We start from the raw sequence: 144,179 nt of genomic DNA, 5'->3' as shown, positions 1-144,179 counted from the left end.
CGCTGTTGCGCGTACGTTTCTTGGTGCTGTGAGCTACATACGCCTTTTGCTGCTGCATGTGGGAACTCATGGGCTGATCTTCCCAGTCGGTGTGAAGAGGATGGGGTTCGCAACGCCTTCTCGGTATTATCGTAGTGTTCTATGCTTCCCAAAAGCTCGAGATTTTCCAGTTACGTCAGTAATTACCTCCTTAACAATAGGTGGAAAATAGTAATTCTAGAAGTGTTATTAGACCGTAGCACTTACCAGAGCAATGCTGTTAGCTGCAAAAGACAGCAGCGAGTCCAAGCGCTATCGTTTGAATGGGAATGAATAACGGTACACCTCACTAAAAGGGCTCAATGTTAAAACAATTTCCAGAATTGCTTGGAGCTCACGATGTTTCGGAGTCGGTAACAAGCCATGCTGGGCCAGAAGTAATGTTCGAAAGTGTTGTATGTTTCGAAAGTTGTAAGTTAGTTATCGACAATACTCGACAGTGTAATTCTTTTAGTAGACGAAGCTTATAGGAATTACACCCGTGTTCAGGTCTGGAGTTCTGGACAGTATTTTTCCAAGATTTGTAGTCGCATGCTGTGAGTTAGTGAGTGCGCACGAGATGGATCGGAAGAGGCCGTGTGTTTGTGGCTACTGGACGGCTGCAGGTGGAGGTAATAGGAGGCACAGAGCTGGCGAGGCTCAAATAAATTGCATTTGTTTCTGTGAGGACTGTCTCTTTATCTTGTCGTGACTCCTTTACTTCATCCCATCAACTGTCAACTGCTCTCCTTGTACAGGCTCTCCATGAAGTCCCGCTATCACTTCAAAACATTATAACTTGGAGACTATAAGAGATTGAGCATCGTCGATTGTTAACAGTTCTCAAAGCTTTCTTTTTTTCTGTCATGCCATAATTTCCGCTACGGTCCCGGGTTCGAATCCTGCCTCGGGCATGGATGTATGTGATGTCCTTAGGTTAGTTAGGTTTAAGTAGTTCTAAGTTCTAGGGGACTGATGACCTCAGATGTTAAGTCCCATAGTACTCAAAGCCATTTGAACCCGTTGCAGGTCGAACTTAAATGAGCATCTGCACTGACAATTGTGGATTAATTGCCCACGAATGCGTGCTGTCTGTTCTTTCGGACATGTCCGACAGATGACTGCTGAGTACGCACAGTACGGGCAAAGGACGTGATGCGTACGGAAGAGGCTTTGCGCCCTCCAGGCGAGGCAGCGTCGTGGCGCCTGGCACGTACGGGGAGAAAGTGGTGCTGAATGCCTCTGGAGGGAGCCACCCTCCCCTCCACTCCCCTCCCAACCCATCTGGGATCGCCTCAGCCTCAAGGACGCGGCGCGCGCCTCCCAAGGGCGCCGACCGCCACGGCCAGCCGCAGCCACAGCCGCAGTCCGGACACGCGCCGCTTCTGCCGCTAACAGCGCGCGTGGTCGCGAGTGTCCGGAATGAGCCGCCAGCGCCGCGGCCTGTCAACACACGCCGAGACTACCAACTTTTGTTGGGATACCGCTGCAGTCTCCAGTAAGCCAGCTTTCACTGGCAGAACATTCATCACGTATACTCGTGCTTCGGATTCTGATTGTAGGCGCTGTTCGTTGTGCGATCTCTGATGTCACCCCTGACAATGCTGATAACAATGAGCGAATCACAAGGTTTACCTCCCTGCAGGTGTGCGGCAGAACTAGTGCGTACCCTGTCGCTCTATAGTGACTACATTTCTTCAGTCTCCATTGGGTTCAGCTGTAACTAGAGTTGGGCTGTACCAAAACTAGAGTTAGGTAGTTTTTGTACAGTGCGAAGAAGACGCGCTAAATGGTAGCATTTGTAGCTTTGGTAAGGAAAGAAACAAAGAAATGGATATAGAAGAAGTGCGGTGATTGTTTTACACGGAATTAGGACCGCACATCATTCAGTGTTAGTCCACTGTGTATTTTACATCCTTGCAGAATTTAAACAGCATTTTGCTAGTAATAAAAATCAGTCTATCACGTAACTTCTGCGTTTTTATGCACCTCGCAAAGCAATTACTTTTGATGCAAGTACATTTTACATACAAAAAAAATCCGTATTGATTATTATTATTTTGTATCCAATAGAACGTTCTTCATTCAAAGGCAACTCTTTCCTGTTATTATCTATAAAAGCGAAAGTTTTTTGTGTATAACAGAAACATGTTTTATATAAGCTCGACAAAGTATTGAAAAAGTTTGGTATATTCTTCTTTTGTCGTTTTTTTAAATTTTTTCTTTTGTTTAGAAAATTGCGGTTTCTAGCACTGTATGATAACTGTGTGGTTTTTTATTTTTTACTACAAAATCCTTCTGTTTCACGTAATAAATCAACAATTTTCGAATGAAACCTGAAGTAAACATTGAAAATTTCAGTTTTACTATAAATACTATCTTGAAGTAACAGACAGGAGCAGAGCTATGTAGTCTTTAACGAGCTGTGACATAAGCCCGGACAACAGGGGACTTTCGTACTAGGATATGCATTGATGCTACGAAATAGTGCACTGATAATGGCTAGGCACTAGCCGAAATCTACGTTTGCCTAACACAACCTGAAAGGAAAGGACGACTCATAGCAGTGCTCTATCATTTGGATGTCATATCACAGTCGTTGAGTGCACCCACTTTCCTAGTGGAAGGTAACTTCATTCAAAGCTTAGAGATAGTAAGCGACTAGAAAATAAACCTAAAGGTAGCCTAAAACATATAAATGCACATAACAGCAAATGTAGATAGAGACCGGTGGTTTCACCGCAAGCTGTCACGTGCAACCTATTCTAAGGTAACACATTTGTTATAATTCCAGCAGCACCTCCTAACATGCACGACACATAACATAGCCAAAACAAGAATAACATAAAATTTAACATCCGAATTATAATAATGAAGAGTATTAAAATCGTTCTGGCGTCAGTGGCTTGATGAATCATACTGAGGCTTTCACTGAAGTACGTCTAGGGTGGTGGGACAAACCTCTCCTCTTTCCGCTCTTTTTAATTTTCTTCTTAAAATTCAAATACTGTAATTTCTTCTTCCACATTTATGTATATTTTATGTTCAATAAATATACGTACAAGGATATGAACAAAAAATTAGAAAAAAAAACAAATTGAGAAAATCATATGTGTCCGTCTCCACATGCTAGGGACAAGGGACGGTGCGTGTGGTGGTTTTCTGTCTCTACCCTATGCACACTACCAGACGCAGCGGCTGAGACCCCCTGAGGCCGACAGTAAGAAATTAGGCAGCCAACCGCAAAAAAATACAGCAGCATAAAAAACACTATTTTGAATATGTCTTAAGAGTAATTAGTCCGACAGTTGGTAAGACCAACACTAATATGAAAGATCGTATACCAATTTACAAGCAGACTGGTTGTCACCCTTCGCTTCTTAGTTACTGGCGATTCATTTAGATGTCTGATGTACCTCTTCAGAATATACTTCTCATCGATATCCCTCTTGCTAACAGACGCTTGCATCACTTTGATAGAAGGACTCAAGATACTGATCAAGTTTGAAGTACCAATCAAATATTCATGTTAGTATTTTATTGTGGTTCACCAGCACAGTTTCCCATCCAGTCCAAAGATGAACGTTGAAGAGGGTTGTTGTGTCTTGTTCATAACACTGCAACCGTGCAGAGGTGTGGAATTGATGGTGGTGAACTGGCTAGCTCCAGCAACTGCAGTATGGGCAAAGAAAGAATGGCGTGTGTCATAACCTGCGTATAAACCGAAATACTGGCATGTGACATTTATTTCGTAAAATGCCCAGATTTTATCCAGGTCACTCATGAAAAGATCGAGGTCTGCCCTGCCTTTATCTGCATCTTGAACAAAATTTCGCAACTGGCTCAACTAAGGCGACTTCGCTCGAGAGAATTTTCAGCCGTAACGAAGTAAGTTAAAAGCGCGGATAGATTTCAGCAATCTGGCATTCGACAAGGCGGATGAAGCGTGTCGCATAACGCTCACGCTTAGACGAAGCGCTGTCCGTTCTCTTTTCTTTCCGCTGGCAGTTCTTTTTATTTCTTTTATTTTTATTTTTATTTTTTTGGCTTTAGGAAACATTGTCCACACAGCCAGCAGTAGTTACAACAGAAGAGAGTTAACACAAAAACGCTGACTTAGAGTAAAATGGTAGAGCAAGCTTAGCTTTGTGGGTAGTACAATACACTAAGGAGATTACTTTACGCACATGTCTGTTCTCACAGTGTTTTATCCAAGGAAGCTTGTTTTGAGTCTGGGTATACACAAACAGGTTCTCCATCTTAAAATTATATAGAGAAACAATAATTTGAGTCTTCATATACAATTATAATGCTCTCGTGGGGTTTGCACTGCATTACATTTGATTATTATATATATATACTGTTTCACAGAACTCTGGCTGCCAGAAATAATTGAGATCCAGAAGGTTCAATCCTAGGACGACTATTGAGTCTCATATCTGCACATAATCTTTGCCTCAATACACAACAAGCTGAATTAATTCTTTTTTAAATGATAGGAAAATAGTAAACTCAGTCGAAACGAACACATTAAACAGAAGAAAATAAAAGCATCCTTGAAGGAATTCTGTTTTTTTTGCAAATGACTTTTCTCATAATTTGAGGAGAAATATGCATATCATTCACCTCTGCTCAGAAAAGAGTGCAACACGTGTGGTAAACGCGGTGCTAAGTTTAAGCCTAATTGGATAGATGTCATGATGCAAATCCAAAGATCCAGGCTTCAGTGAATAGTCGGTCCTAGGATTCATGGCCTGATTCATATACAGCGAATACGCAGTATATGAGTTGACTTCGAAATATCAGTTACGACAGGCCAAGTAACTTTTATTGATTGCTGTACTACACTCAGAGCGACTCTATTCTCCAATGTAGCCAGCCACCAGCGTGGTCGGTGGTGGGAACGTTCTGTATCGGCCTTCAGTTCTCCGAGCCATTCTAGAACGTTCTCGTCGTCGGAAAATCTCTCTCCCTCACAATTCAGGTAGAATAGGGAGAGAAGAGATAGAGTTGACATGAGAGCTAAATATCGGAGCGGGTTAAATGTCGTAGGTTATATACTGCAAATACCCAGTGTGGGCCAGTAGTAGTTGTCAAATTGCACTTGCTCACTTACTACTAAGCAAATAAAAATACAAATTTAGTATCAACACATAAACATATGGAGAGTTCAATGAAACTACAAAAGTAGTTTGTATACATTTCTTAAAAAACATTGCCTCTTTTCAATACTGATTAGGCAGTCGGTCCTAAATTTTCCTGGACTGTTCTAGGCTTTTCAAATTCTTGTTGGATTCGTTCCTTCAATTGCTCAACATCACGAATATTAACGGAATAAACTTCATTTTTTGGTTTATTCCAGACTGAAAAATCCATCGGTGTGATGTATGGGGATCGCGAAGGCCACTCAGCAATACCCAGCATGCCAACACATTCATGAAAATTTTCATATAGAAAACTGCGCACAATAACTCCGTAACGCGGAATAGTTCATCCTGTTGCCATCTCAGTTTTTCCATAATCGGCTTCATACGTTCAAAAGGTGGATTATTTTCCAGTTCTAATAGTTTTTTAAGCATTGCTGTAGTTCAATTCTTTTATTTGGCGGTTCGTGCATGCCCGCCCGGACGCGGGAGATTCCTGCGTTGCCAGTTGCACGCGCCAAGCAAACTTATGTTTAGGGGGAGCGCGCAGTTTATGAAGTAAAGCCACCACGGCCGCATTAACCCTTTCGCTGCTACAGAGACGTGCTCCCCGCATTCCGCGCTGTGTGCGATTTTGTCATCACTGCACTGCTCGCCTGTGCAGACACTTGGTGTTCCGACTGCTTTGACACACTTATCATTCGATTTCACAAAAACTATTTGGCCCAGAAATTTGATTTCTACACATCTTCTTGACTGATACCTTCCCCCCCATAAATGACTTAATTTTGTTTCGATGTTCAACGCAGTTATTGTGCAGCATTAAATGTAGTAAACCACTGCACGAAATTTTTAAGAGTTTACAGAGGTAAAAGTCCATACCGTATACTTTCCGTATGGTTGATTTCAGTTGCCACTAGACATTTCAAAAAATTACATTCAAACGAATAAAATTCATGAAGTAAGACACTTCGATGTTGTTTTTAAATAAAGAAATTGTTAAGCACAGAACAAGGTTTGAACTCGGAACCTTCCGTTTAGCAGCCAAACACTTTAACCATTATGCCAACGCAGTTCATCGTTCAATACTCGTATGATTCCTGGAGGCTTTAAACTTGGACGCAAAATACCGACAAACACTGTTGGTATGACTATGAATTACTCACGTTTCGTCGAAGTGCAATAGGAAATAAACAATTACCGCTGTTCTTTATTGCGAAAAAGCGGTTAGTGAGAATGATACAAACACCTTTATGATTTCCCTAAATCACTACAGGCAAATGCCAGGATGGTTCCTTTGAAAGGGCGCGGCCGACTTCCTTCCCCGTCCTTCCCTAATCCGATGAGACCGATGACCCCGCTGTCTGGTCTCTTCCCCCAAACAATCCAATCCAATCCAACAAAACCGGCCGCGGTGGTCTCGCGGTTCTAGGCGCGCAGTCCGGAACCGCGCGACTGCTACGGTCGCAGGTTCGAATCCTGCCTCGGGCATGGATGTGTGTGATGTCCTTAGGTTAGTTAGGTTTAAGTAGTTCTAAGTTCTAGGGGACTGATGACCACAGCTGTTAAGTCCCATAGTGCTCAGAGCCAGAGCCAATCCAACAAACACCTTTCCTTGCTATCGCCTGAATTAGGAGGCTTGTTGCTTGTGTGTTTTAATTAATTAATTAATAGAATATGAAGCAATTGGTATATAGAATGCTTTTTCCAAACTTTCTATAAAAGAAATTCTGCTATCAAGACATTGCTTTCGTTCAGTTACTTTATTTATGACTGAACGTTTCTAAAACTGAAGACACTCGTCCGTACTCTGTACTGCAGTCGATCTCTGGCAGCGTCGTTCTCTGTTCATTGGCTGACTGTGTTTTGTGACGTCAGATGCGCAGAACGAACCTAAACTCGGTCGCCGTTTAAATGACGCGCACTTTAGGTAATTTACAGTAGGGTTAAAAGAACAAGTAGGGTTAAAAGAACAAGGCTCCTCTAGCCCTACCCGTACACTCATGCCAGGAAAGTTTAACTCTGCCTCCACCGGCACACGGAGGTGTCTGTTCACTGCGCCGCTCACACTACAAGCCGTTTCGTCGCTACAAAGAATGCTGTTGTAAAACTCGAGATAGGCTCTTTCAAGGATTGTGTAGAAGTGGATAATCCCACACGCCAGCCCAGATCGTCTTTATTTGGTCCTTGAAGTAAAGTAGGACTATATAGTTTCAATTTCAACTTTTTCTGAATCTTCTGTAGACTTGTTCTTACTATTTCATAGTCCTTAGACTCTTTTCTTTCAGATTTACCTGGTAATTGCACAAAACCTTGCGCGACAACATTAAGATTCTCTTCTGTAGTAACAGACTTTGGCCTACAACACAGTCTCATCAAATCTTAAATTTTATTTGCTTATACCTTGTCGAGATGGAGGCTGGATCATTGGAAAACGTTGCACAAACATAACTGTACCTATGGCCATGTTTCCGGCATGTTTGAAAACAGTTACATACTGTAGTTAACTTTGTGTTCATTGTTTCTTAGATAACAATAAACAGCATAAACTGAAACAGCCAGTGTCAGCTGACTTACGGGTACTACGCACCAGTCAGATTCACAGCTGACTACCACTGCGCTGGGAAAACAAAGTCTAAGGTCGATAGTGATAAATAATTTATGACTCACCCGGCACATGCCTTCAGGAAAAGCTGATAATGGTGAAGATCTGGACGACATTGAGGACAAGTAATATTTGCGCACAGTTACAAGCCTACATACCCCCCCCCCCCCCCCTCCCACGCTTTGGATGCACGAAGCATCTTCATTTGAGTTGCATACGACAGTGGCATTCGGGTCGGAGACACTCCGAACGCGGTGTGGGTGCGAGGCCTTCCGACGGTGCAGGCTAGAGTGAAAGGGGGGGGGGGGGGGGGGGAATGTGCCGCTGGTGAGAGTTGGTGCGGCGCTCCACAGGTGGCAGCACCAGCCGGCGTCCCGCCCACTCGACTTACTGTTGGCTGCGCGCCTCGTTCCGCGCGGAGTTAACGCCTCTCCGCTGTCCAGTTGGCGCAGAGTTGACATTCGGGACGCGATGGAAGTAGTGTATTACAAGGTGACCCAAAAGGATGCGCTCAGACTCTAGGAGCTGGTAGACGAGTCCAAATACAATGTTTTTTTGGAAGGGAATTTTCGGTCTTGGACTTATTCCTGAGCCACTGAAAGCTTTGGAATGTCAAGAACAAGGACAATCAATGCACACTCGCCGTAAAGTTTAGCAAAGATGGTGTACTGGTTATCAAACAATGTCGTACATTGCAGAAGGTGCTCAAAACGGTGATCACTACATTTAATACAGACAGAACATGTTCGTAGAAAATTCTAGCACATCCTTCCATGCGCGCCAGGCATCGCACGAACCTCATCAGACGCTAGAAGTGTTGTGGCCCAAAGTGTTTCTTTGTCGGTGGTTGCTGTCATGTAGAACAGGCTTTTGATATATACCCATGTCAGATCAGGGGAGCAACGTCCTCTCCTTCCGATACAAAGTCAGATTTCTGGCGAAGTGCACGTCACATAAAATGGTTCAAATGCCTCTGAGCACTATGGGACTTAACTGCTGAGTTGATCAGTCCCCTAGAACTTAGAACTACTTAAACCTAACTAAGCTAAGGACATCACACACATCCATACCCGAGGCAGGATTCGAACCTGCGACCGTAGCGGTCGCGCGGTTCCAGACTGTAGCGCCTCCGGCCGGCTGTATGTCACATACTACAACAGAAAAGTGTGAAGATGCTCCATCTAGCTGAATCCAGATATGATGACACATGTTAAGTGGTACATCCCCTTTGTACTTCGCTCCATTCAAAAGGGTGGTTGGCGACTGCCGATGATTCCGGCCAACACATTTCCTGTAAACCTGTGTTTTCCGTGGTAAGAAAAGTCGTGTGGCTAGGGCCTCCCGTCGGGTAGACCGTTCTGCTCGAATACGACGCGAGTAACGTGCTGCGACCAGATATGGCCACTTCGAATAGTAAATAACTCATCTGTGAACAACAGGTTGCTAAGAAAATTGTGCTCATTCTCACAATGCTCAAAATCACATTCAGAAAACCGGAATCCTTGTCAGGAATCATATACATTCAAAGCCTGTACTCACTGGTGGTGATAGGGGACCAGCTGGTTGTCATGTAGGACATGCCACACACTACTTTGAGACATATACGTAATATGAGGGATGATCGCGTGTATGTTGATGACTGTTCTTGCACATGTGCAGGTACCTCCTCTTCCATATTGACTGTTCTCGAGCATTCGTAGGCAGTCGGCATGACGCACTGAACGTAACACAACTTTGTTTCCGAGATGGCGATGGACAGTGTGAAGTGTTCGAGGCTGTGCTTCACATATGTTTGCATATTCAGCTCTTCCTTTGCGTTGCCAGTGGTTCTGCCGTTGATTACATTCACGTCTCGCTGCTCTGCAGAAGTGAACCGTCGCAGAAAATGTTCTCGGGCTTCCAGGCACGTCAAGTGGTTGAAATGCCACGAGCTTCTGACCGAGCGCTCCTCGTCCATTGTCCGGTGATAAGACTGCCAGTGCGCTGCTGGTGCGCCCTTTATATGCAATAGATGCGGGCTATGACGTCACCGGTGCCCACGGCATCGCCATATATGATCATACGTCGACTCGACGCTCGATGCGCCCACTTAGGATATCAATGAGAGTTCACTGCCATGGTATTATCGTGCTCCTGAAACCACTGTAGCACAATTCAGGCCTTGAGACGCGGACGTTTATTGTGCTGTAAGGCTGCGTTCACATTGCCGGCCGGGCCGAGCCGAGCCTGGCCGGGCCGCCGCCCGCTTCGATATCAAACACATGGTTTTGAATTGCGGTGTTTACACTGGCGGCCGGGCCGCGCCGACACGGCGTGAGCCTCCCGGAGCCGAGCCGGCGACATCCAGAGTGTTTAATATTGCCGGCGCGAGCCCACCGCAGGCGCGAGCCTGTGGAGCAGCACTACAGCTTCTGCAGTACACGCATCACACGTCTCCCTTCTGCTTTCTTCACAAGTGTGATTGCACACGTCTTTTATTTTAAGATGTTACCTCACATTTCACAATCAGTGAGGAAAAATTACGTTTATTATAATGATACATGCGAAATTACTTTTATTTCATTTATTTAATCTACCGTATTTACATGCATTTACAACAATAGCTTGCCAGTGATCGCCGCATTGCCGCCACTGAATAGTTCGCATTTACTTGTAAACGGAGACAGATATGAGTGTCACTGAGGGACGGAAATGTGTCCCTACGAGATGATAATGCATTGTAAAGTCATGCTGTGGCAGTTCCTTATCAGTGGAAATAGAACCACTAAGTCAAAGGGCATTACCTCAAAACTCTTCGCCTATCAATCTATCTTACAAGGAAATGAAAAGAATACTGTGAGGTCATCAGTGGCTCCACATGATGAACCATTACCACTGCCAAGCGCTGTATCATGAAGAAAAAAGAAGAAAAAAGTTGGAAAATTCTGAAGGAGTATTTCTGCGATCTATAGGAACAGCAAGGCATTACCCAAAATGACGAAGCTAATTACTTCCTAATGATTCTCAGGAGTCCCATAAACTCTCTTCCCCTCAGAGGTAAACGTTTGTGAAATTTAAAATACAAAAGCATGACTACAATTAATTGGAGGTAGTGAATGCTGTACAAAGTTCTACTGCAAACCAAAAAGTGTGTACTGACGAATCTTTCCTTATCGTTATACACAATTTTTCTTCTGCTGTTTTACTTCTGCGAAAATTTGTGTTCTGTTTAGAAATTTTGTCTTGAATGTTCTGCAGCACATACTGAAATGTATTATGATTCATTCTGTAATTTGAATAAAATTTATCAGGATAGTTTTTAAGTTCTTCATATAAAGAAAAAAACTCTCCTAAATGTCTGTCGCTATTTATGGGATGAATCCACAACCTCCTAGTTCTTCTGTACTTCAAAACTCGACGAGTTACTGCGGAGTCAAAACAATACCAATAAAAGAGTGAAGACATTGTTCTACACGACAGCACAGACCAGCTAAAGGCGAGCAACTGTTGACTGCAGCTGCGTTTTCTACTGACTTGCTTGTCAGCTGTCGAAGGGTGAGGATCTTTTTAAATTTATTTATTTGGCCTCCCGCCAGCCATTTAGCCAAAGAGTGGGGATTACCTTGACAGTGCAGCGCAGCCCGCCAAGGAAGAAAAAAAATGAAGAACAATGAAACGCACATCTGTGCCGATCTATAGTAGTTTCATTAACTCTCCATTATTTTTTCTGCCAAAGTAGACAACGAGACTACAGAATTGCGCTTCAGTTATCTTTTAGTTCGAAATACGAAATGTACGTCATACTAATTGTAGGATGTTGTTGACAAATTATTGATTGTCTTTTGTGATGCAACGTGTGGCCAATTATGAAAGCATAGCAGATGATTGTCCAGTAGCCGAGGGAAAAATTCTTATACGTTTGGATTTATCTAGAGAATGAGACCATTAAAATAATGAGAAGGGCCGGCACTAGGTCTGCGCTGATCACTAGTAATTAGTTTTTTTTCTGTGCTGCATTATATGACTACACTAAACCAAGCTGTAACCGCGCGAACTCCGTGGCTTGCGGACGCGGCACTGACGCCACTGAATAGCTCGCATTACTTGAGACCAGAGACAGATATTAGTATCATTATCATTTCAAAAACTTTTTGGTACTTTTAGCTACATTTCATTCCCAACAATGTATGGTCTAAAACGGATCTAACAGTAAGCTACCAGCTACATAACTTTTTCACTACAAGATTTGTAAATCAAGTGCACAACGTTGACAAATAGCATCATTTCACAATGACTGTTAACAAATATGGAAAGATAAATGATTCAATACGAAGCTAAGATGTTGCACTACCACGTGTACAAAAATCAGATTCTTTAGCCGCACTTTCTTCAAAATCGGTTGGGAAGCGTTACGAAACTAAGAAATCACGCGAAACGAAAAGTAGACTTTCTTTTTTCATGACGTAAGTAACGCTTTTAAGGAAAAAATAAGTTCATAAAACGATGTGGCGTAGTCTTATATACCGCTAAGAATTTTTAAAACATGAAAATCGGAGAAATGGATTTTCCCCCATTTCGCCGTCCTGGCTCGGCGCGGCGCGCAATGTGAATGCACTACTCGTCGGCCTGAGCTGGCTAGGCACGAGCCGAGCCAGCACGCGTCAGCCCGGCCCGGCCCGGCCGGCAGTGTAAATGCAGCCTAAGATGCCATCAGTGGCGTATGTTGCCCTATGAGAGGCGAGAGATAAGTTGGGCAAAAGTGTTCACAACGTCCTGAACTAGGGCTGCTTAGTTCTCGATCAGCAGACGTCGGTTGACCTCGGGCTGCTGCCAACATTGGCGACCTGACAGTGTAGTATCCGTGTGCACCATAACCGTTGCGAACTGATCGTCGTGTCGTGCCACACGACAAGCACACGTGTAGTGCCAGCCGGCACTGCGTCGGCTCGGAAGCTGCGCTTTTTCTGCCAAATCGTCTGTCTTCCTCCGCACCCTCTCCTTTCAGTAATTCGTGTGGTTGTAGTCGGGTGGCGCAGCTTAAATCCTCCGCTTCCAGCACGCCACGAGAATTCTTTCAGGACCTAGTGAACGAACTATAAACATTCGTTAAATGTACTAGTTCGCGTAACGAGGAAACCTCCATCTTTGACAGTCAGTAATCAACTGTAAATACTGGTAAACTCGACCGTGGGCGCATCACAGACGATTGTGTATTGTTTTTAAAGGTTGCATCACCAACGTCGATATGGAAACATGAACAGTCAGTAAACATGTGCTTCACAGGCATCGTTCCTCCAAGGCTTCGTACTGCCTAAAATTTTCATTCCTTGTCGTTCGTGGCTGACATCAGTTCAGGATCCCCCAGCGTCTGTAATTTTGATCTCAAAGGTTTCGGACGCTCTGTAGACGGCTCGTCCATTGAGTTCCCAGACTGATTTTGTTCCTGGGACGTATGTGACGTCAGGCCTCCGGTGGCAGTTTTGACTAACAACTGTAAACGACAGATCCGTGTATTCGACTAGCCATTTGTGAGTAGGCATTGTTAAGCTGTGGACGTGCTGCAGTAATGTATCAACTTTGTTGTGTCACAAATCGCAGTAGAGAAACATCTTTAAATCAATTGTTCGAAACATTCCCGATAGTGCTGTGAAGAAGAGGAAAGCGTTCGCCAGCGACGACGAGTAGACGGCTGCCGTGAATCCACTGAAATGCAAAGCGCGAACAAATCATTCCCAGGAGAACGACGAAACATGGTGTCGTCAACACGAACCTACCACAAAACGACAAAGCGCAAACATGCACGCTTCGTCGTCGGACGGTTTCCAAATGGTTGTATGAACGTTCTGTGCGCTGTAGTCAATTGGGTGGGGGGGGGGGGGGGGAACTGTGTAGAATACATGAGCTGCTAAAACTACTATTTTAACCCCTCACTTTTTTAAATTTTTTTTTAAAAATACAGTCTCGAATCTGTTAAGACTGGCGGCGTTTATTTTTATTTTTCGTTGTTTGTTTCCTCTCTTTTAGTGCTAATTTCGTATTTATGCAGTATATTATACTTTAACCAGGATATTTAAACTATCTATATAACTGAATGTTGGACGACAAGTAAAACAATTAATTAAATGTCTGTACAGGTTGACGGTCTAGTTGGCATGTATGTTAATAGTCTATCAGGTACGAATCAGATTGAATTAATCAATTTAGTTTGTTAACTGTGTCTTCATCGCCCACCTGATATTGAATGTCTGATTCGAAGATCCGACGATTGTGAATGTGGTTAGCTCTTATAATCCAGCAAACGCCAACACTGTATACTATATCTGTGAAAGAAAGCTGACAAACTTTGCTGAAATAATTTATGGACGAATGACTATCTCTGCCGTGAAATGCTGGGCCTGATTTGAGACTCCATGAGTTCGTCTAACGTACAACGACGAATCTGAGCGCGGAGGTTGTCCCTCCCGGTATTCTGGCTACGTTGTACAGTAGCGTGTGATTCCGTTTTTGAAAAGGTTACGTGACTCACGAGGACCGCGTTGATGGGTTCGACCAACCCATCAGCCTTCACGCTTCCCTGTATCTTACGTAGAGAAAGTTGCTGGTACGTGAAATAGGACTCAGTAATTATCGAGGAAATCACTGAACCCATTTTGATTGACGTAGATAACTGTATATTTTCAGAATTTCCACACATCACGATTTTAGTATCCTTTGATACAGTTAGTAGTATCTTGCCCAGAATCTGACATAATTTGATGAATTACAGCTCTTCCCCTAACTAGAAGTAATGCGAAGAAAATCTGTGTTCATACCGCTATCACATAGAGTAAGCGTATCTCGTTCCAGAGATTACATAGCTACCTCATTGCAGTCACTTCTGTATCATCGTTGGCCACGCTCGGCGTCGCATAGCAAAACTTCACAGAATATACGCTTTACACACATACCGAGAAGTTCGTAGAGGGACGGGGATAAGACACCAGCTAATGTCTACGTCAGTGTTTTACGATAGGTTACTAAGGTCCTTAGTGAGTACGACTTGCAGCCAGAGGCAGTCTGCCTCTCGTACGATTGAAACTTACCGGAACTGGCGGGTCCACTTTCGCGGAAGCGTTGCAGCCACAGATAAGGCGGGAAGAAGCGCGTGTCGGCGATCGCTGGGCCGTGCACGCCCTGGCCATCAGCAGAGAATGGTGGAAATACTCATTCCCGCCTTCTTCCTAGAAAGTGGCTACCATACGTCCAGCCCGTTACTTCCTTGTTGTTCGATCGTGATAGCTCATGCAATGACCACACCCGGTCATGTTGAATGTTATCATCGTCACGAAGCATACGTGATGGTCACCTCCAGCAAAATATCTGTAGCAAGATATAAATCTATCGGCTGAGGTAGTCACACACAGTGTGTATTAGTAGTTTCTAGTCAGACCATTGAATTACATTTCGTGAAAACAGAGCGACTATGGACTGACTCCGTCAGTTTATGTTCCGGATTTCAAGTAAAATGGACGATATGATTTGTGACAGATATATACTATAAGCCTTTCAGGACTGCCATAACTCGCATTCTGATATGGTGTTTGGTTTTTTGATTTTGGAGAGGGGAGCACATAGCGAGGTCATCGGTCCCATCAGATTGGGGAAGGATGGGGAAGGAAGTCGCCCGTGACCTGCCAAAAGAACCATCCTGGCATTTGCCTGAAGCGATTTAGGAAAATCACGGAAAACCTTTATCAGGATTGCCGGACTCGTGTGGACCGTCGTCCTCCCGAGTTAGAGTCCAGTGTCCTAACAACTGCGACACCTCGCTCGGTATGATACGGTGAAACAAATTCTGACGCATAGTAAGAGATTAAATAATTGCCAGTAACGTATCAAAGCCGCTGAACGACATATTGATGTAGTTAGAAAATTTGAACAAGTGTGATCCCGATTCTACATGAAACCTAGCGAATTAATTATATGCCCGTGGGAGTTAGTATATAAATTTGGGTACTGTATGTTTTGCTATTTAGGGAGCAAAATAACTGATGATGGTCGAAATAGAGAGGATATAAAATGTAGATTGGCAATGGCAAGGAAAGCGTTTCTGAAGAAGAGAAATTTGTTATCATCGAGTATAAACTTAAGTGTCAGGAAGTCTTTTCTGAAAGTATTTGTATGGAGTGTAGCCATGTATGGAAGTGAAACGTGGCCAATAAATAGTTCAGACAAGAAGAGAATAGAGGCTTTCGAAATGTGCTTTAGAAGAATGCTGAAGATTAGATGGATAGATCTCGTAACTAATGAGGATGTACTGAATAGAATTGCAGAGAAGAGGAGTTTGTGGCACAACTTGACTAGAAGAAGGGATCAGCTGATAGGACATGTTCTGAGGCATCAAGGGATCACCAATTTAGTAGTGGATGGGAGCGTGGAGGGTAAAAATCGTAGAGGAAGATCAATAGATGAACACACTAAGCAGATTTAGAAGAATGTATGTTGCAGTAGGTACTTGGAGATGAAGCAGCTTGCACAGGATAGGGTAGCTTGGAGAGCTGCATCAAACCAGTCTGAAGAGCACAACGGCAACATGATTGACAATGGCGATGTCCTTTACATTCAGGGATCATTTGTGGCTGAGTTGTTTGTATCACAGATTATGCAGGATTTAACGGGTATAAGTGCAGATATTCGTATATTGGTGCAGTATCTTAATAAGTACTCACATCAGCGTGCTGATTGTTATTTCTCTGCGTCGAACCGTCTTCAGACAAACATGTCACGAACTTTACGCACCGATGTTTTCTGCATGGCCGTAACTGCACCACTAAGTGAACTATGCCTGCAGTGACAGAATAACCGTTTTGCAAACATACATCCACACTTCAACACGTAACCCGCTGCCCAGGGGAGAATAAGCGTTAATGGCTCGTTCTTGCCACGCGTACTTGAAGGTACTATCCAATGTGAAAACATACCACTGCTAATAGCCATAATTATTAGTCTGCAAATGGCATAAATACTGATATAAAGTTGTTCAGTGCACCGTCCTCAGTCGTCAATAAAAACATCTGCAGTAACGCCTGTTATACCCTATATAATTTCGCTTCTGATTTGTGTTATCTGTGAAAGAAATATGTAACATAACGGAATGAACCACATTATTAAAGGTAAGTCACAATATTGGGGAAATTTTTGATGAATGTTTTGTTTTTAGGTCAGCAAACTAATGTCAGGCTGTTTCGTCGAATACGTGACAGTTTCTATTTCTTCTGCCATACTCAGCGGGGTAGGGTGTCTTTTGCGGCGATGTGCGGAATTGACAGGCCTTGTGTTATGTCACTGATTGTGTGTTTTTGTTCTTTTAGGTGTGAACTAAGGTTCGTACCGGTGAAGTGATCGAACGAGTGTTATCATCAAACGTCTTAGGCATGTGCTAAAAACCAACAATATTGCAAGATAAATCACGGTATATCAAGAAATTAACTCGTGCAGTACACTTCACTTTACAGAGAAACCTATTGTGAAAGATATTTTGTCTTCTGGAATGCAGATGCCCCTGATGATGGGAGTATATGCAGTATATCTTCGTTCCTTAATCGATCACCCCAACTGATTTTCAACGCCGGCCGGGGTGGCCGAGCGGTTGTAGGCGCTACAGTCTGGAACTGCGCGACCGCTACGGTCGCAGGTTCGAATCCTGCCTTGGGCATGGATGTTTGTGATGTCCTTAGTTTAGTTAGGTTTAAGTAGTTCTACGTTCTAGGGGACTGATGACCTCATAAGTTGAGTCCCAAAGTGCTCAGAGCCATTTGAACCATTTTTTTTAATTTTCAACAATCTTCTGCAACACCGCGTGTCAGAGACTTCTAATCGTTTCGTTTCTACCTTCCCATTTGCCCATGATTTGCAATCGATTGATCAATAAATTGGATATGCATGCAAACAGCTGTCGTACGATTTACAAAAGTTCAGTGTTCACCGATGTCCATTGTCGGCCGTGTAATTTTGGCCGTTGCGCCTAGCCTGAAGTCACGTTTCTGACGCGCGTTTCTAGTAGCGGTAAGACTGCAGTCTAATTACCTGTATCAAATTATTCTGAATATGCTGTGATCGATATAGTTGAAGCAGAGGCGTGAAATCCAAGATTTTCGTATACTTAAAGCTAAATGCACATTCACGGCAGACGCGTTGTCACTCTAACGTGACAATACACAGTCAATGTTCTCCATTTCACCTCACAATATGGTTGTTATCATCCTCACGATCTTACCTTGCTACGAGCGATCCTACACAACCCAGTGGTGGCCTCCTAAGTTGAAGTGTTGTTTGCTACTTAACCTATGTGGGAGATAATTGACAGTTGATCAAATATAACGCTTCAGCTATTGTCGATTTAAGAAGGTGTTAACCGAGGGCTCTCCGAAACCTGTTCCAGAGATTCTTAAAATAATCCAAAGATATGTCTCGAATCATTATCCTATAATGTGACAGAGAAGTTGCACCAAGTTTCTGACAATGTTTACCATTTCGCTGATGTTAACAGATGACAAGCAGAGATATTATTTAGACCGCTGACCATAGATGATACATGCAGCGCGTAACGTTATTATATACTGAAACCATCATCTCGATCAACAGATGATGGAATACCGGTTGCAGACTGCTTTGGAGGAAATTTTATCTTTTCTTTATTGTAGTGTTTTCAGTTTAGTTCGTCAGTTATAATGCTGAAGTCTTGTGCACCGTTTAGTAATACATGAAAATGTGTAAAAGGAAGGAGACATCGTTTTACAGGTACGACTGTTGCTAACAGATTTTTATGATCACAGAATCAGATTATAGAAAAACGACATTAACCCGTCCCAGAGTGTGTATTTTTATTTCTTTAAACCACTAGTGTCCGATATATATTTTTGAAAGAGAAGAAGTACATGCGAAGCCATATGCCATCCAACCCACAGCCTATGGCATATTACTAATTATAGGCTGAACTGATACGAATAGTCTTCCGTTTAAGATTGTGTAGTCGTATAGAAATGTACGGAATTGTTTACGTAATGGTATCGGGAAACTATGTGCGAAAATTTATTAAATATTAATTACACTTCTTTTTACGTGATAATTAACAGTGGTTACAGTTTCTTACAGATGAGGTACAGGCCATTGTAATGAAAAAGTGTGTTACGCTTTCAGGGCAACCGATCCTGCAAATCTGCGCTGTAAACATTTTTCGTATGAATGTTTTGACGCTGAGGCCTTTGATGTCAGAACAAAATTAAAACATTGTTTTTATTTTCCTCGTCGTTAGCACCTAATAGAAAAAATAAAAGGCAATCTGTGCACACGTAATGATACGATTGTAAGGAAAGTCGGATTGCACAAGATTCAATCGCGTTAACATACGGATTCCTTCCGTGAGAAATCACATTTAGCTGTATAAAAACCACGAGGAGCACCACGACCAGTGCTGTGACGTATATACTTATAGATGTTAGCGGGAAAATTTTGTTACTTTGTTTTGAGAAACAGTGCAGACAGCTGGAGTTTTTGATCCTCAGATCCGAAACTCGATAAGTAACTAAGATTTGCCGGTGATGCATAATCTGACTCGCTACAACGTTTTTCTTAATAATCAACGTTTTCCGAAGTATTTTGCTTCGTGATAATGTTGTTTATGTACCTGTACTGCGTTTAGTAACAACAATGAAATTTAAATCACTATTTTGCGAAAAACTAGGACGTGATAGCTAAAAGTGTTTGATTTCTGATAACTTCATACGAAAATGTATCACATGCATATTTTTAGGAAGCATCTGAAAGTTGCCTCCAAGACACGTTGAACGGTGAGTCAGATGATCCATAGTGAAGCAAAGAAGGTAAATTCGCGGAAGAGAAAGAAATTCTCGCGCTTGTAAAATGTATACAAGGAAATAGCTCTAAGTACAATATTTCAACCATTGTGTTAAATATAATATTTCAACCATTGTGTTTTACCTCTTACCTTTCCAGCAGTTTCACAATAAGTATCGTGTCAATATTAAGAACATATTAGAAATTAAGTTTATTGTAGTACTAATTTATAATTGTTATATACTAGGTTGTTACGTTGTTAGAAGTCTTTGCATGATTTTATCAGTAACTGAAAACGGTGGTCGCCGATCTGTCTTCACACACGTATGCATATGCATAATGACAGCACGTGTCCTTGTTGTTGGTTTCAAAGCCCAGCAACGCACAGGTAGTGACGTGCGCGGTTTAAATTTATCTGTGGCCTTAGATTTAGGTGTGTCGACGCAGCTCCACCTATATAAAGGGTGAGTCATAAAGGACTTCACAACTTTGGAATAATATAGAAATTTATTGAGATAACTTACAGAATCGGTAAATGTATCATTTTGCAGAAACATCTTTCAAGTTTCACATAAAAGTGTCAAGCGTCATTTTGGTTTTATGAGACTACCATTTATGATGCGGCAAACATCCTTCCTGTAATTAATTTCTTCCCACACTCGTTGCAGCAAATTGGACGTCAGTTGTGCAACGGTAGCGTAAATGTAATTTCTGAGGTCCGCTAAACTGTTTGGCAGAGGAGGAACACACACACGGTCTTTAATAAAACCCCAGAGAAATAAATCCACTGGTGTCAAGTATGCGGAGCGAGGTGGTCATGCGACTGGCTCTTCATGGACAATCTATCAATTTGGGAAGCACTTATCGAGTAAACAATCCCATCTCGGTCATCTTTGTCGATCAGTGGAATTAAAAAGTTTTCAAGCATATACAGACACACAATACTAGTAACAGTTTCCTCCCTGAAGAAGAAAGAGCGGTACACATTCAATTTGAACTGTGCACCATGCTGCGCTCCTGGTGGCGGAATGTGGTACTGACGCACTTGAGGTGTTTGCTACTAAATGACACATTTGATGATTCTGTAAGTTATATCAGTACATTTCTATATTATTCCAAAGTTGTAAAATCGTTTTTATTCATCTTGTATTGCTCTGCCTAGGGATGGCAGTAGCCACTGGTGACGTTACAAGTCTCGTGACTGCGACAATATAGATCAAGTAACGCCATTGAAGCTAGAAAATATCCATAACAACCATTTAAATCAGAGAGTTAGGGAGATGCTTAAACACTCTGCCCCGCTACTTGAATAATAGTACTGCTATTGCAGTTTTTATTAAAAAACTTCATTTCAATAAGAAAGGTTTTGTATTCGCAAAATAAAATAGATATAATAACGGTGATTTTGTAGCCTGCACCTACCACTAATTTGAGCACTGCCCTTCTCGCAAATATTTTTAAAGTAGTTGTGTTTAGTGCTTTGTGTTTATAATAAATAAGTAATAACTTTAATCTGACGGTACACAGGAAAAGCACTAGCTAGTAGAGAGCTAAGTGTACGTTATACAATGCATCCTCGATCTGTAGAGTCAGTATTAGGTGGTAGGTGGCAGAGTAGAGGGGAACCTACTTCGAGAAAAGGAAATTAATGGTTAATTTGTTATTGACGTAAACAAATTACCCACTTTCAAAGTGACGACGCCAAATCGCAGTTTATTTTCATTACAACACAGCATAAAATTATGCTGATATCTCTCTAATATCACTGAGACAAGCATTTAGGACCGAATTAATAAGTTCGTATTCAGTTTGTACTGGTGTTCCACTCTCCAGCGACATCGTTTAAACGCTGGGAAAAAAGACAATAGAATGATGGTATCGAATGATAAAATGATGAGGGTATCGGCATTTTATGATGAAGGTATCTGTTGCTCATAAGCGCACAGATATTAATGCCGAAGTAATATGGCCCATTAACAGGCTATTTCTGTAAAATGTGCGCACGACAAATTACCACTACTGATAATCTAATCACATTTCACCATTGCGGGAATTACTTCTAGATTACTCCTCGTTAGATATATTATCACAATGACAGCTGATCTGAAAAAAAGTACTGCTCTTCTTGTTACACCAGTCAACTGCTGTTTCATCTGCTGCTTCACACTTACTCTCTTGACTTGCTCCTACAACTTACCGCGCGGTGCGCTAGCTTGCGTGACAGGAATGTGACAGTTGAAGATCGAGAACTACGGTTTGTCTGGAACACTGGTGAGCCTTACTGGTTTGGAGGCGGTTTTGCACGCATGTTCGGGCGAATGCTGAACTGGTCTCCAATCTCCGCTTAAGCAAATACGACACATAGGCAGTTAAAATACGATCAACACAGAATACACAAAAGAAATGGAAATGGTGCATAAGGCTTCCTTCCTTTTTAGATTAATTGGCGATTGTAGGGACAGAAAAGGCATCTGGCTACAAATTTTAAAGTAAATTTGCCATATCTTGAGTACAACGGTACCCAAACGATGGAGGAAACGCTTGGAAACTTCGTGCTAAGCTTTTCTGCAACTTTAGTGACTTTAGAGAACGCTAGCAACTTTAGACACAGTCTGAGTCCTTCACTTCGCTAGGAGATTATGCGTATGGACACTGCCAAAACGTTGAAATTCAATGCTGCGAATTGGCTAAACGAGATAGATAGATAAATAGATAGATGGATAGGCAGAGAGTTTTTTTGTGTGCGTGTGTGTGTGTGTGTGTGTGTGAGAGAGAGAGAGAGAGAGAGAGAGAGAGAGAGAGAGCTGCATTTATTTCATATAAAACAAAATGCCCTACACCTTTTTGGTTCATTTCGTGTTACAGGTAAGAAGCTATCTGACGCGACTGAATGATAAAGGCTTCCTGCACGGGGGCTTCCTGGATGGCAGCAGAAAAACTCATGAGGACTAGCAGTCTACGGGAATGTATGTACTAAACATATAGCATCCATTCCATAGCAAGTCATTTAGTTAGTTAGTTAGTTACATGTTCCACGGACCATGTGAAAGATTATTTTATCCAAATGAAGTGGAACAAGTAAGAATGTCTATACGTGGTTATTGTTGACATTAACGAAGATATTATTTTGTTAGTCCTACCCATGCAACTACACTTAAAAACAATGTTTTTTACCCGTACTGGCTACCACGTGTTAAGTAGAAATTCGTCATTAGAACAGAAGGCGTTGTCCAGGAAAAGCGGTTTTAAGTTAGATTTAAAACTTACTTTGTTATCTGTTAGAAATTTTGTATTATTGGGCAAATGGTCAAACGTTTTTGTTGCTGCATAATCAACTCCTTTTTCAGCCATAGACAGCTTTAATAATAGGCAGTAAAGGTCATTCTCCCACTACTGTTGTTAAGTAGGGACATCAGTCAGTGTTGCATTCACTGTCTTTGGCCACATTGTTTTCAGCAGGAGCTTTCAAGACCTGAAATTGAGGATATACAGAATGTCAGTATAAAATATGGAAACTGTTTTTTTCGTTGATCCACATTTCTAATTTTGTACTGCAGTTACGGTGCCCATGTGTATCCTAACATTACGTCGCACAGATATATTGCAGTGATATTCGCTGTATCACCTATGAACTCCTTTTGTTAGTTTTCAATATGGTTGAACTTCAATCACACTGGAAATTTTGAAAAAAGTGAAGTGAACCGAGAAAGATGAGTAGCGTTTTTAGCTGACAGCGAGCTGTGCACGTTGTCAACTTGAATAGTGTTGCGGTTCCGCTGGTCACGCGGCTGGTGAGTGCGGAAGAGAGAGTTGTCTGCGGCACAGCTGCTGCTAAGTGGTTCGCTTATCGCTCCGCGTAAGGGCGGAAGTCTTCCGTATGTCGTATCGCTCACTGGCTCTTGTTCCTTGTGTAGTACCTCCCACCAGATATTACGAAGCATTAAACATGCTCTCGTTGCTGTTGGACACAGTTAATTACCGTAAAGTCTTGCCTGTACTGTTCACTCATAAGGCGCTACGTTAATGAATACTTTGATGCCAAAGTTCTAGTAATAACAGTGCCAATTACAATTGCTACTGAGTGTTGCGTAATGTGGTGTGAGTTACAGTTGCATCTGTCTTGTTCACAAATTGTTCCTGTCTCAAACACGCGGAATAAACAATTCGAGAAGTCGTCCATCTTGTGTTAGGGACAGAGACTCCACATGGCCAGCCCGTTCCCCCACTGATCATCACACGTCGAAGGTCATCAGTTAGTACAAACGTACTATGCTGAATCCCAGCGATGCAACGACATCTTTCGCAGCTTGAGTAAAGGACAAATCTGAGCTGGAAAGTATTGCTTACCGCCAGGTACTTACTTATACTTACTCACCACGCCGTCTCCAACTCTTTGGAAATGTGTGGTAAGGTCTTATGGGACCAAACTGCTGAGGTCATCGGTCCCTAAGCTTACGCACTTCTTAATCTAACTTAAGCTAACTTACGCTATGGACAGCACACACAAGCCCGCCTTTTGGCTGTCCCGCGCGGCCAGCTCTTTGGGTGGCGTGCTGCGTCAGCAGTCAGTCGCCACTGCATTTTGCCTTTTGCCGTTTCCAACCCAATTCGCAAATTAAAAGCTTCCGCATATTTCTTTACGTCGTCTTCCCGGCTGTTGCTTGGCCTGTCCTGAAGACTTCTTATGGTAATGTGAGCAATGAAGCCTTGCTTCAAAACTCGGGTCTCTGAAATGCGGATTACGCGACCTGCCCATTGTAGTCGTCTGCTCTTTTGTTACTCTGTTGTAAAGCGTTAGGCTGATTAATCATCTTATGAGTTTTATTACTCTTTCTTGCTCGCCAAGTATCTCCGTCCCTCACCCGGCCTCAGATTCTTCTCATCGCCTTTCTTTCAAATGTGATTTCGTCTCCATTTTAGTTAGTGTCCAGCTCTCTGAACCGTAGAGCAGAGAATAATAGCATTGAAAAATTTCACTTTGGCTGCGTGTGATATAGCTTTTGCCTTCAACGTATCTCTGATGAACAGATTTCTATAGATAGCAGAAATTATTTCATTTACTCGTACATATTTGGATGTAACAATTGTACTAGCTTCGCAGGTACATGAACTGATGAACAAATATGAATTTATCTTAGTCCACTGTGATCAGTCGAGAAGGGGTATTCAACCCGCGGCCCACGAACCGAATGCAGCGCAAAGGGAGTATCAGTGCATCCCAAGAAGTGAACATGTATCATGGAGTCGTTTAGAAAAAAAAAAAACATAAAATACTATTTTTGTAAAGTTATGTTAGATCATAGTCCTAAAGACGCAGCCATGCTTCCCGGTTTGACGGAAGAATTTATAAATCAGTTCCAGGATTTTAGAAAAAACAATCAGTTGTTTTGTATTTTATGCGACTCTTTTTACAAACAATGTGGATACGTTGCCAGAAGATTTTCAGAGGGAATGCATAGAGCTGCAGTGTGACATACAACTAAAAGAAAAATTTGATCATGTATATTTGATGGACTTTCTCAAATCATACATGCTCAGAGATTGCTGCACAGTCATGCGTCATATATGTCAACTTTGTTTGGAAGGACTTACGTTTGTGAACAGTTATTTTCAACAGTACAGCACACAAACAGTAAAAATAGAACCAAAATCTTAGATGAACATCGCGAGAATTGCTTTCACTTTTATCGAACGTGATATTGACACAGTAGCTCCCAAAATCAAAATAAAATGTCACATTAATTCTATGGTTTTCGATTACTTATATAAAAAAATTAGTAATGAAATTTCATATATAAAATTCCAGAATTTTTATTTTTTATTTTTTTTGGGGGGGCACAAAATAATCGTATTCTTCCACTGTGACCCAGGTAAGCTAAAAGGCTGGACACACCTCTCCCAGAGAATATTTAGTTCCACGTAGTGCTTTGTGCATTGATGAGCAGTTGCGCTTTACTTGCTGCTGTGTGCTGTGTGCTGCTGTGTGCCTTTTGTACGTCTCCTCAAAATTCTTGCTCGCTCTCGCTCGCTAACGCTGTGTCGTCTGCGTTAGCTAATACCTGAAACCTGCCACCTTCCATTAGTAGACCATTACACTGTTCAGCTTTGCTCTAGAGATGGTGGTTATCGCTGAAATCATCGGTTTTCGGTTATATCGCTTTTTTTTGTTTTCAGGGATGTTTAACGTCACTGTTAAAACCGCTCATAATAACCGGTTTCTGAAATAACCGATTTTCGGTTATTTTGTTTCTGTTGTTTTCTGTAGTAAACGTAGAAATCGAACAAGATTGATAAATTTTGGCTCTCTCAGTGTCAAGACACATAGAATCGTAATATTAAATTAAATAAGCAAATAAAAGGAAACTTGGTCCATTCACGGTTCGCTGCTATTCTCGAAAAGCGATAAGTGGTTGAGTGCTACAAAAAATCACCAGTCTCCTGCTGTTGAGTCTAATTTATTGAAACTCTCACAAAAACCATGTTGTAATCGGGGACCCACCATTATTTGAATATTACGAACAGCCATTGCTAAAGGGTGAAAACTGAGGTTGAAGAAATCTGTTTTTCGAGTTAACACTTTGAAGGGTGGGCGTTATTGTAACCTATCATATTATATAGACGCTTTGAAAGCGTGGTGGTTAGTGTGGCTAACCATATATTTTTCTCACATTACCGCTCAGGGGAGGTAGTTCTCTCAACTAACCAACTAATTGTTTACTAATGTGCCACTAAGTGACGTGGGAATCACAGTGCAGTACTTTTGCCGTACATTTGTGACACGAGCTGCTATTTCAAGCATTGTGTTGTTCTTGAAAGTATCGTGCATTTCTCTCTGTAGCTCTTCTTTATACGGCTATATTTAGTAGTAAGTGTTTATATTTATATGTTGACCTTCGATCAGTGTACATGTAATATTACTTTTTATTCGAATGGAATTTGCTGTACTGCACAGACGGATTTGTGTGTGGTTAGTGGCTCTAACGACCGCCTTTCTTCTCCATCCAGTAAATCTCGCCAGAAAAAGAGTAACAGAGTAAGAATGTTACCGAATATTATTTGATGAAATGCCTTCTAGTGACAACAGTGTTGACAGTGATGACAATGACCGGACATTCAATTTAGTCCAGATGTGTAAAACACTTTGTTGGCTCAAAAAACAGTTTCTGTAGCTGCTGCTTCATCCTCTGTGTACAAAAATAATTTATTACTTCAGGTCAAGGCACATAGGCCATACGTAGACGAATGTAATCGCCACGAAAGCAGTAAAGATCAGCCTGTTCACTCTTCATCTAGAAGGTGTGGAGTTCTAGAGAAACCCTGGTCCGAACCCTGAGTATGTCTTCAGTGTTCAAAGTACCTTTCTGCCTGAAAGCAGGCTAGAACTGTTTCAACAGATACTAGAAAAACCGAGAAAGTTATTGCCTACCAAAGTTGAACCGCCAACTATCGAACTTGTATATTGTAATGGGGCGATGGTTAGTTGCGGTGACCACATTTAATGCTAATATTTTGTTGTTGTTAAGGTTAATTTATACAAATCTATTGTAGAGAACATATCACAGTAATAAAAGTAAAGCGTACCACGTGGATCAAATTTCAAATGACCCTCTAGAGTAAATTTTTATGGCGTTTACCTGCTGCCCCTCAGAGAGTTAATTTGTCCGTTTTCAGGAGCTACATGCAGATGAAGGCGTATTAGGAAGACTCAGGCACCAGATCAGCTAGCTTCTGTTTTTATTGCGTACTGTGAATGAACTGTTGTTAAATTTTTAATTTATTCCCGTTACCATAATTTCCTTTCTCTTTTATTATTTAATAGAAAAGGCAGACAAATCTCTAATCGCCGGCCGCGGCGGTCTCGCGGTTCTAGGCGCGCAGTCCGGAACTGTGCGACTGCTACGGTCGCAGGTTCGAATCCTGCCTCGGGCATGGATGTGTGTGATGTCCTTAGGTTAGTTAGGTTTAAGTAGTTCTAAGTTCTAGGGGACTGATGACCACAGCAGTTGAGTCCCATAGTGCTCAGAGCCATTTGAGCCAAATCTCTAATCTTTCATAGGAAATGAAGCATTGTATTTGATCGCTAAATGACTTAGTAAACGTGTTTACCAGACTAGGGTTGGTGGCATTTTGCAGTACGACGGACGTCCGGCGATTACAGCGGGGAACTACCCGATAGACACCAGGTGGGGGCGAACAGTGTTGGCGTTGAATAAAATATGAAGTCTCTAGCCGGTATTAAAAATTCCGCTAGATACGAGAAGTAGCGTTCACTAAGAATGCGCTAAACGTCGCTGAACTTTCTTAAGGGCAAAAATAATGTCTATTTATTTTAAGCTCTTGGTTATTGGGAGACAATAATGTACTACAAGATATTTTTAATGATAATGTTTTGCTTTTATTCTAGATATATTTTACGAAATTGTATGAAGACTAAAAATCATACTAATTTATTGATGTACGGTAGTGAAAGTGTGTTGTTATCTTTAAGAACAAAATTAGTTCTAACATATACACAGTCACAAAAACCTGGAAAAAATTAAATTCATGAACTATGCCCTTAAATGCTCCACTCAATGGAAACTGAACATTATTCGTGTCTCAGGCTTTCGATCTGAAAAATCAAAATAAAAAGGCAGCTTTTAGCCATTAAAATTTTCTAGTTGTAATTATGTACCTGAGATTATTAATAAAATAAAATATATGCACTGTGACATTTTAAATGTGTTATATTGAAAGCCCAAATAGTGAACTCATAACTCCAATTTCTATTATGAGACCAACCGTGAAATCGTGAAAAAAATCGGCTGTTCTATATAAAAAGGTCAACGCCATTCAAAAGATTCAGGGAACAGCAAATTTTTTTTATTTCACGGCTTACCTCATAGTAAAAGTTGTTCTCAGTGGCGAGTACTCCGATTGGACTTTTGCTGTAACACGTCACGGTATATGTATTACGCTACGCTTTCATAAAAAAAATATAATTACTGGCTAGGTACTTTAATCTAAAATTCAGAACCACATAAGAAGTCTGCAGGATCATTAGTTGTGTTAACTGAAGAAGAAGTCGTAGCCTCTTCAGTTTCTGCTGGTCTTCCTTTACCGACGTGGCTAACATCATCTTCTGGGAGATCATAAGTTAACCATCTCACGCTTTTAATCTTGATTTGGTTACTAATGAGAAGAAGAGAATTTACAGTTTGTTCAGAGAGTCTGCTCCGATGTTTATTTTTCAGAATATTCATGGAGCTAAATACCTCTTCTACTTCTGCGTCAGAATGTGGTAAGGATAGAACAGCAACAGCGAAAACAATTAAATCCGGAAAAGTGTTTATTCCAATCGCACTTTTATATTCGGCTACCTGAGCGCAAAAGCTGCCAGCGGCCCAACACTAGTTCTCGTCAGATCTACGCAGTTCAGTGCTTGGCCAGCAGTTGGATGGGTCACCGTCCGGGTTTGCCGACTACTGTTGTCAAGCGGAGTGCACTCGGCCCTTATGACGCCAACTGAGGAGCTGCTTGACTGAGAAGTAGAGACAGCGGTCACGAAAACTGACAGCGGCCGGGAGAACAGTGTGCCTCTCCCGGTCACGCCTCAGCGCTGATGACGACGCGACGACCAGTCGGTACCGTTGGGCCTTCGAGGCCTGTGTGGACGTGTTTGTTTTCAGCCAAAAAGCGAATAGTGTCCCCGTTTTGCGGATTCCAATCAACGAAGTGGACAGTTAGCCACTGCTGCAACATTTTGTCAGTTTTTTTCATCAGAATATCCCATCCTTTAGAAGATCAATTAACGAAGGTTCTTTTGATTGTTTCAAACTTTCTTCCTAACTCGAGAGTATAATTTTTTTCTAAAGCTTTGTAATTGCCTGGAAGTCGTGTTTGGATTTCTTCTCCTAACTTCACATTAAAATCACTGCACCGTATTTTTTAATTACTATTACTCCTGCAGTACTGACATTATGATTTGCTGGAAGTTTGTGTACATAGACTCCTGAAGATACCCGAAATTAGGCGACGGGTTTGAGGTGGTCTCTATTTTTGAGATCTGTGTTGTCTGGGTCAGTTGCTGCTGATGTCAGCACCAGAACTTTTTGGCAGACTGAATGTGGTAGCAAAGCGATCTAATAACTTAACAGTTTTATGAGGTTTGCTTTTTCGCTCTCAAAGATTTTGCTGCACCTCGCGAAGAATAGTTTTCAAAAATTACATACTAAGTCAATACTATTCATCTGAGTACACATTATAAAGCATCTCCGCTGTGTAACACAATTCTTTAGTAATCATAAAATGCAGTTTTAATTCATCTCACTGCGATAAAATTCTTGCTATAGGTGCTCTGACGGGTATGAGAACCGGGTGAAGGTTTCATGCACCATAACCTCTTATATTTCGGGCAAAGTGATTTCTAATATGTGCTTTCCTGCGATCTGTAACGACTGACCGACACAAGATATCCAAATCAGTGCGACCGGTCAGTCGAACCCAAACCTTACACTCCTTTGGCATTGTTCGGTCGAGTGGCCTTTGCAGCCTCTCCGTTTTATTCCTCCATACTAATGCTAAAATTCCAGACACTACTCTGTACTACAGAATTAGTGTCCATTCAGCGATATGTTAAATATAATCGATGGGTCACATAAATGCAGTGGTAATTCACCTCTTCGAATTGTAACAAATTTTTTCTTTTTTTTTCTTTTTGACAACCGTTGCTGTTACGTACATCCGAAGGACAGGAGACTAGGGTGGCAATTTGTATTTTAACACAGACTATTTTCGTACGGAGATCAGCGTTCGCCATAAACTGTACATTCTGACAGTACAAAGCCTATTTTAGCCTTCCTTTCGGATCATTGGTGCCCCTACTCTCAGGAAATTTCAAATATCTCGAACAATTGTTTTAAGCCAGTTCAAGAGTGTCCCTTTATTGAAAGAGAAAGCTTGGTTGCTAATAGAATTTCTACGCCTAAGCGTTACTTAGCTAGATGGCAAGCTGCCCTTACGTGCCGTTACGGCCCACTAAAAGGTGAAATTACGCCGACTGCTGCCGAAAGAGGAGTTTTTAATTAACTGAGAATCGCCTGTATTAAATTCCGAGTGTCTCTCCCAAGAGTAGTTTTTACTGTTATTTTATGAACTCTATGGCTACAACGGTATCAAATTCGTCCGGTACAATATTCAATTCAAGCATATGTTGCGAAAATTGGAAATTGACCCTGAATAACGAAAACTGTGATGTCATCCACATGAATGCTAAAAGAAACCCGTTAAACTTTGGTTGCACCATAAATCAGTCAAATCTAAGTGCCGTAAATTCAAATAAATACCTAGGAAATACAATTAACAACAACTCAAATAGGAAGGAACACAGAGGAAATGTTGTGGGGAAGGCTAACCAAAGACTGCGTTTTATTGGCAGGACGCTTAGGAAATGTAACAGAGCTACTAGGGAGGCTGCCTACACTATGCTTGTCCGCCCTCTTTTAGAATACTGCTGCACTGTGTGGGATCCTTATCAGATAGGATTGACAGAGTACATCGAGAAGTTCAAAGAAGGGCAGCACGTTCTGTATTATCGCGAAATAGGGGATAAACTGGCTAAACAAGAGGTTGTACAGAGTTTCAGGGAGAGCATAAGGGAACAATTGACAGGAATGGGGGAAAGAAATACAGTAGAAGAATGGGTAGCTCTGAGGGATGAAGTAGTGAAGGCAGCAGAGGATCAAGTAGGTAAAAAGACGAGGGCTCGTAGAAATCCTTGGGTAACAGAAGAAATATTGAATTTAATTGATGAAAGGAGAAAATATAAAAATGCAGTAAATGAAGCAGACAAAAAGGAATACAAACGTCTCAAAAATGAGATTGACAGGAAGTGCAAAATGGCTAAGCAGGGATGGCTAGAGGACAAATGTAAGGATGTAGAGGCTTATCTCACTGGGGGTAAGATAGATACTGCCTACAGGAAAATTAAAGAGACCTTTGGAGAAAAGAGAACCACTTGTATGAATATCAAGAGCTCAGATGGAAACCCAGTTCTAAGCAAAGAAGGGAAAGCAGAAAGGTGGATGGAGTATATAGAGGGTCTATACAAGGGCGATGTACTTGAGGACAATATTATGGAAATGAAAGAGGATGTAGATGAAGGTGAAATGGGAGATATGATACTGCATGAAGAGTTTGACAGAGCACTGAAAGAACTGAGTCGAAACAAGGCCCCGGGAGTAGATAACATTCCATTAGAACTACTGACAGCCTTGGGAGAGCCAGTCCTGACAAAACTGTACCATCTGGTGAGCAAGACGTATGAGACAGGCGAAATACCCTCAGACTTCAAGAAGAATATAATAACTCAAATCCCAAAGAAAACAGGTGTTGACAGACGTGAAAATTACCGAACTATCAGTTTAATAAGGCACAGCTGCAAAATACTAACGCGAATTCTTTACAGACGAATGGAAAAACTAGTAGAAGCCGACCTAGGGGAAGATCAGTTTGGATTCCGTAGAAATGTTGGAACACGTGAGGCAATACTAACCCTACGACTTATCTTAAAAAATAGATTAAGAAAAGGCAAACCTACGTTTCTAGAAATTGTAGACTTAGAGAAAGCTTTTGACAATGTTGACTAGAATACTCTCTTTCAAATTCTGAAGGTGGCAGGGGTAAAATACAGGGAGCGAAAGGCTCTTTACAATTTGTACAGAAAACAGATGGCAGTTATAAGAGTCGAGGGGCATGAAAGGGAAGCAGCGGTTGGGAAGGGAGTGAGACAGGGTTGTAGCCTATCCCCGATGTTAATCAATCTGTATATTGTGCAAGCAGTGAAGGAAACAAAAGAAAAATTCGGAGTAGGTATTAAAATCCATGGAGAAGAAATAAAAACCTTGAGGTTTGCCGATGACATTGTAATTCTGTCAGAGACAGCAAAGGACGTGGAAGAGCAATTGAACCGAATGGATAGCGTCTTGAAAGGAGGATATAAGGTGAACATCAACAAAAGCAAAAAGAGGATAATGGAATGTAGTCAAATTAAGTCGGGAGATGCTGAGGGCATTAGATTAGGAAATGAGACACTTAAAGTAGTAAAGGAGTTTTGCTATTTGGGGAGCAAAATAACTGATGATGGTCGAAGTAGAGAGGATATAAAATGTAGACTGGCAATGGCAAGGAAAGCGTTTCTGAAGAAGAGAAATTTGTTAACATCGAGTATAGATTTAAGTGTCAGGAAGTCATTTCTGAAAGTATTTGTATGGAGTGTAGCCATGTATGGAAGTGAAACATGGACGATAAATAGTTTGGGCAAGAAGAGAATAGGAGATTTCGAAATGTGGTGCTACAGAAGAATGCCGAAGATTAGATGGGTACATCACATAAGTAATGAGGGGGTATTGAATAGAATTGGGGAGAAGAGGATCTTGTGGCACAACTTGACTAGAAGAAGGGATCGATTGGTAGGACATGTTCTGAGGCATCAAGGGATCACCAATTTAGCATTGGAGGGTAAAAATCGTAGAGGGAGACCAAGAGATGAATACACCAAGCAGATTCAAAAGGATGTAGGTTGCAGTAGGTACTGGGAGATGATGAAGCTTGCGCAGGATAGAGTAGCATGGAGAGCTGCATCAAACCAGTCTCAGGACTGAAGACCACAACAACACAAACAGGGGAGAGTCACTGAAATGATACAAAATTTGGGGTGGACATCATTAAAGCAAACGCGTTTTTTGTTGCGGCGGCATCTTCTCACGAAATTCGAATCACCAACTTTCCCCTCCGAATGCGAAAATATTTTGTTGACGCCGACCTACATAGGAAGAAACGATGACGATGATAAAATAAGGGAAATGAGAGCTCGCACGGAAAGATATAAGTGTTCGTTCTTTCCGAGCGCTGTGTGAGATTGGAACAATACGGAAGGTGGTTCGACGAACCCTCTGCCAGGCATTTAAATGTGATTTGCGGAGTATCGATGTAGATGTAGATATTACCTGACAATCAATAGCGCCCTAATTAGTGCTTCCAGACGAGAGATTTTGTCTCGGACTTTACTCCAAGCTGTCGGAGTCCCACATTGACGAGGAATTCGTTAATCGATCGAATTAGCGTTTCGTAACCTACTTTCCTGACCGATTTTCGGTTAATTTCAGCCTGGTATCTGCTTTTTCTACAAATACTTACGTATGTTCGTTCCATTTTACGTCGCTCTCGACGGTCACTCCCAGGTATTCCAAGGTTCTTACTATTTCCAGTATCTTGTTACCAATAGTGTAACCGAACAGTAATTGGCCTTTTCACTGTTGTTTATCTTGAGAGTTGTGAAAGCTGGTCCTTAAAGTTAAAAAGTCGAAGTCGGAAAGTCAATATCAGATGGATTGATGCAAGGCAGGCTCTCCAGTGAAAGAGGATAAACGATTTGATAATAGATACTTGGAATTTCCGAAGCGTCATCCGTCAAGGGACCACTATGGTAGTAGCTTCAGAGGTAAAACATTATAAGACAGATGCAGCGTCATTGCGCTGAACTAGATGGATAGGTGAAGGGTACGCGCATCATACAGCAACTTTCATATAGCAACACTTTAATATTCTACGCAGATGGATCCAAATAAAACAGTTTTGCCGTCAGTAATAGCGCGGCAAACCAAATAAAGGAGCTCAAATTTGTGACCAAGTGTTTGTCACACATTGTAATCGAACGAAAAAGCTGTGACGTAACCCTCATCAATGTTCACACCCCTACTGAGAACAAGGTAGGTGTTCTTAGAAACAGATAGATAGTGTTTACGAAGAAGTCCCCAAAATGAACAAACATGTAGTTTAACGCGTAAGTAGGCAAACGAAGTATCTGTTCTCCGCCTACAGGAAAGTGCAGCTTGCATGATGAAACCAACGATAACGGCTTCGGGATGACATTTTCCGCTATAAAGAACGTGGTTATCAGCTCAACGACACTCTCTCATGAGAAAATTCATCTCGGATTGTGGTGTTCATCGGACGGGAAAACCATCAGTCAGACAGATCATGTAGTGATTGATACGCAACACAGCTAATAGTGAAAGACGTTGTAGCCCGACGAGGATTGTGAGACAGACCAGTTCTTCGTGCAAGCAGAACTAAACATAGAAAAGGTCAGAACTGATAAGAAAACTACATTCGGGGGTTTGTGTGGAAAATCTAAAAAGTGCGGGGAAGACGGGAAGAGTATGGGTTAGAAATAAATAATATTTTCGATTTGCTAGTAAATGCAGATGACGAAGACGTGGAGAAAGTGTGGCACACTATTAAGACAGCCACGACAGAGGCTGCGAATGAAGTGCTAGGTAGAAAGAAAAAAATAGGGAAAAACATAATTTGATGAGAAGTGCGAAGATGTAGGTACGAGAAAAAGAAAGCGCGAGAGTTATGGCTTTAGAACGCAGATAGTGAAACACTGACGAAAACATATCAAGAAGAGCGCAGAGAGACAAGACAACTGAGAACTGAAAACAGAAAGTACCTAACAAAAATTCGTGAAAATGTGGAATTGTATAGCCGCATTCCGAACAGAGGCAGATTTCTCCAGACTGTGAAAACAGAGGAAAAGTTTAAATGCCAAAAGTGAGTACATCACTGACAAAATGGAAACTTGATTATCGACGCTAAACCAGTCTTAGAGCGATGGAAAGAATATTTCACCGAGCTACTCAACTGCCGAACATAAAGCAGTTTCAATGAAAACCAAGAAGAAACAAATGAGACAGAGATCGACATGACGGAGGAAGATGTAGTGAAAACCTCATGCCATATGAAAAGCAATAAAGTACCAGGAGAGGATATGGTATGGGCAGAAAGTATGGGGGAAGCGGACTGCAGACTGAACTTCGGGGGACTGAGGCGTTGGCAGCCAGCTGTCATTTGTCCAGTACACAAGAGAGGAAGCAAAATAGGCTTCTCAAACTACCGAGGAATAGTTTACGTGATGTGTCATACAAGAACCTTTCTATGCTTAATTTAGAAGAGATAAAACCATTTGCATAAAATGTCGTTGGAGTTTATCAGACTGCATTCCATCCACACTGTTGAACTAGGCAAATTCTTGAGAAATATTGGGAAAGAGAGATAGAAAGATCAGGTACTGTGCACATATTTTCAAAGAACTTACGACAGTATTCATCGCAGTTGATTCTATTAAAACTTCAACGAGTTCCGAAACCTAAATTAAATCAGTAAAATGATTAGAGTAAATAGAATGAATCAGGAGCGGTGGCGCGGACTGTTGGACTCGTTTTAACATACACAATTAGTTACAATTTTTACATTCATAGAGATTAGCTGCTGCTGCTACGGTACTTCTTCTTCTAAACGCCCTCCTGACCTTCTTCTTGCTTCTGTGCTTTACGTGAACTCATCTTTATCTGTCCTGCTTCCCACGTATCGGAACGTGTATGTCCTTGTATTCTGTTTCCCACGAGTGACATTTAGTCGTCCTCCAAGTCCACCCGTGACGCTATCTTCTTATTTAGCCTACGCCGATATCTTAAATTACACCCGGCACAAGATACCTTACAAGCAGGAGGAAACGCAGTTCTTGTTCACTTTCGGCTATGTATCATCGCTACAGCCTCACTGTTGTGCTAAGTATCTCTTCCTAATATACAGGGTGGTCCATTGACAGTGACAGGGCCAAATATTTCACGAAATATGCACCAAACGAAAAAACTACAAAGAACGAAACTCGTCTAGCTTGAAGGGGGAAACCAGATGGCGCTACGTTTGGCCCGCTAGATGGCGCTGCCATAGGTCAAACGGATTTCAACTGCATTTTTAAAAATAGGAACTCCCATTTTTATTACATATTCGTGTAGTACGTAAAGAAATATGAATGTTTTAGTTGGACCACTTCTTTCGCTTTGTGACTGATGGCGCTGTAATAGTCACATACGTATAAGTACGTGGTATCACATAACATTCCGCCAGTGCAGACTGTATTTGCTTCGTGATATATTACCCGTGTTAAAATGGACCGTTTACCAATTGCGGAAAAGATCGATATCGTGTTCAAGTATGACTATTGTGATCAAAATGCCCAACGGGCGTGTGCTATGTATGCTGCTCGGTATCCTGGACGACATCATCCAAGTGTCCGGACCGTTCGCCGGATACTTACGTTATTTAAGGAAACAGGAAGTGTTCAGCCACATGTGAAACGTCAACCACGACCTGCAACAAATGATGATGCCCCAGTAGGTGTTTTAGCTGCTGCCGCGGCTAATCCGCACATCAGTAGCACACAAATTTCGCGAGAATCGGGAATCTCAAAAACGTCGGTGTTGAGAATGCGCCGGCCGAAGTGGCCGTGCGGTTAAAGGCGCTGCAGTCTGGAACCGCAAGACCACTACGGTCGCAGGTTCGAATCCTGCCTCGGGCATGGATGTTTGTGATGTCCTTAGGTTAGTTGGGTTTAACTAGTTCTAAGTTCTAGGGGACTAATGACCTCAGCAGTTGAGTCCCATAGTGCTCAGAGCCATTTGAACCATTTTGTTGAGAATGCCACATCAACATCGATTGCACCCGTACCATATTTCTATGCACCAGGAATTGCATGGCGACGACTTTTAACGTCGTGTACAGTTCTGCCACTGGGCACAAGAGAAATTACGGGACGATGACAGATTTTTTGCACGCGTTCTATTTAGCGACGAAGCGTCATTCACCAACAGCGGTAACGTAAACCGGCATAATATGCACTATTGAGCAACGGATATCCAGGATGGCTGCGACAATTGGAACATCAGGGACCTTGGCAGGTTAATGTATGGTGCGGCATTATGGGAGGAAGGATAATTGGCCCTCATTTTATCGATGGCAATCTAAATGGTGCAATGTATGCTGATTTCCAACGTAATGTTCTACCGATGTTACTACAAGATGTTTCACTGCATGAGACAATTGCGATGTACTTCCAACATGATGGACGTCCGGCACATAGCTCGCGTGCGGTTGAAGCGGTATTGAATAGCATATTTCATGACAGGTAGAAGCACCATACCATGGCACGCATGTTCACCGGATCTGACGTCCCCGGATTTCTTTCTGCGGGGAAAGTTGAAGGATATTTGCTATCGTGATCCACCGACAATGCCTGACAACATGCGTCAGCGCATTGTCAATGCATGTGCGAACATTGCGGAAGGCGAACTACTCGCTGTTGAGAGGAATGTCGTTACACGTATTGCCAAATGCATTGAGGTTGACGGACATCATTTTGAGCATTTACTGCATTAACGTGGTATTTACAGGTAATTATGCTGCAACAGCATGCGTTCTCAGAAATGATACGTTCACAAAGGTACATGTATCACATTGGAACAACCGAAATAAAATGTTCAAACGTACCTACGTTCTGTATTTTAATTTAAAAACCCTACCTGTTACCAACTGTTCGTCTAAAATTGTGAGCCATATGTTTGTGACTATTACAGCGCCATCTATCACAAAGCGAAAAAAATGGTCCAACTAAAACACATTCATATTTCTCTACGTACTACACGAATATGTAATAAAAAATGGGGGTTCCTATTTTCAGAAACGCGGTTGATATCCGTTTGACCTATGGCAGCGCCATCTAGCGGGCCAACCAAAGCGCCATCTGGTTTGCCCCTTCAAGCTAGACAAGTTTCGTTCTTTTTAGTTTTTTCGTTTGACGCATATTTCGTGAGATATTTGGCCCGGTCACGATCAATGGACCACCCTGTATATAACAGTCCTTGACTTCCCTAATTCCCTTTCTGGGGAGGGAAAATAAACGATTACTCTATGGGGAAAAACCCGACGCAGGCATATTGTACCGCAAAGCACTTTTACACCACTAGTATCCGCTAGAGAGACTAATGAACTCTTCGTTTACACTCGCATAATGTAGTCTAATGCGAACCAAAACAGTTCCTTGCTCTCATGAATTTTCTTACAACCTGCTAATATTAACTATTTCTTGGCAATTTATACAAGGCTATCTTTAATTATGTACAAAACATTTTACATACTTCCTTACGCAGTCTGGTGTGTATACATAAATACACACAGGTGTGTTTGTCTGTTTTAAAGAAACTGAAGTACGAAACCAAGTAGTAGTATTGTAGCAGGTGTGGACTGAAGAAATTGCCGAATGACATTCTTATCTGCCTTTGAGAAACGGTAGTAGCCTCCTGAAAGGGACTTAATATTTTGCCAGTCTCGTTGAGAGTCACAGTTCTGATGACAGTAAGAGTGAATAGAAATGTTAAACATACTCTCGCAAACCTAAAGTGTAAGTACGCTATTTTTTAAACTCGTATTCCTCTCAGTATTTTTGGAAATCGAAAAAGTGATGTTTTTGACAGCTGCTCCAATTAATGGTGCCATAGTACCGCATTTTTATTTTGAATGTGCTTCTGCACTTCAATTACAGAACGTACAATCGTTTCGCAGGTTTATACAGGTCAGCTGCTTGGCGGCACTGCAGTAGCGAACCTGCAGAAGTGTGGGAGCTTCGTGACTCAACAATGAGTGAGAGCAAGAATAATATACTGGAACTGGACTGTTTTGAATGTCATGTTCATTTTAGTTACGTATGTCGACGTGTTGCGGTGTCGTTACAGCTGTTCACAAATTACGAGTTTTGACTGCGTAACGATGTTATTGTGTGGAATTAATGCAGTTACAAAAACATAATCATGGAAATGCCGCCTAAAAGAAAGGCCTGCAGCCAGAATTGTCGATTGTGAAAACTACTTGGAGTTCAAACATGGGTTAAAGCCTGTGGCAGGTAATTCAGCTAAGCCTATTGTAGCTATTGCCACTCCCAAACGTACGCAAAAATTTACAATGTGAGCAAGCATTTGTAAGTGAAGAAACATAAAGCAAAATATGAAGTAAGAAACTGAAACTATCTCCACTACCGGTGAAAAAATGTAATTCTTGTGCAATAGCTGGGTGTGCATTACCTTTGTACATTGCTGAACACAGATCAGTTTCCAACATCGATCACTTGAATGATGTGTGTAAAAAATGCTTTAAGGATTCTAATCCGACAGATAACACGAAAATACACGGGACCAAATGCACAGAGCTAATAAATAATATTCTAGTACCTCATGTCAATAAAAAAAAACTCTTTCGTGATCAAAAACATAGTTTATTATTAGATGAATCGACAGAGTTAAGCATCACGAAATTTGTCGTGTTCGTCGTTAGATATTTTAGCTTAAAACAAAAAAAGTACTGTCTGCATTTTTAACTTTGCAGTGTCTGGACTGGAATCAGCACTGATAACAGCATTTAAAAGCTCATGACGTCAAACTACAAAATGTAATTGCAACATGAACTGATAATGCAGCAGTCATGACTGATTCCAGGCACAGCGTGAGTACAACGCAAGGTGGTCTGCCACACCTGATTTTGATATCTTGTGTCGGTCTCTCATTACAGATCGCAGGAATGCACACATCAGAAATCGTTTTGCCCGAAATATAAGAGGTTATGGTGCGCTAAGTCGGGAATGTAAAGGGACTTACTTTATACAGCCTCAATCAAAGCAAGACTACCTCTAGCCACGAGTAGTGCGACAATGCTCCTGCAGGCACTCCCGGGAGATTATGCCCACATAACAATTTTTTCTTTCTTTCTTTCTTTCTTTCTTCCTTCCTTTCTTTCTTTATTTATTTTTTGAAGAAGTTGATACCGAGCTCTAAACTGTTGTATGAAGACCAATGATGAAAGGTGAACCTCCTGACATTTCTACACTTTCAGTCAGGGGCGTCAGTTATTCAGTAACTCGCTATAGATTAACGTAATTTTCGTGTCTCTGTAACGCACAGAGAAGATTGAATGCGTTGATAATTTTAAAATGCCTACATAAACTATGCCAGCCACTGGAGCAATGGCTAAATATCTACATCTACATCTACATCTATACTCCGCGAGCCACCTTACGGTGTGTGGCGGAGGGTACTTATTGTACCACTATCTGATCCCCCCTTCCCTGTTCCATTCACAAATTGTGCGTGGGAAGAACGACTGCTTGTAAGTCTCCGTATTTGCTCTAATTTCTCGGATCTTTTCGTTGTGATCATTACGCGAGATATATGTGGGCGGTAGTAATATGTTGCCCATCTCTTCCCGGAATGTGCTCTCTCGTAATTTCGATAATAAACCTCTCCGTATTGCGTAACGCCTTTCTTGAAGTGTCCGCCACTGGAGCTTGTTCAGCATCTCCGTAACGCTCTCGCGCTGACTAAATGTCCCCATGACGAATCGCGCTGCTTTTCGCTGGATCATGTCTATCTCTTCTATTAATCCAACCTGGTAAGGGTCCCATACTGATGAGCAATACTCAAGAATCGGACGAACAAGCGTTTTGTAAGCTACTTCTTTCGTCGATGAGTCACATTTTCTTAGAATTCTTCCTATGAATCTCAACCTGGCGCCTGCTTTTCCCACTATTTGTTTTATGTGATCATTCCACTTCAGATCGCTCCGGATAGTAACTCCTAAGTATTTTACGGTCGTTACCGCTTCCAATGATTTACCACCTATGGCATAATCGTACTGGAATGGATTTCTGCCCCTATGTATGCGCATTATATTACATTTATCTACGTTTAGGGAAAGCTGCCAGCTTTGTCCTGCATAAATTGCGTCACACAACGGGCAGATCTTGACGCTGAGAATGTCGTCTACCAAAAAGACGACGTCAAAAGGATGAAATGACGTGTCTCGTGAAGGAACACTATTACGATGATCATTTCGCCGACTGCCTTGCCAGCGCGGTTGACTGCGATGCGAAGGACCGGCTACAAGATGTTATCTGCTTTGTGACTAGGCGCTGGGTTACCGTTATCACCATTTGATCATCATTGCTCACGTCGCCGAGGTGGCCTCAAAGAAAAAGTAGTGCATACGCGGCCGAACAACCCCAGAAGAGGTCTCCCGACCAAAAATGCCATACGATCGTTTCTTCCTCACTGTGGCTTTATTTGCTGAATTTTTCATGTAAACGTATAAGACGCCTCAGATCTTAAAAACAGCAGAAGTAAAAACATGAAAAACTTTCCAGCGGAACGTTCTAAAACAGATGTATTTTAACTGATTCAGTAATCGTAAACGCATAAACCATGTATGGTCTCGTAATTGTCCCACCTAAATAATGTTTCGTTGTTCTGGGACGCACAGAAGTTATTTTCATTTCCGAAAGCAGAAGATACAGTGACATCAGATGAAAGTAAACTTAAATTCTGAAGCAAGAGAACTTTTATAGAGGGTTAAAGACGACAACACAGACCATGTCAGAAACTTCACGTGTACCGCCTGCTAATCTTACGTGGCACAATTACACAAAAACACATGACTGCCACAGTCCAGTCATGAACTGATGATGCCAGAAATTATTGGCTCTATCACGTGTAGCTATCTGGAAAGCCAGTAAAGTAAAAAGCGATTCAAATATAAAGGTAATGAGACGCTCGCTAAATCGTAATTTGTATTTCACGCAACTACTTGTAACTTCCCGTCATGGATTTCTGTAATCTATGAGAGATTAAAACGAGTTTACTATACAATATTTGCGAATTTTTGTTGAATGACGTAAATCTGTATTGTATATATTTATTTCTTATTATTATAGGAAATGAAAGATTAATAGACAAATCACAAAAAAATTTACACACAATAGATCTCTCTTTTTTTCCTTCAGTGAAGCATGGCATTGCCATCCGTGGCTGGTCCACGAGTGAAATAACAGATTTTCGACCACATCTCACAAAATCACTTAACAATTACACATCACCAGCATTGCCAACAGTCCTGATTGAAAATATAATACATTTCATTTTTTGGTTAGGAAATGGAAGGGATCGTAAAATAGTTTTTGTAATTCTAATTCATATAAAAATATGAAATATATTTCCACAAAACTGCATGAAATTTGCCAAATACAACTGTGTTAATCGGTGATAATATCTGACAAACTTTGTAGGCGCACAATGCATCCCTAGGAAATGCAGTCAAATCTTCATGATATTAAAACACAGACATAGCACCAGTTTTCAGCTTTGCACGAATACAGATATTAAAAATTGATATATATTTACTTTTTGATTTGTTACATATGAACAGTTATCCCAGGATTTTAGGAGCTGTTTCTTACACAAGGGTAAATGATATTAAGGAAAACGAATACATGAAAATATTCTAATAGTCTCCTTCTAGATAATTATTCCTATGTGCCTGATCAATCCATTCAAGTATTATATACGAAATAATTAGTAGTCTTTGGTGAGCTTTTTCAAGTCCTAGTCTAGATTGGGACAAAAATTAAAATCGATTTATATTTATTTTATTATTATGTGTCAATGTACGATAGCAGACGTAAAACAACACAGCATACTATCGTATCAGTTCTCCAGTATAAAGTTAGTAGTTAGGAACTAAGATACAGAACTTATGAAAAATTAATAAATAATTAAGAAATAAATTTTTATAAATTTTCTCCCCTGTAATCAAATACAATTTTCAAGAAATATAATGACTTTCCGATATTTCTCTCCTTTTTGCCTTCCTGGACTATATTTGTAAATCATAAAACAACAGAATCATTTAAATCAAAATCGAGGATCTCTCATTCAGTAAGTCATGAAAGTGGTGATGTGAGAACCTTCTAAAGAGAAGGGAAAGGAGAATATGGACTTAAATGAAAACGTATTGTCTAACACCATAACACAATCAGGTAGCTCGCCGTCGGTGCATAATTGTCAAGTATATGGGCTCAAAATGCACAGGATGACAGTTTGAAGTGTATTTCCTATTGAAGCAATATCTTCACATTAGGAACATACATATTTCAAATTCAAACTACTAATATGCAAGAAGTAATTTTCAAAGTTTATAGTACACTGTTATTTTACTTCTAGACGCTTAGGGTACCAAACAGACGCTAAGGGCAGTTATTAAAGAATAAATATATGTACACCTGAACTGCATTAAGAGTGTGTGGATGTACTGACAAACTTGTGCAGAAAAAGGCCATAAGGCCTCAGCAGATACTGATAAATAAACAGTTCGCATTTCTGGGCAAACGCTTCGATACTGTAGCATTCTAGCAAGACGCAACTGTATAAAACCGAAATTGAGGACTTACGGCTGGGAATAGCTGAATGTGGTCTTTTTGGAACATTAGCAGTAACATAATTAAAACCTTCATATTTGCAATCTGTGCACGATTTAAACCAACGAGAAACATTCTTACATTTTCGTTATGTATGGACGAAAATAATCAGGACGCTGCATTTTTATTAAAGCTCGTTTGATTTTTCTTTTATATTCTTAAACGGGTACGACAGGTGCTGATGCACAAACACGAAGTCCACGGCCAACCGTAATTTCAATTAAGTCTTCCTTACGGTCACATTCATTAATTTGTTTGTATTGCAAATGGTTACCACTTGGGAATCATTTCATCACGTATGAGAATCTGTTACAATTAATCTGTTGTTGAAAGATGCGAAGCGAAATTGTACTCCGTATATAGAAGCCTACAGACAACCTACGGTCTAATAAACCTTTCCCGAACTGTAACAGAAGGCTGAATCATTTCCACACAGACGTCTCTCACGTTCGAAACTCTCGTCTCGGTTCTGACCACTTCCCAGAGATTAGTACGCTACGTGCAGCCTGTCCGTGCAGACCACGTCGGTCTTCAGGAAGAATGTTCGCGCTTTCGTCTGAGGTAGAGCGTTGTACGGAAGCGAGAGATCCGCAGGCGTGGCGGGTCACCTGACCGGCTGGTCGGCCGCGGTCTGGTTGGCGCCCCGCTTGCCCCTGGGCAGCCACGCCTGCTTGACGAGGTCGGCGGCCTTCTCTGCGACCATGATGACGGGCGCGTTGATGTTGCCGCTGGGGATGGTGGGGAAGACGGAGGCGTCGACGACGCGCAGCCCCGACACGCCGCGCACGCGCAGCTGCTCGTCGACGACGGCCAGCGGGTCGGCGGCGGGCCCCATCTTGCACGTGCCCGACATGTGGTAGATGGTCATGGTGTACTGGCGCACCACGCACTCCCAGTACTCGTCGGTGAAGGGCGGCAGGTGGCGGCAGCCCAGCACCGGCACGCGGTGGAAGCGCGCGCCGAAGCGCCGCAGCGCCGCCGTCTCGGCCAGCGCCAGCGCCATCTTGACGCCCTCGCGCAGCACCGCCACGTCGTGCGGGTGCGTCAGGTAGTTGTGGAACATGAGCGGGTAGCGCAGCGGGTCCGCGCTCGCCAGCCGCACGCGCCCGCGGCTCTGCAACACGTCGCGACGAGTGGGCGCCTCAACGTAAGTGCTGGTGCTAGCCGAGCATCTGCGTTAGACCGCGAGTGACAACTGTGCAGTCCAGAATGAGATTTTCACTCTGCAGCGGAGTGTGCGCTGATGTGAAACTTCCTGGCAGATTAAAACTGTGTGCCGGACCGACACTCGAACTCGGGACCTTTGCCTTTCGCGGCCAAGAGCTCTACCAACTGTGTGTCAGTGTCTTCAAAACGTTGCAAGTGTCAACCGTGGTAAGAACAGTGAACTTCGTAGTTCTGAGTGCATTATGTTAAAGCTACATGAATTAGAACGTGGAAAAATTGTTGGTGTTCGTATTGCATCGTCGGAGTCTTTCGCAGCGCCATGCTTCAATACAATCTTCTCGGTTTACAAGCTGCGTCATTTCAAATAGCACAATCGAGCTTCCAACAGCTGTCTCCGCTGTCGTCATCAGGAGCTGAAATCGCTAACTGCCAGGGATGGCACGGTGTTCTGCGTATATAGATGTAATGGAGCTCCTGGAGCCTTCCAGAGAGTGTCGGAGTGCCGCATGCGCGGAATGTAAACTGGCCAGCTCCAAATGTCAGCGCAAGCGGCTGGTGCCACGGCTGAAACTGTCGCTCCCGCGTCCCTACAAGCGTAAAGCCTACGTCTTTACTTTCGCTTTATGTCGAAATCCCACCTCCATGTCCTACTAACTGTGTATCCCTGGACTCTGTTAAAATCGTTGCTGTTTATTCTAATTTCGGCCGCTTCTTTGATACTCGAATCTCAGTATAACGTGGTTTGAGCCAAAACTCTCGTTTTTTAAAACTTCCTTTCGTGCCCGTCTTCTAGGCAATGTTCAGCCGCGGCCGATTTCTCGCGACCACGCCATACTGGGATTTTGTCATCAAAGAAGCGGCCGGAATTTGAATAAACAGCAACAATTGCAACAGAGACCAGAGTTTCAAACTTATTAGGGCACGGAGGTGGGCTCTGGACATTGAGTGAAAGCACGACGTAGGCTCGACGCTTGTAGGGACGCGGGAGAGGCGGTTTGAGACGCGGCGCAGGTCGCAGGCCGCTCGCGCCACCTAACGCCACTCCGTCCCGCGGTGGGAAGGAGTCTCTCTTAGGAGCTGACCAACCATTCCGGCCCTCTGTGCAAAGTTCCAGAAGCTCCATTACCTGGTGGCTTGTAAAGCGAAAATATGTTACTGGTGTTCGTACTGTAACACGACAACACAGTGCCTAATAATTTTTTCGTATTCTGTAACCATAATGTAACTATGACGTAATTTTGTCATACAGGGTGACAGTTACTGAACTATATATATGAAAAAGAAACGACAATTAGTTACGAACTACGCCGTGCACACACTTTATACAACATGTAAACGTCACTGCAGATATTCAGATTTAGGTTATGACGTGTCCGATATGCCTGCCAACATTGGCGATGATTCCGCGAAGACAAATAACGAAATTCTGCGTGGCCCGCTCAAGTGTCGGAACATCCATGCTGTCGATTACCTTCTCAATGGCTGTTTTCAGATCAGAAATGGTTTCGGGAGTGTTGCTGCGCATCTTGTCTTTAATATAGCATGTGTTCAGATCCGGACAATATCACGGCCAATCGAGGCCCATGCCAGTGTCCTCTGGCTATCCTAGAGCCAGAATGCGGTCCCCAAAGTGCTCCTCCAGGACATTAAACACTCTCCTGCTTCGTAGGGGTTGATCTCCGTCTTGCATGACCCACATCTTATCGAAACCATCGTAACTAGATAATGGAGATGAAATCATCTTCCAAAACTTTCACGTACGCACTGTGCCATAAAGAAATGTCGCCTGGATTATCCTGTGACTGGCCACTACACACCGCACAGTCATCCGTTGAGGATGAACAGACTTCTCAGTTGCGAAATTCGGATTTTCAGTCCCCCAAATGCGCCACTTTTGCCTTCTGACGAACCCATACACATGGAAGCGGGCTGCACGTGCGCGCGTGTATACTAACTCCCAGCACGCCCCGCGGCAAATCGTGCAGTTTAAGCGTCCTAAGGCAAACCGTTCACAAGTTATGACAATTTTATTTCATATAGTTCAATAACTGTCATCCTGTATATACCTTTTCTTATTTTATTATTGTTGCCATATAATTAAATGCCAAAAGACTAATTCAAACGAACAAATTAAAAAAGAATGTTGTAGTAATGATGTAGTATAAACACTGGCCTAGTCAAGGGAGTTTGCTGCTGTATACAGCTAAAGACATTTCAAATAAGGAGTATTGTCGCTCGGCGCCTAAGCGCGGAGTCGGGCAGAAGTAGTCGGCGGAGGGAGTTGTTAGCGATAGGTGGATCAAGTGCAAATTCGGTGTGCGGGAATATTAGGAGTAAATTGTAAGATTTTCAGTATACTGACAGGCGTATTATGTGGTTGTAAATGGGCACAGTACATTGTCGTCAAGAGGAACTAACATTCAAGAAGTGTACTGTGGGCCCAAACGTGTTCTATGGAGTGACGATAAAGAAAGCCTGAAGCTGCTCGTCAGAGTAAGATCCGACCAGTTTCATCTATATATTGTACACGGCTAGCCAGCGCAGTAGTTTTTCTTAATTGATAAACAGATTATCTACTGCAGCAACTGCTACAGTGTAAATGAACGTTAATCGACTCCGAGCATACCACCAGTGAAAGAACAGTAAAATACTAAAAGTGATAATGAGTTTATTGAATTTTGGTTACTAAGATACCGAAGTCCAATTTACAAAATTGAGAACTATCTAGAAATGCCATTTAACAGCAGTGAAGTTAGTTTCTTCAGAACTACTAATTAAACAGTTATGACGAACATTAAAAGAGTAAAAGCGTAATTTAAATGAATGTTAACAAAATATAAATTCAGAATTGCAAACTCTGCTTATATTTGCATATTACGTAACAGTATAGTGTAAAATTACTTATTCTTCGCTAAATGAAACATCACAAACTTTCCAGAAATAACTTACTATAATACAAAACAAGTATTTACGAATATTTGTCTTTCTAAGATCAGCAGCAGTTAGCATTACAGTGCGAAGCTATTAATTAAGCTATCTAATTTGCGAACAATTAACTTCTACGTGCATGTGTTCAGTACAAATTACTTTGCTGGTTTTCTGATCAACTTTAAGTCATGGTATGAATTGTGTTTTTACATCTGAGCTCGTGTCACTGCTTTTGATTCCGTTCTCGTCTGATTATAATTCATTTATTAGTACGTAATTACAGTCTATAAACAATTAATAATCAAACAGTAATATTTGATCACACAATGAACTGGTGACCGTTCTTAAGTAATTTTCAACCTAAAATTATAACCGATTCTTTTTATTTACTCCAAGCTTCACTAAATATTTCATATTTTTACCTTTTTGTCATAACTGCTTTCGTTTGTTGTTATCGTGCGAAAGTAGTCGCGCGATAGCGATTCGATTATAACTGTATCTGCACTTATCCGGATATTCATTATTCTTCATAATAGAGGTCGTTCCCAAACAACAGTAAATATTAAGGGCACGTGTGCTTCAAAAATCCTAATAAACAGGAAGTGTAGGTCCGTTATAGTACGGTGGGTGATTCCATATCAAGGTAGCTGAAGTGTTCGGTGCTTCTAGAGCCATCGTGTCGAAGATTTATACCGCTTGCAGAGAAAGCGAAAAATAATCAGCCGCTAAATCATAACTCTGACGAAAGTGTGTTGAGTGATAGGAGATAACTGAAGAGAATTGTGACGAAGAATGAGAAGGCGACAGCTGCAAAAGCCATTGTCGTACTAGAGGACTGTGTCAGCACCAGAACAAGACGAAGGGAGCTCCGTAAGCAAAGAATCACAGGGCACATTGGTTTCCAAAGCCACTGATCAGTAAAGAGAAAATCTGGTGCCGAAGCCATAATACTTGGACTGTGGAGCAATAGAATAAACGCGTTTGGTCGCATGAGCCTTGTTTTACACTGTTTCTAACTACTGGTAGAGTTTAAGTCCGAAGAGTGAAACGTGGCGGGGGGCTCGGTGACGATTTGGGGCCCGCCATACCGCGGTACTCCACGGCCACCATGATTACTCTGCTGGGTCGCATTACTACCAAGAATTGAGTGACCGTTTTCTTTGATCAGGTCCATCGTATGCTACAGTTTTTGTTCGCCAGTGGTGATGCTGTTTCGCCAGACGACAGAGCGCACCTCCGTCCAGGACTGGTTTTGTGAGCACCAGGATGAACTGCCGCGCCTGCCCCGGCCACCGTAGTTATCAGATCTCAGCAGTATGGATCCCTTGCTGGTTGTTTTGGAGGGAAGGGTGCTTCATCGCTATCCACCTCGGTGGTCGTTACACCAACTTGCCACAATTTTGCGGGTAAAATGGTATAAGATGACCTTCAAAACCATAGAGGACCTGTGTTTATCCACTCCGAGGCGACTGGAAGCTGTTTTGAATACCAACGGGTTTCCTGCACCACATTAGGTGTGCTGATGTGTTGTGTTTTTGGTGTTTCCGTATTTTTGTTCACACCGTGTACATCGCCTGTTCATGATTTTTTGTAGCTCAGTCAGACAGGATTTTTGTGTGTGTGTGTGTGTGGGGGGGGGGGGGGGGGGGGGGACCCTAGCAAACGGACTACTACGTTGAGAAGAAGGGTGTAACATAAAGAAGCTGCATTTCCCCCGTGCAATACTACTAATGTAGTCTATGACATGTGTCTTTTTTCGGGGTAATTACCTACTCAAAGCACATTAATGGGCTGACGGAAATCGAAAGTGTTCACCAAACGCAACCAAACTTACACTCTATCACTTCAGTGCCGTGGGATATGCCGATTAAAATTTCAACCTTATACGAGCATATTTTCAGTATTCAAATACGCCATTACTACACTAGTCGGAGATCGGAGAACACAGCGTGTTCAGAGGATGCACATGGGGAAACTTATTGCTATTTTTAGAATTTTTACAAAGGTCTTGTCATTGGTGGCATGAGAGACATGGGTGCATCATAACAGCTGATAGCAAAGACAGTTGACTGTTGAACGACTGGTGACTACATGAACGCACAGGACCTTCCACAAGGGCTACACCACGAGAAGATAGTAGAATTGCTCGATTGGTTTTGGCGACTCTACTGACAGCAGCTGAAACCCGGACTGAGGGTGCAGCCAGAATGTATCCACCAACCGCTGGTATTCAGACCTCGTCATGCACAGTTCACCGCTGACACCATACCACGGTCAACACAGAGCCAGAATGAACAGGGACGCTCAATGGGTTATGTGTTGTTCGGCGCTGAGTCTCGCTTCTGCTTGTGGCAGTCACATCGACGCCAACGAGCCCGTAGACGGCCTGTGAAAGGTTACAGGAGCCAGAGGTTCTCCAGGCTCATACCTCTCCAGCTCCTATAATCGTGGTGTGGGGAGCCATTAGGTATGATAATGGGACAAATTAGCTAATTACTGAAGCGAGGCTGAATGCCCGCTAATATTTGACAACAGTGGTAAACCGTACTGTCATATCCTTCATGGTCAGGGTACCAAACGGCATACTCCAGCGAGATAATATGGAACTCCGCGCTTTAGTTCACACCACAAAAGCATTGAGGAATGTACGGATGCTTCACTGGCCCGCTTGGCCCATTATTTGTCACCCGTAAAGCATGTTTGAGATGCGATGGAAAGACTTATACTTTCATACTATTTCCGGCCAGTAATCTCCATCAGCACCATGTGTTTCAGGCTTGGCAAGAAATTCCAGAGGATGAATTCGGAGGCTGCCTGCAAACATGTTACAACGAATACAAGAGTGAATTCTTAACCATAGGCATCAGACCTCATACTGATGTTGATGAACTACACCAGTTCCTAATAGAATTTGATGAACATCTCCACAAAGGTTGATAAATTCGGGACTGTTGATTCATTGTGTAATACATTCCATTTCACTTAGTTTAAATACTCATACTCGACTCTTGTGAAATAACAGACAACGTCAACAATAGCGCCACTACTGCTATTGCTGTTGCTGCATTCCTGCTGTTTGGCAACGTTGTCGCTGGAGCCTTTAACAATGACTTCCAACTTCTTCCTATTCTGGACTACTCTCACCAGAGCTAACGAGAAACTGAATAAATAGTGCACTAATTGACAATTTCTATGAGACAAAGCACGTAATTTCTGTAGTTTTTGTAAAAGGCGTACTGAGAGACCAAACAGTTAATATACTAAACCAAAGTTGGCTAAAATTTTCTCTCGTTATTCTGTTTAAGGTTTTGCAAATTGTTCCATTCTTTCAGCAAAATATAAATTTTTGCGACCCAGCACTGAATTAATAATTTACTTTACATTTAAGTAATAGGAAGCAGAGTGATATATAACAGCTTAATTAGCGTGGTTCAAAAAAATTAGATGTTCAAACTGCACAAATTGAGAGAATTAAGACACGAGTAATGACGTTGCTGTAAGTGAACAATCATTTAAAGCACAAGAGAAACAGTTCATATAGTTCTGAACAAAGCAGGATGTAACACCAACTATAGCAGCCTAACGTGGTGGAAAACAAAGGGTATTAGTGTGTTCAATATTTCTGGGCAGTCCCTCCCGTCCGGCCGGTAAGGCCGAGCGGTTCTAGGCTCTACAGTCTGGAACCGCGCGACTGCTACGGTCGCAGGTTCGAATCCTGCCTCGGGCATGGATGTGTGTGAGGTCCTTAGGTTAGTTAGGTTTATGTAGTTGTAAGTTCTAGGGGACTGATGGCCTCAGAAGTTAAGTCCCATAGTGCTCACAGCCATTTCATTGGAAGTCCCTCCCGCCGGAGATTCGAGTCCTCCCTCGGACGTGTGTGTGTGTGTGTGTGTGTGTGTGTGTGTGTGTGTGTGTGTGTGTGTGTGTGTGTGTTGTCCTCAGCTTAAGTTGGTTTAAGTAGTGTGTAAGTCTAGGAACCAATGAACTCAGCAGTTTGGTCCCTTAGGAATTCAGACACATTTCAAAAGTATTTCTGGACGTGCATACTTCTAATCAGTTGAATTGGAAGTCACGTCTTCTTATACATTAAGAAATGTTTTGTACTACTTGGCATAGTTAAGTTTTCTACCGAAAATTAGGGATACCTTGCTTTGCTTTTATGCAACCGCTGATTACTGTTGCGAGAAATAACGTTCTCGCGAAGTTCTACAGTTAGACTTGAAATATTCATTGGGAAATAATGATTGTATGTAGTACACTATCCCAGATATCCTCTTAATAAACGGATACGCAATACGATATATTAAAACAGCACTAGAAACCATTAAAAACGACTGAAAACAACTCTAGCATTCGTACACAGAAATTAGAAGTGAAAATCATCTTCATTTTTTTAAATGAATTTATCTGACTTTGAAAGAGAAAGCGGAAAATTATATAGTCATATAAATATTCACACTTCTTCACAATAAAATTACAACAGCAATAGACGATAAAAACTGTTCCAAATCATTTTTACTTGACGACTACTCATCTTTCATAGAGCAAGCTTTGAACAGCTAATATTTGTATGTGGTTAGTTAAAAACAGACTTTAAACATATTGTATATATAATAAAAATATAAATGCAAATAATCATTCCATGGTCTAGCCACTTATGCACTGGGGAAGTAGGTTATTTTGCAACACATTTCCTCAGGATAAGGCTTCCTGACCATGACCATAGAGCATGAAAGTAACTATTTGACAAGATATATCATCGACCAAGACATACAGATTTGGAGCAGTGTAAGTACACATCAAATTTGTCGGAGGGGTACACCCTACAATACTGAAAGCGAAAGTCATTGAAACATTCCCTCAAGACGACTCTGCCATTTCCCTGACGACCTCAGAAGAGTTCATCAGTGCATTTAGTGGCGTTTACACGCTTCCTGTCGTGTGAGTTGTCATACGTTTCAGAGACGATAATAAAAATACGATTAGCAATTTGCAACAGATGGTCTGCAGCTGTGGCGTAAAACTGTTAGTGTAGTCTAGTTAATGTCAGAAGTAGAACGCTGACAAGGTCGAACAAATGCAGCGCTCCGATTTCGTCGGCAACAGTTCTGGCCGTAGAAAAAGCGAAAGCGGTTTTACTTGAGCTGAGGCTGGTAAACCAGATTTCTGACAGCGCTCCTTTAAACGTTTTACAGCGCATAGTTTGTTGCGTACATCTAGATCTTTCGAAACTACTTCTGCAGATCTTAAACACAAGAACTTTGAAAACCACTTCTAGTAATTTCCGGACATAATACCAATGAGTTCATGTAATAAACAGTAACTTTTTCGCCATATTCGGTTATTTATTGCAGTCATGCCACCGACGAATCAGGTTGAAGACAACCGCTTGGTAAAACACCTTGTCCTGCTGTGCGAAGAAGTCCGTAACTGCCTACTGTACGTCCTGAATCCTCGACCTTTCAGGGCCTTTTTTAAGGGACCGCAGGCACGAAAATCCCGAGGGCAGAGATCAGCAGTGTAGGGCGTGTGCTCGAGTGCCTCCCCAATTGAGCTGGCGTAGCCACTGCGTTACGACTTTTGCGGTGTGGGGAGGTGCGTTGTCCTGGAGCATACGATGAATGCCAAGAAAAGAATAACAGCACGCTCAGCTGTTTGCACGCATTTGGTAATAACGCCGTCATAGTTCACGTTTCTTCATTGGCCGCAGGCACGCGATGTTCCCTTAAAATGGTGCGTCTCTCTTCTACACATGAGGCAATAAACTGAACAAAAGTTTCGGGGAGCTGTAATTGGGGTGTCAACCGGCACCACTGCAAGCACACTACTGCCGATTTATCCATGTTGTTCAGACGATGGCGGCTTTTCTGCGCCTGGAAACGGTTATTGGGTTTAGTGGTTCAGTTTTGAGCGGGCCATACCTGTGAAGAAAGACTCTCTACACTCGCGCCACGCCTAACGCAGGAAGCAGAAATTTTGCAAAGTGGCTCTGAGCACCATGGGACTCAACATCTTAGGTCATCAGTCCCCTAGAACTTAGAACTACTTAAACCTAACTAACCTAGGGACATCACACACATCCATGCCCGAGGCAGGACTCGAACCTGCGACCGTAGCAGTCCCGCGGTTCCGGACTGCAGCGCCAGAACCGCTAGACCACCACGGCCGGCAGAAATTTTGCAGAATATGGGTACTCAGAGAGCCGATTTCGTGTGGTTGACTACCGTACTAATGCCACATTCCCTTGAAACTGTGCTATTAAATCGGTTGTCCTGGAGGGTAGCTCTCTCTAACAAGTCTTTTGCCGGCAGCTCTAGATGTTCTAGGACGCGGGACTCGAGTCGAAATTCGGTCATGGTTCGGGAAACAACTATGTTACCGCTCCGAGTTCTGACAAAATACTGTTGTCGTCACTGGCGAAACATGTTTCGTTTACGGTCCTGATATTTTCAAGTAACTACTGAAGCGAACACAGCTCGTTCTACATCGACCGCCACGAACAGTAAGAAATAAATCCTCTGTCTTATGACGGGAAATATCAGTATAACAAGATAAAAACAAACAAGATTTGTTTTCTTATCGAATTATGAAAATATTGCAGCTTTATTCGTGTCAGTTACTAACGTTGGCTGAATATTTAGCACAGCCGCCTGTTGCTATCACACCTATGTATTTCTGTGATTGCCAATGCAAGCACCTTCACTGCTAAGTGTTATGAAATTCCATACAGCACAGATGTTATTTGAAGTAGAGATGTTCGGTGACAGTCGATATTTCCAAAATATCAATGTTGGTAGTTTTAACTTCGATATGTTAATATCGATACTGAAGTTTTGAAACAGCCTATCGTCCATGTAAAAAGACAAAATATCGACCTTCGATGTTGGCAAAGAAGGCCACACTGCTTGCGACCATAGTTAAAAATTTTCTTGTCATTTAAGAGAATCTTTTTTGGAACTTGCGTTACTACGATAATAGCACAACACATTTGCGATGGTCAGACGTGACCACAGGGGGAGGGAGCGACAGTGTTTTTGATGTAGTTGAAGCCAGGAACATCAGCTTGTGTGGATCAGGGCGTTTGATTGTTCATCCAGTTCATGCTTTTATGGAGTCAACTAGTGTGGACAGTATTTCGAACCATTACGGGAAAAGAGAGAAACCGAATATGATTTTTGGAATGAACGTTATAAAATAGCACAAGGAAAGAATAACTCGGCAACTGGAAAAGAAACACGCCACCACGATTCAGTCATGGTCGCCTTCTTGATCTTAACCAAGGTCCACTAGTAGTATAGTATCACATCATCGGTACTACCTATCGAAATCTACAAAAATTTCATTGAAATTTTTGAGCTGTATAGTCAAACCGTCATTTCTTAAAAGCAGGATATGCTTTCTGCGAGCAGGAAAAATAGACTGAGGCGTAATTTGCTTCAAAATTGCTACATTTTACAGTCAGTAAACAAAAATTTGTGGGCTATAGAACGTTAATTGTTGCTATATTTATTGATTAATAAATATAAGGGACATTAAAATGGAATCGGGACAGATGGAAAAAGTAAGTAATCTTTTTGTTGTTTAAAAAGTAATCGCCATAACTGTTAATACATTTATTTAACTGTTAGACGAAACGGTTAATGCCTTCATGGGAAAATATTTGTTGTTGCCTGCGGAACCATAATTGTACCCAGGCGTACACCTCTTCGTCCGAAACAAACCGAATGTGAGACAGACGAGGGGGAGGAGGGTGATTCGTAGATCAGAACGAGACCAAATGGTCTTATGAATATACCGGGTCAACCAGAACTCGTCCGACAACGTGTGAACACAAGGTTTAGGTGGGGATTCATGTTACCACGTATTGTGGGGACCTCTTCTTCACTACCAATACGATGTGGGCCGTATGTACATGACAATATTTCGTGTCGTGATACTATGATTCACCCCCGACGTTTATTCTTCGCACTGGCACAATACTAAATAAAGCACAGAACAACACATAAGCAGATGTAACGTTAATGCAGATGCAGATCCTACAGAAACTGAGAATGACTTTAAAGCTTCGTGCTTCGCACAAGAAACGTAACTACTGCAATATTTATGCTTTTGTGATCTGCCTTTACACAGCTGCAAAATTTTGTCCCCATAATATATGACGAAAAAATGAAAGAAGCATGGTAGTTTGCCCACATACATCTTCTGTGGTACTCATTTGACACATTCGAGCTTAAGTAGATTTATACCAACATTTATTCCCCCACAGCACTGCGTCAAAAATATTCAGCGGCGCTATGTAGCCTCTCTTGCACGCTACACGACATGCAGTAAATGTCGGAAGAGCCACATGCAGGAGACATCCAGTATTACTATAAAAAGTAACCGCCATTGACATCCATGAATGTAGTTCTTATGCCCAGAAAAAGACTTACTAAAAACTATATGTGGAGGTCAGCTTGGTACGGGTGCGAAAGAGGGACAATGGGAAAGATCGAAATAAAAAATTCGAAGCCTTTGAAATGTGACATTGTTGCAGACTGATGGAGTATGGCGTGAAGGCATACTGTTACGAGACAGGGCCTAATAAAGAACATAATTAACCGGAGAGAGAGGTACTAAATGAGTCGTCTGTGAAACCTGTAGCTGAAGCGATGGTGCAAGGAAATAATGGCTAGGGAGGTCTAGATGTTGTACAGTTATGGATAGTATAACAAAACGTTAAGTCCGAACTTTCTGGACGTATTGCTGACACACAGAATAATAAGATGTTACATGGACTTGAGTCCTGAATCCATTTATTTACAAGCAGGCGTAAACGCCGATGCTTCCTGAAGCAAAAACCTGTTGCATCAAACGTCCCTGTCGTCGTGCTCTTTCATTCTAAAAACCTTTCTCGGCACAAACGTCGTGCGGCAGTGCTGTATACAGGGTGTCCCATTTATCTTGACCACCATAAATTACTGTTTGTCCAGATGCAAATTACAAAATGCTTCAAGCAAATGTTCTTTATCCGTCAGGGAGACATCAATCAGCATGATTGCCTTCGTTGTAGCTTTGTTTTTTACAAAGATATGAACAGCTGTATGACTTTTTTAATGGCACCCTTTATTTTTTATTCGGTAATTCATTTCCTCTCCTAAAGACCTATCACAGTGTAGCATTCACTGAAATACAACGTTATTAATTACATAACACAACATTGACGTTGTAAGTAGGCTGTTTAGTTTTTTATGTTGGTAACGCCACGTAGCGCTCTGTATGAAAATCACTGGCTGTGCTGTGTGAAGTCTGTGGCTGGTTTGCATTGTTGGAATAGTCGCTACTGTAGTGTTGGGCAGTTGGCTGTTAACAGCGCGTAGCGTTGCGCTGTTGGAGGTGAGCCGCCAGCAGTGGTGGAAGTGGGGAGAGAGATGGCGGAGTTTGAGAGCGGATGATCTGGACGTGTGTCCATCAGACAGTAAATTTTGTAAGACTGGATGTCATGAACTGATATATATATATATATATATATATATATATATATATATATATATATATAATGACTTTTGAACACTATTAAGGTAAATACTCGTACATTGTTTGTTTATATCGAAATCTTTCATTTGCTAACTATGCCTATCTGTAGTTAGTGCCTTCAGTAGTTAGAATCTTTTATTTAGCTGGCAGTAGTGGCGCTCACTGTATTGCAGTAGTTAGAGTAACGAAGATTTTTGTGAGGTAAGTGATTCATGAAAGCTATAGGTTATTGTTAGTCAGGGCCATTCTTTTGTAGAGATTATTGAAAGTCAGATTGCGTTGCGCCAAAAATATTGTGTGTCAGTTTAGTGTTGATAAGAATAAGTAAAGAGAGAAATGTCTGAGTACGTTCAGTTCTGCTCAGCTGTTTGAAGATCAAATAATGTAAGAGGTTTATCAGCACAGTAAGTCATAAATTTTTCTAAGGGGATGTTTGAACGTTGACGTTCCCAGCGCTTAGTGCAGGTACTCGGGGTAACGGAACACATCCACGTGCTCACGTTGACAGAGGACAAGTGTAAACATAAGTAGAATGCACAATCGTCATTCCGTCAACCATCGTCAGTTGAAGAGTTGTGTGAATAGAATATATACCAACGAAGAGAAGGTAGAAATGCTACTCATCTGTGGGGAATTAAGTTAGCAGAACAACAATTGCAATACTATTTTCTTATGTGCGGGTACATTGGGTACAGTAGTTTAGTCCTTTTAAATACTGTTGTGTAGAGTAGGCATACAGTAAAGGCTGTCCTTCCTACAAACTCCATCGACATAACGTTTGTTTTATTGTTTTTGTTGTTGAAGATAAGCGAAATGCTACGCAAGGTCAAAATGGTTCAAATGGCTCTTAGCACTATGGGACTTAACATCTGAGGTCATCAGTCCCCTAGAACTTGGAACTACTTAAACCTAACTAACCTAAGGACATCACACACATCCTTGCCCGAGGCAGGATTCGAACCTGCGACCGTAGAGCAGTCGCGAGGTTCCGGACTGAAACGCCTAGAACCGCTCGGTCACTCCGGCCGGCAGCGGAGCTGTACAGAGAGCGATATCCTGGCAAGAACCCACCTTCCCGACGGATGTTTTCTCGTCTTGTTGCGACGCTTCAGGAAACGCGAAGTTTCGACCCGCGACAACGCAATCGTCGCAGCACTCGCACAGACGGAGCTGCCGAAGTTATTGTTCTCGCTTCCGTTGCTATGAATCCACAGGTGAGCACACGACAGCTTGTGCACGAGATTGGCATTCCTAAAACCAGTGTACATCGTATTCTTACACGTTACCTGTTCCATCCTTACCGTGTACACCTACATCAAGAATTGCATCTGAATGATTTCCAGAATCGTGTACAGTTTCTGTCAGTGGGCAAAGCAGCAAATCCTCGCAAACCCGAACTTCTTCTCCAATGTTCTATTTGCCGATGAATGTTTCTTCGCAAACAAAGGACAGGAAAATAGAAGGAACATGCATTATTGGTCCAGCGACAACCCACGATGGCTTAGACAGGTGGAATATCAGCATCAATGGAGGGTTAAGGTCTGGTGTGGGATACTTGGTACTACAATTATTGGCCCTTATTTCGTCTGGGTAGTCTAAACGGCGCAGCGTATGCCAATATCCTCAGAAGAATTTTACTCCTTTTCTGAATGAAGTATCGCTAAGAACCAGAATGCTTATGTGGTTTCAACACCATCGATGTCCAGCACCTAATGCCTTGCGTGCACGTCGTGTTCTGAAGGTATACTGCCAGATAGATTGGTCGAGGAGGATCAGTTACTAGGCCTGCTAGGTCTCCTGATTTAAATCCTCTGGACTTTTTTCTTTGGGGACGCATTTAAGACGTTGTCTATCCAGGGGACATGCAGGAACTTATCGTGCTTGCTTGTAATTCTCTTCAGCAGGCAACACTGGAAGCAATAAATACTTGTTTCATTCAACGAGTGCACCAGTGTATCGGTGTCCAGGGTCACCACTTTGAGCAACTTTGAATGTTCTACTCCTGGGCAATGGTACAGGAGAGTTAAAGTCCGTTTTGTGTTATGTTTTTACTTGGTTTTCATTTGTTTTCTGACAACTCCAGCAAGTAGATGAGTTTGTGATCCCGGGCTCAAATTCTATGTTGTATTATGTAATTAATAAAGTTGTGTTTCAGTGAATGGTACATTGTGATACATTTTTAATAGGTCTTTAGGAGAGGAAATTAATTACCGAATAAAAAATACAAAGTGCCTTTTAAAAAAGTCATACTGCTGTTCATATTTTTGTAAAAAAGAAAGCTTCAACGAAGGCAGTCATGCTGATTGATGTCTTCCTGATGGCTAAAGAACACTTGTTTGAAACATTTTGTAATTTTCATGTGGGCAAACAGTTATTTAGGGTGGTCAAGATATATGGTACACCCTGTATAAAATAGCTGATCAAAAGTACCCGAGTAGCCCTATGTACTGCGGAATGTCATGAGATGTGCCCAAGTCGACTGTTGGTCATGTGATTGTGAAGTGGAAACTGGAAGAAACAACCGTAGCTAAAAGAGACCTCATGTAGTGACGGATAGGGACCGTTGAGCATTGCCTGCCCAGAGACCTGACCTGAAGCCAGTGGAACACTTTTGGAAGAATTAGAACGTCGACTTCACTCCAGACCGTACCGACCCATTCCCTACGTTCTTTGCTTTCGGCATCAGAGGAAGAATGGGCTCTCATTCCTCCACAGGCATTCAGATTCCGCCCTGAAAGAGTCCCTACCGGCTTTCAGGCCATCATAACGGCGAAGCGTGGACACGTGCCGTACCAATGTCCACTAACATATGTCCGGATATGACGCTCAGATAGTGTGAAGTGGCCGTCTATTAACTCCGTATTTGTGTGCACATCGACAGGACCGTAGTGATCATTTAAAAGTTGATGTTTCCTGTTCTCTTGATACTCTGTGACTTCCGTTTCCTTTGTATTTCACATGACTAACGTACTAGGAAGACGTGTTGTTACATCCAGTATAAAGCAAATTGTTGATGATGGAGGATACAGCAGTTATGCTTAAATCCAAAGGATAACTGACGAGCGGCAGAAATGAAGAGCAGCGTCAAAGCAGACTTATAGTTGACGACCGAAACAGAGAATAGGCTAGGGGAAATAAACCCAGTAGGTGTACCACTGTGGTGGACACTGGATCTCATCTTGTTCTTGTTACGTACACGTGTGAGTCATCTCCAGTCGTGTACACAAGAAGCAGAGCCTAACAGGAAAACATCGACTCTTAAAATGGAAATGTTCTTTTTACATTAAAGCTTGATTCTCTGCAAATGGACTGTTCCTTAGCTTAGATGAAACGCAATACATGTAATTATGCACTGCAGAAGGGCTGGCCGCATGATTAGAAATAATACATCAGCAAATGAAACAGAATAATCCAAATTCTTAGGTGATTATATTAATGATCAGCTGAACTGGAAGTCACTTTTAAAGCTCTTCTTAGATATCTAAGCTCTGCAGCTTTCTCGTTACCGATAATATCAGATTTTGGAGGCGAAAATGTCCAGAATTCGACATACTTTCCATTTAACCATTGTCGCATGAAAGTATATTTTGGGGTATCTCTTCACTGCAGAAAAAAGGTTTTCGTTTCACTGAAGCAGGTAAAATTCGTAACGAAAATATGTGGCGTCCACTCTTTAACCTACTGTAGACAGCTCTCTAAACAGTTGGACACAATGACAGCTGTCTCACAATACATTTACTGCCTTATGAAATTTCTTGTCAGCAATCAATCATATCAGCGCACACTCCGCTGCAGAGTGAAAATCTCATTCTGGAATGAATGACAGCTTGAAAAAAAAAAAAAAACCAACATTAATAGATATAATAACGAGAAATCACTTGTGCAATCCATCACTCGGTCTTAGTGTGACACAGAAAGGAGTGAGGTATTCAGTCATAAAAATGTTCAACCTACACCCAGTGATGTATAGATTTAATAGATAAAATTAAGACAAACTGAAAATATATTTGTTGAAACCTCCTTCCCCTCCACAGAAAAATTTCAGTGTGTAATAATATGGTGTGTACTTGTGGTGTGTTGGAGGGAGAGAGAGAGAGAGAGAGAGAGAGAGAGAGAGAGAGACATATATCGCGTGTTTGGAAACTAGTTAAACAAAAGTAACCTTTAATGCTGAAAAAGGTAAATAACTTACAGAAGTGTTCGATACAGCACTGAATGCAGTATATCTTCAAGTTCTATTTATGAATGTTCAGTATGGATACCTTTCATAAGACGACAACTGTTGCATCCGTAATCTCTTTCCTGCCAAATCCTATGAAGCAAGTCGTTATGTATGTTGGCAGCTACTTGTATTGTCCGCTGTTGCAGCCCGTCGACGTTCCACGCAAGGGGTGGAACAAACACTGTGTGTTTAATGTAACCCCATACACAGAAATCCCATTGGGTTAAGCCAGGTGATCGTGGGGGCCAGGATTGTGTTCAATCACGTCCGATGCAAGTCGGCACATTCCTACTGAGATAAGAGACAACTTGACTGTGATAATGCGGTGGCGCGCCATGTTGCTGGAAAATAAATTGTGTGCCCATATGCTGTGGCGCGCCATCTTGCTGGAAAATAAATTGTGTGCCCATATGCTGCTGTAATTGAGGCATTAGATAATGTTCAGGCATGTGTAGGTACGGTATGCCAGTTGCAGGTGACTCGGCAAAAAAGAAAGGACCGTATATCTTGTTACAGCTTACACCGCAAAAATAAATAAATAAATAAATAAAAATAAATTAAAATTTACTTTAGGCAAGTCCAGTAGATATTCCATTATGTGACGTGGCTTATGCCCATCCCGTATTGCCGATCCACTTTACCGCAGGATGAAAGGTGGCTTGTTAAACATTTATACACAAAACGCAGCTCTTTTTTATGGGTCACTTTCTTTCAGAACTTGCAACTGTTCCAGTATCTAGGATTTTGGCGACGGGTGTTTCCATTGTACATGCCACACTGTAACGCTACACATATTCAATTTTAAGCTGGCGCGTCTCTTTGATGTACACAGACGACGAATTTAAGATTGCTGAACTTGTTCAATTGCTGCGTAAGAGCCTGCTGGCCGACCTGACCCAGCATCCTCTGTGATAAACAGGCAGTTCAGTGAAATGATTGTAACAGTTAATAACAGTTTGTCTCTGAGGTAATGGACTGCGATATTTAGTCCTGAATTATGTCTGAACTGTAGTATCAGATTTGGATTTACGAAACCATAAACAACCCTGCTCAAGGTCTGTGCCTTCATACGACTCCGTGATGTCTGTTGGAATAACTCAGTCGCCCGTGCCACCTAGCGGCAACGTCGGGAACTAACAGTGTTGGGCGGAAATAAGACTTGAAGATTCAGTGCTATATCAAACTTTTCTGTAAGTTATTTACGCATTTCACGGTGGAAGGTTACGTTGTGTAGCTATAAACATCCTTTATTTTGAAACAGACGTAAATCTTGTAAATGACCCAGTATGTTGCCATATTTTCACTGAGAAAGTGTATTATGATCGTAAAACTCATTCGTTCAACATCATTGTGGGAAGTCGCACGGAAGGTTTAAATAATCGAACTAAACTAAACAACATTTGGCTAAATGCCAGAGTGTCGGGGCGTGGCACTCCGGTTAGGGGGCGTACCTTGGGCCTGAGGATCATGGGGAAGACGCCGTACATGTCGTTGCCGGTGATGGCGCCGAACATCTCGTCGTAGAAGCGCTGCGTGATGCCGTGCGCCTTGCGCGCCTGCGTGCCGCCGTCGGAGGGCGTGCTGCTCGAGGTGAGCATGAACTCGATGTCGGGCCAGTCGTCGGAGCGGTTGGCGAACTTGGTGCTGACGAAGCCGACCGCCTCGAGCCCCACGCTGGAGGTGAGCGGGCCCTCGCCCAGCACGGCGTAGCGCAGCGCCGCGTTCAGGTTCATGACGCGGTCCACCACCACCGACACGGGGTAGTCCACGGGGAAGACGAGCCCGCCCACCGCGATGTGGTCCATCAGGTTCTCGCCAACGCCCGGCGACTGCTGCACCACGGGGATGCCCAGCGAGCGCAGGTGGTCTGCGGGGCCGACCCCCGACACCATCAGCAGCTGCGGCGAGTTGATGGCGCCCGCCGACAGGATCACCTGCGCAGGGGCAGGCGTGCGCACGTGCTAAAGCGTTTCTTCAGCTCGCACTCGGAACTTTCGTCACTTTTATTGACAGATCTGGACCAGTTCTCGGCAGCGCCACACCATTAAATCAGTCTAAATAAGAATCGTCAGTCTGCTTCTGACCCCTGACAGCTTCAAACTTCACACTACAGTTAAAATCCTTGTACCTATCTAACTACTATCACAGATATTTCCAAATCCAGCCACCATTCTCGACCCGGTAACAACTCGTAAAAATAAACTAGCTTTTAGCATCTTTCACTTGCAATCTCTGCACAGGGCCGGTTTAACACGTCACTGCCCTGTTTTGCACATCTGCCAAGATTTTTTGTTACTTTATTTGCCACATGTTCCATTACGATACTTGTAAACTAAATACATGTATTGTGTGTGTGTCTGTAGTGTAGTGCAACGTCTGTGTTGTATGATGATGATGATGATGATGATGATGATGATGATGATGATAAAAGAAGGTACGCGGTGAAACCCCCTGCCAACAGATAGTCCTCGCGAAGAACAACCAAGGGAACCGGCAAGCTTAACGTCCCCATCTGACAGAAGGACTCCATCAACAGCATCTCATGTCCTCACTTCATCAGGTACTGCGGAGAGGTTTGGTATTTAAACTAGGATATTGGTAGAAAGTCTGGTGATCATGGACTTTTCGCCACTACCTCTCCTCTGATTGCAGGCGAAATTCCGACAGTGAACATTTTTTCCAGCACCAGGATTCGAACCAGATTGCCCCCGGATCGAGTGCGCTGAGTTTGAACTAGATTTTCTCTGCTGTCAGTCAGAGCTTAACGACGCCGATTGTATTGCTTATATACATAGACATGACCCTAAACGGGGAAAAAAGAATCTGCCACCAGTCTGCACCAAATTCGACATAACGTGACGTCTTGTGTCATCGTGCATCCCTTCGCTGTTCTGGCGCATGATACGCTCAGTGTGTGGTGATTATTTTATGTTCTGAATTAGAGTACGTAAAAAGATAAAGGGTGATCATCTTTTAGTATCTTTGGTGCTTGAAACATCCTATGTAGCACATAATACTGCTGATATATAAATAAGTATTGGCCTCTTGGGAACAAGAAGAGAACGAGATGTGAATTCCAAACTTCAAACCATCTTATTTATGTGACGTGCGAAAAATGCAAAATGAAGTTCTGGTGGAATAAAGATAAAAATTGCTCCCGTTAATTCCACATCTGATTGAATACACTAATTTGTACTGTTGGAACAGTTTATCGTAAACTCCACGCACTTTATTTCTTATACTTTTTTCTCATAACCTTTTGTTTATTATTATAAGGTTTTTATTTGTCTACTTTTATGTTTGGATGTCGGTAAATATGACCAAGTACACGAACTTCCGCAGATATGCAAACTGACAGAAAAATTATTCTTCAAAAAATTAAGGGAAATATTTTTAAACATTTTTCCCATATTTATTGACCAAACGTGCACATAAAAATAATTATGAATGTTCATTTATAAAAAGTATGGAATGAAGGATTAAGGTGGAAATGACAGAATTGGTCACAGGGGCGCCGGAGGCGCTCGAGAGCCCTATTTGTATGCGGGGTGTATCAGAATTATTGGCGAAAACTGACACGAGTGAAAGTAAACAAGCAAAAACATTCCAGTAATCATCGCCCGAATAACGAGCCGTTTGTGAGTTAATTGCAAACATTAGGTAAACAGCCGCCACTGACTTCACTATCAATTATTGTCCTAGTTAGTATAGCATCTGAAATGCCGATTATGTCTCCGTCTAATTGGGCTCGAAGTTCAGCAATGCCCCACCTTTCCTTGATCAAAGCAGGAGTTATACACTGCCCGAAAAAATTAGAACAATTGAAAACGGCGATGTCGTTTTGATTCTATGACGGCATATGCCACCTCGGGGATAGTAGATGTACTGATAATGGTTTGAGCGTCATTTGCCAACAGATAACGTAGCGGCATATCTAGCAGAGCCTCATCTGTGTGTACTCTTTCATAGGGGATGCTCACTAGCAGGAGACTCAGTGCGGTGGCAGTACAGCCAACTGGTCAAATTGTTGCCTTCCGAGTGGCGGGATGCTCCATTTGGAAAGCTGACGCACAAGTGGGACGTGCAGCGTCAGTTGTGCAGCGATGCTGGTATCAGCGGTGACGTGAACATTCTCACACCCGGTATTGTAAGGACAGCAGTGGCAGACCGTACGGCTACCACAGCACAGGTAAGAGGGGTTGCGAGCCCAGGCGTGTCAACAGAATGTTGCGAACTGGTTGTTATCAGTGGCAGTACGGGCACGCGCACCCCTAGCCCGTCTTTCCTTCAGGCCACAGCATCGACGCATACGGGTCGAGTGGTGCCGCCAGAGGCTCACTTGGAGCGTGAAATGGCGGGCCGTGATCTTCAGCGATAAAAGCAGATTCTGCCTAAACGCAAGTGATCGTCGCTTGCGCGTGCGACGTAGGCCTGGTTAGAGATGTGTTGTAAAGTGCATTTGTCTGAGACACATTGGCCCTTTATGATCTGGGTTGCGATAAGCTGGAGCTCTCGTTCACCTTTTGCTGTGTCTGTAGGGGACGGTAACCAGTGCTCGGTACGTGCAGAAAGTTGTTAGACTCACTCTTCTGCCGTTCTTGCAACAGGCGGCTGATACGTTTCTTGTTCCAGTAGGATAATGCTCGTCCACACACTGCCCATGAACACAACGTGCTTTGCAAGACGTGCGTTCCCTGACCATCACGGTCTCCTGACTTACCTCCAATCGAGCATGTGTGGGATATGATGGAACGAGAAGTGCCTCATGCGATTCGTTAAATAACCAACTCTTACAGAGCTACGTGAACAGGCCGAGCAGGCGTGACGTAACGTATCCCAAGACAGTGCTCGCCATCTGTGCGATCGACCCGATGCCAGAATCAGCACCTGCATTTCCGCCTGTGGAGACGTGGTCGCTAAACTACGTACTAATATGGGTGTTTCAGCATGGGTCGATACTTATCTTAAAAGAAAAAAATATAAGTTTTCACGATCACCGAATAGGAATACAGTCGAAAGTCAGTTGGGAAACAGTTATATGAAAACTTCAGAACATCGTCTGTACCCAAAAGGGCCGTAGAGCAGAGGACCGCGACAGTCCACGAGGGCTGCCGGCCGACTCCTCGGTTTCGCGGCCGCCGAGCAGCTCCACGACTATATTTTGAACATTTAGTCCTGTCAGCCAGTCATCCTCGGGAACAGAATGCACTTGCCTGGCTTGGTGGACACTCGACATCTTTTTCCACCCACACTAAAAGCCACAAATGTACGGAAATTTCCGGGCTGTTTGTGATTGCAGCTTTGCAGCCTTAAATCTCGTCTAGAAAACAGATATGGAACGTCAGTGTACAATTATGCGTGTTATACTCAAGACAGGTTAATAAAGGTAAAATTACGATGAAGAGTATGCATTACAGTCTGTAATACGATCAATTCATGGAACAAGATTGCTGGAAAAATCATGTTACGTTACGAAGGAAAGAGGCTTACAATACAGACTGTTTTGAGACCATATAGGACAATGTGACAAAGACAAACCATTGTTTCAAGTAACTTCGATTTTTATTTTCATTATTATTACTTTTTAAGTATGAGATAAGGCAATTATATCTTTTGCGTCTAAAGTTTAATTTCATATGAATACTGTTTAATAAATAAAAATTGGAAACATCACTTTCATGTACAAAAAATTCTAACATCAATGAAACAAATACTATTTATTCATTTTTTTGTAATAGACGTGAAATTATTACTCCAGGAAAAAGTTTAAATCCTGTAGCAATTCTGCTGATTTACATCTAAAATTACTTCAAGCAAGATATACCAATATATTAATCATACAGTAGCATAAAAATGTTCAAAAAGATATGCTCCTATGGATACGATATGTACACTACTATAGTCCGTCCTTTTGTCATCATATTGTAATTAATTCGTTTTGTAATGTAAATAATATGAAGGATATACTCATGCTCGCCTAAGCAATGTAACAACATTTGTAAAACCTTGTAATTCATTTGTGTTCAATAAAAGATTTCGTGAAAAGAGAATGTGATGTAGGAGCAGCGCCTTTGTCTAGTAATGACAACGCTCTAGATCTCGGCTTCGAGCACAGCCGCTGCTCAGATTCGGAGTAAAAATCGTCAGCAGTAAGGGAATGAGGCACACTCTCGCGACGTTGTCAAAGGGGGTGGACATCGTCTTTCTCTAGGGATGTAAGACTCCTCTGTCCTCTGCAAGCTTCTTCATCTCCCAGTACCTACTGCAGCCTACATCCTTCTGAATCTGCGTAGTGTATTCATCTCTTGGTCTCCCTCTACGACTTTTGCCCTTGTTCCTGCTCTCCAATACTAAATTGGTGATCCTACCAACCGATCCATTCTTCTAGTCAGGTTGTGCAACAAATTTCTCTTCGCCCCAATTCTATTCAGTACCTCCTCATTCGTTATGTGATCTACCTATCCAATCTTCAGCATTGTTCTGTAGCAACACATTCCGAAAGCTTGTATTCTCTTCTTGTCTAAACTATTTATCGTCCACGTCTGACTTCCATACGTGGCTACCCTCCATACAAATACTTTCAGAAACGACTTCCTGTCACTTAACTCTATACTCGATGTTAACAAATTTCTCTTCTTCAGAAACACTTTCCTTGCCATCGCCAGTCCACATTTTATATCATCTCTGTACTTCGACCATCATCAGTTATTTTGCTCCCTAAATAGCAAAACTCATTTACTACTTTAAGTGCCTCATTTCCTAATCTAATTTCCTCAGCATCACACGATTTAATTCGACTACATTCCATTATCGTCGTTTTGCTTTTGTTGATGTTCATCTTATATTCTCCTTTCAAGACACTGACATTCCGTTCAGCTGCTCTTCCAGGTCCTTTGCTGTATCTGACAGAATTGCAATGTCATCGGCAACCTTCAACGTTCTTATTTCTTCTCCATGGATTTTAATTCCTTCTCCGAATTTTTCTTTTGTTTCCTTTACTGCTTGCTCAGTATACAGATTGAATAACATTGGGGATTGGCTACAAGCCTGGCTCACTCCCTTCCCAACCACTGCTTCCCTTTCATGTCCCTCGACTCTTATAACTGCCATCTGGTTCCTGTAGAAATTGTAAATAGCCTTTCGCTCCCTGTATTTTACCCCTGCCACCTTCAGAATTTGAAAGAGAGTATTCCAGTCAACATTGTCAAAAGCTTTCTCTACGTCTACAAATGCTAGAAACGTAGGTTTGCCTTTCCTTAATCTATTTTCTAAGATAAGTCGTAGGGTCAGTATTGCCTCACGTGTTCCAACATTTCTACGGAATCCAAGCTGATCTTTCCCGACGTCGGCTTCTACCAGTTTTTCCATTCGTTTGTAAAGAATTCGTGTTATTATTTTGTAGCCGTGACTTCTATTAGTAACAAATGTCTATTAGTATTCAATTACCAACGAATATCGGTCCTAGCTTGTGAAAAAAATTTTCTGGATCATTAGGAACGCAACATCTTATGAAAGTGAAAGTGAATCATGGTCCGTGTGCAAACAGGAAAAGAATAAATCGAAGAATTGGAAATGTGGTGCTGTTGCGTCCTTTATTAATAACCAAAACGTCCTCGGTACCGGGTTCGAAACCCGCCACCGCTTACATTTTGAATAAAAATTGCCGCGCTGGATTAGCCGAGCGGTCTGAGGCGCTGCAGTCATGGTCTGTGCTGCTGGTCCCGGCGGTGGTTCGAGTCCTCCCTCGGGCATGGGTGTGTGTGTTTGTCCTTAGGATAATTAAGGTTAAGTAGTGTGTACGCGTAGGGACTGATGACCTTAGCAGTTAAGTCCCATAAGATTTCACACACATTTGAACACATTTGAATAAAAATTGTCATCATCTGCGGCCGAAGAATCCGGCATAAGAGGACAGCCTCATTCTGCCAACGGTCTTGTCAAACAAAGCGGTGGAGCGGACAAAGGTTCAGGGCACTCTCTTGTCCTGGGGGTGGGAAACTGCCCCTAAAGGCGGAAGAATCAGCGTTGATCAACGGCATGAGGATGCAAAAGGCAATAGGAACCGCTGCATTAAAGATACATAACGTTTATCTACGGAACATGTGGCTTGTAGTTGAAAAAGTGTCATGATGATCTCTCCATTGGCAAAGGATTCAAGAGTAGTCCCCAATTCGGATCTCTGGGAGGGAACTACCAAAGCGGAGGTTACCATGAGAAAAAGATTGAATAATCAACGAAATAATAACATTCTACGAGTCGGGGCGTGGAATGTCAGAGGCTTGAATGTGGTAGGGAAACTAGAAAATCTGAAAAGGGAAATTCAAAAGCTCAGTCTAGGTATAGTGACGGTCAGTAAAGTGAAATGGAAAGAAGACAAGGATTTATGATCAGATGAGTCTAGGGTAATATCAACAGTAGCAGAAAATGGTATAACAGGAGTAGTGTTCGTTATGAATAGGAAGGTAGGGCAGAGGGTGTGTTACTGTGAACAGTTCATTGATAGGGTAATTACCATCAGAATCGACAGCAAACCAACACCGACAACGATAATTCAGGTATACGTGCTGACGTCGCAAGCCGAAGATGAAGTGGTAGAGAAAGTATATGAGGTCTCTGGACTGGTAATTTAGTACCTAAAGGCAGATGAAAATTTAATAGTCATGCGGGACTGCAATGCGGTTGTAGAGGAAGGAGTAGAAGAAAGAGTTAGTGGAGAATATGGGCTTGCTACTAGGAGGGCGAACAGGTGGATAGAGTAGAGTGAGGGGGACTATGAGCGGAAAGATTTGTCTGTTGTGCTAGAAGAAGAAACAGGAGTAAGTTTAGAAGAGATAGGAGTTCCAGTACAGGAACCTGAATTTAAAAGAGCTTTGGAAGACTTAAAATCAAATAAGGCGGAAGGGATACATAACATTCCATCAGAATTTCTAAAATTGTTGGGAGAAGTGGCAACAAAACGACTGTTAACGTTGGTTTGTAGGACGTACGAATCTGGCGATATACCATCTGACTTTCGGAAAAGCATCATCCACACGATTCCGAAAACGGCAAGAGCTGAAAGTGCGAGAATTATCGGACAATGAGCTTAACAGCTAATGCATCCAAGTTGCTGACAAGAATAATATGCAGAGAATGGAAAAGCTTGAGAGCTTGTTAGATGGCGATCAGTTTGGGTTTAGGAAAGATAAGGCACCATAGAGGCACTTTTGATGTTGCGGTTGATAATGGTGCAAGAGGTTCGAAATTCTGAGGAAAGCAGGAGTAAGCTGTAGGGAGAGACGGGTAAAATACAACATCCCAAGGGGGAATAATAAGAGTGGGAGACCAAGAACGAAGGTTCGGATTAAAAAGGATGTAAGTCAAGGATGTAGCCTTTCGACCTCACTGTTCAGTCTGTACATCGAAGAGCAATGACAGAAATAAACGAAATGTTCAAGGGTGGAATTGAAATTCTAGGTGAAAGGATATCAGTGATAAGATTCGTTGATGACCATGTTATCTTTAGTGAAAGTGAAGAAGAATTACAGGATCTACTGAATGAATAGAATGAACAGTCTAATCAGTATAAAATATGGATTGAGAGTAAATCGAAGAAAGACGAAAGTAATGAGCAATAATAGTAATGACAACAGCGAGAAACTTAACGTCATGACTGATGGTGACATAGTAGATGAAATTGAGGAGTTCTGCTAACTGGCATTAGCTCTGGAAAAGAGGGCATTCTTGGCCGAGATAAGTCTTCTAGTAGCAAACGGAGGCCTTAATTTGAGGAAGAAATTTCTGAGAATGTGCATTTGAATACAGCACTGAACGGCAGTGAAACATGGACAGTGGGAAAACCGGAACAGAAAACATTCGAAGCATTTGAGATATGGTGCCACAGAAGAATGATGAAAATTAGGTGGACGGACAAGACCAAGAATGAAGAGGTTCTCCGGAGAATGGGGAGGAAAGGAATGCGAGTATATGGAGAACACTGACAAGAAGAAGGGACAGAATGGTAGGACATGTGTTGAGGCATCAGGAAATGACCTCTGTGGTACTAAATGGAGGTACAGAAGGTAAAAACTGTAAAGGAAGACAGAGATTGGAATACATTCAGCAGATAAGTGAGGGCATCGTTTGCAGGTACTACTACTCTGACACGCAGAGGTTGGCGCAGGAGAGGAATCCGTTGCGAGACGTATCAGACCAGTCAGAGGACTGAAGACTCAATAGTAAAAAAAATTTCAAAAGTATGTAGGCCGAGCTGATAAGGAATGAAAAGTTTCTCCGCAGTGTCGGTGAAGAAAGAAACATCTGGAAAAGACTTGAAACATATCAGGTGGCTTGTCTTATGTGCGTCATTGCCTCCCCTCACTCTGACATACGGGCACTGTGAAGGCAGTGAGTCACTGGCTTTCCAGGCGGACGAATGCAGGCGGTGTGTGATGTGCTAGTGCCAGACAGATACTACGAGTTCGTGTGGGGCCTGTAGTGCAGGATGATAGCGCGTGCTCCTCCAGTAATGTATCAGCTAATTCGCGAAAAAATATATACCTTTGAACTGCATACCACCCGGTCTACCGAGCGCTGTTGGCAAGCGGGGTGCACTCAGCCCTTTTGAGGCAAACTGAGGAGCTACTTGATTGAGAAGTAGCGGTTCTGGTCTCGTAAACTGACATACGGCCAGGAGAGCGGTGTGGTGACGACATGCCCCTCCATTTCTGCATCTAGTGACGCCTGTGGGCTGAGGATGACACGGCGGCCTGTCGGTAGCGTTGGGCCTTCCGAGGCCTGTTTCGGACGGAGTTTAGTTTGAACTGCATACAATGCTGAGCTTTCTACCCATTGTCATGTGCGGTTTCGGCTGAATACTAGGATGAATTGTAATTGAGTGAAGGATGTATTTCAATAAAATGGGATCGAAAAATGGCTGGCGTGCAAACTAAGTTTAGACTGATGTTGATTAGAAAAAGCAATAATAATATTGACATTGTTGTCTAACTTACGTTGGCGACTACACAGGTCACAGTAGACAACCACACCGTTAGAAATTGACTAGAAAAAGGGGCAGGATGCTATGACACGTCTTACGACGTGAGAGAATGTCTTTGATCGCACTGGAGGGAACTGTAAAGTATAGGAGAATCAGGGATTGGAATTCTTATTTTCGTTAGCGTTTATCGCATCTAATACAGCGTCCTCTGTACTCAAGTTTTGGCACATCTATTTTTAATTTAAGTTTCTGTGCGGCTGCCCTTCCTGTGGCCGCAGACATTAGTCACCTGAGGGAGGAAAGTGTGTTCTCCATCTGCCTATGAATTGTGTTAACTTTGTCCTTTGTGTGATACGCATTTTCATTGTTTGTGTACCGTATTTTCTGAGGTGGAAAGTGGTGACTAGCCCAGTATTTGCTTAAATGAGCGTGCGAAACCGCCAAAAAATCACAATCAGACTGTCCGGAGTGTAAGTTACTGCAGTTAACCCGGTGCGCGGATTCGACTCGGATCTGACTCACCTTCTCGCCTGGCAAGGTAGAAGACTGAGATTTGTATATATCCGACAAGTAATTGGAAGACGTTGGTTGGAAGTGGTAGTGAGAGATGAAGAAGATGGCACAAGAGAGGAAGTCGCGGAGAGACGGGTCAAACCAGTCAGAAGACTGCCGATGAGCTAAAAAAAGTAAAGTGTCGAGCAGACGGTGGCGCCCACCTCCTTCCTGTCCGTCCCCAGTAGCTGAGTGGTGAACACGACCGAATGCCAATCCTAAGGGCCGGGTTCGATTCCCGGCTGGGTCTTAGATTTTCCTCCGCTCAGAGACTGGGTGTTGTGTTGTTCTAAACATCATCATTTCATCTCCATGGACGCGCAAGCCGCCGAAGTGGCGTCAAATCGAAAGACCTGGACCCGGCGAACGGGCTACCCTACGGGAGGCCCTGGTCCCACGGGATTTATTCATCACCTCCTTCCTGGCGAGCACGGTGTGTCGGACGCCGTCGCGCAGGAACTCGACGCCGTAGGCTCGCCGCGTGGCGGGGTCCAGGAGGACGCGCGTGACGTGCGCGTGCAGCGCCACGTGCAGGTTGGGCCGCAGCCGCGCCGGCCGCAGGAACGCCTTGGCCGCCGAGCAGCGGTAGCCGCGCCGCATCGTGAACTGGAAGAGCGCGAAGCCCGTCTGTCGCTCGCCGTTGATGTCGCGGTGCTCGTAGCCCATCTCCACGCCCGCCTGCGCGCACAAACGTGGCCGTCAGCTCTGTCTGCCAGGCACGCTGGTTGTTGTTTAAGCAACAGTTAGTGCATGAAATAAATGCAGCCTCAAATTAGTATTACATTACGCGATCAGCATTTCACATGAAGTAAAACATAACGTCCATTGAGCAACAAGAATACATATAGTGAATTGTGGCAATGCGGGCCCGCCTATTATGCAAACAACTGTACTTTCATATGAGTACACACTCTGGTGCCTCAGAATAAAAATCCATTCTAAACATCCTCCAGGCTGTGGCCAAGCCGTACCTTCGCAGTAGCCTTTCTTTCACCAGTGTTAGTCCTTCAAGTTCCGCAGGAGAACTTCTGTGATGTTTCGAAGTAAGTAAAGCTGCGAGGACAGGTCGTGAGTTGTATTTGGGTAGCTCAGTCGGCGGGGCATCGAAAGGCAAAGGGCCGAGTTCGAGTCTGAGCCCAGCAAACATCTTTAATCTACCAGGAAGTTCAACTGCTTCTAAATGTCGAATCACGTTTCAGCTGTGCAGTCTTCGGTGGACAGTATTGTTCAGTTTTTATTTTCTGCAGCGTTGGGTTCTGTGTGAGCCGCTTTATGTAACTGTGTCATCATCTCCAGGACTAGACATATATCAGCAACTGAAACATTCTGTATTGTAACAAGCAAAAGATAACTCGAGTGGAGATCCTCAAACCCATATATCGTATACCTGTGTGTATTTTCGCGACACAGGGACATTCAGATGAGAACGGATACTTTCAAAATAACGTTGCAGAGGACTAACTACGTGATAACGTAAAGAGGATCCTGCAGAACCGAACAATGTATAAAATGAGAAGTGTGTGAAATTACTGAAACGTATTTGGGCAATTATTAACAACGGTTGTTATGCGCAATAGGCGGACATGATTTTCCATAATTTATTCTGCAAACACGGCTGCTGCCAGAGCTAAAGAATTAAACGAAGATTTATAGAGGCTGAACCAGAGATGCACGGACCAAATTTTGGATGCTGTGCCGAGATATTTTTTGAGTACGGTGATAAGCCAATACATTATGAGCACAGCCAACCTCGACGTTGGATGCCTCCTGGTGACGTGGCGAGCACGTGCAGAAGTATTAGGCGGAGCCGACACGGGCGGGGGAGCACCCTAGCGAAGGTAACGGCTGCGAATGGAGAAATCCGTTCAGACAAGCGAACTGACAGAGGGCACATTATTATTGCGCGGATCCTGTGAACGAGTATCTAAAAAAGAGGTACAAGGACAGTGAAACTACCATTAAGCGGTAATTGGTTGGACATCAACGACACTTCGGAGACTGGACTGCCCTGTAAAATAGGAGAGATGGTGATGTGTGGCATCTCCACGGAAAGAGCACAGCGCTGGTGCACATAGGGCACAAGTGTTTCGGAGTGCAACGTTCATCGTACACTGTTGGAGCTGCGCAGCAGGCTGCCCCTACGTGTTCACGTGTTGACCCAAGCGGCATCGTCAATTACGATTGCAGTGGGCAGGGAACCGTCGAGATTCGAGCGTCGATCAATGGAATCTTGTCGGCTGTTGGAGTGGACCACATTCTCGCTACACCAGGTCGGTGGTCGTCTCCACAAACGCCGTCATCCAGGTGAACGGTGGCTCGAAACGTGCAGCGCGCCACGGACGCAGCCTGGCGGGAGTAGTACTTTGCTGTGGGAGACGTCCTCCTGCGCCAGCATGGGACCTCTGGTTGTAATCGAAGACACGGTCACAGCTGCGAACCACCTGCATCCCCTCATGCTTGATTTCTTCACCGACGACGATGTCACCAATCATCAGTGTAATTGCCCTTGTCTCGGAGTCGCAGCCATGCTACAGTGGTTTGAAGAGCGTTATGATGAACTCAAGTTAATGTCTCGGAGACCAAATTAGCCTGATGTTAAATCCTGTGGAACCAATCTGGGAAGCTACCGGGCGTCATGACTCCGTACGCAGATCAGTGGCGCTTTGGTTGCGCGAATTACATGATCTGTGCTTTGACATCAAATGCCACATACCTCCCTCCACAAACCTACCAACAAACTGTGAGATCCCTGATATGTAGAATCAGTGAGGTATTTCGTCCCAAAGGCGGACAAACAAGCTATCAAGCAGCTGGTCATAATGTTTTGGCTCATCACCGTATTCTGGTATAAGGGATCCCTGGTTCGATAAAGAGTAATGACGTCGTTATGATCTAATCGATTTAGTCCACCAACTGCCTTTGTTTTGTTTTTGTGAAAATAACTTCAGAACAGTGAAAACCCTTGTAACGTGCAGTCACCATAAAGTAGAACACAGAGTAATACGACGACTTTCTCGAGAAATGAGCACAGCGAGAAGATTCGAGAAACTGGAGGTAAGACAGCATCTTACCGACAATCATTCTTCCCACGTGCCATTCGTGCGTGGGCAGGGACTGGGGGGATCATTTAGTGGTACCAGAAGTAGCCTCCGCCACACACCATCAGTGCAGTCCGGAGTGCTGATGTAGATGTAGATGTAGATGCAGTACCCTCAGATGCAAAAGTGGAGTGACGTGGTTGCTGTCGCTGCGGTACAGCTCAAAATAGCACAATTGTGCCAGCCTTAAATTGAATTCAGTAAACCCACACACGAGGAGCGTGTCGGCCAGCTCTCCGTCAGCAACCCCATCCACACTGAAGTGTATCACTATTACGGCAAAGCTAACGCTGCCGTAAAAACAAAGACGAGACAGAGCCGAGCAGCACTGAATGCAGGCTTGACGGCGAAGACCAAAGCGGACATTACTGTCGGTACCTTGAACTATTGGAACAAGTTTGTTTCCAAACAAGACACACACTGCGTACCGTCGTCATTTGGACTGCTATGTATATAATTTCAGTGCAATACAGATACAAAGATAACTGGGAGCTAAGAAATCAAAGTAAATGCAATTACATGAAATGTATTCGCAGTTGCGAATAAGGGCAACCATCAGCTGTATAATGGAGTAACGACAACGAAAATTTCTGCCGGAGCGGGAGGACTGGAAACCGCATTTTCCGCTCATGGCGAGTGATCGCCTCACCATCTGGCTGTCGCAGCGGGCCGCACGGCCAGACACACACATGCGTGCATGCATGTCCGAAGGAGCACTGCATCATATTTCAGGAAAACACAGGCAATGCAATTACTCTGTAGAAAGTTGCCGCTGACCACGCAATCTTTATACTAAAAAGGCTGACATTTCCTTGAACAACTGCACACTATGTCGATATAAGTCTTTAATCGACTCTTCAGTTGCAGTTTGGTAAAGCAATTTCACTTGTATCACTGAAAACATAAACTGTGGGTGTTCTGCAGTACTAATTTAGTTAGTGAAACGGTTTTAGGCATACAAGGATATCATAAGACAAAAACTATCTTCATCAAAGAGCATAAAATACTGGTGAACAATTGTGTAAAAGATAGCACGTAAGATGAGTGTTCCGCGAAAACAGAGTTAATGTTGTGTTCTACAGTGTACTAGCGACATATGCGAAAAAAATATTACCTAAACAGCAAGAACGTACCCAGTATCTATTGGGTAACAGATACAAACAGGACAACCTTGGACACCCAATTTTTAACATAGAGAAATATTATACTATTAAAATCTTGTAAAACAGTCCTGTATAGATCCACTGCAAATCCACATTGAAGCAGTAAAGAATGTTTTGATACCTTCAATCTTCCTATACTAATGTGTTTGTTAGTCTAGAATCACTTGTGAACACCTTATTGAATCATTATTGAAGATTCTGTTACTCAGTGTTGCTACTTGATTGCTAAAACCAGTCTACTCCGTATGTTTCATTATTAACATTTAGCCACCATAACGAGATGGGAAGACTATAGCAAGGCAGGTCTATGATAAAATAATATCGCCGCGTGGGGTAGCCGTGCGGTCCAAGGCGCCTTGCCACGGCTCCCCCCGAGGTTCGAGTCCTCCCTCCGGCGTGCGTGAGTGTGTTGTCCTCAGTCTAAGTTACATTAAGTAGTGTGTAGGCCTAGGGACCGATGATCTCATCAGTTTGGTCCCATAGAAATTTTAAAAAAAATAATATGATAAAACGGAACAAGACTTTCTGCAATGTTCAGTATTTTTTCTAGAAGTATAAATATACAACGTCAGTTTATGTTCTTACCCAAACATTTACGTGTAGCATTTGAAATCATTCGACCACTATCTGAGTCTAACAAAAGCATCTGAACGTTATGGACTAGAGCGTGGGTGAACCCAGCCACGGAGGGGGGAGAAGGGAGGGGCATACAAAAAATTATGTTCACAAACCGAACCAAATTCCGCCTCCACGCAGAGTCAGACACGTGGATTCGGTATCAGTTAGGATAAAGGAAGCAAAATATAATGGGTGCTGACTAGTAGCGAGCGTAACCAGAATCATGTGTTCCGTAAGCTCAGAGCTATTTTGCTATAAGCCGTGAAATTAATATGAGCTACTTCGGGAGCAAGTTGAAGTATCAGGTGTATTCACATCTTCACCACACACTGGCAGAGCTACAGCGAATGCTGAAATTGCTTTTCTTTTTTCTTTAAATCACATACATTGGTTCATCGACGTCAACAGCAGACTTCAAGTATCTTTTGCAAAATGCATTAACTAAGGTAGTTTCATTCGTCTCACACTTAATAATTTTCCAATTCGAATGCATTTTGACCTCACTATATATATTTACTTTCACTTATCCGATTTGTTTTTTTATTGATTTGCTTTTAGTGTAACCTATCCGTCTCCTGTCTTCCATCTATTTTATCCACTAGAATACCAATGCCCTGTTTCACCTTCGGCACTTTATATGACCGTTCTCTTTTGTTCCTGCTCCAGTACTTCTAGCGTGATAATTTCGTTCCTTCAATCCCATTCCATTTTTAAAGTACCTTTCGTTATTCTCAAGTTTGCATCACTACATTCTGTCATTCATTATCGTTACTATAGTTAAGGCATGACCTGAAGTGCCTAGACTAAACCTACAGCAATAATAAATACTTCGAAAAGTTCTTCTTCAGCTACACGTGATCCATACTATCTAATGATGCTGTGTGATCAGGAATAGTGTCGCTGACATATCGTTAATTGTTTTCACTAAATACTATATTGCTCTGTGTATTTCTTGTGTATTTACTGAATCGTATTTGGGAGGGAGAGCCTGAAATACCAGACAAATCAGTCTTATAGAACTTCTTTTGCATTTTTTATCGCTCCTAGAAAATTAAGGAGTCCTACTTTAGCAGATGTGCCACCTTTTCCTTTACATTCTTCTTTGCAATGGCAGAATTAATACTCATTAACAAGTATGTTGTCCATGATGGACTCTTTGTTTCCACTAGTGAAAGACGACACACAACTCCCCTACCATAGTGCTTACTGCTAAACAGAAAACACTTGTTTATGTCACAAACAAGTTCAGTCATGTAAAAATACCGTCATCCACCTGAAGATGTCGGTAAGGTAATCGAAATGCGTAGTGGTGTTTAAAATAAAAATAAAAGTGTCTGAAGTTGTACACTGATAATTCTTTGTAATGCTCGCTGTTTAGCTACCACCCTTTGAATGTAATTATAATATCAACAAAGGAATTGTGTTCTCATATGGAGTCCTGTTCGCTAGAGTAGTGTTTTTGTAAAGAGATATGGCTAAATAAATTTAATCTATCAGCGAATGCAGTTACTTTTTGTGGTTTTTGGTTTGCTTTTACGCTTCATGTATTCACATCAATAGAATTGCTTCACAGTAAAGTTAAATGGAGAGTCGTGCTGCGAAGTTGTTTCGCAGCTGTGGTTCTGGTCAAGCCGTTCCGAAGCGTTCCACTTGGCTGATGGCAGCACTCTGCAGAATTAAAAGCCTCACAATGGATAGGAAAACTGTAACATTAGACCTGCATTAAGAGATCTTGACAGTGATGAAGGGGGCGATCAGACTTATTCCAGCGTGCGCTGTTCACGTTTAACGCTCCGTCTGCACACAGACAGGTCTTGAGATAGGAGCAACGTATTTCAGCGGTGAACAAGAGCGAACTCACACTGGATGTCGTGAAGGAATCACTCCAGCATCCACTCGAAAATATTTAGGGGACCGACGGAAAGCCTTTAACTCCTAAAACTTAAATAAGACACGGTTCACCGTACCTCCCCTTCAAAAATTCAGTAGTTTTAGGTAATTACTTGTCTGATATTGTGCCTGCGTTATACGCACGTACATGTCATTGATGAGATGAACCTCGTGTTGTAATTGCAGACAGTTGATGTTTTATATGATTTATTGTACTTTGGTTACTAGTAACCGATGGAAGAATGTAGTTTCTGAACCACGTATATGTAATTCAACTTTTAAGGGTATAAGTTGCATGTGTCATTGAAAGGTTTGCTTAATTTGCCATAAACTATGATTTTCAAGTAGCAGGGAAGAAAAATATACAATTGCTTTCTTTTGAAACTTTCTGACAGATTAAAACTGTGTGCTGGACCGAGACTCGAACTCGGGACCTTTGCCTTTCGCGGGCAAGTGCTCTACCAGCTGAGCTACCCAAGCACGACTCACGACCCCTCCTCACAGCTGTACGTCCGCCAGTACCTCGTCTCCTACCTTCCAAACTTCACAGAAGTTCTCCCATGAAACTTGCAGAACTAGCACTCCTGGAAGAAAGGATGTTGCGGAGACATGACTTTGCCACAGCCTGGGGGATGTTTCCAACACTTGCCTGCGAAAGCCAAAGGTCCCGAGTTCCAGTCTAGGTCAGGCACACAGTTTTAATCTGCCAGAAAGTTTCATATCAGCGCACATGCCGCTGCAGAGTGGAAATTTAATTCTGAAAACTGCTTTCTTTTAGTTCTTTATCGTTGTCGCCGTATATGACGCCGTCGTTTTAGTTGTAATGACCGTCTTTCGTACAGTTCTTTCAGTGAACGTATACGTAACAGAAGAAATCGATAACTCCTGCGTTTAGTAGACTGCAGCTGTGAACTGTTGGATGACATTCAAATACTCTTGCTCAAATAAATAAATGACATTTATTTAAACTTTATCCGCTGTGAAAAAGTGGTGCAGTGGGCTACCGGGTAAGTAAATATACTAACAATAATTATATCTGAGCGGATACAATTATAAAACATAGTGGCGACTACGATGCGTAAAATTAAACAGTACTTACAACATCGACCCTAGTACTGACCATAATTCTCATACAGTATTTGTATTTAATGCATCGAAGTTCGTATGCCATTGGTAAGGTGCGTACTGGGCAGGGAAAGTTATTTGGCTACAGAATTTCGAAGTACAGAATTAAAGGGGAAAAGACGTGCAGAGTGGTCTTGGCGACTACGTTTATTACACTTTAGGAAATACTGCAATCAGGCACAAGCTATTTTAATTTGTTTTTCCACTACTAGTTTAGGGCTTCAGCTCATCGTCAGATGGTAGCGTTGACTTCTTTGCAGGTTTTACATTTGTGTTCTAAAACACAAAAAAAGTTTTTGTGATTTCGTAGTTTGCAAGTGTAAAACTCTATAATCACAAAAACTTTTTTATATTTTAAGACGCAAATGTATAACCTTTTGTAAACTAGGTATACATTTAAGCGCCAAAGAAACTCGTATAAGCGTGCGTATTCAAATGCAGAGATATATAAACAGGCAGAATACGGCGCTGCGTTCGGCAACGCCCATATAAGGCAACAAGTGTCTGGCGCAGTTGTTAGATCGGTTACTGTCGGTATACGATGGCAGGTTATCAAGAATTAAGTGAGTTTGAACGGGTTGCTATAGTCGAGTAGGCTCTGAGCACTATGGGACTTAACTCCTGAGGTCATCAGTCCCCTAGAACTTAGAACTACTTAAACCTAACTAACCGAAGGACAGCACACAACACCCAGTCATCAGGAGGCAGAGAAAATCTCTGACCCCGCCGGGAATCGAACCCGGGAACCCGGGCGTGGGAAGCGAGAACGCTACCGCACGACCACGAGCTGCGGGCTGCTATAGTCGACTCACGAGCGATGGAACACAGCATCTCCGAGGTAGCTATGAGGCGCGGATTTTCCGCTACGACTATTTCACTAGTGTACCGTGAATATTGGAAATCCGGTAAAACATCAAATCTCCGACGTCGCTGCGGCCGGAAAAACATCCTGCAAGAACGGGACCAACGACAACTGAAGAGAATCGATCAGCGTGACAGAAGCGCAACTCTTCCTCACATTACTGCAGATTTCAGTGCAGCACCATCGACAAGCGTCAGCACGCGAACCATCCAAAGAAACATAATCGATATCAGCTTTCGGAGCCGAAGGCCCACTCGTGCACCCTTGATGACTGCACGACACAAAGCTTTACGCCTAACCTGGGCGCGTCAACAGCGGCGCTGGATTGTTGATGACTAGAAACGTGTTGCTTGGTCGGACAAGTCTCGTTTCAAAGTGTGGATGGACGTGTACTGGTATGGAGACAACCTCATGAATCCATGGACAGTTGAAGCTGGTGGAGGCTCTGTAATGGAGTGGGGTGTGTGCAGTTTGAACCCTTGATACATCTAGATACGACTCTTGACAGGTGACGCGTACGTAAGCATCCTGTCTGATAACAAGCATCCATTCATGTCCATTGTGCATTCCGACGGATTGGGGAAATTCCGGCGGGACAATGCGACACTCCACACGTCCAGAATTGCTAGTGAGAGGCGCCAGAAACACTCTTCTGAGTTTAAACTTTTCCGCTGGCCACCAAAATTCCCAGACACGAAGATTATTGAGCGTATCAGTGACGCCTTGCAATACGCTGTTCAGAAGAGATCTCCATCCTCTCGTACTCTTGCGGATTTATGGACTGCCCTGCAGAATTCATGGTGTCGATTCCCTCCAGCAATACTTGAGACATTAGTCGAGTCCATGCCACGTCGTGTTGCGGCACTTCTGCGTGATCGCGGCGGCCGTGCTCGGTATTAGGAAGGTGTAGCAGTTTCTTTGGCTCTTTAGTGTGTTTTAGAGCGCAAACGTAAAACTTGCAAAGAAGTCAACCGACTATCTGACGATGGGATTAGGCGCGAAACTAGTAATGGTAAAATAAAATCATTAAAAATACTAGAGTTTGGGTACAGTAATTTACGATAACAGCTGCGGTGTTCCATAACCAAAATGATTAGAATGATAGGTGGAGTATTTGTGGACTGGCCTGTACGAGGGCGATGCCGAGCGGCGTGTGCCAGGGCGCGTCCTGCACGGTGAGCGGGCCCCCGGTGGCGTGGTAGCGCGAGCTGCGCGCCAGGTAGGGGTTGCGCTGGTCCTGCGACTTCCGGAAGTACGGCAGCACCTCCTCGAAGCTCCAGCCCGCGTTGCCCAGCGACGCCCACGTGTCGTAGTCGCGCCGGTTGCCGCGGATGTACAGCATCGTGTTCAGCACGCTGGAGCCGCCCAGCACCTGCAGCAAAAGCCCTCCTCAGCCGCAGTGCTCTGCTGGGCACGGTATTCCGTGGGGCGGTGCAAAATCGTACAGTGAGAGAATCGAAGCGTTTCACACATCCTATTAAACAGGGATGCTGAAAATTGAATCACTCATCTTACGAGATTCTCTTCAGAATTGCCAAGGGACGGAATATGTGGTAAACACTAAACAGAGTAAGGGATAGTACGTAAGACATCAGAAAATGGCCTTCCTGCAAGGGGAAAGTGGGGGTGTTTGGCGCACCTATGGCATTTTACTCCCGCCATGAACCATGGACCTTGCCGTTGGTCGAGACGCTTGCGCGCCTCAGCGATACAGGTAGCCATATCGTTGATGCCATCACAACGAGGGGGAGGGGGGGGGGGGGGGAGGTGGCACCTGCTGAGACGCCAGACAAACGTGTAGTTCCTGCAGAGGAGCAGCAGCCATTTCAGAAGTTGCAGGGGCAACAGTCTGGATGATTGACTGGTCTGGCCTTGTAACACTAACCAAAACGTCCTAGCTGTTCTGGTACAGCGAATGGCTGAAAGCAAGGGGAAACTGCAGCCGTAACTTTTCCCGAGGGCATGTAGCTTTACTGTATGGTTAAATGATGATGGCGTCCTCTTCGGTAAAATATTCCCGAGGTAAAATAGTCCCCCATTCGGATCTCCGCGCCGGGACTACTCAGGAGGACATCGTTATCAGGAGCAAAAGAAAACTGGCGTTCTCTGTATCGGAATGTGGAATGTCAGATCCCTTAATCAGGCAGGTAGGTTAATAAGTCACGGCTGCAACATACTATCGCGAATTCTTTACAGACGAGTGGAAAAACTGGTAGAAGCCGACCTCGGGGAAGATCAGTTTGGATTCCGTAGCAATGTCGGAACACGTGAGGCAATACTGACCCTACGACTTATCTTAGAAGATAGATTAAGCAAAAGCAAACCTACGTTTCTAGCATTTGTAGACGTAGAGAAAGCTTTTGACAATGTTGACTGGAATACTCTCTTTCAAATTCTGAAGGTGGCTGGGGTAGAATACAGGGAGCGAAAGGCTCTTTACAGTTTGTACAGAAACCAGATGGCAGTTATAAGAGTCGAGGGGCATGAAAGGGAAGCAGCGGTTGGGAAGGGAGTGAAACAGGGTTGTAGCCTCTCCCCGATGTTATTCAATCTGTATATTGAGCAAGCAGTGAAGGAAACAAAAGAAAAATTCGGAGTATGAATTAAAATCCATGGAGAAGAAATAAAAACTTTGAGGTTCGCCGATGACATTGTAATTCTGTCAGAGACAGCAAAGGAACTGGAAGAGCAGTTGAACGGAATGGACAGTGTCTTGAAAGGAGGATATAAGATGAACATCAACAAAAGCAAAACGAGGATAATGGAATGCAGTCGAATTAAATCGGGGGATGCTGAGGGAATTAGATAAGGAAATGAGACACTTAAAGTAGTAAATGAGTTTTGATATTTTGGGAGCAAAATAACTGATGATGATCGAAGTAGAGAGGATATAAAATGTAGACTGACAATGGCAAGGAAAGCGTTTCTGAAGAAGAGAATTAGATTTAAGTGTCAGGAGGTGTTTTCTGAATATATTTGTATAGAGTGTAGCCATGTATGGAAGTGAAACATGGACGACAAACAGTTTGGACAAGAATAGAATAGAAGCTTTCGAAATGTGGTGCTGCAGAATAATGCTGAAGATTAGATGGATAGATCACAGAACTAATGAGGAGGTACTGAAAAGAATTGAGGAGAAGAGGATTTTGTGGCACAACTTGACTAGAATAAGTGATCTGTTGATAGGGCATGTTCTGAGGCGTCAAGGGATCACCAATTTAGTATTGGAGGGAAGAGTGGAGGGTAAAAATCGTAGAGGGAGACCAAGAGATGAATATACTAAGGAGATTGAGAAGGATGTAGTTTGCAGTAGGTACTGGGAGATGAAGCTTGCACAGGATAGAGTAGCATGGAGAGCTGCATCAAATCAGTCTCTGGACTGAAGACCACAACAACCACAAGGCATTTTAATTGTAACCTCTATTCTATAATACCTTAGAGGCTCCACTTTTCGTATAGCGTTAGCCGCATGTATTTACTGTAACATATCTTAAAACCATAAATACACAATTACACGTTTTAGGGAAAAACTTGATAATTATGACATCACTGCATTGCGTCATTTCACCCGACACACCGGGTAAAATGAGGCAGTAAGTGGGGTAAATTAGCGTAACGACTGGTATAAGGTATTTAATTCAAGACCTCTTACAATACAAAATATATGTGTTGAATATTAGTTTATTAAACAGATCACTGAACAACCTGATTTTGATAAGGGAAATACTGAAAATATCAGCTTAATTAACTATGGAATAGATACAAAAAATAATGCTTTTTTTTATAAAATAGTGACAAAAGACTCGAGTATACGCGAATTCAGTAATTCTCTTGCGTATCTGTAAACCAACTAACGCTTCTTCAGACAGGAGTCACAGTTATAGTTTTCAGTACTGTCCCACCTATTGCATTCAGAATGACACCAAAAAGCACAGGAAATACACCAGTAACATTTCTCGCCATCTTTGTCGAATTCACCGCATACTATGCACAGATGTTTGCCTCTGGTATTCTGTGCTGGATGGCGCTCTGTCTAACAGAAGTTCCATTACGAACAGCACTGACAGCATTTCGTAAGGTACGCGTCATCCAAGAAGCTCTCTTGTTTTACGGGTGTGCGCTCTCGACATCTGAACAGACGCAGGCATTCATATAAAAATGATGCACTATGTTATTTTTTCTTTCATTAAATATACGTTAACGTGTCTCATTTAGCTACCTACTTTCATTAGCGTGAAACTGAAGTGGGGTAAAATGACGAACTCGGCGTCTTTGCTTCAAATTACCCCAACAGGGATGGATTATAAACTACTGGCCATTAAAATTGATACTGTCCTGAGACTGGTTTGATGCTCTCCATGCTACTCTATCCTGTGCAAACTTCTTCATCTCCCAGTACTTACTGCAACCTACACCCTTCTGAATCTGCTTAGTGTATTCATCTCTTGGTCTCCCTCTACGATTTTTACCCTCCACGCTGCCCTCCAATGCTAAATTTGTGATCCCTTGATGCCTCAGGACATGTCCTACCAACCGGTCCCTTCTTCTTGTCAAGTTGTGCCACAAATTTTTCTTCTCTCCAATTCTATTCAATACCTCCTCATTAGTTATGTGATCTACCCACCTTATCTCCAGCATTCTTCTGTAGCACCACATTTCGAAAGCTTCTATTCTCTTCTTGTCCAAACTAGTTATCGTCCATGTTTCACTTCCATACATGGCTACACTCCATACAAACACTTTCAGAAACGACTTCCTGACACTTAAATCTATACTCGATGTTAACAAATTTCTCTTCTTCAGAAACGCTTTCCTTGCCATTGCCAGTCTACATTTTATATTCTCCCTACTTCGACCATCATCAGTTATTTTGCTCCCCAAATAGCAATCTTCACACGACAAGACAGAAATACAGTTTAACTGTCAATAACGTAAAAGTCTCACAAAACACTACAGTAAAATTCGCTCGGAAAAAACTGAATTCATTTGCTTCAGTTAAACCTTATCGAGTCCGTTTCATTCAGTGAAATATCACTCTCCAGCTAATTACTTGCTCCGCGATATAATGTAAGGGCGGTGCCTAACAGCACGGCGGAAGCTCGCTTAAAAGCATCGCCCGCTAGAAAACCAGAACGCGTGCAAGCAGAATTTCAAGCTGCCTCACGGGAACGCACTTCCTATTCTTCTAAGACTTTCTGTAATGAGAAAGTAAATGGGCTGATCGCTCAGGATCAAAAACTACTGACTTCATGAAGACACTTTACGTCATTGACTCCGTCCCAAAGGGCACACGACATCATCTTGACCAGCAAAGGCTGCCGGCCAACTCCTAAGCTCTTCAGGAATGTATTTAATATTTAAACATTTGAGCCAATCAGAATCGGCAGTAGAAAGTAAGGATTTTCTTTGGCCATTTTCTGCTTCCACCGCCATACATGCTCGGGCCACAGCCCACTTAGGACGATTAGGTAAAGACGGGCCCATCACCAGCACACTAGAGGGGAGAACACTACTTTCCCTCGGATTCTGGCTCTGGCGGGCATAAGAGCCACCTGACGAGCATACAGTTGCGTTCCGGAAATGTTACGTTAGCCCGTGCACATCATCCTGCGGTAATCAGAAAGCGGACTGTAAACAACCTACAGAGTCTGCTGCATCCAAGGCTCAGCTGACAACTTCGTAAGGTAGGTGGGCTGAAATCGTACACTGTAGTTTAACTTAGTATAATTCTTTGTTTAATCCCTTATCCTTATAATGACGTATCGCTTAAAATGAGTTCGTAATAGTAGTAATAATGGTTATAAAAGTAGGAATTATTATGTGAATACAGTAATGTAAATATTATTAATAGAACATAATCTTTGGTCGTAAAATAAAGATCCTGTCAAATGGAAGTAATGGTTTGCAAACAGAAACATGTGGCTGCTGAACAGAAGGAATCAGCTGTGGGGACAAAGTTGGCTAGTCTGGGAAAGACCGAGGTGCAATAGGGTCAACAGGGCGATTTACGATAATTCTCATTTATTGCGCATTGAAATTACATTACATGTTTCGATCAATCGAGATAATCTTCAGATCTAAGTCTTTATGTCAGCAACCTGTCTTTTCTACTGAGAACCATATATCAGAGTACTCTGGTGTGTGGTTCTGAGTAGACAACACCGGTTGCTAACGCAACTGCTTTGATCTGAAGACGATCCTGAGTGACTGGAACATAAAATGTTATTAAAAATGTGCAACCTAGACTGAGCATTACATGAGAATTCTCTTAAATATCAGTACAGTTGCTGACTCTCACGAGACGAATAAGTCGACTATAGTGAAAGTTTAGTGAGGAGACGGAGGGAAAAAGCAAAAGGAGAGCTGGGATGATAGGGACACTGGAAAAGCTTTAATGTGGTCTTGAACGCACCGCGGTTTCGAGCAGACGCACACCTGTGAAGCAGACCGGGAGACGGTAGGGGTAGGAGGCGTACCTTTCCGCGCGTCCAGACGCAGCGCTTGTCCTCCATGGCCTGGCAGGCGGACGGCTGCGGCTGAGAGCGGTAGCCCCAGTCGTAGCGGCTCTTGTGCAGGTAGAGCGACAGCAGCGGCACGTCGGTGATCTCCGACTCGTAGGTGCCCGCCTCGAGCACCAGCACCGACCAGCCGGCCACCTCGGACAGCCGGCCGCCCAGCACGGAGCCGGCGGAGCCCGCGCCCACCACCACGAAGTCGTACTCGCGACGCAGCACCTGCCGGCCACACCGCACCGCGTCAGAGCACAGCCAGCCGCCGTCTGTTAACTTTACTTAGATGCCCAACAAAAACTGTGAAACACCTTCCAACTGATTTATGGCTAATTTTCAAGCAAAACTCTCTCATAACGCTAACTGACTCTACGTCTACACCACATCTATATCTACACTTCACAAGCCAGCGTACTGTGTGTGGCAGAAGGTACAAGTCGCACACGATTCGCGGGGAGAACGACTGCTGATAAGCCACCGTGTGGGCTGCAATCTCTCTAATTTTATCTTCATGGTTTTTTCGCGAGTCATACTTAGGAGGAAGCAGTGTATTGGTTGACTCTTCTACAAACTTACGCTCCTGGGACTTTAACAATAAACCACACCGCTATGCGAACCGTCTCTCTTAGAGCGTCTCCCATTCGAGTTGGCTGAGCATTTCCGCTTGCTAAATGAACCTGTAACGAAACGCGCCACTCTTCTTTAGATCTTCTCTACTTTGTCTATCAGTCCTATCGAGTAAGTATCCCATACTGACGAGCAGTATTCAGGTACTGCTCCAACCAGTGTTTTGTGCTCTACTTCCTTTGCTGATGAACTGTATTTCCTCAGGGTTCTTCCAATGAATCTCACTCTGGCATTAGTCTTTGCTGTGGTTAGTTTTACGTGTCCGTTCCATTTCAGATCTCTCCGTACGATGAGGGTCAGTTGCCACTCCCTGGACTAAACTTCGAAACTCCGCAGGACCGATCGAGATGGCGCAGTGGTCACCGCACTGAACTCCCATTCGCGAGGACCGCTGTTCAAACCAGCGTCTGGCCATCCTGATTTAGGTTTCCGGTGATGTCCCTAAATCGCTTCAACCAAATGCCGGAATGGTTCCTTTGACAGGACACGGCCAATTTCCTTCCCCATTCGAGCTTGCGCTCCGTCTATAATGACGTCGTTGTCGACGGGAGGCTAAACACTGACCTCCTCTTCCACCTCCTCCTCCGCAGGTCTTCCTGCATTTCGCTACAATTTTCTATCGTCGCCACTTCTCTGTACACAACAGCATCGTCCGCGAAAAGCCTCGTGTAACTTACGACTTTATCCACATAGTATCGTAATACTGCCCTGTGGCACGCCCGAAGCTACATTTACGTCTGAAGACATCTCTCCTTTCGGAATGGCATTCTGTGTTCTGTTTGCTGCAAATTCTTCAGTCCAGTCAAACAGTTGCTATGATACTTCGAACGCTCGTATTTTGTATGTTAGGTGGCAGTGCCGGACTGCGTCGAATGCGTCACTGAAGTCAAGGAACGGCGTTATTTACCTGGCCGCCTGTATTTACTGCTTTCTGTGTCTTGTGGACGAAGAGGACGGCCCGGGTTTCGCACGACCATCCTTTTCGGAAGCCGTGTTGGTTCCTACGCAACAGATTTTCGGTCTCCGGAAACGTCATAATATGCGAGCATAAAACATGTTCCAAAATTCTAGAAGAGACCGGCGTCAGAAATGCAGTCCTATAGCTCTGTGCGCCTGTTCGATGACACGTCATGAAGACGGGAGTGTGTGCTTTTTTCTAGTCATTAGGAACGCCTTGCTAGAGACACCGACGGTCCACTGTTACTGTGAGAGGGGCGGGCAGGTTGTTTCCCATGCTCCGCACACACTGGAGCATATATCCCGTCAGCTCATGTGGCCTTTCCTTTGTTGAGCCACTTCAGTTCTTTTTCTTTCTCTTCGTCACTTATTCACATAGCTGTTGTTCCTGGGCGACTTAATGAGAAACTACGGTATGATCTGCATGTGTGAAACAGTTTTGGAAAATTTTTAGCGTCATTAGCTTCAACCTTTCTGCAAAAGTAACTTAAATTTCACTGACCTGTTTCTGAATAGAACCGATTAACTAACATTAGCATGGTATCTTGAAAGGCTAATGGGTGTGTCGTGCAATAAAGTCGTGCATTGGAAATTTCTTTGCCATTTGTACGATCTGAAGCTAAGTATTCAAGAAAATGAACTTTTAAGCTCTAATGATTGTTGACGAATTATGCATACAGTACTAATCTGAAGTCGGTGCTAGCGGTAGGACTGCATTCAACAACAGGTGGTAAAGCCATTTGTAATCGTGGAGCTGAAATTATTACTTTACATGGAGCGTTGTGCTTGCTCTGCATGTATTGTAGCAAAAAATGACGTAAATGAGACAAAAAGGGATGAGAAACCCCAGTATTCGTCGTTAAAAAGCAGAGTCATGTTGTAACCTCCCCCTTACTAATCGGCCTATCCTGCTTGCGATATAAAATATGACCGTGGATCTCGTGTATGCCTAGTGGTTTTTTACTAATTGCATGAGGCTATCTTTCCCGAAGAAATAATACCGATAAGTAGGAGGAAAATGTACAACAGACCCTTCTGATGGAAAAGTCTACTAAAAATAAAAAGTAATTAAACCTAACAGGGTTATAATTTGCAAAAAGTGAAAATTGTTTTGTGCATTCACTCACGAACAACACTGAACAGGAAAGGGGCACCACTGATCATCAATCCAAAAGTTACACTAATGAACGAAAAGGAAATAATTAATGGTCGCCAGCCCACTAGGGTAATTTACATCGAAAATCCTGTACAAGATGATGGGAAAGAAAAACATGTATTATATTTGTCATTAAATTTTGAAAAAAAAATCGAGTAATGATTTAAAAAGATGCAATTAAACTGTATGTTAGTATTGAACTTATTTACGTGAACAATGACTTTCAGTGACCTCAACGTAATTTCATCAAAGAAATTTAAAAAAAAGCAGGCACTTTTACTTTGCAGTTACTTGTTTTGCAAACTGGATTTCAAATTATTGTCTGAACAACTGCGCCTTTTTTTACTGACTTGAACAGAAATAAATAATAGAATACGTACCAAACCAAACACCATGTGCTCCAAGCTATATGTAAAATAAATAAAACTTCCGCACTCTTAATGTGTGCAATTCTTTAGATTTAGATTTTTTCCAGTGATTGATTCTCAAATTTGAAAAATGAAATTGCTTTACTTTAGTCACATATTGAAGCCTCTGTTGTACAATAGTTAATTGAAAGTAGACTGAGGCTAAAATTCTTAAAAGTGAAATTATTGATTGATAAACTGGCTGTAACTATTAAATTTGTTTCTTATGACGCTCAGTTAGAATATAAGGAAAAAAAGGAACAAGGACCCTCCTTGGTAACAATGTCTGAGGACAATGAGGACACAATCGCCCTGAGCTTAACTGATTATTATTTAAATAAATTTTATCAATCAAAAATCACATTCACTTGTGCTGGTGGGTTAGCCGTTAATACTTTCTACCAATGAACAAAATGAGCAGTCTTACTTCAGTGCTGTGCATACGACGAAACTCGGAGCCGACGACGAAACCGTGTTGCTGGAACTGCTGCTGTTGTTGAAGACGGTAGCATCTTGTGGAGCCACGGCTAATTACAGGGATGGGCAATTGTAATTAATACAGCCTCTTCCACGCGTCCACTGCCCTTACTCCTGCTACGGGTACATGACGCCGCCGAAAATGGTCCTCTCTACTGCGAGAGCGTTAACACCACAGTAGGAGCGCTGGAACTCGCCTGCCTCTCTCCGTGCACTCCGCCCAACAACTCCCAAAGAGTTTACAACGCACAAGCACTGCTATTAACGTTGCTAATCGATGCAAATAACAATTCCTTTGGCTTTTCCCCAGGATTTATAAGTTTCACAGTAAGACACAGATAAATACAATGAAATGTCAACAGATTTCTACTTAAATTTACGCATAAGTGAAGCAATGACCTTACTTATTAAAAGAATGCATTTAAATTACAAATATTTACATACAATTCAACAAAAAAAGTATATATCGGTAGCAGGTGCCATGCATCCTGCATTTTAGGTGTTACAATGTGGTTCCATACTCACATAGAGGGAAATTTTAATATAAGAAATAGGCGAAAGGTAGTATTCAAGTGATTACCGGATAGACAGCCTTAGGTGGGCGATTGCAAACAGTTTCAAATGTTAAGCAAAAACCATCATGTTCCTAATTTCATTACACAAGCAAAAACTAACATGAACAAGGTAAACTGCTTCGTAATAAGTTAGTTGTCACCTAAACATGTGCAGCAGCAAGACGAAAACAGCAGGTCAGAGTCCGAACTAAACAGAAACCAGTGTGACTTCCGCCTTGGCCACGCTTTCCCTTGACTGAAATTCGCGCTACGGCGTCTGGCTGGCTGTCGCAAGACTAAGTTCCTGTGCTCCACGATACATAACACTCGCGACTACGCAGCCATATTGCAGCAGTCGGCGAGGCGGTGCAGCCTGTCAGAAATACGATACCTTGCGAACAGGCGAGTGGCGCTCTTATGAAACAAGTTGGCACGAATGGCCGACGTGTTTCATTGTCTCACTTGTAACACATGTTCGGCAACAAAGTTCTCTGTTTGGTGTACCGCTCGTGCGTTTGAAGTTCTCACTGGAATTGAGTGGGTTGTAGAACAAGATGAACAGAGTTACGAGCTGTGCTTGTAGGACTGTAACCGATCAGTTTATGAGAACGTTAACAACAGTGAAACGCTCCTCTCGTCCGAGCCTTGGAGTTCGGTTGTGACGCGCCAGATAACATTCCAGAATCCACGCGCTGTTGGCGATGTGAGTCGCGTGACACAAACTACGCGACTTACGGCTTAGTTGAAGTACGGTTCGACAGCGTCACTTTGAACTGCGAGACAGCGTTACTCACAGTCCAAAGGCAATAGTTAAAAATCTTCCAACCACCCAACTGTATTGAGAAATATTCCGAAATGCCACCACCAGACCAGAATACGTTCATCGGTAACAGTTAGACCACCGCCTACAATAGGCACTAGCAACTCCTGCCGATGATCAGTACAACAAATTCGGATTCATTTCAAAATCAGAGTCGCACAAAAATATCACTCTGAAATTTCCTGGAAAGAAGTATTAATCTTCGCCATATCTGTCTCGTTCACTAAAACACCACTATCCAACTGGGTACTGGCTCCACAATCTAGTGTGAGGTGTCTGCACACTCGAAAACCTGGACGACTCAATCCAGTACTCATCCCGCACACCAGAACACACACTGGGATTCTCTCAGTTTACCGTGCTGCAAGAAATTACGCACTTGAACAAGAAGGATCACCCTCTCCACACTTCTGCAATAAATTACGAATACACCAACTCCGTCGTAGAAGGCACCGGGCTTCCCCATGCCACAAGAGCTACAGGCTTGTTCTTCCCTTTCGCGAGATCCTAGAACGTTGCACAATATTGTTTACATTTAGTCTTCCGACCAACCGGAATCAGGAGTAGAATGTAACCATTTTCATTGGCTACTTCCTGCTCCCGCTAATATACCTAGTGTGAAGTACTGCTTCCTGGCAACATTTTCAGAAATTTTTCTGCGTCAGGGTTTGGAAAACACCGTCCGTCGTGGGGAAAATATTCGCCCTTAAAATCAGCCTAGTCGACTCCGACCACCACCCATTTAGGGCGATTACAGAAATGTCGTGCCATCATCATCAGGCCGAGCAAAAACTGCCTTCCCTCTGCAAGCGCAAACTGACGAAGGTGACTAAATAGCCTGCGCTGAGAGACCACCTGAAGACAGACAAGAGTCGGTCGCTATAGTAGTGGTTTACGTGAAAAGAGAAAAAAAGTTTTTCTTTTATCTACAAAACTACGACCCGATATGTGGAAGAGTAAACGTAGGAGATGTGTGATAATGTCCCCCGATGAATCGGGGAGGAGAGGCCAGCAAACAATTAAAACGGACGTTTATGCAAAGGAATCGTTACAAAGGCCCACCCCTGAAACCCTCCTCTCCTCCCCAGCTACAAAACACCGTCTCGGTGAAATAAAGTACTTCTGATTATAACGTGTGATAGATGGTAATTGTAATGGAAAGCCTCTGAAAGAAACGTTTAGGGAAGCATGATAATTGTTTCGCTCCTGGCAACAGATCACTGGAGAGCAACTCTTACAACAAAGATTTGAGACGCGTGGAACTAAAACAGCAGCTGACGTATCAGAACTAGATAAATCCCAAGTAGACGAGAGCTCGACAAGCACAAACGACAGAGGAAATGGCTTGAAGTAGCACATCTCTTACGGTCTTATGAACATCTGCAGTGCTGGTCACCTACGCACTGTTTCCATTTCAAATGGAGATATTGTTTGATAAATCCGTTGTGAACGTTCTGACAAGAATTTTGCTGTGAAACGTTTTCGAGCAACAGCCAGACGGCCTGGCTCAATCACGCTATCGCTAACCTGACGATGACGACGAAACCGCTGAGGTCATTCAACGTGTTTTACGTCCTACCAAAAGATCCGAAGAACTTAGCATACCATATTTCGAAGATCTTTCTCAAAGCCAGAGAGAACTGATACACCTAGACGAAGAGACCTTCCAAAATCCTAGTGATATGAGCAGTTTATTTGAACATTAATTCATTAGTAGTACATATTCATGTATCTTGGGGTGTGTTTAAATGTTATTTACTGGTAGTAATTGACGGAATGTCAACGAGTAAGCCGCGAGGAGTGGCCGCCCTGATAGGGACCGATGACCTCAGCAATTTGCTCCCTTAGGAATTCACACACACTTTTTCAACGAGTAAAATAGAAGCGATATCAGGCATTCCCCAAGACAGTGTTTTAGGCCCTCCAAATCTATCTGATGTAATGTTTTAAACTTATTTTTTACTGCTAGAATACATCTGCTAGGATTCCTTAATCATTGCAGCCACAGTAGCCGCTGAAGACTTAGAATTGCACCGTTCGATATAATTCTGTCTTTCATTTATTTAAGATAACAGAAGACGGATTGTCTCAGTCTTTTTCTGACTGTTGGGTAAGAGATTTTCCAGAGTAGGACGCAAGTACGATTCCTCTTATCACTGTCCCGCATAAATCGCATTTTGACTGGTACGTAGTAATATTTCGACATGTACACATGCGGTCAGTGCTATGCGACTAATGTTCTGTTTCTGTGGGAAAAGTTAACGCTAAATTGTATGCTTTAAGTAGTCACTGAATTCCTTACTGAACGTTTTCATAGCTGTACAGTACATATTATTTAATGTTGTACTCTGCTCTATATGCATCTAAGATAGTGCAGAGTCAATGTTGTATTCCGCTTTTTTATTACCGACGGAGCGAGAGTACTATAACGTAAATATTTCTTACCATGCTGACCATCACGACGATAACACAAGAAATAGAGCCTGCAAATGGTCGCAATTGTTATTACATTACTTTGGTTGGAGTACTGAAGATACTTTGTGAAATTCCTATGTTTTTTCCTTTCTTGTAACTGTCTTCTTAAATGTTTGCTTACGGTCTACTAAGGTCGTCAGAAGTTCAAAATCAATTGGAAAATGATTTGGAGAAGATATCTACATGGTGCGGAAAATAACCATTGACGCTAAACAACGAAAAGTGGGAGCTCACACAAATCTCGAGGTAATTCACTTCAACTTAATGCCCAGGGATTACAGTTGCGAAAAATATGGACTGGAACGATCACATACATAATGTTGCGGAGAAACCAAACCAAAGACTGCGTTTTATTGGCGGAACACTCAGAAGAGACTGTCTGCAGTACGCTCGTCCGTCTTCTGCAGAGTGGGTTCCTTACCAGATACGATTGACGGAGGACATCGAGAGAGTACAAAGATGAGCAGTTCGCTTTTTATTGTAGAGAAATAGGGGAGAGAGTACCACATTTGGGATGGCGGTCATTGAAACAAAGTTGTTTTTCTTTCGTTGTGGCGACATCTTTTCACGACCAACTTTTCAATCGAATACGAAAATATTTTGTTAACTCACACCTATGTAGGAAGAAATGATTATCGTAATAAAATAAGGGAAATGACAGCTCGCACGGAAAGGTACAGATGTTCGTTTTTCCCACATACTGTTAGAGATTGGAACGGTAGAGAAATACCAGAAAGAGGTTCGATGAGCCTACTGCCAGGTAACTAAGTGTGAAATGCTGAGCAGTCACGTAGGTATCGATGTAGATCTTGGTAGCTATAGTAAAACCATAAACATTAACTTAGTCAGGGCGGAAATAGACTTAGCTTGTGCGACAATGCAATCTGTTTTGACACAACTGTACTCCCAGCCGCTGTAGCTGTCGAACGTAATTACTTTTTTGTGATTAATTTCTCTTACCGCACTCGAAATGCACGTTTTCAATAATTAAAATGCCTATCAATGTGGATTAATGTTGCTGTGTGTGTGTGTGTGTGTGTGTGTGTGTGTGTGTGTGAGAGAGAGAGAGAGAGAGAGAGAGAGAGAGAACGCTACAAGCTACACCCTGCAAGATGGACCACGATACACTGACAGCACTTTCAGGTCAGATCGGGTACTTGACAGTAAACTGAACGTCAATTGATTCTAATCCCGTCCCCTTACATTGAACAATAAAACTTTCCATAAGCCTGTAAAACTACAAGGGACACAGCACATCTGACAAACAGGTAACTACACAAATGAGCAAAGGGACGGTCTGTGCGCTCGATACCATGTCACTGGGACTGGAAAGTCCTGTGCCGTGTGCTGTCACGCTTAGTTTCCTCTGACTCCGGGAGGGGAAATATTTATTTCATTATAAGTAATGGACTGTGTTAGCGGTCTGAAAAATGTAACTTTCTAGTACAGAGAAAGAGACTTGCCTAATGCTACAGTAGCGCAGGAATATGTAGGCAAGCAGTACTTCGCATTACATAGGTGCCTAGATGCTAATTAAGAGCTGTCGCATGATGACGTAACCGTTCATTCAAGTTACTGGTTCTAGATGTTTAATTCTGCTTAGAAGTGCGGAGTTGTCAACTTGAAGTAGAGCCTAGATTTACTGTCGGCAGGTACCCTGCGCGAATGAAAACAACGCAGGGCATACCATCGACATTTCCACTGTTGTGCACTAATTTCAGTGCAATACAGATACAAAGCTAATTGGGGCATGAAACCAAACGAAATACAGTAACTCTGTAACAAACCGCACGAAACCACGGGTTCTTTATACCTAAATATTCAAAAGATATCCCTCAACAGTCTCTGAAAGCTGGTCGGTAGAGTTCTGGTTCACCCTGTATAATCGTTCGACATAATATAATCGGTTAATTAAGCGTGCTAAAGGGAATACAGACGTCTAAAAAATGAGAATATCAGAGAGTGCAAAACTGCTAAGCAGGAATGGCCAGTGGACAAATGCAATGTTATGAAAGCATGCATGCACGACTAGAGGAAAGAGACACGCCGCCTATGGGAAAATTAAAGAGACATTTGGAGAAAAGAGAACCAAGTGTATGAATATCAAGAGCTTAAATGTCAAGCCAGTACTAAGCAAAGAAACTGGAAGGTGGAAGGCGTCTGTATAAGAGGAATAAACATCAGGGAAATATTACAGAAAGGGAAGAGGAAGTAGGTCAAGACGAGATGGGTGGTACGATACTGCGAGAAGAACTTGACAGAGCAATGAAAGACGTAAGCGGAAACAAGACTCCTGCAGTAGACGACATTCCCTCAAAATTATTATGATCCTTGGACAGAATTACTCCATCTGGTAGGCAAGATTTATGAGACGAGCGAAACACCCTCAGACTTCAAGAAGAATGTATTAACTCCAATTGTAAAGAAGGAAGGTGCTGACAGATTTGAATGCTACTGAAATATCATTTTAAAAAGTCGCGGTTGCAACATATTGATACGAATTATTTATAGTAATATGGAAAAACTGGTAGATGCCGACGTAGGGGAAGATCAGTTTCGGTTCTGGAGAAATGTAGGAACACGGGAAGAAAAACTGTGCCTCTATTTTAAAAGACAGGGTGAAGAAAAGCACACCTGCGAAAGGCTATTTGCAACTTGTACAGAAATCAGACTCCAGTTATGAGTCGGCGGACATGAAAATTTCATGAGACAAGGTTGTCATTTACCCCCCATGTTATTCAGTCTGTAAAGTGAGCAGGCTGAAAAAGAAACCAAGAAGAAATGTGGAAAGTGAATTACAGTTCAGGGAGCAGAAATAAAAACTTTTCGGTTTGCCGATGACATTGTAATTCTATCAGAGAACTTGGAAAAGCAGTTGAACGGAATGGATAGTGTGTTGAAAAGTGACTGTAAAATGAATGAAAACCAAGGGCAATGGAATGTAATCAAGTTAAACTGGGCGATGATGAGGGTATTAGATTAAGGAATGAGAGACCAAGAGTAGTAGACGAGTTCTGCTGTTTGGGCAGCAAAGTAACCGATGATGGCCGCAGTAGGGAAGATACAACATGCAAACTGCCAAGAACAATATTTTTGAAAAAGAGGAATTTGTTAATATATAAAATAAATTTAAGTATTAAGAAGTCTTTTCTGAAAGTATTTGTTTGGAGAGTAGCCTTGTATGGAAATGAAACGTGGACGATAGCCAATTCAGACAAGAAGGGAATAGGGGCGTTTGAAACGTGGTGCTGTGGAAGAATGCTGAGGTTCCGTTGCATATATCGAATAACAAATGACGAGGTAGTGAATAGAACAAGGAGAAAAAAATTGTGGCACAACTTGAATAAAAGAAGGGATCGGTTGATAGGAAACATATCGAGGCATCAACAAATTTGTCAACTGATAATGGAAGGAAATGTTGCGGTAAAAATTGTGGAGGGAGACCAAGGCTTGAATACAGTCAGCAGGTTAAAATGCTTGTAGTTATGCAGAGATGAAGAGGCTTGCACAGGATAAACCTGCATGGAGAGCGGCAATCGATTGTTATCCCGCCTCTAAATATAACGGAAATGTTACCGCCGCTATATGAATCCTGATCCCGAAAGGTTACTTTTGTTTCCGTAGTTTTCCTGTGTAGTTCTGAATAGACAAATTACAATTCCAATAACAATGGTATGAGCAGAATTATGAAACTTTTAACAAATCTATTAACTTCAGATAACGCTAATAAAGCGGAAACGAACAGTAATTTCAGGTAACTAGAGCTCTATGAACCCAATAAAGTTAGCGGGTTGTACAGTCCAGTCTTTCATCAGGCAGGTCTTGTTTTATTGTGTTTAGGGAGTATTGGTGTTTGTTCTCCGCCACACACCACACAGTCAGTTGCTGAGTACACACAGAGATGTAGAGCGGGATGGGTTTTGCATAACAGCATAATCTTGCATAACCTTTAGTTATAGTGACAACATAATAATAAGGGTATGATATTGAGTTACGTCTGTATTAATTTTTTCTAGTGATAGTTAGGAAATCGTGTACGGTATGTATCTGAAAGCTGTATATTCATCTATAGCGAAGCTTATGATTTTAAGAACACGCACAATGTAGCCTTTTTCTTTACTTTTCTTTTCGGCTTTAGGCGTTTCTGTTCTCTTAGTATGATTTTTGTGAGATAGATGTCACCGCCACCCTGATACTGTTTACGCCAGCAAAGGTGGAGTCAGTTGATTTAACTGCTGCAAAAGCAGCTGTATATGTCGTTGAGAAGGGAGGTGACATTAATTGTACGCAAGCAGTGGCTGGAAAGAAAGCAGCCAGTAGAAATGCAAGGTTTACGATTTCACATGACGTCTGTGCTCTGTGAAGAGGAGCGCGGTCAGGCAGGAACCCACGCGTTCCAGAATCGCCTTTGCGGAGCAGTAAACAGTTTATGTAACTGTAGAAAACTAAGATGAAACTAACTAAAAGGATGGAATGTGTCTTTGCGGGTAATACAGAAGCAGAATGGCAAAAATGCTTTCAACATTACGCAAACAGTTTATTCCGTCAAAAAAACTTTCGAAATGTTATGAACCTGTCTGGACCACTACGTACATAGATTGAGGCTATGGAAAGCATATTTGCCATTCTGCTTCCGTATTACCGGCCATATTTGTTCCAAGTCACACCAGCTGCCCTCCCGTGCACTGGCTAGCTCTGTGAACGGGTATAAGGGGCCAACTGGTTGCACTGGGCCATCAGTCATTTCGAAGCAATCTAGAGATGTTACAGGGGGTTGAGGAAAACAATATACCATTAGTTATCTGTGTAAATATATCTTACTGCTGCTAACCTGGGAAAACATCCATAAACCCGATGAAGAAAGCGGTACCGCTCTCTCCCATATATGCAGTAACCACGTTATTGAATACATCATAGTGAATTTCTACTTAGAGTTCTTCAGGTAGGTCAAGCTAGGTTGGAAATAGGAAAAGTAAATTATATATATAATGAACACGTAGACGTCTTCCGTCTTCAGACTGGACAATTATGGTAAATCGGTGATAGCCAAACATGTATATGAAGCAGGTTACCCGCTAAAAGGCATTGAAGAGGATTTAGAGGTGATGCACGTAGAGAAGAGAGGAAGGAAATGTGACCTATCTGAAGAACTAGAAATAGCAGTTCACCGAGTCAGATTCGATAATGTGCTTATTGTACATACGGGAGAGAGTGCTGGCGCTTTCTTCAACGGGTTTATGGATCTTTCTTCAGATTAGCGGCAATATGATATATTCACACAAATAACACCTTCAAGTCCCCTGTAACAAATATGGAACGGCAGATGGCTCAGTGGAGCTAGCTGGAGCCGTAAATTCGCTTACGAAGTTAGTCAGTGCACGGGAAGGCAGCTGGTGTGACTTGAAGCAGGTATAGCTGATATTATCACTGTAGGAAAGGAGTACTTTGTTTGATGGATGATAGTGTGGAGAAACGAGACGTAGTATCACTTGTTGCTCATTTGGAAATAAGCCGAGTACTTAATGTCCGAATACCATTTTTTTGTTTTTATTATATGACTTTTTCGTATTTTATTGTGAGTGTATGAAGGATAGAACGCAGGTAGCCAGATGAAGTGAGCTTGACTCCCTAATCACTTTCCTGTAGATTGCGTTCCTCACATCTGTGTCTTGGCTAAAATGGTTCAAATGGCTCTGAGCACTATGGGACTTAACATCTATGGTCATCAGTCCCCTAGAACTTAGAACTACTTAAACCTAACTAACCTAAGGACAGCACACAACACCCAGTCATCACGAGGCAGAGAAAATCCTTGACCCCGCCGGGAATCGAAGCCGGGAACCCGGGCGTGGGAAGCGAGAACGCTACCGCACGACCACGTTTGTGTCTTGTGTGCTAAATAACGGTAACGAGGCTGCTACTGTTGCGGTCTTCAGTCCGGAGACGCGTCTGATACAGCTCTACACGACACGGCTAATGCGACCCACATCCACTTCGACCTGCTTGCTGTGACAGAGCCTTGGCCTCCCTCCACAGCTGTTACTCTCCACACTTCCCACAGTTACTAAACTGACTATTCCTTGATGCTTCAGGACGTGTCCTAGCAGTCTAACCGTTTCGTCAAGTTGTGTCATAAATTTCTATTGTTCTCATTCTGTTTCAGAACCTATTCTTCAGTTATTGGACCTACCTACCTAAGTATCATCATTCTCTTGCAGCACTACATTAAAAAAGCTATTATTTTCTTCGAACTGTTAATCGTCCATGGGCATCTAAATGAGGAGCACTGTTTTAAATCGTTTTACGTACACGGATTATAATTTACAGGAAGCCAAAGAAACGTTTCGTTTCCTAACCGAGTGAAATATGTCAAAATTCTAGACGGCAGGACATAGATTATGTTGCAGAATTATTCGTGATTGAAATCATTTCCCCGGTGCATGAAGGCGCAATTTTAATTGCACTTACTACGGTTTCAACCAGTTCACTGAACAAAATATGCTTACGTGCAATCATGTTTTCACATAATATGGTTTGAAACGTTCATTTCAATTTTTTATTGATTTTATTATTGGAGGTAGACCATCACGTAAGAAAATGAAGTTATTAACATGTTCTTGACGGTAGATCGATGTGTGTTACAGTCTTGCACTTAGTCTTTCTTCCCCATGTAAGAGAAGGATGAGTAGTCAGTCTCTTTATTGTTCTCAATAATGAGTTGCCCAGCTGTTTGCTACAGAATTATATAGACAGAATTATATAGACGTTTTAAAAACAGCATAACAGTTTACGGTATAGTAGCAGTATTGGTTCAAAAAAATGGCTCTGAGCACTATGGGACTTAACATCTGTGGTCATCAGTCCCCTAGAACATAGAACTACTTAAACCTAACTAACCTAAGGACATCACACACATCCATGCCCGAGGCAGGATTCGAACCTGCGACCGTAGCGGTCGCGCGGAGTAGCAGTATTATAAACAACACTTTAACCTACCTCATACGGCACAACAATGGAATTTAGATTGCGCTGTGCTGCATAATACTTCCCATTTCTTCGTGGTTTTGCAAAAGTAACTTTCATCAAATAACTGAGTCTGCGATCTTGTTCCACTTTGTTCGTTGCGGTGTAAACTTTTTTGTTTTCCCAGGTAGAATAGTGGAATGCTTCTACAGCTGAATCTGCTTTCTTGATCACAAGACGGCTCTAAATTACTTAAATGTGAATCTCGGGTGAAGTATCTAAAGTGAAATACATCTGCTCACGCCATACCTACAGATAGTAAAGCTCAGTCAAAGTATAAAAGTATGCCTTTATGGACTTTCCCAACACGAATAACATATCAGTGCACCGACATTACAAATTTCATTCGAAATGGTAATTCATAAAGTACATCAGGTGTTATTACTCACTGAGCTTCCTACTGACGGTGTCTTTTAGTTTTCGCAGCCCTAATTGTCATTCTACTTTCTTTCGAAGGCTCTTCCAAGAGTAAATAATACTATTTGATCCGATTAATTTTTTTCGGCACTAAATTACTACTGCGAAAGAATACGAAATGAGCCGATCTGACTCAACAACGCCAAAGAGCATACCGCATTTTGGGTGAAAACGCAGCGAACTGTATTTTGACCTCGGTTGCATTTAATACGTTTTGAAACAATGCGCCTCAAATGGGCGTCGCAAAAGAAGATGACTGTACAGTTCGGCGATGAGTAAGCACTACGCTCAGCGTAGAATGTAAAGTAACGTGTTACATGCAGTTGAAATTGGAAAGCACGCTTCTGCTACAACTCTTCTAGGATAGGCGTTACATCAGCATTCATAGAACAGCGAAGCGCCAGCTCTCACCGTCCGCAGCTTTCCTTCGGGTGTTTGCTCTGCAAACCTCTTGGCTAACTTGGTTTGTTTGCCTGTTGGCCGGGCGCCTTTCTCTACCATACAGCAGGAAACGCAATTGGCGCGAAACAAAGTGCACACAACATTACTCGGGCACCTTAAGCCAGCTGGCGTTATGTTGCGTTTTAACGATATCGAAATATCCAAAACTTTGTTTTCTAAATCAGAGAAAACATTCATATAACAGTCGTAATAGGACTCTGAAATAGTAGGTTAGCCTCAGAACAATTCACATTGTTTAATCAAGATAGACATAGAAATATCTTTGATATTTCGCGCAGATAGAGATCATGCAGTAATTGCCATGCAAAAGCATCGGCGGAACCTTAGCGCGAAAGTTTTGGTTTTTTACGACAGCGCACGCCCACACACGACCAGTCGTATCGGGCGGTGTTTTGGCCGGGAGGTGTCTGATCATCCACCACGCAGCCCGGATTTTGTGGCGAGCGACTACCGCCTGTTCCCAGCAATGAAGACATGGCTCGCTACTCAACGCTTTGATACTGACGCCGAACTGCGTGCCGTTATAAACCAGTGGCTGCAATCGCAGGCAGCATATTTATGCAGAAACGGTACTGAAAAGCTTGCGCCACGGTATGATAAGTGCCTCATTTTGAATGGCGATTATGTAGAGAAATAGCTTAAGAGTGGGCATATAATAAAATTTGTTTTTTTTTATAATGTTAATTTTTTGTTTCAAAACGTCTGTTACTTACTGGATAGCCGTCATATTTGTCTGATTTTGTCTTCAAGATACCTACGGGGGAGATGCATAGCGGCCGAGCAACACTAGGAGCTTCTGCTCTGATAGCCACGCGTGTTAACGCACCACTTTCGTGACTCGGGGACAAACGGCTTACCTGGATGGGAACCGCCTCGCGGCTTAACAAGGAGGCCTGCTCAGCCAGCCAGCGTGGACGTGGATTTCAGGCGGTTTCCCACATCCCACTAGTTGAATGCCGGTCCCGACTCAGATACACGTTACGTAAACATTTCGGACACATTCTCACACTTGCCCATGGTATTAATTCTAGACACAGACAGTTGCGTTGCACAGATTTTGTCCCCGGGAAAGAGGGGTGGAGGGGGGAGCGTGAATAAGAGGTTGATGACTTTAGCTGTTTAGTTTATTCAAATCCTTCTGAAGCAGCAGCAGCAGCAGCACTTTCGGATCTGAAAGACGGGTTACTTACCAAGTCGTAATAAGATGTAAGGCGTCTCACTTCCAGTCCCTTCTAGTTACGATTTTTCAGCATTTCTTTTGCACTCTTTCTCCAGCGAAGTTAACATTTAAGCATTCGCACCCCTCGTCTTAGTATATACTCGATGCCCCGTTTTAGTCCGACGTGATATGCGTCCCACACACTGGAACGCTGTATAAATATCGGCTGTACAATCGTTTTGTATCCAGTCTCTTTTGTAGACACACTACAATCTCCCAGGATCCCACAAAATGATCAAGCTTTTATGGTATTTCTATTTCATATCTACACGGGCATTCCAAATTATGAGAAATGGTAGTGTGGACCAAAACAAGTAGAACATGTCAAGAAAATATGTACTCTGAAGCCGGCCGGAGTAGCCGTGCGGTTCTAGGCGCTACAGTCTGGAACCGCGAGACCGCTACGGTCGCAGGTTCGAGTCCTGCCTCGGGCATGGATGTGTGTGATGTCCTTAGGTTAGTTAGGTTTAAGTAGTTCTAAGTTCTAGGGGACTTGTTGTTGAGTCCCATAGTGATCAGAGCCATTTGAACAATTTTTTGTACTCTAAAATGTGTCCCTTGAGAGCTATGAACACTTGTTCACCTACTACTACATGTATACTCTGGGAAGCGCATGGAGGAGGGTGCATCCTAGTATACCGGTTATTAGGGCTTTTTACCGTTTGATTCACGTATGCAGCGTGAGAAAAATAGTTATTGAAATGGCTCTGTGCGTGCTGTAATTAATCTGTTCTCATCCTCACGTTCCCTGTGGAAGCGACGTGTAGGGGATTTGAGCATATTCCTAATCACCACTTAAAGTCCGTTCTTGAAACTGTGTTAATAGACGATCTCGAGGTAGACAGAAACTATCTTCAAGAGTCTGTCAGTTCAGTTCTTGCAACGCCTCAGTGACATTCTCCCTGTGACCAGTCGTGCCGCCCTTCTCTGCATACTTTTAATGTCCCTTGCCAGTCTGCCACCTGTCTCACCCACGACTAAGCTTATATGGTCTTTCCACTTCATGTCCCTCCTGACTGCTACACCCAAGTATCTGTATGAGTCTACAGTTTATAACTGTGAGTCATTAATATTACATTCGTAGCCTACCTTGTTTTTTCGTTTTATGAGGTGCGAAATTTTATTTTTTTGAACACTTAAAGCAAGCTGCCAGTCATTCCATCTCTTTGAAATCTCATCAAGGTCTGACTGACTATTCGTAATACTTCGTTCAGACTGTATGTCGTTGAAGATAAGAGCATCATCGGCGAAAAATCTGAGGTTACCATTAATATTGTCCGCAAGATTACACAATATGAACAGCAAGGTACCCACCACACTTCCTTGGGCTACTCCCGACGTTACGCCTACACCTGTCGATGACTTCGCATCCAAGATAACATGCTGTGTCGTCCCTACCGAGAAATCGTCAATCCAGTCACTTATTTCGTCTGATGCCCGTATGATTGTACTTCTGATAATAACCGTACGCATGGTGCTGAGTCAAATGTTTTTCGGTAATCGAGCATCTTCATTCCTGAAAGACGCATCTCTCCTGCTGCTAGCTCTTATTACGAATGCAATAAACAAATGAGAACACAGTCCTCTGTGACTCTGAAACAGCAGATGTTATAACGCAATGTGCTTGGTATTACATATGACCTGCACTCTTGCGCCATTGCTGAAGGATGTGTTCAGTATTGTATCCATTCACAGTAAGACAGTCTTCTGTCCGACATTCTAGAGACCTAAGAATTACGCACTTTCTGAAGAACTCCATGTTTTTCTCGGATGCACTGGCAAGCATAGGTGCAGTGGCATGCGTCGATGACGCGCGCCTGCAGTGTTTGTACATCATTAGTGAAGCTTGCATACACCAAAGATTTAAAGCGTCCCAAGGTCAAAAATCCTGGGATTAACATAGGGGGAACGAGCTAGTCAATGTACTGGACCCTGCCCCCCTCCATCCCCCTTCCTCCCCCGATCAACGTCCATTCCATCGCCCATTACATGTATGTCTGAGGAGTTGTCGGACGTTTCGAAGACAATAGGTTGGTGCCGCAACGTAAATCAATCACAGCTTCAGCCGTTGTTGGAATGGTACCTCCCCTGGCAAGACAGGCAAGGCGACTGATAGCAACAGAAGGTACTGTGTATCACTCAACCAGTTTTGTAGCATGTAAGGTCCTGTTAGTCTATCGCCAATAATTCCTTCCCATACATAAACTGAAAATCGGCGGTGATGCTTTGCTTCTTCAACTGCGTGTGTATTTGCATCAGCAGATACATGTTGGTTATGAGAATTGACGATCCCATATCGCTTGAAACTAGCCTCTTCTGTGTACAATATCTTTGTTCTGAAACGTGGTTTTCCACCATATTTTCGCAACATCGTTTGGCAGAACTGAGTTCTCGCAGGCTGATTTTGTGACCAAAGGGCTTGGACACGCTGTACATGATATGGGTTAACAACTGTTCGTGTGGCATGTCCAAAGATTCCACGGATAGAGGCTGATTTTCTGTTCTACGTGCGCTAGTTCCAGGATCTTCCTCCACTCGTTGCAATACTCGCTCCTTCACAACAGGGGTACGGAAGGTGCGTGGCCTGCCACGATTTGCCATTGTGGTGCTACGGAGACTGACTGTTAGTCGCTGGAAAACACGGCAGAATAATTGTACAGATTGTACGCTCCGTTATTTATATTTTTCAACATGCGGGACGTGGCCTCGACGGCCGCCTACATTTGCCAAATCAAAACACAATATCGTGTCTGCAATTTGCCGTCTTGAATAATAGGCTTCATTTATGCTGATAAGTGTAACAATAAACGTACTATGTGGAAGCATTTCACAAGCTCATTAAAATATCAGCTGGTTACATTAGAACTAATGCACACGCTGCACATACCCAGAAATGTGAACACGTCTTGTTGTAACAACACTAACAGATGTTCGTTGCGTGCTTTATCCATCAACAATAACGAAGGAAGGTGACCTTATTTGTTTACTGCATTCTGTAGGCCGTTCATAGTAGCAAAGAGGTTGCAGTAAAAGAGAGATGATTACCAATAACGAAGCTGAACAACATCTCATAACTCTTAAGGTATGCAATGTAGTCCCCGTGTTTACTGGACATTTTCCTCTTGTTTTGGTCCATACCACCACCTCTAAAAATGGAATACTTTCTTTTAACACCTTTTGTATGACATGACTAACTCTTCTTGTGGCTCTAAAAGACTGTAATCAAAGAACACCACGTTTTTACGTTCCGTCAAGTGCGCAACTACGCATTCCTCGTCGTTAACACCGTGTTGCCGGACTTGGAAACAGGCTACTAGTTTAAAACGGACAGCACTTTGTCGTAGAAAACTGTGTCACCTGAGAAAAGCCTGAAATTAGTATTGTCAGCTAAATTATTAATGTATTGCACGAGTAGAAACGGTACTGTTACATAATAAATATTTTAGAGTATTCAAAAGTTGCAGGGGCAAACGTGTGTGTGAACTTTCGAGACACTACGGTCCGATTCCATTGCACGACGTCTGAGAAAAGGGAATAATGTAATGACGATGTCGGACTTGACAGATCGCTCTGCGGAACTGACGTGGAATCGTGGCAGCGAAGCAGCTTCTTGACAGCAGTGTGAAGACAAAAGTCTGTACCAGAAGACGTCTGCAGGCTGTATACGAAGAACGTCGTCCCGTCCGCTCCTCACAGGTTGCAGGTAGCGTCCCTGTCCCTCGTGTATCAAACCATCATACATGAAGCTGCCGCTGTGTAAACGTCTTACCTCTCAGCTCTCAATTACGGGCAGACTGAGATACAAAGGACTTTCCTCCTCTGCTCCTCCGTTTCTCGCATGGTTATTTACGTTTGCTGTTTTTAATGTTTTACCTTTCCTAAATTCATCTTGCTTGTGCTGCACGTTTCCTTGCGGTAAGGGACGGTGAAGTGGCGCTGGTGGAGTGCAGAGGCTGCTGCTCCCACCGCATGGCGTGCTCTGGGGGGGGGGGGGGACCTCCAAGTGCATTCTGGGCACAGCGGCTCGCCCACCTCCCCCCCCCCCCCCCCCCCCGAGTTTTCTCTTCCACTTTCTGTATCTTGCTTACAGTCGGGCTTCCCAGGATTTGCCTTTTGTAGCCTTCCTCTGATGATTGTTCCTGGTTCGATACACATAGGTTGAAGAAACCGACGACTTCGCAGATTGGTCCCTTTAACAGTTTAACTCCAACAAGCAAGTAAGTAAGCAACCAACCAAAAACGGTTAAAGATACCACAACTGCATGGAAAACGCTGTCGAATATAGAACGAGTCTCCAGACCATTTACGATCTGAATCTTAGTCTAACTGAGGTATGACGAAATTTCTCAGAAGTCCTTACAAATCTACAGTAGTCGGATTAAGCCTGAAATATTTCTTTTCATTGTGTTGTGTACCAAAGTGTGTCAACAGTTATACTCAGTTATTGTCTGAGATATTTGATTGTTAATAAACACATACGTACTTAGAGCTATGGAGCGTACATGCTTCGCGTGTATGAAAGAAGACTATTTATTTGTCCAAGAATTTACCTAATTATGCCGTAATTTTTCCCGAGGGCATGCAGCTTTACTGTATGATTACAGGGTTGTAGCCTCTCCCCGATGTTGTTCAATCTGTATATTGAGCAAGCAGTAAAGGAAACAAAAGAAAAATTCGGAGTAGGTATTAAAATTCATGGAGAAGAAATAAAAACTTTGAGGTTCGCCGATGACATTGTAATTCTGTCAGAGACAGCAAAGGACTTGGAAGAGCAGTTGAATGGAATGGACAGTGGCTTGAAAGGAGGATGTAAGATGAACATCAACAAAAGCAAAACAAGGATAATGGAATGTAGTCTAATTAAGTCGGGTGATGCTGAGGGAATTAGATTAGGAAATGAGGCACTTAAAGTAGTTAAGGAGTTTCGCTATTTGGGGAGCAAAATAACTGATGATGGTCGAAGTAGAGAGGATATAAAATGTAGGCTGGCAATGGCAAGGAAATCGTTTCTGATGAAGAGAAATTTGTTAACATCGAGTATAGATTTAAGTGTCAGGAAGTCGTTTCTGAAAGTATTCGTATGGAATGTAGCCATGTATGGAAGTGAAACATGGACGATAAATAGTTTGGACAAGAAGAGAATAGAAGCTTTCGAAATGTGGTGCTACAGAAGAATGCTGAAGATTAGATGGGTAGATCACATAACTAATGAGGAAGTATTGAATAGGACTGGGGAGAAGCGAAGTTTGTGGCACAACTTGACCAGAAGAAGAGATCGGTTGGTAGGACATGTTCTGAGGCATCAAGGGATCACCAATTTAGTATTGGAGGGCAGCGTGGAGGGTAAAAATCGTAGGGGGAGACGAAGAGGTGAATACACTAAGCAGATTCAGAAGGATGTAGGCTGCAGTAGGTACTGGGAGATGAAAAAGCTTGCACAGGATAGAGTAGCATGGAGAGCTGCATCAAACCAGTCTCAGGACTGAAGACCACAACAACAACAACATGTATTTGAATATAGTCTTCTTCCCAACGTTAACCACGTAATTTCACGAGATGAGGTGGTCTGCGTGCCTCAACAATACAGATAGCTATACCATAGGTGCAGTCCCAAGGAAAGGGGATCTGTGGAGAGCCCAAACAACCATGCAGTACCTGAAGAGGTGCAGCAGATTTTTCTTTAGTTGCAGGGTCAAAAGTGTGGATAATTGACTGGTCTCGTCTACTAACATCAGCCAATAGGACCTTGCTGTTTGGTTCTGCGAACGACCGATACTAAGGGGAAATTACAGCCATTATTTTTCCCGAGGCCTTATAGATCTTCTGCATGGTTGAATGATAGTGGAATCGTCATGGATGAAATGTTCCGGAGGTGAAGTAGTCCCCTTATTCTACTCTACCGATGAGGACTACTCAGTAGGATAACGTCATAAGGAAAAACAAAACTGACATTGTACGGGTCGGAGCGTGGAATGTTAGAGTCCATCAACGGGTAGGTAGGTTAGAGAATTTAAAAAGGTAAATGGATAGGTTGAAGTTGGATGTTGTGGGAATTAGAGAAGTTCGGTGGCAGGGTGAATAGGATATCTACACGGCTGAGCAGAGGATTATAAATACAAATCAAACAGGGATAATGCAGAAGTGTAGGCAAATAGGAATGCCGTTAAGCTACTATTAACACCATAGTCAACGCATCATTATAGTCAACATGGGCGAACCAACTCCTGCAACAGTAGTTGAAGTTTATGTGCCATCTAGCTCTACAGATGATTAAGAGATTAAAAGAATGTGTGATGAGATAAAAGAAATTAATCACATGGTTAAGGGAGAGGAACATTTTGTTGTGATGGAGGACTAAAATTTGATAACAGGAAAAGAAAGATGGGGAAATAAAGTTGGGGAATATGGGTGAAGCAAGGTAATGAAAGAGGAAGCCGCCTGGTAGGATTTTACTCAGACCGTAATGTAATCATCGCTAACATTTGGTTTTAGAATGCTGAGAAACGGTCAAATACGTGGAAGAGACTTGGAGACACCGGAAGGTTTCAGACTTCGGAACCAGATATTAAACACTAATACAATTCATTCGTTATCAACTAGAGATTAAAAGTGAATAATTTTTAAAAAGATTACGGAATTGAGGAGATGGGACCCGGATAACATGCAGAAACCAGCCGTTATTGAGTTTTTAAATGGGAGCTTTAGGCAACGATGGATTGAAACGGGGGAAGGAAAACAGTAGAGGACGACTGGATAGAGACGAAATAGTGAAGGCACCAGAGGATCAAATAGGTAAAAAGATAAGACCTAGTGGGAATCCTCGCATACCACAGGATATATTGAACTTCACTGATGAAAGGAGAAATATAAAAATGCAGCAAATGAAGCTTGAGAATGGCAGAAAGTGCAAAATTGCAAAGTTTTTGGATAGAGGACAAATCCAGATCTATAGAAGCATGTATAACTAGGGGAAAGATACAAGGGCGGTCAAATAAAAACGTGACAGATGTAAAAAAAAGTTAACTGTTCATTATTTCAAAAGCAATCGACGTTACGGTTTGTATATTTATCCCACTGTGAGAGAAGACGGTCTAGGTCTTCATGGAAAAATGTTTGCGGTTGCCCACAGAATCATGATCGTAACCAGGCCCGCAGCTCTCTGTGCGAAGCAAATCCATAACCTTGAATGTCTTGTTCAGGGCTCCAAAAATTGGAAATCGCATCGGCAAAGATTTGGACTGTATGCTGCATGGAGCATTTGTTAACAGTTACGGCGATTACTTTTGAAACCGTAAACAGTTTACTTAATTTGTTCCATGTGTCCGTTTTCATTTGACTGCCCTTTATAAATTCCGTCTATAGGACAACTGAAGAGACCTGTGGAGGAAAGAGAAGCAGTGGTATGAATGTTAGGAGCTCAGATGGAACATCAGTACTAAGCAAACAAGGGAAAACTGAAAGGTGACGACCTTTACAAGGAAAGTGAAAATAATGCTATAGATGATACGGGAGATGCTATACTACGAGAAGAATTTGACAGAGTGGTGAAAGACAGAAGTCGAAACACGTACTAGACGAGACTTCATTAGAATTGTTGAGACCCTTGGTAAAGGAAGCGAAAGATCATTTACAACTTCTACAGAAACCAGACTCCAGTTAACAAGAGTCGAAGGATATGAAGGGTGTGGTGTCACCGCCAGACACCACACTTGCTAGGTGGTAGCCTTTAAATCGGCCGCGGTCCATTAGTATACGCCGGACCCGCGTGTCGCCACTGTCAGTGATAGCAGACCGAGCGCCACCACACGGCAGGTCTAGAGAGACGTACTGGCACTCGCCCTAGTTGTACAGCCGACTTTGCTAGCGATGCTACACTGACGAAGACTCTCTCATTTGCCGAGAAGATAGTTAGCATAGACTTCAGCTAATTCAATTGCTACGCCCTAGCAAGGCGCCATATTCAATTGATATTTATTATATGAAGAATGTATCATCAAGAGCGATGTTATACAATTATGGATTAAAGTTACGTACTTTTCTTTATAGCATTCATTACGTATCCTGTTTCAGACCTCACGCCAGCCTGCGTGAGTTTAAGCGCGTGCCTTTCGGCTTCCTCTCATTGTGTCTAGGCTGTCTTGTCTAGACACAACAAAGGGGACACAGTTCTGAGAAGTGTGTCAGACATGGTTCTAGCCTATCCCTGGTGTTATTCAGTCTGTCCATTGAGCAAGCAGTAAAGGAAACCAAAGACAAATTTGGATAAGGAATTGAAGCTCAGAGAGAAGAAAAAAAAATACCTTAAGATTTTCCGATGACATTGTGAATCTGTTAGAGACAGCCAACATCTTAGAAGACCAGTTGAACGGAATGGACAGTGTTTTGAAAGGAGGGTTAAGATGAACATTAACAAAAGCAAAACAAGGGTAATAGAGTGTAGTCGAATTAAATCAGGCGGTGCTGGGGGTATTAGATTAGAAAATAGAGCATCAAGATAACGGATGATGTCCGAAGTAAAGAGGATATAAAATGCAGACTGGCAATGACAAGAAAAGCGATTCTGAAGAACAGCTATTTGTTAACATAGAATATTAAATTAAGTCTAGGAATTCTTTTATGAAGATACGTCTTCACTGGCTCTCGCAAATAGCCGGCCGTTGTGGTCGAGCGGTTATAGGCGCTTCAGTCTGGAACCGCGCGACCGCTACGGTCGCAGGTTCGAATCCTGCCTCGGGCATGGATGTGTGTGATGTCCTTAGGTTAGTTAGGTTTAAGTAGTTCTAAGTTCTAGGGGACTGATGACTTCAGATGTTAAGTCCAATAGTACTCAGAGCCATTTGAACCATCTCCCAAATATCTCAGTAATTCTGAGGGAATGCTGTCTACTCGTGGAACCTTGCCTCGACTTGGGTCTTTCAGAGTTCTGTTAAATTCCTCAGGCAGTATCATATCTCGCATGTCATCTTCATCTACTTCCTTTTCCATCATATTACCATCAGGTTCATTTCACTCGTGTAGTTCCTCTATACAAGGCGTAACGGGTATAAGTGCAGATACTTTTATATGAGGTACCTAAATATGTACGCACATCAGTGTGTTGATTCTTTTTTTCTCTTCGTCGAACATTCTTCCAACAAACATCTGGTGTTTTCTGCACGGTCGTACTGCACCACTGAGTGGAATATGCCAGTCAGTATAGACTAAGAGTTTTGCGTCCACGAGTCCACTCTTCCAACACCTGACCTGCTGCCCAGAGGAAAAATAAGTATTAATGTCTTGTTCTTGCCACATATACTAGGAGATATTAACCAACCTAAAACCACACATCTTGTAATCATTATAATTGCTAATCTGCAGATGACGCCAATACCGATATAATATTGATCAGTACACCGTCCTCTGTCATCAGCAGAAATATCTGGTCTTATACCCCTTACACCCTGTATATTCCCCCCACATTTCAGCTTATCCTACTTTGCTTAGTACTGGCTTCCCATTTGAACTGTTAGTGTTCACACAGCGCATGTCCTTTCTCTAAAGATGCCTTTAGTTTTCCTCTCGGTGGTACAATATGTGATCAAAAATATGTGGGTGTCTGGTTGGCAATGACTTCAAGTTCGTGGCGCCCTCCATCGGTAATGCTGGAATTCAGTATGGTGTTGGCCCACCCTTAGCCCATTCTTCACGGGGTGTTGCACTGAGGAGAGGTATCGATGTCGGTCAGTGAGGCCTGGCACGAAGTCGGCGTTCCAAAAATCCAAAAGGTATTCTATAGGATTCAGGTCAGGACTCTGTGCAGGCCAGTTCATGACAGGGATGTTATTGTCGTGTAACCACTCCGCCACAGGCCGTGTATTATGAACAGGTGCTCCTTCGTGTTGAAAGATGCAATCGCCATCCCTAATTGGTCTTCAACAATGGGAAGCAAGAAGGTGCTTAAAATATCAATGTAGGACTGTGCTGTGATAGTACCACGCAAAACAAGGGGTGCAAGCCCCCTCCATGAAAAACACGACAACACCATAACACCACCGCCTCCGAATGTTACTGTTGGCACTACACAGGCTGGCAGATGACGTTCACCGGGCATTCGCCATACCCACACCCTGCCATCGGATCGCCACATTGTGTACCGTGATTCGTCACTCCACACGTTTTTCCACTGTTCAATCGTCCAATGTTTACGCTCCTTACACCAAGCGGGGCGTCGTTTGATGTTTACCAGCGTGATGTGTGGCTTATGAGCAGCCACTCTACCATGAAATCCAAGTTTTTTTTCACCTCCCGCCTAACTGTCATAGTACTCGCAGTGGATCCTTACGCAGTTTGGAATTCCTGTGTGATGGTCTGGATAGATGTCTGCCTATTACACCTTGCGACCCTCTTCAGCTGTCGGCGGTCTCTGTCAGTCAACAGACGAGGTCGGCCTGTACGCTTTTGTGCTGTACGTGTCCCTTCACGTTTCCACTTCACTATCACCTCGGGAACAGTGGACCAAGAGATGTTTAGGAGTGTGTAAATCTCGCGTACAGACGTATGACACAAGTGACACCCAATCACCTGACCACGTTCGAAGTCCGTGAGCTCCGCAGGGCGTCCCATTCTGCTCTCTCACAATGTCTAATGACTACTGAGGTCGGCGGCAGCACAATGCACCTTATGTGCAAAACGTAATTTTTTGGGGGTGTCCGGATGCTTTTGATCACATAGTGTATCTGTCTTTCCCATAGTTATACATGTCTCTACAGACTTGCATTTGTCCTCTAGCCATCATTTAATCATACAGAAGAGCTGCATGCATTTGGGGAAAATAACGGCTGTAGTTTCCGCATGTTTTCAGCCGTTCGCAGTACCAGAACAGCAAGGCCATGTTGGCTCCTGTTGTAGATCAGATCAGTCCGTCAACCACACTTTTTACCCTGCAACTACAGCAAAGTCTGAAGCCCCTTTTAAGGAACCATATGTTCGTATGGCCTTTACACAGATACTCCTCCACTGCAATTGCACCTATGGAAGGTGATCTGTATCGTCGTGGCACGCAGGTCACCCAACCGCCGGAAGGTCCGTCATTCTTGGGGAACCGGAACTGTACGAATGAACTAGATTGACAAGGATACACTCTGTGTATTTTCGTGGAAGGGACGCACGGTCTGGCGGCTCGTTACAGAGTAGTAATGTAAATATGATTTATTCGGTCTGTTACCGCAATCGCCCTTGTTTGTATGAAAATACCTCCACAACAGTGGGAAGATCCTGTATTATGCAAACACTGAAAAGTACAACACGCAATAGCGTAAGGCAACAACCGTTATCATAGCATCGTTGTACAGTTCTTCCATTATGTTCAGTGAACTCAAACAGATGGTACATATCGGCCAGCTTTTATCAGTAAGCCTAACCACAGTATTGTGAATCATTGTTAATGTACAACTAACACTAGTGGGAAAACAAACGCAAGACAGGCCTGAGAAGTAGGCCAACTATATGCAGACTTGAAGGACAAGTGTGAACCGTGCATTAGTATTACCAACAGCGAGTGCCAAAAGGGAATGGGGCATGTTTGTTTACAAACAAGAGATACAGCGCATATTGTGGACATTTGCACTGTTGTGCACTACTTTCACTGTAATATAGATACAAAGTTAACTGTGGAAAGCAACCATACGAAATGCAGTAACTCTGTAACGAGCTGCCGGAGACCTTGGTTGCCTTATATCAAAATACTCAGAAGGTATTCCTGAGCGCCTTCTGAAAGGTTGTTGGTGGACTACTGGTTCATCTCGTAGAGCTTACAATGATTCCAATGGGGCCAAAGGTCTTGTTGAGGTTCAGCAATGTCAGTTACGCAGTTCTAACGTGTTAGTGGAACTAATTTTCATTGATACATGAACTGTATTCTGCCAACATGTCTCAATTTATGGAGTAACATTTGAAGAAATTTTAACATTTCGGCTTAATGATTGAGTGTTTTCTATTTCGGTTCATTAAGTGGCTTTTTGCCACGGAAAGTGTTAAGATACGGTGAAAACATCTGAGGGTTTGCAATAACGTGTTGTAGTATTTACTGAGAGTTTTATGCACTTCCGTTCTCGTAAGAACGCGTGTTTCAGTGAGATTTGGCATTTAATCCAGATCACTGCCGTCTGGTCTGGGGACCGGAAAGTGTACGCAACCGTCTTTCCTCAAATTGCCAGCCAAGTGCTCGTGATGGGAATCTTTCCCACAACTTTGACTGAAACCGATTACCCGCTGGTATAACGGCACCACGTTTGCGTCCAGTAGCTCCCACGTCTACCAAGTCGGTTACGAGTAGCATCAGCATTCGTTTCAGAAAGCTGCTGTGTTCCGAAACGTGGGGTCTCACATTATTTTTGTAGCTGTCCGGGTGTTCTTACCCAAAAAGATACAAAATAAATGAAGTGATGTCGTCTTATTGATTTGCTATAAAAAACGAAAACGAAGAACCGCAAAAAAGCAAAGGAAGATGTGCTGTAGATGGATCAGATGTATGGGCTGGATAGAGCGTGGTAAGTTGTGATACTCTGTCCAGACTCAGTGCGTGACAGGCGATATCATGGTAGCCACCGGTGAACGTAACAGCACTTAAAATATCAGGAAGAAGCTGCAGAAACCGATTGCCCTGTTGGAATACAAACGTAAACTTCTTAGTTAAATTAAGTTAGTCGTATGCCATATATCACCCAAAGTATGTCTCAGATGAAATTTGGGTAGAAGTAGAATATTTACAGTTTATAACGAATTTAGTGAAGTTATTTAACATTATGAAATGTTATTGTATTACATTGCTAAAATTAACTATAAAGTTATCTAAAACAGTAATTATAAGAATTTTTCGGAAGATACTCTTCAGTGGAGCAGGAGGAGTTGCCAGACAGGAGTTCTTCGGTTTCAGTTTATACTCCATATCTCTGCCACATCATCTGCTATGCATTTAACATGCTGTGGCAGTTTGTTGAACACACGTCCCATACATCTCACTCCTTTCTGCGCTAATGTTAACCCTTTGAAATCTTTATTGAGGCGTATTCATGCTTTGCACTGTTTTTCAAGTGAAGAGAAAATTAGCAACAAAAACATTATGAAACAGTTGCCAAGGCTTTTGAAGGGGTGTCTGCAGGAAGCTCTAATACCGAAAATACTACCCCTATTAGTACAATTTCCCCAAAGAACAATTCTGTACCTCTTAATTGAACGTAAGTAATAAACTTCTTTCCTTATTTGTTAATCACCTTTATCAATAAAAATGTGTATTGCAAATGTAGCTGAATTAAATGTAGAAAAGTGGAATTTCCAGTCAATCTTCCTGTAGTTCCAAGAACAGAAACAGCGAGACGGAAGAGAAAGGCGATGAGCAGACTGTCTTTATAGCTTGTGTACATCTGTGAGAGGTAATTAATTATACCCACCGAATCTTGTCAATATTTAGTTAGAGTCCATTTGCTTTCAACATTATATTCATGTATTAAAATATTTCAAAGTCTGCCTTTTCAGTAAGAGGACTCATGCTTCTTTGTTATATGCTTGTACCACCTGCAGAAGGTTTTCCTTCATTTCCCTAAATCGCTTCAGGCAAATTCCGGGATGGTTCCTCTGAAAGGGCACTGCCTCCTCCCTTCCCCATCTCTCCCTAACCCGATGGGACCGATGACCTCGCTGTTTGGTCTGCTCCTGCAAATCAACAACAACAACGTCTCCAGAAAGGACAAAATTCGCATGTCCTGACATTGCAAGTGGAAGAAACAGTAGAGGACCTAAAGCAGAATCTCGTGTTGCACACTGAAATTATTGGTTTTTCACTATGGCACCTAGGCATACCTGAGAAAATGGTTCAGTATCCTTTGGTTGCAAGTGTGACACCGTCATTCACATTTACTGAAGACATTTATCGCGATCCTTACGGAATTTTATCAATGGGAAAATGAAGTTGGTGGAAACACGACGATAGCTTGTGGATAAAATGTACACTAGATGGCTAAATAAAATTTATTTACTGCATTGTAATGGGATGAAATCATCAGATATAAACGTAACTTCGGACGTACTTCAAGGGAACGTTAAAGGACTGTTACTGTTGACAACATATGTCACTAATCTAGCGAATAACGTCGCAAGTTGAGTAGATCTGTTGACAGATGATGCTATTGTAGGTAAAGATAGTTGTAACGCCAGAAAACTGTGTCTAAACGTGAAAAAACCTACAATGGATCGGCGATTGATGCGTGGCTGCAGTTGACCCTGAACGTAAATAAATGTAACATTTGCACATATATGGGCGAGAGATCGTATTACTGTTGCATTATACTATTGAAGATCTATCACTGGAGGCGCTAGAAACCTTAAAATCTCTCATTAATATTTAAGAATCTGCAAACCGTTTTTTCTAAAAGGTTGTAATTAATTGATGGGATTCACAGTGAATGAAAACTCTTCAAGCCGCTTTAGCTGTTAGATGTTCCTTTATTAGGAACGCTACAGGTTTCGCACCGTTACAGCAGCATCTTCTGGTGACGCAATGATTAGCTCTAAAACAATCGGGAAGCTACGATGTTTCATAGTTCAGCTGCAAATCAAAAATGTTAATCTCTTATAGGCTGTTTCAGCATTTTAGATTTACAACTGAACTATGGAACAGCTGCATGGGACATGGGACATAGTTCCCGATTATTCGAGAGCTAATCATTGTATCACGTGAAGATGCAGCTGTAACGCTGCGAAACCGGTAGTGTTCCCAATGAAGGACCACATAACAGCTAAAGCAGCTTGAAGAGTCTTCATTCACTGTGAATCCCATCAATTCGTAAGAACATTTTTAACAAAAAAACAGTTTGGAGAATCATAAACATTAACAATGTACTTTTTTAGCTGTGGTTGTCCTATGCTCGAGATAATATGTTAAAATATCTAGCAGTATCCGTCCTATACAGATTTAGTGGAATGAGCATCTAAAACTATTCAAGGATAGACAGCGGCACAGGTTGACGTTCATTGGAAGACTCGTAAATAAATGTAATTCATCCACGAAAGAAGAGGGATACGAAGCACTGTTTCGACCGGTTGCTGAGTATCGCTCGTCAGTCAGGGACCCAAGACGAAACGGAAGGTGGGCTGCCGGTCCTGAAGAGAATTTTGTTATTCTTGCCTTCTGTCTATAGTGAATCAACATAGGCAGACAGGAAGCAAATCTAATAGAAGAAACATTTAAGGCAGAACAACACTCAGACGGACAGTAACAAAGACGAAGTGATGGAGCGCTTGTTAAACAGACAGCTTCTCGGCACTGCAATGACCGAGGAGGAGAAAAAGGGAGGAAGCCCTTTGGAAAGAATAAAGATCACAGGGTTGGAGTTTGAAGAAAGCAGCTAGTGTGTCTTTTTGGAACACAGCCTTCATTTTATAGGTGTGTGTAAAATAGCACATCATTTCGCATTCTAAAAAATCTTCACCAATGTGTTTCCCATTTCCACGGTAAACGAGAGTATTACATTTGCAAGTGTAACGTGCCAAAATGTATGTGGCTTTTGTCATGAGAAAATGAGACAAATGTCGCACTGTTTTGTAGCCGACTAACACCAACGAACTAAGAATAAGAATATGAATTAAAGATTCACCCAATTTATTTGTCATTTCGTGTCATAAATTTTTGTGGAAAATTGTTGTAAATAGGATGAAGGGGGGAGGACGCAGCGAGCTGTTGCTGCCGAGTGTATTCAGGTGTGCTAAAACCCAGTGGTGACAAAGAGTATATAACGAGCCAGCAGGCGACCACTGAAAAATAAGCCGACGGTCGTCAGACAAAATTCATTAATTTGTGAAGTACTAATAACGCCCCTCGTTTGTCAAATTTTAATGGTTTCTGACCTTCCGTAACGATCTAATAGTTTAATAGCAACATGGCTTTGACCATTGCATAGTAAATTTGCCTGACCTTGGGAGTACAGTTTTGACCTGGGCATAGACGCGTTGCCAAACCGAGGTTGAGTAATGCAGCTTGAAAGCTTGGCCTACGGAAAGGTCATCAGGCTGATTTAGAACAAAGGTTCAAAAGCAAGTTATCGCATTTCCTTAGAGCAATTTGTGTGTATTGTTCATTTACTGTTGGCTATTGAACAGAATTCGAGTTACTGGGCAGTTCAAAGGTACTGTGTTAGGAGTTCATTGCGTAGGTAAAACCTCAGACGGTCGTAATCCGAGCACTGGCTGATAACAACTCGAATGCAGTTTTATAGATGTTTAGAGTATGGTATTTGGATCGAGATAAGTTCCGATTAGTTGCAGCCTGTACCAGTGGTCCTGCACAGAAATATTTCTGAGGCTAGTGGTTTCTGTTCTCGTGGTGTATGAGAGATGTATTGAGTTGCGTGAGTGACACTCAAGGGCAGATTTGTTGTTGTGCCAGGCGTCGGTCTTTGTTACCGGAAAGTTCGAGTTGTTAGAAAGTCATATTTGCACTTAATTTAATAAGTTTATTTCATCGAGTTTCCAAAGATCAGAGTTCAAGCAAAGAAGAAAGAAAAAAAATTCTCGTATTTAAATACGATATAGTCAGATGAGGCGGTAGTTCCATTGGAATGAAATTGCAGTCAGATTGTTAACTAAACTTTAGTCTTTAAAGACAAAGACGTACGTGTGGAAAAGAAACATAAGAGTTATGTAAAGAAAGTAACAAGTATAATTTTACGATTTGTCAACGATATATTTATAGCTGAAATGGAGCATTCTTAGGTGAACTGTCTCTGACTCGTCATTAAATATATCTTAGTTCGTGCGTAACACAAAAAAGGGTCAAATTATCACATTTCTGAAACTTTGAGAGAGAAGCTAATACTCGATTAAAGATTGGTATAGTATTTTACTGTGAGAAAGAAGTGGTATTTATGCATTTGTGTATTATTTAGGTTGTATGTAAATTTAAATGAGCACTCTTTGCGTGTGTTATAGTTATCAGAGTGCTGAAAGGGTATAATTAAGCTGAAGGCAGGTACGTCAGTTTCCATTCTCAGTTGTACAGGTATCCTAAACTAGCGACACCGAGCGGAGTGGCGCAGTTGTTAGCACACTGGACTCGCATTCGGGAGGACGACGGTTCAAACCCGTCTCCGGCCACCCTGATTTAGATTTTCCGTGATTTCCCTAAATCGTTTCAGAAGGATGCCGGGATGGTTCCGTTGAAAGGACAAGGCCGATTTCCTTACCAATCCTTCCCTAATCCGAGCCTGTGCTCCGTCTCTGGTTCAAATCGCTCTGAGCACTATGGGACTTAACATCTCAGGTCATCAGTCCCCTACAACTTAGAACTACTTAAACCTAACTAACCTAAGGACATCACACAACACCCAGTCATCACGAGGCAGAGAAAATCCCTGACCCCGCCGGGAATCGAACCCGGGAACCCGGGCGTGGAAATCGAGAACGCTACCGCACGACCACGAGCTGCGGACTACTCCGTCTGTAATGACCTCGTTGTCGACGGTACTTTAAACGCTAATCTCCTCGTCCTCCTAAACTAGCGACACGCTATAGGTACAGAATTGAAGGTTACGTTGTCGCTCCTTGTGGATTTTTTATGTGTAGAGTATAGCTTATTTATGTGCTGTATCTTGGTTTATATTACTAGCCTGCGCCAGGGCAAATTGACGACACAGTACAGTAGGTTTGCAGAGGCAGCAGATTACTTCAGCGGCATTGCTTAGAACAGAACGCTACTAACCTTGACATTGTGAGGCTGGTTCTCAGGGTCGAAGATGTCGTAGTGGTAGTAGACGAGGGCGGTGACGAACAGCGGCAGGAACCAGAACTTGCTGAGTCCCGCGATGGTGCCGGCTGTCTTGAGGGCGCCTGTGATCGCTGCGGAGATGGCCGCCATTGTCGCCTCCTCAGGAGCTGCGCTCCGACACTTGTTGCACCACTGTCGAGGTACCTCACAAACGAGCTCAGCAGCACTTCAGTGCACTGCTCGATGTACTTCACCAACAAGTGGCACGGATTACTGCACAGGCTGAGACCGGGCTACAGGGTCTCGTTCGAAAAACTTGGCCACTCTAGTTCTCCTGCCTATTTCGACGCGCATCACGGCAACTACTGTTGTTTGAAATTAGTTAAAGTAAAACTAAATTAACAATAATGAGACCAGGAATTCTTGCTCTAGTGCTCCGAGTGTCAGTCCAGACGAACATCTTGTGCTATAAAACCCCGTGCAAGTAACCACTGAATCTCACATACGTAACACGTCACAGTCGTTTGGTGGTTCTTCTCAGTGCATTTATCCAGCATGAGCGTCGCTACCTGTGGAGGTCAGCCGGAGCCACGGACAGATGCCGGAGCAGGACGGCTGGTGAGAGAGAGACAGAGAGAGGCGGCCGCTCTCGGAGACGGGCGGCGGATGAACGCAACAGCCCTCCACCGACGGGGGCCGAATGCGCGGAGCGACTGCCGCGCTTGGGGCCGACGTCACGTCACGTTACGTCCCGTCCTCGCCAGCCAGGCGGGCTGGCGGGGCCAGAGAAAGCGAGCCGGAAGCCGCTGCCGGCCAGCTGCGCCGCTCCCTTCTTTGCTCGCCGTCGCCTTGACAGTGGCTTTGGCCACGCGGCCACTAGCCGTAGACGGACGCGAGGGCTGGAAGGATGGTCGTCAGCGCGTAGGAGCGCTGCAGTTCGGGCAGCAGTAGGGCGTCCTGCAAGGCCAATGAAAACAACGATTAGCTGTCTGTACCAGCGACTGCCGAGAAACAGCGCAGCGAGTTCCGTAAAGTTCACTCATAGGTGCACTCGTATTCCTTATCTCTTGTAAATTAACTACTACTAAACGTACATCAAACAAAACTGGTTCAAAATGGTTAAAATGGCTCTGAGCACTATGGGACTTAACTTCTGGTCATCAGTCCCCTAGAACTTAGAACTACTTAAACCCAACTAACCTAAGAACATCACACACATCCATGCCCGAGGCAGGATTCGAACCTGCGACCGCAGCGGTCGCGCGGTTCCAGACTGTAGCGCCTATAACCGCTCGGCCACTTCGGCCGGCAAAACTGGTACTTTTTGCAGGCGTTGGTAGTGTTATTTCTACATTTCTACTTCTACAAATGAGAACGGCGGGAAACTTGGTATCAGCATCGGTTATCACAAAGCACAGGGTGTTTAGAAATGAATATCGGGGTTTTAACGCTTTGTAATATTTATTATATTAAACTTACAGTTATAAATGATACGTCAAATGAAAGAGCAACTCAAACAGTTTTACAAAGAACCTTATAAATGTTCAATGTGAGCACCATTTGTCACACGGCACACATCAAGTATATAGCCGAGTTCTTCCGAAACGTTGATAAGTGTGTCTTCAGTGATTGTAGCAACAGCTGCTTCAATACGGTTTCTTAATTCAGGGAGGTCTGCTGCTAGCGGAGGCACGTACACACGATCCTTGCTGAAGCCCCAAAGGAAAAAATCGCATAGCGTTAGATCGGGTGAACGTGGGGGCCATGCAAAGCAAGCCCTGTCATTGGGCCCCTTACGGCCTATCCAGCGCTTGGGTACAGTGAAGTTCGACCAATCGCGTACATCGCTATGCCAGTGCTCACATTGAACATTTATATATATAAAAAAAGCACTCCGTCTTCAGGCCACGAGTGGCCTACCGGGACCATCCGATGAGGATGCGGATAGGAGAGGCGTGGCGTTAGCACACCGCTCTCCCGGTCGTTGGGATGGTATTCTTGACCGAAGCCGCTACTGTTCGGTTGAGTAGCTCCTCAATTGGCATCACGAGGCCAAGTGCACCCCGAAAAATGGCAACAGCGCTTGGCGGCTGAATGGTCACCCATCCAAGTGCCGGCCACGCCCAACAGCGCTGATCTTCGGTGATCTCACGGGAACCGGTGTATCCATTGCGGCAAGGCCGTTGCCCGAACATTTATAACCTTCTTGGTAAAACTGTTTGAGTTGCTCTTTCAATGGACATATCATTTATAACTGTATGTTTAATGTAATAAAAATTATAAACCGTTAAAACCCCGATATTCACTTAGAAACACCCTGTAAATGAAGATAAGGAATTCTAATACCCAGGCAGGAAGACAAACTATGACGGACGGAGTTTGGCAGAAAGGGCTTTCCTGGCCAAGAGAAGTCTACTAGTATCAAACACAGGACTTAATTTGAGGACGACATTTCTGAGAATGTGCGGGTGGAGCACAGTATTGTGAAACATGCGGTATGGGAAAATCGGAAAAGGAGACTGTTGTGACTTGGCAAGACAGCCAAGTCACTGGGAGGTAGCCGAAAGGCACGCGTTTCACTCACGCAGGCTGGCGTGAGGTCTGGAACAGGTAAAGTAATTATACTATCAAGAAAAGTACGTAGCTTCAGGAATATTTAACTTTAATCCATAATTGGTGAACATCGGTCTGACTGTACATGCATCACAATATAAATAGCAATTGATAATGGCGCCTTGCTAGGTCGTAGCAAATGACGTAGCTGAAGGCTATGTTAACTATCGTCTCGACAAATGAGAGCGTAATTTGTCAGAGAACCATCGCTAGCAAAGTCGGCTGTACAACTGGGGCGAGTGCTAGGAAGTCTCTCTAGACCTGCCGTGTGGCGGCGCTCGGTCTGCAATCACTGACAGTGGCGACACGCGGGTCCGACGTATACTTCTGGACCGCGGCCGATTTAAAGGCTACCACCTAGCAAGTGTGGTGTCTGGCGGTGACACCACAGAGACAATCGAAGCGTTTCAGATGGGGTGCTGCAAAATAATGTAGAAAATTAGGTGGACTGATACGGTAAGGGATGAGGAAGTTCTATATGGAAATAACTAAGAAGAAGAAGAAACAGTAAGGTAGGAACAGCTTCCATGGTACCAGAGGGAGCTTTAGAGGGTGAAAACTGTAGAGGAAGACAGAGATTGGAATACGTGTAGCAAATAATTGAGGACGTAGGTTGCAAGAGCTATTGTGATATGAAGAGGTTGGCACTGGAGAGGAATTCTAAGGGGGTCGCATCAAACCAACAGAAGAATCATGACAAAAAAAACCTGGTGTTATAATAAACCCCATTAGAGAGAAACCAAGAGTAAAGAATATGAAAGGTACTTTCCAAAGACTTATTAAGTGGTAGAACGAAAAACCAGTCCAAGTGCCCAATTTTTCCTTTTTATTCATTCAATGATTAGATTCCGGCCGAGACCCATTTTCAAATCATCATATCAAAGTCGAAAATGACATTTCCGAAGATGTCAAAATGTACAGTGAATGTTTACAGTGCACATAGATAACAGTTATCTCCATGCACTGTAAATGTTCATTGTCCATTTTTGACATCTTCGGAAACGCCATTTTCAACCGTGTTATGACTATTTGAAAATGGGTCTCGGCCCGAAACTAATCATCGAATGAATAAACAGTAAAGCTTTGCAACTTGGACTGGTTTTTCGTTCTACTGATTAACAGAGGTTGCTGACTCAAGCTACTCCAGCATGCTTGAAGTTCGTACTTAATGAGTGGTTCTCTGAAAACTGACTCTTGCTGAGTTTTCTGAAACCGTACCTCATTCATTTCTGTAAAACAAATAGTCATATCTTTATAGCGGAGAAATTTCAGAAGTCACAGTCATATCAACAATTGCTGTAGCACATGAACAGGAATGACTAAACAACATAGAATGGTCCAAATATCTGGGTGTTTATATTGACGAAAACTTCAACTCGAAGAAGCACATTACTGAACTGCACAAACAATTCCGCTACTTTTGCTTATAGTGTAATCGTTAATCTTGGAAACAAAGAATCAACTTCGTGACATCTTTAGCATATTTTCATTAAATAATGTCTTCCGGCATAATTTTCCGGGTTAACTCGTCTCTTAGAAAGAAAGTATTGATTACAAGAAGCGAGCAGTAAATATAATATGGATGTTCACCCGCATTCGACATCTAGGCACCTTTTCAAGAAGTTAGGCATTTTAACTGCACCATCAGAGTACATATGTTCCCTACTGAAATTGAAAAAAAGTAGTTTTCATACCTACGACACTAGAGGAATACATGATCTTTATTACCCATCATTAATGCAGACATTGAGTGAGAAAGGATTTCAACGAGCAACAACAAAGAAATTTGTTCATTTTCCCAATAACATAAAATGTATGACAGGTAGCAAAGTAAGTTTTAAATCTAACCTAAAATCATTTCTTCTGGACAACTGCTTCCATCATATGGACAAAGTTTTATTAAAAACTGATAGCTTGTAAAAAAAAGGTCTTGTTTTGAAGTGTAGCTTCATCGGTAGAACTAAAACAATAACTTGTTCATTAACGTCTACACTAATCACGTATACATGTTCCGTAAAGTGACTCGTTGCACATCTTTCGGCAAAAGAATCTTTCATATGATCTGTGGGACATGTCACTAACTAACTGAAGCAATTTGTGGTTAATAATCATTTAGCGACAGTATCCACTTTAAGGCTCGTATTACGTAAGATAATATTTATCTCGTCGACATCGAACCCATTAGAAGCGGAGTACTGACTCATATTGTGATGTAATTCTCATGAATTCAATTCGTTTCATATTCCGTGATAGATGGCAATAACACAAAAGTTACTGGGTTTTATATCCATATTTTGGGTGTGAGCAGACGATACAACCAGACTCTGATATTACACAGCGTAATTACGAATCAGGATGGTCCCGTGTGCTGGCTAAAGGCTCACTGTGGCATTCCTGGAAATGAATGATAGACAAGCTTGCCAAAGCAGCCTTCTATGATGGATAAAGGGAACATGTCTAATTACCAGCTACAGACCTTCTAAACGATATCGAATTAATAGTCAGAGAGGATTGGAACACAGAGCGGCAAGATACTTCCAACTATAAAGACAAAGATTACACCAAAACGAGTCTGGTGCTGATTGATAACCTCCGCCACTAGATACATCGATGTTCCAGAAGAGCGCATCACGTTCACTCAAGGCTGTAACAGGAAACATCACATCGTATCGGTCTGGTTGCATCCCCGTTGTGCGATTGCTGCCCACTGCACAGCATGGCTCAGTAGCTCAGTTTTACCTGTCACGTATTGCTTCTTTCACCTCTGGCTAAGATTCGTATGTGGAGAAAAATGAAGTAAATTATCATTGTCCTTTTTAGCTGTGCCACCACATATGACTTAATTTTCCGTTAATGCGCTCAGTCCTTGTCTTGATGTGATATTTGCTTCGTTGTCCTGTCTGAATTCAGTCCTGCTTTTGCGGTAAAAGTGGCCCAAAGGATTTCGTTTGTTGACGTCTGCGTTCCACCAATCTTGCATCACCCGCCAAGCCGCTTCCCGATGTTGCGTCAACAGAGAAATTGCTGCCCGCCCCTCCGTAATCTGTTTCTTCTCCGCTGCCTGGATACCAGCAGCGGGCTTTCTCCGACCGTAATTGACGATAGCCTGAACGTGGAGAGAGAAACCCCTCATATAGCGTACTTTGTAATTTCTCCGCTATAAAGACTGTAAGTAGGCTGTTTAGGTTTTTAGTCTGGTAACGCCGCGTAGCGCTCTATAAGAAAATCACTGACTGTGCTGTGTGCAGTCTGTGGCTGGTTTGCATTGTTGGAATTTGCTATTGTAGTGTTGGGCAGTTGGCTGTTAACAGCTCGTAGCGTTGCGCAGTTGGAGGTGAGCCGCCAGCAGTGGTGGATGTGGGGAGTGAGATGGCGGAATTTTAAGAGCGGACAATCTGGACGTATGTCCATAAGAGACAGTAAATTTGTAAGACTGGATGTCATGAACTGATATATATAATATGACTTTTGAACACTGTTAAGGTAAATACATTGTTTGTTCTCTATCAAAATCTTTCATTTGCTAACTATGCCTATCAGTAGTTAGTGCCGTAGTTTGAATCTTTTATTTAGCTTGCAGTATTGGCGCTCGCTATATTGTAGTAGTTTGAGTAACGAAGATTTTTGTGACGTAAGTGATTCATGAAAGGTATAGGCTATTGTTAGTCAGCGCCATCCTTTTGTAGGGATTTTTGAAAGTCAGATTGCGTTGCGCTAAAAATATTGTATGTCAGTTTAAGCACAGTCATTTATAATTTTTCTAAGGGGACGCTTCAAGACGATCCAGGACATCGTGGCGTCCCGACAGAAAGGGGAAAGTGTTGTACCTGGAGGACAGTGTACCTAGGAACACGATGTTCCCTTGTCGGCGTTTCAGTTGTAAGGCTTTCACAGGTTTTCTATCATCGTAAATAGTTCACCTGTACTGAACTGGACAAACATGCATGAGCGCCCTGCACGGGTAGTAGGCAGGATCCTTGACTCCGTGGAATGTGACCTGTGGTGCGCTTGTTCGCCAGTCACTTGTGCGGCGCTGGGGCATTCTTATTAGAGGCACAGTTGCGAGCAGTTTAGTTTTTAGTGAAGGAGATTTGATATTTGCGAATGTAAAATACTGTATTACTGAGATCAAAACTTGTTTATAAACATGTTATTGATTGCATTGACAGAGAAGATTTATGGCGGAATTTTCCAAGGTAACCAATGCATGCACAACGATGAAATGTTTCTTTGTCAGAATTATTGATTGCAGGAAATTTTTGTACCTCAGATAACTAACAACATTCAAGATTAGTGTTAATTTGATCTCTTCGTTTTCATTATGTCGCAAGTTGTTGTTTGTGGTAAGAGATCAGGGAAGGACGGGGAAGGAAGTCGGCCGTGCCCTTTCAGAGGAACCATCCCGGCATTTGCCTGGAGCGATTGAGGGAAATCACGGAAAACCTTAATCAGGGTGGCCGGACGCGGGATTGAACCGTCGTTCTTCCGAATGCGAGTCCAGTGTATGTCGCAAGTAACGAAATTGGTTGAAATATCTGTAACTTTTGCTTCGACAGAATTTCGTAACTCTTAGGGTCTTCTTGTGTTGTACATTCTTTTTTAACAGTAATCAGAGCTCAATTTTTCTTTTTAAAAAAGATCTCCTCCATCATTCTTAGTAAAGTTTTGAATATTTTGTCGTGTATGCATTGGTCCTAACGCCACACTAAGCTGCAGATTGTTTCTGACAAGCAAAAAACAAATTTTCTAGTGAGTAATTGATGTCTTCTTTAACTACTCCATCTGCTAATTTTTATTTGCTTTGGAGAACGTCAGTACACCAGACACAAAACAACAAGCTCAATATGAGGTAGGCTTCTTTTATTTCAGGGCAAATATCGCTTCACATCCTTATGAAGAAACAGTTCGTTGTCAGAATTATCAACTGTTGCGCTAAGCAATCAGGGTAATTTACAGTGAACAGTGTAGTTAATGTCAGTCAGTTATTTTTTCTATTGAGAACAGCAGTACTATATTTTTATGGGCACATTGCACTTCATGTTACGCAATTTTCATAATGTACTTCGGTACTGAGCTTCCATTAGTTTTCATTGAGTACACGATTAGTTACTTTTGGCACTTAATTAGATTAGTTTTCACTATTTCAAATTCAGTATCTCACTAAGGTTAAAGTTTTGCGCCGGGACACTGTTCACATGCCCAACACAGAGCCAACCAGAAGTCAGTATTGCTCAGCAATTGACTGCGATACCTAAAGCACGCGTTACACAATGAAAATGTTTTTGAAAAAAAAATATTCATTATGTTCAGTTCTAAATAAATCTTTACAGAAAGCTTACACCATATAGTGGTGGATCTTGAGATCACACGAAGGAATCAGCATTGAGATCACCAGCATTTTTTGCTGTTTTTGTTGTTGTGGGGGCATGAGTTCATGTTTTGTGCAGTAATTGAAAATATTTCAAATTCTACACATTTAAGGGGAGCTTCTGATCAAGAGGCAGAAAAATGAGTGAAGTTGAGAATTCTTTTTTCGTACAAGAATTTTTTAAATTAAAACGGGGTTTTTACCTCGCACGAGTGTGAAAAACCATTTTTTAACTCACGACAATTTAAAAATGGCGGCTGCAGCCCTTGTCAACCTATGCACCTAGCGACTCGTCCTGGTTTCCGCGAAACGTTGTACAGGCTATATCTGAAACCCACGAAAGTAGCAAATTCGTAAACTGGAATGAGCTTGGGGGTCCTCACCATGGGGTTTGAAAAACACTTGGAAAAAGTGAAATGGCGGCTATTTGAAAAACATGTAAATTTCTTGGCATGTTTTGAAACGTTCAAATGCTTAAAACATATTTAAAATTCGGATAAAAAACTCTTGCTAAGGCCACATAATTTTTATTATCCTTCATTTTTTAAAAAATTAAGTGAATCGGTTAATCTGTCGCGACTCTAGAGCGCTTCGTGCTTTGACGAATGTTATTTCGAGAGAAACTCGTTCAAAGTTTGGAGTAACAAAGAACAAAAAGCCAATATTTCAAAATTGTCCGCAACTCGTGGTCTCGCGGTAGCGTTCTCGCTTCCTGAGCACGGGGTCCCGGGTTAGATTCCCGGCGGGGTCAAGGATTTTCACCTGCCTCGTGATGACTGGGTGTTGTTGTGTCGTCTTCATCATCATCATCATTCATCCCCATTCCGGTCGGAGGAAGGCAACGGCAAACCACCTCCGCTAGGATCTTGCCTAGTAAGGCGGTGCAGGTCTCCTCTGTCAAGGAGTACGGGACTTCATCATCGTTTCAAAATTTGTGGTCAATCTACTACCCTCAGATCATGGAGGCATCCATCCTCTTCCTCAACTATGATCTGGATTTGAATTTGGTGCTGTAGGTTTTCAATCCGGATTCTCTCAACAAATTGAGTCATTCCTTGCTCCGTCTCAGATCGGATAACTACGCCAAGTTTTTGATTTTCGTCCCTGTGAAGATGCCTGACAAATATCTGATCTTTAGAATAGATGAATATCGTTCGTTGATTATATCTGCAGCTATATATTCTCCCCCCCCCCCTCCCCAATGAACCATGGACCTTGCCGTTGTAGGGAGGCTTGCGTGCCTCGGCGATACAGATGCCGTACCGTAGGTGCAACCACAACGGAGGGGTATCTGTTGAGAGGCCAGACAAACATATGGTTCCTGAAGAGGGGCAGCAGCCTTTTCAGTAGTTGCAGGGGCAACAGTCTGGATGATGGACTGATCTGGCCTTGTAACATTAACCAAAACGGCCTTGCTGTGCTGGTACTGCGAACGGCTGAAAGCAAGGGGAAACTACAGCCGTAATTTTTCCCGAGGACATGCAGCTTTACTGTATGATTAAATGATGATGGCGTCCTCTTGGGTAAAATATTCCGGAGGTAAAATAGTCCCCATTTGGATCTCCGGGCGGCGACTATTCAAGAGGACGTCGTTATCAGGAGAAAGAAAACTAGCATTCTACGGATCGGAGCGTGGAATGTCAGATCCCTTAATCGGGCAGGTAGGTTAGAAAATTTAAAAAGGGAAATGGATAGGTTAAAGTTAGATATAGTGGGAATTAGTGAAGTTCGGTGGCAGGAGGAACAAGACTTTTGGTCAGGTGAATACAGGATTATAAATACAAAATCAAATAGGGGTAATGCAGGAGTAGGTTTAATAATGAATAAAAAAATAGGAGTGCGGGTTAGCTACTACAAACAGCATAGTGAACGCATTATTGTGGCCAAGATAGACACAAAGCCCATGCCTACTACAGTAGTACAAGTTTATATGCCAACTAGCTCTGCAGATGATGAAGAAATAGATGAAATGTATGACGAGATAAAAGAAATTATTCAGGTAGTGAAGGGAGACGAAAATTTAATAGTCATTGGTGACTGGAATTCGTCAGTAGGAAAAGGGAGAGAAGGAAACATAGTAGGAGAATATGGATTGGGGGGAAGAAATGAAAGAGGAAGCCGCCTTGTAGAATTTTGCACAGAGCATGACTTAATCATAGCTAACACTTGGTTCAAGAATCAGAAAAGAAGGTTGTATACCTGGAAGAATCCTGGAGATACTAAAAGGTATCAGATAGATTATATACTGGTAAGACAGAGATTTAGGAACCAGGTTTTAAATTGTAAGACATTTCCAGGGGCAGATGTGGATTCTGACCACAATCTATTGGTTATGAACTGCACATTGAAACTGAGGAAACTGCAAAAAGGTGGGAATTTAAGGAGTTGGGACCTGGATAAACTGAAAGAACCAGAGGTTGTAGAGAGTTTCAGGGAGAGCATAAGGGAACAATTGACAGGAATGGGGGAAAGAAAGACAGTAGAAGAAGAATGGGTAGCTCTGAGGGATGAAGTAGTGAAGGCAGCAGAGGATCAAGTAGGTAAAAAGACGAGGGCTAATAGAAATCCTTGGGTAACAGAAGAAATATTGAATTTAATTGATGAAAGGAGAAAATATAAAAACGCAGTAAATGAAGCAGGCAAGAAGGAATACAAACGTCTCAAAAATGAGATCGACAGGAAGTGCAAAATGGCTAAGCAGGGATGGCTAGAGGACAAATGTAAGGATGTAGAGGCTTGTCTCACTAGGGGTAAGATAGATACTGCCTACAGGAAAATTAAAGAGACCTTTGGAGAGAAGAGAACCACTTGTATGAATATCAAGAACTCAGATGGAAACCCAGTTCTAAGCAAAGAAGGGAAGGCAGAAAGGTGGAAGGAGTATATAGAGGGTTTATACAAGGGCGATGTGCTTGAGGACAATATTATGGAAATGGAAGAGGATGTAGATGAACACGAAATGGGAGATAAGATACTGCGTGAAGAGTTTGACAGAGCACTGAAAGACCTGAGTCGAAACAAGGCCCCCGGAGTAGACAATATTCCATTGGAACTACTGACGGCCGTAGGAGAGCCAGTCCTGACAAAACTCTACCATCTGGTGAGCAAGATGTATGAAACAGGCGAAATACCCTCAGACTTCAAGAAGAATATAATAATTCCAATCCCAAAGAAAGCAGGTGTTGACAGATGTGAAAATTACCGAACTATCAGCTTAATAAGTCACAGCTGCAAAATACTAACACGAATTCTTTACAGACGAATGGAAAAACTGGTAGAAGCGGACCTCGGGGAAGATCAGTTTGGAATCCGCAGAAATGTTTGAACACGTGAGGCAATACTAACCTTACGACTTATCTTAGAAGAAAGATTAAGAAAAGGCAAACCTACGTTTCTAGCATTTGTAGACTTAGAGAAAGCTTTTGACAATGTTAACTGGAATACTCTCTTTCAAATTCTGAAGGTGGTAGGGGTAATATACAGGGAGCGAAAGGCTGTTTACAATTTGTACAGAAACCAGATGGCAGTTATAAAGAGTCGAGGGGCATGAAAGGGAAGCAGTGGTTGGGAAGGGAGTGAGACAGGGTTGTAGCCTCTCCCCGCTGTTATTCAATCTGTATATTGAGCAAGCAGTAAAGGAAACAAAAGAAAAATTCGGAGTAGGTATTAAAATTCATGGAGAAGCAGTAAAAACTTCGAGGTTCGCCGATGACATTGTAATTCTGTCAGAGACAGCAAAGGACTTGGAAGAGCAGTTGAACGGAATGGACAGTGTCTTGAAAGGAGGATATAAGATGAACATCAACAAAAGCAAAACGAGGATAATGGAATGTAGTCAAATTAAATCGGGTGATGCTGAGGGAATTAGATTAGAAATTGAGACACTTAAAGTAGTAAAGGAGTTTTGCTATTTAGGGAGTAAAATAACTCATGATGGTCGAAGAAGAGAGGATATAAAATGTAGACTGGCAATGGCATGGAAATCGTTTCTGAAGAAGAGAAATTTGTTAACGTCGAGTATAGACTTAAGTGTCAGGAAGTCGTTTCTGAAAATATTTGTATGGAGTGTAGCCATGTATGGAAGTGAAACATGGACGATAACTAGTTTGGACAAGAAGAGAATAGAAGCTTTCGAAATGTGGTGCTACAGTAGAATGCTGAAGATTAGATGGGTAGATCACATAACTAATGAGGAGGTGTTGAATAGGATTGGGGAGAAGAGAAGTTTGTGGCACAACTTGACTAGAAGAAGGGATCGGTTGGTAGGACATGTTTTGAGGCATCAAGGGATCACAAATTTAGCATTGGAGGGCAGCGTGGAGGGTAAAAATCGTAGAGGGAGACCAAGAGATGAATACACTAAGCAGATTCAGAAGGATGTAGGTTGCAGTAGGTACTGGGAGATGAAGAAGCTTGCACAGGATAGAGTAGCATGGAGAGCTGCATCAAACCAGTCTCAGGACTGAAGACCACAACAACAACAATATATTCTCCCATTTCAACAGTTTTTACCCCACAACGAAGACGTCTTGGGAGCGTCAAAGCTCTCGTTATCGTTTTGCATATTGACACTGCTGCTTCTTTTAAGCAAGGCTTCATTGAATAGAAATTCGCATACTGGTCGAATCTTTTCTTGAATCAATTCATCCAACGCTTGCAGCTACTTATACACTCTAACAAGGAAAAAAAAGGCGCACTACGGAGGAATTATACGAATGCGAAGGAAATCCGTAGACGTGATGTACATGCACAGACAAACAAACGATCACAATTTCAGAAAACTTGGATGATTTATTCAAGAGAAGTTAATAACTCGTTAGGCCACCTCTGACTTGGCATCGATCGATAGAATTGTTGGATGTCCTCCTGGGGGATATCGTGCCAAATTCTGTTTAATTGCCAAGTTAGGTTGTCAAACTCTAGAGCTGGTTGGAAGGGCCCTGCCCATAATGCTGCAAATATTGTCAGTAGGGGAGATATCCGGGGACCTGCTGGCCTAGGTAGTGTTTAGCAAGCAGGAAGACAGGTAGTAGAAACTCTTGCCGTGTGCGGACGGGCATTGTCTTGCTGAAATGTAAGCTCTGGATGATTTTCCATGGTTCAAACGGCTCTGAGCACTATGGGACCTAACAAAAATGGTTCAAATGGCTCTGAGCACTATGGGACTCAACATCTTAGGTCATAAGTCCCCTAGAACTTAGAACTACTTAAACCGAACTAACCTAAGGACATCACACACACCCATGCCCGAGGCAGGATTCGAACCTGCAACCATAGCAGTCCCGCGGTTCCGGACTGCAGCGCCAGAACCGCACGGCCACCGCGGCCGGCTGGGACCTAACATCTGAGGTCATCAGTCCCCTAGAACTTAGAACTACTGAAACCTAACTAACCTAAGATCATCACACACATCCATGCCCAAGGTGGGATTGGAACCTGCGACCGTAGCGGTCGCGCGGTTCCAGACTGAAGCGCCTAGAACCGCTTGGCCACATCGGCCGGCCGACTTGTCATGAAGTACATACCATCACTCCTGGTTACGGGAAGTATTGGAGGGGGGGGGGGGGGACAGACAGGTGTTTGCTGGTCATCGGTGCTCAGTTGGAAGCGGGACTCATCAGTGAAGACAGTTCCACTCCAGTCAATGAGATTCCAGGCCGAAGACGTGCCTGGAGACGCTCCGGACGGCGGCGGGATACCAAACGGAGTGTCGCCCCCCCTGTGCAACCCGACAGCCAGGAGTGATGATGACCTGTGGTGTCATTTCATTTCATACCAGGGTCCTTTTCGTTGCCATCCGCGGCACTGTTACAGCACAGCGGTACGTCAGCGGTATCCTACGCCCCATGTTGCTGCCCTTCATGTCAAGCCGTCCTTAACTTAAATTTCTGGAAGACAATACCGCGCGCACACGGCCAGAGCTTCTACTGCTTGTCTTCGTGTTTGCCAACCCCTACCTTCGTCAGCAAATTCCACGAATCTCTTCCCAATTTAGAACTTTTGGAGCATTATGGACGGGCCCTCCAGCCAGCTCTGGATTTTGACGACCTGACGCACTAATTGGACGGAATTCGGCACAATACCCTTCAGGAGGACATCCAACGAGTATATCTGCGAATGCCAAGCCCAATAACTCCTTGCATAAGAATCTAAGGTGGAACAATCCATTATTGGCTTGCTCAGGTTATCAAGCCCTTTCTCTTGAATAAATCATAAAATGTTTCTGGATTTGTGATCTCTTTTTATCTGTACATGTACATCATCTCTACCGATTTCTATCCCTTTCGGATAATTCCTTCGTGGTATGTCTCTTTTCTTCTGAGAGCGTTTGTGCACGCTGTAACTTCAAATATACTTTCACAATCAAAACATCCTTTTGCAGGCTTAATCTGTGTACTTCACCGATAAAAATTACGTAAAAAAATCCATTTTTTCAACGGTCTCGATCAGAACCTCCCCTTAAGTGCTTTGTAATGTATTACAGCCATTCGGAAGATACTGTTAATATTGCAATTACAGAATTCTATGATGAGTAAAATCCTATTTATTTTTAAAACTAGTTGCTTAACTTGTGGACGGATAAACCATACTTTGTTGATCGTGTACCATCTTGTGCCTTGAAACGAAAGAAGATCTTCTACCATGGAATATGTGATATTTACAAATGACCCAAGTTTCTTTAATATCGTGACAATTGCCTTGAAAGTGGACATTTGTGTTAGTTTTCAGTGGCTTCTACTTCAAAAGCATTTAACTTGTAATGGGTATGTGATAATAACTTCTGCTTAATATGATTTCACTTTCTGGGTTTGGTGCGGAATTGAGTAATACTGTAACAGATAAACGACTAAGTACAGTATTAATAAGATTTTGTCGATTAAGACGTGTTAATTTCAGTAGAATATTTGTTCCTAGTTACACGACCATGTTGTGCCTTGGAACGATCTATACAGAATAATTTTTGTAATTTCAGAAAAAGACTGAGTCACACAAAAAGTGAATGCTATCTTTTGAAACCTGAATGATAAAATATATTAAGATCCTACTACAGGGCTGGTTAGAGAGGGAAGCCTGAAAGAATTCCAAGGTGCAAGACTCTTCCATACTGCTTTATATAGTTCTTGTCGCAGGTTTCATCAACAAAGAAAAACAAATTTCTCAGCACTGAGAAGCACGAAAAAAGTTTTGGTAACTTGTTTTAGCACACTGAAATGAGTGTTAATTTTGATAGGATTAATTAAGTTTATCGTGGTGAATGTATACGAAAACTTGATGCGTAATTCAATGAATAATGAGCTCGTAAGTGGCAGATAGCATCTATGAATAAAGTTCGATAATTATTTGCTTTATTCTTCAGTGCTCAGTCCGCCCCGATAGCTGAGTGGTCAGCGCGGCGGTCTGTCAAGCCAAAGGGCCTGGGTTCGATTCCCGGCTGCGTCGGAGATTTTCTCCGTTCAGGGGCTGGGTGTTGTGTAATCCTCATCATTTCATCATCATCAGTGGAAGGCAACGGGAAACGACCACTGGGATCACTTCCCTAGTCGTTCATGCGGTGGGCCTCTCTGACGAGGCTTCCCCTATGACAAGATTTTTTTTTCAGTGCCTAAAGGTGCCAGAAAACCGAATCCTGTAAAGCCAGTTGTGGGAAATCAAATGATATTCCACTTAGACACAGTTTAACCAGTAAGGAGAGGAAATTCCAGGCAGCGTGCAGTGTTACGGGGTGAGGGCATGAGATACGCTTCGTGGCAATTAGTGTGGTTACGTTAAACTCTGCTTCCCCTTCATACGATTAGAAAGCAGTAGACGATGCGCCGGTAAGGGATTTCACTGTCCCACTTCCTTTCATTTTCGTAATCATACGTAACAGAAAGATTATGGCTCTGAGCACTATGGGACTTAACATCTATGGTCATCAGTCCCCTAGAACTTAGAACTACTTAAACCTAACTAACCTAAGGACATCACACAACACCCAGCCATCACGAGGCAGAGAAAATCCCTGACCCCGCCGGGAATCGAACCCGGGAACCCGGGCGTGGGAAGCGAGAACGCTACCGCACGACCACGAGATGCGGGCTAACAGAAAGATTACATTGGCCCACTACTCACTAGTCATCCGCACGATACACGTGTACGCCTGGCATCTTATAACGGGTTGAAGGAAGAACTAGCAAAACAGAATGGTGGAGCGCTCCAGAATATTAATGATACTGCAGATTTACAGTTGGGCTTATGGCTCTCCCTGAAGAGCGACCGCGAATACTTGTTTTTGAGTTTGGCCTTCGTTACTTTCATTGGCCTGTCGGATTACTTTCTCTTAGGACAGAGACAGGCTTAAGCCGTCCTCTCAAGGGGTGTGAAAGCGTTCGTGAACGAGGAGCTGGTCGAATTTTGTAATCTGACTGAGTGGAATTTCACAGTCTGCGACATTTCGAAACGTGGAAGGCTGGATAATAGAAAGATTTTTGCTTAGTGGAGAGGAACGCCGCCTATAAGATGCAAGGTCATGTTCTACGCCACAAGCAGGTATTGGGAGACAGCATATTAGATTAATTCGTTTCAGTTAACTCCCGTATTTGGTGGGTTTTATATTCTGACTTGCCTTCCGAGAGTGCATGTTCTCTTTCAGGGCACCAGCACAATGACGATCACTGGAAAACGTGTCGTTTTTGGTGCGATTTGTTGAACCACAATGACAAGAAACGTAATATTGATGGATAAAGAATTTTCGAATGTTGTTGTTTTCATATTGTAACTTCCGTCTTATGACAACATGCCGTTTCGTGGCAACGGTGCATTGGAGATTTATCAAAAATGCAACGCGATGGTTCTCGATGCGAGTTGTCCTAATTAAATGTCAGTGGTTAAAACCTGGATATCATAAGAACAAAAATGTAGACATTTATACTACTAATTCGCTGTAGTGTGGGGGATAGACGAGTAGTTGTGATATTACATGTGGTTGCCTCACATCCTGCTATCTCCAAATTATTTTATATTCTTCTTCATGTTTTAAAAAAATAAAACTATTTTGGGACTTTCTTATTGCTTTACTGGAAGTATGCTTCGTGATATTCGATTTATATATAATGAGAGCGATCTCTCTGAGGAGTGAGTTTGTTCGATTTTGTAAACGTGTCAGGAGATAAGCGCCGACGAAGTGGAAGATTGCTTTCTACGCCACTGCTTGAACCTATTGCAATTCAGTATTTATTTACTTATTCATAAAAAAATTACAAGATTTTCAGCTTTTGGAATATATAATCCCTTCATAAATATTGTGTGCAGAAACGCAGATTTATACGGAAGCATGTGCGTGCGCGTGCGATTAAAATTGCAGTAAATAATGATTTTTTTTTATTTTACTTACAAGTGGTTCTAGGCGCTTCCGTGGGAACCGCGCTGCTGCTACGGTTGCAGGTTCGAATCGTGCCTCGGGGATGGATGTGTGTGATGTCCATCGGACTTCCGTTTTTCCTTGTATTTTGTTGATGTGTATTAAAGTTTGTATTTATGTATAAGACAGATAGAAAGACGTGGACGGGAAATTGACAGGGGAGAAAATGTGCGTTTCAATAGAGCTCATGTAGCAATTTTACGTGTGTCCGTTAACGAAAACTAAATGTGTGATTTGCCGCCCTCATAGAGCCCACAGCTGCCGCTGGACAGCGCAGCGGCCCAAATAGCGGTGAGGAGCACGTTCCGTGTGATGCAGCGTCTTATCTCTAAGTGTGCACTGCACCAGCCGCGATGGAAACCGCGCCTGGCTTGCTGTGAGCAGCTGTTAGATAGCAGATCTGTGATCATTCAACTTGTGTGATGGATTACAGTTTATCCATACTCTCACCTATTCCCCCCCCCCCCCCCCCCCCTCCACATACACACGACTTGTCCGGCTACCAAGACCGCGAAATAGATTAGAGCAGTGGCCATCAAACCTTTTGGCCGAATTTCCCATCGTGGCCACTTTACCACACTTCCCCCTACCGATCTTACCTTTTCATTTTTGTTCTTCTGATTGCATTCTATTACAAACAACTTAATTTGATTTCATATTAGTTGCGGCAAACATCCACCACATTTGACGATGGCCGTCTCTATAACGCACATTACCGAATCCGTCTTACTTGCGCCTGACATATATACCACAGCACCTGGTCAGTGCTAGGTTGCGCACGCTCGTCAGCTGTCAGCATTGGAAAACAAACAATAAAATATTCTCCCTCTCCATCTCACATCAGGATGCACTCTGTCCCTGTCGTAGGCGGCCAACTGTACTTACAGGGTGTTTCAAAAATGACCGGTATATTTGAAACGGCAATAAAAACTAAACGAGCAGCGATAGAAATACACCGTTTGTTGCAATATGCTTGGGACAACAGTACATTTTCAGGCGGACAAACTTTAGAAATTACAGTAGTTACAATTTTCAACAACAGATGGCGCTGCGGTCTGGGAAACTCTATAGTACGATATTTTCCACATATCCACCATGCGTAGCAATAATATGGCGTAGTCTCTGAATGAAATTACCCGAAACTTTTGACAACGTGTCTGGCGGAATGGCTTCACATGCAGATGAGATGTACTGCTTCAGCTGTTCAATTGTTTCTGGATTCTGGCGGTACACCTGGTCTTTCAAGTGTCCCCACAGAAAGAAGTCACAGCGGTTCATGTCTGGCGAATAGGGAGGCCAATCCACGCCGCCTCCTGTATGTTTCGGATAGCCCAAAGCAATCACACGATCATCGAAATATTCATTCAGGAAATTAAAGACGTCGGCCGTGCGATGTGGCCGGGCACCATCTTGCATAAACCACGAGGTGTTCGCAGTGTCGTCTAAGGCAGTTTGTACCGCCACAAATTCACGAAGAATGTCCAGATAGCGTGATGCAGTAATCGTTTCGGATCTGAAAAATGGACCAATGATTCCTTTGGAAGAAATGGCGGCCCAGACCAGTACTTTTTGAGGATGCAGGGACGATGGGACCGCAGCATGGGGCTTTTCGGTTCCCCATATGCGCCAGTTCTGTTTATTGACGAAGCCGTCCAGGTAAAAATAAGCTTCGTCAGTAAACCAAATGCTGCCCACATGCATATCGCCGTCATCAATCCTGTACACTATATCGTTAGCGAATGTCTCTCGTGGAGCAATGGTAGCGGCGCTGAGGGGTTGCCGCGTTTGAATTTTGTATGGATAGAGCTGTAAACTCTGGCGCATGAGACGATACGTGGACGTTGGCGTCATTTGGACCGCAGCTGCAACACGGCGAACGGAAACCCGAGGCCGCTGTCGGTTCACCTGCTGCACTAGCTGCGCGTTGCCCTCTGTGGTTGCCGTACGCGGTCGCCCTACCTTTCCAGCACGTTCATCCGTCACGTTCCCAGTCCGTTGAAATTTTTCAAACAGATCCTTTATTGTATCGCTTTTCGGTCCTTTGGTTACATTAAACCTGCTTTGAAAACTTCGTCTTGTTGCAACAACACTGTGTTCTAGGCGGTGGAATTCCAACACCAGAAAAATCCTCTGTTCTAAGGAATAAACCATGTTGTCCACAGCACACTTGGACGTTGTGAACAGCACACGCTTACAGCAGAAAGACGACGTACAGAATGGCGCACCCACAGACTGCGTTGTCTTCTATATCTTTCACATCACTTGCAGCGCCATCTGTTGTTGAAAATTGTAACTACTGTAATTTCGAAAGTTTGTCCGCCTGAAAATGTACTGTTGTCCCAAGCATATTGCAACAAACGGTGTATTTCTATCGCTGCTCGTTTAGTTTTTATTGCCGTTTCAAATATACCGGTCATTTTTGAAACACCCCGTAGCTCACGGGCGTATTCACCAACACCAGTTAAAATTAAGCACATTTTGAAATATTACTGTCTCTGTAAGTGTTTTTTGCTTGTTACTGGGTTATAAAACTACACTCTTAAGAAGCTCCTAACGTGAGTTGACTTTTTTTGCATTCTGCTTTTAGTTGCTAGAAGCATACCATTATAAAATACGGCTGAGAACCGCGAACTACACGAACACTTGATTCGGGCCGCAGTCTGACGACCACTGGCGTGATGGCATTGGCGCTCGACGTTGTTTGAAGCTCATTAGTGAAAGAAATGTTCGTCACCGCTGTGTCAGAATCAAGGGGACAAACTGGCACAGTGGTCAAGGCACTACAACCACTGCCGGTAGAGGCGAAGTTCAGGCACTTCTACAAACACCCAGATTCATATTTTGCTTAATTTCCCTACGTCTGCTGAGGCTACGGTCACAGTGGCGCCGACCTCAGGGATATCCACCGTCTACGATATCGCCTGAAGACGACCGACCTTTTCACATCAGTACGCCATCACGTGCTCGGTCTCAGTGCAGCCGATCTCATTGACCGAACGTACAGACTTCAAAGGATAACGCTGAAATTCATATAGTTGGTTTCTTTGGTCGAATCGGACGACGTTGACACAAGCAAACACATCGACTGCGAGAAATTTTTAAGTTTAGTACAACAAAGGAGTAGTTTGTGGCGTCCTTAGGATGAGAAATATAGTAGCAGGTATGTACCTCGGTATCTGTGGTCTGAAATTGCTATTTAATTTCTAACTAGAAGTTTTCGTGCTTAATGCTGTAGTTGGATTGTGGTAGGTTGGCATTAGATATCCGCGAATTATTTCTGCTAACTGGTGTTTTTATGCCAGTGGGGTGACGAGTCTGTTATCAGAGATGGTTTGCCAATGCGATATACGTGTTTACACTTTTCAGTGCTTTAGGTGTTCAGATATTCTTATTCTAAAATTTATGTTTGTCTCACACACATTGGCTGAACGGCAGTCATTGATAGCCCGCATCTCGTGGTCGTGCGGTAGCGTTCTCGCTTCCCACGCCCGGGTTCCCGGGTTCGATTCCCGGCGGGATCAGGGATTTCCTCTGCCTCGTGATGGCTGGGTGTTGTGTGCTGTCCTTAGGTTAGTTAGGTTTAAGTAGTTCTAAGTTCTAGGGAACCGATGACCATAGATGTTAAGTCCCATAGTGCTCAGAGCAGTCATTGATGATTAATTGACGTATGTTTGTTTTACTGAATTGATTTGAAAATGTGCAATGTTGGTAACCTCGTTTTTCAGCGCCACCGCGAATCATATGGAATCTGTAATAAAGTATTTCTGTCTTCATCTTATATGTTCGTAAAAATGTCTACTTATCCCAATAACTGACGAAAGAGTGTACTTACTCGCGACATTCTTTACGAGAGTAGTATAGCTCATTCACATGCATTCGGTATCGTTTCAGTAGCAGACAGTGCAATGCAGTACTCGTCTCGAAGCACAGTGGCGTCGTGGCTTCCATTCTGCCCAAGGAGCATAGATTCTAACGTGCTTGATCCCTCCAAAAAACTGGCGGGGGAGGTCGGAGACGCAGTGATGCAGCCATCGGCGGATGTAATCGAGCTAGCTCTGGCGACAGCGTGTGGCGTCCGTTCTGGGT

At 42.9% G+C, this 144,179-nt stretch overlaps 1 protein-coding gene across 1 annotated transcript; it reads right to left on the bottom strand.

Moving 5' to 3' along the window:
- Window positions 1-43,945: 43,945 nt before the first annotated feature.
- On the bottom strand, window positions 43,946-122,883 carry LOC124711955 (glucose dehydrogenase [FAD, quinone]). The gene is made up of 6 exons (XM_047242225.1): window positions 122,707-122,883; window positions 88,352-88,609; window positions 83,002-83,247; window positions 73,534-73,797; window positions 63,041-63,523; window positions 43,946-44,870 (listed from the first exon to the last, which is right to left on the bottom strand). Exons 1-6 carry the CDS (start codon window positions 122,860-122,862, stop codon window positions 44,361-44,363), a joined length of 1,917 nt encoding a protein of 638 aa, XP_047098181.1. The 5' UTR covers window positions 122,863-122,883; the 3' UTR covers window positions 43,946-44,360.
- Window positions 122,884-144,179: the final 21,296 nt, after the last annotated feature.

The sequence above is a fragment of the Schistocerca piceifrons genome, chromosome 8 (genome assembly GCF_021461385.2).
Source record: "Schistocerca piceifrons isolate TAMUIC-IGC-003096 chromosome 8, iqSchPice1.1, whole genome shotgun sequence".
NCBI classification, from domain to species: Eukaryota; Metazoa; Arthropoda; class Insecta; order Orthoptera; family Acrididae; genus Schistocerca; species Schistocerca piceifrons.
Note: the sequence above shows the minus strand (reverse complement) of the source record. Positions and strands in the feature narration are given on the sequence as shown.

Coding starts and splice junctions, on each gene's coding strand:
- LOC124711955 (XM_047242225.1), bottom strand. CDS start 122,862: ATGGCGGCCATCTCCGCAGCGATCACAGGCGCCCTCAAGACAGCCGGC. Junction 88,610..122,706: donor ACCAGCCTCACAATGTCAAG/GTTAGTAGCGTT, acceptor TGTGGCCGGCAG/GTGCTGCGTCGCGAGTACGA. Junction 63,524..73,533: donor CCGTGCTCGCCAGGAAGGAG/GTGATGAATAAA, acceptor GCCCCTGCGCAG/GTGATCCTGTCGGCGGGCGC.